This window comes from Ursus arctos, unplaced genomic scaffold (genome assembly GCF_023065955.2).
Source record: "Ursus arctos isolate Adak ecotype North America unplaced genomic scaffold, UrsArc2.0 scaffold_31, whole genome shotgun sequence".
NCBI classification, from domain to species: Eukaryota; Metazoa; Chordata; class Mammalia; order Carnivora; family Ursidae; genus Ursus; species Ursus arctos.
This window is the reverse complement of record NW_026622997.1, coordinates 33980098-34124276: the sequence shown is the minus strand read 5'-3', so window position 1 is coordinate 34124276 and position 144179 is coordinate 33980098.

Here is a 144179-nt window from a genome sequence, read left to right as displayed (position 1 = left end):
CTGCAGCCCCCCGCCACCTGGGCCGCTAGGGGGCCCGCCGGTCATTCAGGGCGTGAGAACGGGCAGGGCCCTCTGTGCCGCAGGCAACCTTCGAAGGCCCCCCCCGCTCCAAAATGTTTGGGCCAAGGCTCCAGCTCGCCAGCGCCCTCACTCCGCTCGCCCCTCCACTCGCTGCACAGCGGGCATTTCGGGCCTGCCGGCATCCTTCTTGCTAACCCTAACCCTAGGTCAGTCCCCGAGAGGCCCCTGATAAGGGGCCTGGGGCTGCAACGCTGGGGATTGGGGACCCCCGAGCCCCAGGGCCAGACTACCACTGCTGCCGTCCACCACCTGGGCCACTAGGGGCGCTGTCTCTCATTGAGGGCTGGAGAAGGGGCAGGGCCCTCCGAGCCCCCGCGGACCTTCGATGGCCCCCGCCCCAAAGGGCTTGGGCCCACGTTCCCACTCCTCAGCGCCCTCAGCTCGGCCTGCCCCTCCGCTCGCTGCACATCCAGCAGATCGGGCTTGCCGGACTCCTGGGGGCTAACCCGACCTCTAGGTGGGCTCCTGAGGGGCCCCATCCAAGGGGCCTGGCGCCCTAACGCCGGGGATTGGGAAGCTCCAAACCCCAGCACTGGACTCACCCTGCAGCCCACCGCCACCTGGGCCGTAGGGGCGCCACCGGTCATTCAGGGCGGGAGAACGGGTAGGGCCCTCCGAGTCCCCGGCGAGCTTCGAAGGCCCCGTGCGCCAAAACACTTGGGCCCTCGCTCCATCTCTCCAGCGCCCTCCCCTCCGCCCCACCCCCCGCTCGCCACACCGCCGGTGGATCCTGCCTGCCGGCGTCCTGAGGGCTAATCCTAAACCTAGGTGGGCCCCCGAAGAGCCCATCCCAAGGGGCCTGGCACCGCAACTCCAGGCATTGGGGACCCCCAGCCCCAGGGCAAGACTAACACTGCTGCCCCTCCACCACCTGGGCACTCGGGGCGCTGCCGCTCATTCAGGGCTGGAGGAGGGGCAGGGCCCTCTGAGCCCCCGCCGACCTTTGATGGCCCCCCGCCCCAAAGCGCTTGGGCCCACGTTCCCACCAGTCAGCGCCCTCACCTCAAGCGGCCCCTCTGCTCGAAAGACTGCAGGCGGATCGGACCTGCCGGCCACCTGGGGGTAACCTTAACCCTAGGGCGGTCCCCGAGGGACCCCTCCAAGGGGCCTTGCGCAGCCACGCCGGGGATCCTGGACGTCTTAGCCCCAGGGCCGTACTCACCCTGCAGCCCCCTGGCACCCGGGCTGCTAGGGGCACCGCCGGTCATTCAGGCGGGAGAAGGGGCAGGGCCCTCCTATCCCCGACCTCCTTCGAAGGCTCCCGCGCCAAAACCTGTGGGCCCACGGTCCCGCTCTCCAGCACCCTCCCCTCGGCCCGCCCCACCGCGAGCCACACAGCCAGGGGATTGGGCCTGAAGGCCTCCTGGGGGCTAACCCAAACCCTAGGTGGGTCCCCGAGGGGCCCATCCCAAGGGGCTTGGCGCCCCAACGCCGGCGATTGGGAACCTCCAAACCCCAGCGCTGGACTCACCCTGCAGCCCCCCGCCACCCGGGCCGCTAGGGGCGCCCCCCAGTCATTCAGGCGGGAGAAGGGGCAGGGCCCTCCGAGCCCCCGCCGACCTTCGACGGCCCCCCCGCCCCAAAGGGCTTGGGCCCACGTTCCCACTAGTCAGCGCCCTCACCTCAACCCGCCCCTCCGCTCGAAACACAGCAGGCGGATTGGACCTGCCGGACTCCTGGGGGCTAACCCGAACCCTAGGTGGGTCCCCGAGGGGCCCCTCCCAAGGGGCTTGGCGACCCAACGCCGGGGATTGGGAACCACCGAACCCCAGCGGTGGAATCACCCTGCAGCCCCCCACCACTCCGGCCGCTAGGGACGCCGCCGGTCATTCAGGCGGGAGAAGGAGCAGGGCCCTCCTAGCCCCTGATGACCTTCGAAGGCCCCCGCGCCAAAACGGTTGGGCCCACGCTCCCACTCCTCAGCACCCTCAGCTCGGCCTACCCCTCTGCTCGCCGCACATCCAGCAGGTCGGGCTTGCCGGCCTCCCGGGGGCTAACACTAACTCTAGGTGGGCTCCTGAGGGGCCCCACCCAAGGGGCCTGGCGCCTCAACGCCGGAGATTGGGGACCCGAGACCCAGCGCCGGACTCACCCTGCAGCCCCCCGCCACCTGGGCCGCTAGGGGGCCCGCCGGTCATTCAGGGCGTGAGAACAGGCAGGGCCCTCTGTGCCGCAGGCAACCTTCGAAGGCCCCCCCGCTCCAAAATGTTTGGGCCAAGGCTCCAGCTCGCCAGCGCCCTCACTCCGCTCGCCCCTCCACTCGCTGCACAGCGGGTATTTCGGGCCTGCCGGCATCCTTCTTGCTAACCCTAACCCTAGGTCAGTCCCCGAGAGGCCCCTGACAAGGGGCCTGGGGCTGCAACGCTGGGGATTGGGGACCCCCGAGCCCCAGGGCCAGACTACCACTGCTGCCGTCCACCACCTGGGCCACTAGGGGCGCTGTCTCTCATTGAGGGCTGGAGAAGGGGCAGGGCCCTCCGAGCCCCCGCGGACCTTCGATGGCCCCCGCCCCAAAGCGCTTGGGCCCACGTTCCCACTCCTCAGCGCCCTCAGCTCGGCCTGCCCCTCCGCTCGCTGCACATCCAGCAGATCGGGCTTGCCGGACTCCTGGGGGCTAACCCGACCTCTAGGTGGGCTCCTGAGGAGCCCCATCCAAGGGGCCTGGCGCCCTAACGCCGGGGATTGGGAAGCTCCAAACCCCAGCACTGGACTCACCCTGCAGCCCACCGCCACCTGGGCCGTAGGGGCGCCACCGGTCATTCAGGGCGGGAGAACGGGTAGGGCCCTCCGAGTCCCCGGCGAGCTTCGAAGGCCCCGTGCGCCAAAACACTTGGGCCCTCGCTCCATCTCTCCAGCGCCCTCCCCTCCGCCCCACCCCCCGCTCGCCACACCGCCGGTGGATCCTGCCTGCCGGCGTCCTGAGGGCTAATCCTAAACCTAGGTGGGCCCCCGAAGAGCCCATCCCAAGGGGCCTGGCACCGCAACTCCAGGCATTGGGGACCCCCAGCCCCAGGGCAAGACTAACACTGCTGCCCCTCCACCACCTGGGCACTCGGGGCGCTGCCGCTCATTCAGGGCTGGAGGAGGGGCAGGGCCCTCTGAGCCCCCGCCGACCTTTGATGGCCCCCCGCCCCAAAGCGCTTGGGCCCACGTTCCCACCAGTCAGCGCCCTCACCTCAAGCGGCCCCTCCGCTCGAAAGACAGCAGGCGGATCGGACCTGCCGGCCACCTGGGGGTAACCTTAACCCTAGGGCGGTCCCCGAGGGACCCCTCCAAGGGGCCTTGCGCAGCCACGCCGGGGATCCTGGACGTCTTAGCCCCAGGGCCGTACTCACCCTGCAGCCCCCTGGCACCCGGGCTGCTAGGGGCACCGCCGGTCATTCAGGCGGGAGAAGGGGCAGGGCCCTCCTATCCCCGACCTCCTTCGAAGGCCCCCGCGCCAAAACCTGTGGGCCCACGGTCCCGCTCTCCAGCTCCCTCCCCTCGGCCCGCCCCACCGCGAGCCACACAGCCAGGGGATTGGGCCTGAAGGCTTCCTGGGGGCTAACCCAAACCCTAGGTGGGTCCCCGAGGGGCCCATCCCAAGGGGCTTGGCGCCCCAACGCCGGCGATTGGGAACCTCCAAACCCCAGCGCTGGACTCACCCTGCAGCCCCCCGCCACCCGGGCCGCTAGGGGCGCCCCCCAGTCATTCAGGCGGGAGAAGGGGCAGGGCCCTCCGAGCCCCCGCCGACCTTCGACGGCCCCCCCGCCCCAAAGGGCTTGGGCCCACGTTCCCACTAGTCAGCGCCCTCACCTCAACCCGCCCCTCCGCTCGAAACACAGCAGGCGGATTGGACCTGCCGGACTCCTGGGGGCTAACCCGAACCCTAGGTGGGTCCCCGAGGGGCCCCTCCCAAGGGGCTTGGCGACCCAACGCCGGGGATTGGGAACCACCGAACCCCAGCGGTGGAATCACCCTGCAGCCCCCCACCACTCCGGCCGCTAGGGACGCCGCCGGTCATTCAGGCGGGAGAAGGAGCAGGGCCCTCCTAGCCCCTGATGACCTTCGAAGGCCCCCGCGCCAAAACGGTTGGGCCCACGCTCCCACTCCTCAGCACCCTCAGCTCGGCCTACCCCTCTGCTCGCCGCACATCCAGCAGGTCGGGCTTACCGGCCTCCCGGGGGCTAACACTAACTCTAGGTGGGCTCCTGAGGGGCCCCACCCAAGGGGCCTGGCGCCTCAACGCCGGAGATTGGGGACCCGAGACCCAGCGCCGGACTCACCCTGCAGCCCCCCGCCACCTGGGCCGCTAGGGGGCCCGCCGGTCATTCAGGGCGTGAGAACGGGCAGGGCCCTCTGTGCCGCAGGCAACCTTCGAAGGCCCCCCCCGCTCCAAAATGTTTGGGCCAAGGCTCCAGCTCGCCAGCGCCCTCACTCCGCTCGCCCCTCCACTCGCTGCACAGCGGGCATTTCGGGCCTGCCGGCATCCTTCTTGCTAACCCTAACCCTAGGTCAGTCCCCGAGAGGCCCCTGACAAGGGGCCTGGGGCTGCAACGCTGGGGATTGGGGACCCCCGAGCCCCAGGGCCAGACTACCACTGCTGCCGTCCACCACCTGGGCCACTAGGGGCGCTGTCTCTCATTGAGGGCTGGAGAAGGGGCAGGGCCCTCCGAGCCCCCGCGGACCTTCGATGGCCCCCGCCCCAAAGGGCTTGGGCCCACGTTCCCACTCCTCAGCGCCCTCAGCTCGGCCTGCCCCTCCGCTCGCTGCACATCCAGCAGATCGGGCTTGCCGGACTCCTGGGGGCTAACCCGACCTCTAGGTGGGCTCCTGAGGGGCCCCATCCAAGGGGCCTGGCGCCCTAACGCCGGGGATTGGGAAGCTCCAAACCCCAGCACTGGACTCACCCTGCAGCCCACCGCCACCTGGGCCGTAGGGGCGCCACCGGTCATTCAGGGCGGGAGAACGGGTAGGGCCCTCCGAGTCCCCGGCGAGCTTCGAAGGCCCCGTGCGCCAAAACACTTGGGCCCTCGCTCCATCTCTCCAGCGCCCTCCCCTCCGCCCCACCCCCCGCTCGCCACACCGCCGGTGGATCCTGCCTGCCGGCGTCCTGAGGGCTAATCCTAAACCTAGGTGGGCCCCCGAAGAGCCCATCCCAAGGGGCCTGGCACCGCAACTCCAGGCATTGGGGACCCCCAGCCCCAGGGCAAGACTAACACTGCTGCCCCTCCACCACCTGGGCACTCGGGGCGCTGCCGCTCATTCAGGGCTGGAGGAGGGGCAGGGCCCTCTGAGCCCCCGCCGACCTTTGATGGCCCCCCGCCCCAAAGCGCTTGGGCCCACGTTCCCACCAGTCAGCGCCCTCACCTCAAGCGGCCCCTCCGCTCGAAAGACTGCAGGCGGATCGGACCTGCCGGCCACCTGGGGGTAACCTTAACCCTAGGGCGGTCCCCGAGGGACCCCTCCAAGGGGCCTTGCGCAGCCACGCCGGGGATCCTGGACGTCTTAGCCCCAGGGCCGTACTCACCCTGCAGCCCCCTGGCACCCGGGCTGCTAGGGGCACCGCCGGTCATTCAGGCGGGAGAAGGGGCAGGGCCCTCCTATCCCCGACCTCCTTCGAAGGCCCCCGCGCCAAAACCTGTGGGCCCACGGTCCCGCTCTCCAGCTCCCTCCCCTCGGCCCGCCCCACCGCGAGCCACACAGCCAGGGGATTGGGCCTGAAGGCCTCCTGGGGGCTAACCCAAACCCTAGGTGGGTCCCCGAGGGGCCCATCCCAAGGGGCTTGGCGCCCCAACGCCGGCGATTGGGAACCTCCAAACCCCAGCGCTGGACTCACCCTGCAGCCCCCCGCCACCCGGGCCGCTAGGGGCGCCCCCCAGTCATTCAGGCGGGAGAAGGGGCAGGGCCCTCCGAGCCCCCGCCGACCTTCGACGGCCCCCCCGCCCCAAAGGGCTTGGGCCCACGTTCCCACTAGTCAGCGCCCTCACCTCAACCCGCCCCTCCGCTCGAAACACAGCAGGCGGATTGGACCTGCCGGACTCCTGGGGGCTAACCCGAACCCTAGGTGGGTCCCCGAGGGGCCCCTCCCAAGGGGCTTGGCGACCCAACGCCGGGGATTGGGAACCACCGAACCCCAGCGGTGGAATCACCCTGCAGCCCCCCACCACTCCGGCCGCTAGGGACGCCGCCGGTCATTCAGGCGGGAGAAGGAGCAGGGCCCTCCTAGCCCCTGATGACCTTCGAAGGCCCCCGCGCCAAAACGGTTGGGCCCACGCTCCCACTCCTCAGCACCCTCAGCTCGGCCTACCCCTCTGCTCGCCGCACATCCAGCAGGTCGGGCTTGCCGGCCTCCCGGGGGCTAACACTAACTCTAGGTGGGCTCCTGAGGGGCCCCACCCAAGGGGCCTGGCGCCTCAACGCCGGAGATTGGGGACCCGAGACCCAGCGCCGGACTCACCCTGCAGCCCCCCGCCACCTGGGCCGCTAGGGGGCCCGCCGGTCATTCAGGGCGTGAGAACGGGCAGGGCCCTCTGTGCCGCAGGCAACCTTCGAAGGCCCCCCCCCCGCTCCAAAATGTTTGGGCCAAGGCTCCAGCTCGCCAGCGCCCTCACTCCGCTCGCCCCTCCACTCGCTGCACAGCGGGCATTTCGGGCCTGCCGGCATCCTTCTTGCTAACCCTAACCCTAGGTCAGTCCCCGAGAGGCCCCTGACAAGGGGCCTGGGGCTGCAACGCTGGGGATTGGGGACCCCCGAGCCCCAGGGCCAGACTACCACTGCTGCCGTCCACCACCTGGGCCACTAGGGGCGCTGTCTCTCATTGAGGGCTGGAGAAGGGGCAGGGCCCTCCGAGCCCCCGCGGACCTTCGATGGCCCCCGCCCCAAAGCGCTTGGGCCCACGTTCCCACTCCTCAGCGCCCTCAGCTCGGCCTGCCCCTCCGCTCGCTGCACATCCAGCAGATCGGGCTTGCCGGACTCCTGGGGGCTAACCCGACCTCTAGGTGGGCTCCTGAGGGGCCCCATCCAAGGGGCCTGGCGCCCTAACGCCGGGGATTGGGAAGCTCCAAACCCCAGCACTGGACTCACCCTGCAGCCCACCGCCACCTGGGCCGTAGGGGCGCCACCGGTCATTCAGGGCGGGAGAACGGGTAGGGCCCTCCGAGTCCCCGGCGAGCTTCGAAGGCCCCGTGCGCCAAAACACTTGGGCCCTCGCTCCATCTCTCCAGCGCCCTCCCCTCCGCCCCACCCCCCGCTCGCCACACCGCCGGTGGATCCTGCCTGCCGGCGTCCTGAGGGCTAATCCTAAACCTAGGTGGGCCCCCGAAGAGCCCATCCCAAGGGGCCTGGCACCGCAACTCCAGGCATTGGGGACCCCCAGCCCCAGGGCAAGACTAACACTGCTGCCCCTCCACCACCTGGGCACTCGGGGCGCTGCCGCTCATTCAGGGCTGGAGGAGGGGCAGGGCCCTCTGAGCCCCCGCCGACCTTTGATGGCCCCCCGCCCCAAAGCGCTTGGGCCCACGTTCCCACCAGTCAGCGCCCTCACCTCAAGCGGCCCCTCCGCTCGAAAGACAGCAGGCGGATCGGACCTGCCGGCCACCTGGGGGTAACCTTAACCCTAGGGCGGTCCCCGAGGGACCCCTCCAAGGGGCCTTGCGCAGCCACGCCGGGGATCCTGGACGTCTTAGCCCCAGGGCCGTACTCACCCTGCAGCCCCCTGGCACCCGGGCTGCTAGGGGCACCGCCGGTCATTCAGGCGGGAGAAGGGGCAGGGCCCTCCTATCCCCGACCTCCTTCGAAGGCTCCCGCGCCAAAACCTGTGGGCCCACGGTCCCGCTCTCCAGCTCCCTCCCCTCGGCCCGCCCCACCGCGAGCCACACAGCCAGGGGATTGGGCCTGAAGGCCTCCTGGGGGCTAACCCAAACCCTAGGTGGGTCCCCGAGGGGCCCATCCCAAGGGGCTTGGCGCCCCAACGCCGGCGATTGGGAACCTCCAAACCCCAGCGCTGGACTCACCCTGCAGCCCCCCGCCACCCGGGCCGCTAGGGGCGCCCCCCAGTCATTCAGGCGGGAGAAGGGGCAGGGCCCTCCGAGCCCCCGCCGACCTTCGACGGCCCCCCCGCCCCAAAGGGCTTGGGCCCACGTTCCCACTAGTCAGCGCCCTCACCTCAACCCGCCCCTCCGCTCGAAACACAGCAGGCGGATTGGACCTGCCGGACTCCTGGGGGCTAACCCGAACCCTAGGTGGGTCCCCGAGGGGCCCCTCCCAAGGGGCTTGGCGACCCAACGCCGGGGATTGGGAACCACCGAACCCCAGCGGTGGAATCACCCTGCAGCCCCCCACCACTCCGGCCGCTAGGGACGCCGCCGGTCATTCAGGCGGGAGAAGGAGCAGGGCCCTCCTAGCCCCTGATGACCTTCGAAGGCCCCCGCGCCAAAACGGTTGGGCCCACGCTCCCACTCCTCAGCACCCTCAGCTCGGCCTACCCCTCTGCTCGCCGCACATCCAGCAGGTCGGGCTTGCCGGCCTCCCGGGGGCTAACACTAACTCTAGGTGGGCTCCTGAGGGGCCCCACCCAAGGGGCCTGGCGCCTCAACGCCGGAGATTGGGGACCCGAGACCCAGCGCCGGACTCACCCTGCAGCCCCCCGCCACCTGGGCCGCTAGGGGGCCCGCCGGTCATTCAGGGCGTGAGAACAGGCAGGGCCCTCTGTGCCGCAGGCAACCTTCGAAGGCCCCCCCGCTCCAAAATGTTTGGGCCAAGGCTCCAGCTCGCCAGCGCCCTCACTCCGCTCGCCCCTCCACTCGCTGCACAGCGGGCATTTCGGGCCTGCCGGCATCCTTCTTGCTAACCCTAACCCTAGGTCAGTCCCCGAGAGGCCCCTGACAAGGGGCCTGGGGCTGCAACGCTGGGGATTGGGGACCCCCGAGCCCCAGGGCCAGACTACCACTGCTGCCGTCCACCACCTGGGCCACTAGGGGCGCTGTCTCTCATTGAGGGCTGGAGAAGGGGCAGGGCCCTCCGAGCCCCCGCGGACCTTCGATGGCCCCCGCCCCAAAGCGCTTGGGCCCACGTTCCCACTCCTCAGCGCCCTCAGCTCGGCCTGCCCCTCCGCTCGCTGCACATCCAGCAGATCGGGCTTGCCGGACTCCTGGGGGCTAACCCGACCTCTAGGTGGGCTCCTGAGGGGCCCCATCCAAGGGGCCTGGCGCCCTAACGCCGGGGATTGGGAAGCTCCAAACCCCAGCACTGGACTCACCCTGCAGCCCACCGCCACCTGGGCCGTAGGGGCGCCACCGGTCATTCAGGGCGGGAGAACGGGTAGGGCCCTCCGAGTCCCCGGCGAGCTTCGAAGGCCCCGTGCGCCAAAACACTTGGGCCCTCGCTCCATCTCTCCAGCGCCCTCCCCTCCGCCCCACCCCCCGCTCGCCACACCGCCGGTGGATCCTGCCTGCCGGCGTCCTGAGGGCTAATCCTAAACCTAGGTGGGCCCCCGAAGAGCCCATCCCAAGGGGCCTGGCACCGCAACTCCAGGCATTGGGGACCCCCAGCCCCAGGGCAAGACTAACACTGCTGCCCCTCCACCACCTGGGCACTCGGGGCGCTGCCGCTCATTCAGGGCTGGAGGAGGGGCAGGGCCCTCTGAGCCCCCGCCGACCTTTGATGGCCCCCCGCCCCAAAGCGCTTGGGCCCACGTTCCCACCAGTCAGCGCCCTCACCTCAAGCGGCCCCTCCGCTCGAAAGACAGCAGGCGGATCGGACCTGCCGGCCACCTGGGGGTAACCTTAACCCTAGGGCGGTCCCCGAGGGACCCCTCCAAGGGGCCTTGCGCAGCCACGCCGGGGATCCTGGACGTCTTAGCCCCAGGGCCGTACTCACCCTGCAGCCCCCTGGCACCCGGGCTGCTAGGGGCACCGCCGGTCATTCAGGCGGGAGAAGGGGCAGGGCCCTCCTATCCCCGACCTCCTTCGAAGGCCCCCGCGCCAAAACCTGTGGGCCCACGGTCCCGCTCTCCAGCTCCCTCCCCTCGGCCCGCCCCACCGCGAGCCACACAGCCAGGGGATTGGGCCTGAAGGCTTCCTGGGGGCTAACCCAAACCCTAGGTGGGTCCCCGAGGGGCCCATCCCAAGGGGCTTGGCGCCCCAACGCCGGCGATTGGGAACCTCCAAACCCCAGCGCTGGACTCACCCTGCAGCCCCCCGCCACCCAGGCCGCTAGGGGCGCCCCCCAGTCATTCAGGCGGGAGAAGGGGCAGGGCCCTCCGAGCCCCCGCTGACCTTCGACGGCCCCCCCGCCCCAAAGGGCTTGGGCCCACGTTCCCACTAGTCAGCGCCCTCACCTCAACCCGCCCCTCCGCTCGAAACACAGCAGGCGGATTGGACCTGCCGGACTCCTGGGGGCTAACCCGAACCCTAGGTGGGTCCCCGAGGGGCCCCTCCCAAGGGGCTTGGCGACCCAACGCCGGGGATTGGGAACCACCGAACCCCAGCGGTGGAATCACCCTGCAGCCCCCCACCACTCCGGCCGCTAGGGACGCCGCCGGTCATTCAGGCGGGAGAAGGAGCAGGGCCCTCCTAGCCCCTGATGACCTTCGAAGGCCCCCGCGCCAAAACGGTTGGGCCCACGCTCCCACTCCTCAGCACCCTCAGCTCGGCCTACCCCTCTGCTCGCCGCACATCCAGCAGGTCGGGCTTGCCGGCCTCCCGGGGGCTAACACTAACTCTAGGTGGGCTCCTGAGGGGCCCCACCCAAGGGGCCTGGCGCCTCAACGCCGGAGATTGGGGACCCGAGACCCAGCGCCGGACTCACCCTGCAGCCCCCCGCCACCTGGGCCGCTAGGGGGCCCGCCGGTCATTCAGGTCGTGAGAACAGGCAGGGCCCTCTGTGCCGCAGGCAACCTTCGAAGGCCCCCCCGCTCCAAAATGTTTGGGCCAAGGCTCCAGCTCGCCAGCGCCCTCACTCCGCTCGCCCCTCCACTCGCTGCACAGCGGGCATTTCGGGCCTGCCGGCATCCTTCTTGCTAACCCTAACCCTAGGTCAGTCCCCGAGAGGCCCCTGACAAGGGGCCTGGGGCTGCAACGCTGGGGATTGGGGACCCCCGAGCCCCAGGGCCAGACTACCACTGCTGCCGTCCACCACCTGGGCCACTAGGGGCGCTGTCTCTCATTGAGGGCTGGAGAAGGGGCAGGGCCCTCCGAGCCCCCGCGGACCTTCGATGGCCCCCGCCCCAAAGCGCTTGGGCCCACGTTCCCACTCCTCAGCGCCCTCAGCTCGGCCTGCCCCTCCGCTCGCTGCACATCCAGCAGATCGGGCTTGCCGGACTCCTGGGGGCTAACCCGACCTCTAGGTGGGCTCCTGAGGGGCCCCATCCAAGGGGCCTGGCGCCCTAACGCCGGGGATTGGGAAGCTCCAAACCCCAGCACTGGACTCACCCTGCAGCCCACCGCCACCTGGGCCGTAGGGGCGCCACCGGTCATTCAGGGCGGGAGAACGGGTAGGGCCCTCCGAGTCCCCGGCGAGCTTCGAAGGCCCCGTGCGCCAAAACACTTGGGCCCTCGCTCCATCTCTCCAGCGCCCTCCCCTCCGCCCCACCCCCCGCTCGCCACACCGCCGGTGGATCCTGCCTGCCGGCGTCCTGAGGGCTAATCCTAAACCTAGGTGGGCCCCCGAAGAGCCCATCCCAAGGGGCCTGGCACCGCAACTCCAGGCATTGGGGACCCCCAGCCCCAGGGCAAGACTAACACTGCTGCCCCTCCACCACCTGGGCACTCGGGGCGCTGCCGCTCATTCAGGGCTGGAGGAGGGGCAGGGCCCTCTGAGCCCCCGCCGACCTTTGATGGCCCCCCGCCCCAAAGCGCTTGGGCCCACGTTCCCACCAGTCAGCGCCCTCACCTCAAGCGGCCCCTCCGCTCGAAAGACAGCAGGCGGATCGGACCTGCCGGCCACCTGGGGGTAACCTTAACCCTAGGGCGGTCCCCGAGGGACCCCTCCAAGGGGCCTTGCGCAGCCACGCCGGGGATCCTGGACGTCTTAGCCCCAGGGCCGTACTCACCCTGCAGCCCCCTGGCACCCGGGCTGCTAGGGGCACCGCCGGTCATTCAGGCGGGAGAAGGGGCAGGGCCCTCCTATCCCCGACCTCCTTCGAAGGCCCCCGCGCCAAAACCTGTGGGCCCACGGTCCCGCTCTCCAGCTCCCTCCCCTCGGCCCGCCCCACCGCGAGCCACACAGCCAGGGGATTGGGCCTGAAGGCCTCCTCGGGGCTAACCCAAACCCTAGGTGGGTCCCCGAGGGGCCCATCCCAAGGGGCTTGGCGCCCCAACGCCGGCGATTGGGAACCTCCAAACCCCAGCGCTGGACTCACCCTGCAGCCCCCCGCCACCCGGGCCGCTAGGGGCGCCCCCCAGTCATTCAGGCGGGAGAAGGGGCAGGGCCCTCCGAGCCCCCGCCGACCTTCGACGGCCCCCCCGCCCCAAAGGGCTTGGGCCCACGTTCCCACTAGTCAGCGCCCTCACCTCAACCCGCCCCTCCGCTCGAAACACAGCAGGCGGATTGGACCTGCCGGACTCCTGGGGGCTAACCCGAACCCTAGGTGGGTCCCCGAGGGGCCCCTCCCAAGGGGCTTGGCGACCCAACGCCGGGGATTGGGAACCACCGAACCCCAGCGGTGGAATCACCCTGCAGCCCCCCACCACTCCGGCCGCTAGGGACGCCGCCGGTCATTCAGGCGGGAGAAGGAGCAGGGCCCTCCTAGCCCCTGATGACCTTCGAAGGCCCCCGCGCCAAAACGGTTGGGCCCACGCTCCCACTCCTCAGCACCCTCAGCTCGGCCTACCCCTCTGCTCGCCGCACATCCAGCAGGTCGGGCTTGCCGGCCTCCCGGGGGCTAACACTAACTCTAGGTGGGCTCCTGAGGGGCCCCACCCAAGGGGCCTGGCGCCTCAACGCCGGAGATTGGGGACCCGAGACCCAGCGCCGGACTCACCCTGCAGCCCCCCGCCACCTGGGCCGCTAGGGGGCCCGCCGGTCATTCAGGGCGTGAGAACGGGCAGGGCCCTCTGTGCCGCAGGCAACCTTCGAAGGCCCCCCCCGCTCCAAAATGTTTGGGCCAAGGCTCCAGCTCGCCAGCGCCCTCACTCCGCTCGCCCCTCCACTCGCTGCACAGCGGGCATTTCGGGCCTGCCGGCATCCTTCTTGCTAACCCTAACCCTAGGTAAGTCCCCGAGAGGCCCCTGATAAGGGGCCTGGGGCTGCAACGCTGGGGATTGGGGACCCCCGAGCCCCAGGGCCAGACTACCACTGCTGCCGTCCACCACCTGGGCCACTAGGGGCGCTGTCTCTCATTGAGGGCTGGAGAAGGGGCAGGGCCCTCCGAGCCCCCGCGGACCTTCGATGGCCCCCGCCCCAAAGGGCTTGGGCCCACGTTCCCACTCCTCAGCGCCCTCAGCTCGGCCTGCCCCTCCGCTCGCTGCACATCCAGCAGATCGGGCTTGCCGGACTCCTGGGGGCTAACCCGACCTCTAGGTGGGCTCCTGAGGGGCCCCATCCAAGGGGCCTGGCGCCCTAACGCCGGGGATTGGGAAGCTCCAAACCCCAGCACTGGACTCACCCTGCAGCCCACCGCCACCTGGGCCGTAGGGGCGCCACCGGTCATTCAGGGCGGGAGAACGGGTAGGGCCCTCCGAGTCCCCGGCGAGCTTCGAAGGCCCCGTGCGCCAAAACACTTGGGCCCTCGCTCCATCTCTCCAGCGCCCTCCCCTCCGCCCCACCCCCCGCTCGCCACACCGCCGGTGGATCCTGCCTGCCGGCGTCCTGAGGGCTAATCCTAAACCTAGGTGGGCCCCCGAAGAGCCCATCCCAAGGGGCCTGGCACCGCAACTCCAGGCATTGGGGACCCCCAGCCCCAGGGCAAGACTAACACTGCTGCCCCTCCACCACCTGGGCACTCGGGGCGCTGCCGCTCATTCAGGGCTGGAGGAGGGGCAGGGCCCTCTGAGCCCCCGCCGACCTTTGATGGCCCCCCGCCCCAAAGCGCTTGGGCCCACGTTCCCACCAGTCAGCGCCCTCACCTCAAGCGGCCCCTCTGCTCGAAAGACTGCAGGCGGATCGGACCTGCCGGCCACCTGGGGGTAACCTTAACCCTAGGGCGGTCCCCGAGGGACCCCTCCAAGGGGCCTTGCGCAGCCACGCCGGGGATCCTGGACGTCTTAGCCCCAGGGCCGTACTCACCCTGCAGCCCCCTGGCACCCGGGCTGCTAGGGGCACCGCCGGTCATTCAGGCGGGAGAAGGGGCAGGGCCCTCCTATCCCCGACCTCCTTCGAAGGCCCCCGCGCCAAAACCTGTGGGCCCACGGTCCCGCTCTCCAGCTCCCTCCCCTCGGCCCGCCCCACCGCGAGCCACACAGCCAGGGGATTGGGCCTGAAGGCCTCCTGGGGGCTAACCCAAACCCTAGGTGGGTCCCCGAGGGGCCCATCCCAAGGGGCTTGGCGCCCCAACGCCGGCGATTGGGAACCTCCAAACCCCAGCGCTGGACTCACCCTGCAGCCCCCCGCCACCCGGGCCGCTAGGGGCGCCCCCCAGTCATTCAGGCGGGAGAAGGGGCAGGGCCCTCCGAGCCCCCGCCGACCTTCGACGGCCCCCCCGCCCCAAAGGGCTTGGGCCCACGTTCCCACTAGTCAGCGCCCTCACCTCAACCCGCCCCTCCACTCGAAACACAGCAGGCGGATTGGACCTGCCGGACTCCTGGGGGCTAACCCGAACCCTAGGTGGGTCCCCGAGGGGCCCCTCCCAAGGGGCTTGGCGACCCAACGCCGGGGATTGGGAACCACCGAACCCCAGCGGTGGAATCACCCTGCAGCCCCCCACCACTCCGGCCGCTAGGGACGCCGCCGGTCATTCAGGCGGGAGAAGGAGCAGGGCCCTCCTAGCCCCTGATGACCTTCGAAGGCCCCCGCGCCAAAACGGTTGGGCCCACGCTCCCACTCCTCAGCACCCTCAGCTCGGCCTACCCCTCTGCTCGCCGCACATCCAGCAGGTCGGGCTTGCCGGCCTCCCGGGGGCTAACACTAACTCTAGGTGGGCTCCTGAGGGGCCCCACCCAAGGGGCCTGGCGCCTCAACGCCGGAGATTGGGGACCCGAGACCCAGCGCCGGACTCACCCTGCAGCCCCCCGCCACCTGGGCCGCTAGGGGGCCCGCCGGTCATTCAGGGCGTGAGAACGGGCAGGGCCCTCTGTGCCGCAGGCAACCTTCGAAGGCCCCCCCCGCTCCAAAATGTTTGGGCCAAGGCTCCAGCTCGCCAGCGCCCTCACTCCGCTCGCCCCTCCACTCGCTGCACAGCGGGCATTTCGGGCCTGCCGGCATCCTTCTTGCTAACCCTAACCCTAGGTCAGTCCCCGAGAGGCCCCTGATAAGGGGCCTGGGGCTGCAACGCTGGGGATTGGGGACCCCCGAGCCCCAGGGCCAGACTACCACTGCTGCCGTCCACCACCTGGGCCACTAGGGGCGCTGTCTCTCATTGAGGGCTGGAGAAGGGGCAGGGCCCTCCGAGCCCCCGCGGACCTTCGATGGCCCCCGCCCCAAAGGGCTTGGGCCCACGTTCCCACTCCTCAGCGCCCTCAGCTCGGCCTGCCCCTCCGCTCGCTGCACATCCAGCAGATCGGGCTTGCCGGACTCCTGGGGGCTAACCCGACCTCTAGGTGGGCTCCTGAGGGGCCCCATCCAAGGGGCCTGGCGCCCTAACGCCGGGGATTGGGAAGCTCCAAACCCCAGCACTGGACTCACCCTGCAGCCCACCGCCACCTGGGCCGTAGGGGCGCCACCGGTCATTCAGGGCGGGAGAACGGGTAGGGCCCTCCGAGTCCCCGGCGAGCTTCGAAGGCCCCGTGCGCCAAAACACTTGGGCCCTCGCTCCATCTCTCCAGCGCCCTCCCCTCCGCCCCACCCCCCGCTCGCCACACCGCCGGTGGATCCTGCCTGCCGGCGTCCTGAGGGCTAATCCTAAACCTAGGTGGGCCCCCGAAGAGCCCATCCCAAGGGGCCTGGCACCGCAACTCCAGGCATTGGGGACCCCCAGCCCCAGGGCAAGACTAACACTGCTGCCCCTCCACCACCTGGGCACTCGGGGCGCTGCCGCTCATTCAGGGCTGGAGGAGGGGCAGGGCCCTCTGAGCCCCCGCCGACCTTTGATGGCCCCCCGCCCCAAAGCGCTTGGGCCCACGTTCCCACCAGTCAGCGCCCTCACCTCAAGCGGCCCCTCCGCTCGAAAGACTGCAGGCGGATCGGACCTGCCGGCCACCTGGGGGTAACCTTAACCCTAGGGCGGTGTCCGAGGGACCCCTCCAAGGGGCCTTGCGCAGCCACGCCGGGGATCCTGGACGTCTTAGCCCCAGGGCCGTACTCACCCTGCAGCCCCCTGGCACCCGGGCTGCTAGGGGCACCGCCGGTCATTCAGGCGGGAGAAGGGGCAGGGCCCTCCTATCCCCGACCTCCTTCGAAGGCCCCCGCGCCAAAACCTGTGGGCCCACGGTCCCGCTCTCCAGCTCCCTCCCCTCGGCCCGCCCCACCGCGAGCCACACAGCCAGGGGATTGGGCCTGAAGGCCTCCTGGGGGCTAACCCAAACCCTAGGTGGGTCCCCGAGGGGCCCATCCCAAGGGGCTTGGCGCCCCAACGCCGGCGATTGGGAACCTCCAAACCCCAGCGCTGGACTCACCCTGCAGCCCCCCGCCACCCGGGCCGCTAGGGGCGCCCCCCAGTCATTCAGGCGGGAGAAGGGGCAGGGCCCTCCGAGCCCCCGCCGACCTTCGACGGCCCCCCCGCCCCAAAGGGCTTGGGCCCACGTTCCCACTAGTCAGCGCCCTCACCTCAACCCGCCCCTCCGCTCGAAACACAGCAGGCGGATTGGACCTGCCGGACTCCTGGGGGCTAACCCGAACCCTAGGTGGGTCCCCGAGGGGCCCCTCCCAAGGGGCTTGGCGACCCAACGCCGGGGATTGGGAACCACCGAACCCCAGCGGTGGAATCACCCTGCAGCCCCCCACCACTCCGGCCGCTAGGGACGCCGCCGGTCATTCAGGCGGGAGAAGGAGCAGGGCCCTCCTAGCCCCTGATGACCTTCGAAGGCCCCCGCGCCAAAACGGTTGGGCCCACGCTCCCACTCCTCAGCACCCTCAGCTCGGCCTACCCCTCTGCTCGCCGCACATCCAGCAGGTCGGGCTTGCCGGCCTCCCGGGGGCTAACACTAACTCTAGGTGGGCTCCTGAGGGGCCCCACCCAAGGGGCCTGGCGCCTCAACGCCGGAGATTGGGGACCCGAGACCCAGCGCCGGACTCACCCTGCAGCCCCCCGCCACCTGGGCCGCTAGGGGGCCCGCCGGTCATTCAGGGCGTGAGAACGGGCAGAGCCCTCTGTGCCGCAGGCAACCTTCGAAGGCCCCCCCCCCCCCGCTCCAAAGTGTTTGGGCCAAGGCTCCAGCTCGCCAGCGCCCTCACTCCGCTCGCCCCTCCACTCGCTGCACAGCGGGCATTTCGGGCCTGCCGGCATCCTTCTTGCTAACCCTAACCCTAGGTCAGTCCCCGAGAGGCCCCTGACAAGGGGCCTGGGGCTGCAACGCTGGGGATTGGGGACCCCCGAGCCCCAGGGCCAGACTACCACTGCTGCCGTCCACCACCTGGGCCACTAGGGGCGCTGTCTCTCATTGAGGGCTGGAGAAGGGGCAGGGCCCTCCGAGCCCCCGCGGACCTTCGATGGCCCCCGCCCCAAAGCGCTTGGGCCCACGTTCCCACTCCTCAGCGCCCTCAGCTCGGCCTGCCCCTCCGCTCGCTGCACATCCAGCAGATCGGGCTTGCCGGACTCCTGGGGGCTAACCCGACCTCTAGGTGGGCTCCTGAGGGGCCCCATCCAAGGGGCCTGGCGCCCTAACGCCGGGGATTGGGAAGCTCCAAACCCCAGCACTGGACTCACCCTGCAGCCCACCGCCACCTGGGCCGTAGGGGCGCCACCGGTCATTCAGGGCGGGAGAACGGGTAGGGCCCTCCGAGTCCCCGGCGAGCTTCGAAGGCCCCGTGCGCCAAAACACTTGGGCCCTCGCTCCATCTCTCCAGCGCCCTCCCCTCCGCCCCACCCCCCGCTCGCCACACCGCCGGTGGATCCTGCCTGCCGGCGTCCTGAGGGCTAATCCGAAACCTAGGTGGGCCCCCAAAGAGCCCATCCCAAGGGGCCTGGCACTGCAACTCCAGGCATTGGGGACCCCCAGCCCCAGGGCAAGACTAACACTGCTGCCCCTCCACCACCTGGGCACTCGGGGCGCTGCCGCTCATTCAGGGCTGGAGGAGGGGCAGGGCCCTCTGAGCCCCCGCCGACCTTTGATGGCCCCCCGCCCCAAAGCGCTTGGGCCCACGTTCCCACCAGTCAGCGCCCTCACCTCAAGCGGCCCCTCCGCTCGAAAGACAGCAGGCGGATCGGACCTGCCGGCCACCTGGGGGTAACCTTAACCCTAGGGCGGTCCCCGAGGGACCCCTCCAAGGGGCCTTGCGCAGCCACGCCGGGGATCCTGGACGTCTTAGCCCCAGGGCCGTACTCACCCTGCAGCCCCCTGGCACCCGGGCTGCTAGGGGCACCGCCGGTCATTCAGGCGGGAGAAGGGGCAGGGCCCTCCTATCCCCGACCTCCTTCGAAGGCCCCCGCGCCAAAACCTGTGGGCCCACGGTCCCGCTCTCCAGCTCCCTCCCCTCGGCCCGCCCCACCGCGAGCCACACAGCCAGGGGATTGGGCCTGAAGGCCTCCTGGGGGCTAACCCAAACCCTAGGTGGGTCCCCGAGGGGCCCATCCCAAGGGGCTTGGCGCCCCAACGCCGGCGATTGGGAACCTCCAAACCCCAGCGCTGGACTCACCCTGCAGCCCCCCGCCACCCGGGCCGCTAGGGGCGCCCCCCAGTCATTCAGGCGGGAGAAGGGGCAGGGCCCTCCGAGCCCCCGCCGACCTTCGACGGCCCCCCCGCCCCAAAGGGCTTGGGCCCACGTTCCCACTAGTCAGCGCCCTCACCTCAACCCGCCCCTCCGCTCGAAACACAGCAGGCGGATTGGACCTGCCGGACTCCTGGGGGCTAACCCGAACCCTAGGTGGGTCCCCGAGGGGCCCCTCCCAAGGGGCTTGGCGACCCAACGCCGGGGATTGGGAACCACCGAACCCCAGCGGTGGAATCACCCTGCAGCCCCCCACCACTCCGGCCGCTAGGGACGCCGCCGGTCATTCAGGCGGGAGAAGGAGCAGGGCCCTCCTAGCCCCTGATGACCTTCGAAGGCCCCCGCGCCAAAACGGTTGGGCCCACGCTCCCACTCCTCAGCACCCTCAGCTCGGCCTACCCCTCTGCTCGCCGCACATCCAGCAGGTCGGGCTTGCCGGCCTCCCGGGGGCTAACACTAACTCTAGGTGGGCTCCTGAGGGGCCCCACCCAAGGGGCCTGGCGCCTCAACGCCGGAGATTGGGGACCCGAGACCCAGCGCCAGACTCACCCTGCAGCCCCCCGCCACCTGGGCCGCTAGGGGGCCCGCCGGTCATTCAGGGCGTGAGAACGGGCAGGGCCCTCTGTGCCGCAGGCAACCTTCGAAGGCCCCCCCGCTCCAAAGTGTTTGGGCCAAGGCTCCAGCTCGCCAGCGCCCTCACTCCGCTCGCCCCTCCACTCGCTGCACAGCGGGCATTTCGGGCCTGCCGGCATCCTTCTTGCTAACCCTAACCCTAGGTCAGTCCCCGAGAGGCCCCTGACAAGGGGCCTGGGGCTGCAACGCTGGGGATTGGGGACCCCCGAGCCCCAGGGCCAGACTACCACTGCTGCCGTCCACCACCTGGGCCACTAGGGGCGCTGTCTCTCATTGAGGGCTGGAGAAGGGGCAGGGCCCTCCGAGCCCCCGCGGACCTTCGATGGCCCCCGCCCCAAAGCGCTTGGGCCCACGTTCCCACTCCTCAGCGCCCTCAGCTCGGCCTGCCCCTCCGCTCGCTGCACATCCAGCAGATCGGGCTTGCCGGACTCCTGGGGGCTAACCCGACCTCTAGGTGGGCTCCTGAGGGGCCCCATCCAAGGGGCCTGGCGCCCTAACGCCGGGGATTGGGAAGCTCCAAACCCCAGCACTGGACTCACCCTGCAGCCCACCGCCACCTGGGCCGTAGGGGCGCCACCGGTCATTCAGGGCGGGAGAACGGGTAGGGCCCTCCGAGTCCCCGGCGAGCTTCGAAGGCCCCGTGCGCCAAAACACTTGGGCCCTCGCTCCATCTCTCCAGCGCCCTCCCCTCCGCCCCACCCCCCGCTCGCCACACCGCCGGTGGATCCTGCCTGCCGGCGTCCTGAGGGCTAATCCTAAACCTAGGTGGGCCCCCGAAGAGCCCATCCCAAGGGGCCTGGCACCGCAACTCCAGGCATTGGGGACCCCCAGCCCCAGGGCAAGACTAACACTGCTGCCCCTCCACCACCTGGGCACTCGGGGCGCTGCCGCTCATTCAGGGCTGGAGGAGGGGCAGGGCCCTCTGAGCCCCCGCCGACCTTTGATGGCCCCCCGCCCCAAAGCGCTTGGGCCCACGTTCCCACCAGTCAGCGCCCTCACCTCAAGCGGCCCCTCTGCTCGAAAGACTGCAGGCGGATCGGACCTGCCGGCCACCTGGGGGTAACCTTAACCCTAGGGCGGTCCCCGAGGGACCCCTCCAAGGGGCCTTGCGCAGCCACGCCGGGGATCCTGGACGTCTTAGCCCCAGGGCCGTACTCACCCTGCAGCCCCCTGGCACCCGGGCTGCTAGGGGCACCGCCGGTCATTCAGGCGGGAGAAGGGGCAGGGCCCTCCTATCCCCGACCTCCTTCGAAGGCCCCCGCGCCAAAACCTGTGGGCCCACGGTCCCGCTCTCCAGCTCCCTCCCCTCGGCCCGCCCCACCGCGAGCCACACAGCCAGGGGATTGGGCCTGAAGGCCTCCTGGGGGCTAACCCAAACCCTAGGTGGGTCCCCGAGGGGCCCATCCCAAGGGGCTTGGCGCCCCAACGCCGGCGATTGGGAACCTCCAAACCCCAGCGCTGGACTCACCCTGCAGCCCCCCGCCACCCGGGCCGCTAGGGGCGCCCCCCAGTCATTCAGGCGGGAGAAGGGGCAGGGCCCTCCGAGCCCCCGCCGACCTTCGACGGCCCCCCCGCCCCAAAGGGCTTGGGCCCACGTTCCCACTAGTCAGCGCCCTCACCTCAACCCGCCCCTCCACTCGAAACACAGCAGGCGGATTGGACCTGCCGGACTCCTGGGGGCTAACCCGAACCCTAGGTGGGTCCCCGAGGGGCCCCTCCCAAGGGGCTTGGCGACCCAACGCCGGGGATTGGGAACCACCGAACCCCAGCGGTGGAATCACCCTGCAGCCCCCCACCACTCCGGCCGCTAGGGACGCCGCCGGTCATTCAGGCGGGAGAAGGAGCAGGGCCCTCCTAGCCCCTGATGACCTTCGAAGGCCCCCGCGCCAAAACGGTTGGGCCCACGCTCCCACTCCTCAGCACCCTCAGCTCGGCCTACCCCTCTGCTCGCCGCACATCCAGCAGGTCGGGCTTGCCGGCCTCCCGGGGGCTAACACTAACTCTAGGTGGGCTCCTGAGGGGCCCCACCCAAGGGGCCTGGCGCCTCAACGCCGGAGATTGGGGACCCGAGACCCAGCGCCGGACTCACCCTGCAGCCCCCCGCCACCTGGGCCGCTAGGGGGCCCGCCGGTCATTCAGGGCGTGAGAACGGGCAGGGCCCTCTGTGCCGCAGGCAACCTTCGAAGGCCCCCCCCGCTCCAAAATGTTTGGGCCAAGGCTCCAGCTCGCCAGCGCCCTCACTCCGCTCGCCCCTCCACTCGCTGCACAGCGGGCATTTCGGGCCTGCCGGCATCCTTCTTGCTAACCCTAACCCTAGGTCAGTCCCCGAGAGGCCCCTGATAAGGGGCCTGGGGCTGCAACGCTGGGGATTGGGGACCCCCGAGCCCCAGGGCCAGACTACCACTGCTGCCGTCCACCACCTGGGCCACTAGGGGCGCTGTCTCTCATTGAGGGCTGGAGAAGGGGCAGGGCCCTCCGAGCCCCCGCGGACCTTCGATGGCCCCCGCCCCAAAGGGCTTGGGCCCACGTTCCCACTCCTCAGCGCCCTCAGCTCGGCCTGCCCCTCCGCTCGCTGCACATCCAGCAGATCGGGCTTGCCGGACTCCTGGGGGCTAACCCGACCTCTAGGTGGGCTCCTGAGGGGCCCCATCCAAGGGGCCTGGCGCCCTAACGCCGGGGATTGGGAAGCTCCAAACCCCAGCACTGGACTCACCCTGCAGCCCACCGCCACCTGGGCCGTAGGGGCGCCACCGGTCATTCAGGGCGGGAGAACGGGTAGGGCCCTCCGAGTCCCCGGCGAGCTTCGAAGGCCCCGTGCGCCAAAACACTTGGGCCCTCGCTCCATCTCTCCAGCGCCCTCCCCTCCGCCCCACCCCCCGCTCGCCACACCGCCGGTGGATCCTGCCTGCCGGCGTCCTGAGGGCTAATCCTAAACCTAGGTGGGCCCCCGAAGAGCCCATCCCAAGGGGCCTGGCACCGCAACTCCAGGCATTGGGGACCCCCAGCCCCAGGGCAAGACTAACACTGCTGCCCCTCCACCACCTGGGCACTCGGGGCGCTGCCGCTCATTCAGGGCTGGAGGAGGGGCAGGGCCCTCTGAGCCCCCGCCGACCTTTGATGGCCCCCCGCCCCAAAGCGCTTGGGCCCACGTTCCCACCAGTCAGCGCCCTCACCTCAAGCGGCCCCTCCGCTCGAAAGACTGCAGGCGGATCGGACCTGCCGGCCACCTGGGGGTAACCTTAACCCTAGGGCGGTCCCCGAGGGACCCCTCCAAGGGGCCTTGCGCAGCCACGCCGGGGATCCTGGACGTCTTAGCCCCAGGGCCGTACTCACCCTGCAGCCCCCTGGCACCCGGGCTGCTAGGGGCACCGCCGGTCATTCAGGCGGGAGAAGGGGCAGGGCCCTCCTATCCCCGACCTCCTTCGAAGGCCCCCGCGCCAAAACCTGTGGGCCCACGGTCCCGCTCTCCAGCTCCCTCCCCTCGGCCCGCCCCACCGCGAGCCACACAGCCAGGGGATTGGGCCTGAAGGCCTCCTGGGGGCTAACCCAAACCCTAGGTGGGTCCCCGAGGGGCCCATCCCAAGGGGCTTGGCGCCCCAACGCCGGCGATTGGGAACCTCCAAACCCCAGCGCTGGACTCACCCTGCAGCCCCCCGCCACCCGGGCCGCTAGGGGCGCCCCCCAGTCATTCAGGCGGGAGAAGGGGCAGGGCCCTCCGAGCCCCCGCCGACCTTCGACGGCCCCCCCGCCCCAAAGGGCTTGGGCCCACGTTCCCACTAGTCAGCGCCCTCACCTCAACCCGCCCCTCCGCTCGAAACACAGCAGGCGGATTGGACCTGCCGGACTCCTGGGGGCTAACCCGAACCCTAGGTGGGTCCCCGAGGGGCCCCTCCCAAGGGGCTTGGCGACCCAACGCCGGGGATTGGGAACCACCGAACCCCAGCGGTGGAATCACCCTGCAGCCCCCCACCACTCCGGCCGCTAGGGACGCCGCCGGTCATTCAGGCGGGAGAAGGAGCAGGGCCCTCCTAGCCCCTGATGACCTTCGAAGGCCCCCGCGCCAAAACGGTTGGGCCCACGCTCCCACTCCTCAGCACCCTCAGCTCGGCCTACCCCTCTGCTCGCCGCACATCCAGCAGGTCGGGCTTGCCGGCCTCCCGGGGGCTAACACTAACTCTAGGTGGGCTCCTGAGGGGCCCCACCCAAGGGGCCTGGCGCCTCAACGCCGGAGATTGGGGACCCGAGACCCAGCGCCGGACTCACCCTGCAGCCCCCCGCCACCTGGGCCGCTAGGGGGCCCGCCGGTCATTCAGGGCGTGAGAACGGGCAGAGCCCTCTGTGCCGCAGGCAACCTTCGAAGGCCCCCCCCCCCCCGCTCCAAAGTGTTTGGGCCAAGGCTCCAGCTCGCCAGCGCCCTCACTCCGCTCGCCCCTCCACTCGCTGCACAGCGGGCATTTCGGGCCTGCCGGCATCCTTCTTGCTAACCCTAACCCTAGGTCAGTCCCCGAGAGGCCCCTGACAAGGGGCCTGGGGCTGCAACGCTGGGGATTGGGGACCCCCGAGCCCCAGGGCCAGACTACCACTGCTGCCGTCCACCACCTGGGCCACTAGGGGCGCTGTCTCTCATTGAGGGCTGGAGAAGGGGCAGGGCCCTCCGAGCCCCCGCGGACCTTCGATGGCCCCCGCCCCAAAGCGCTTGGGCCCACGTTCCCACTCCTCAGCGCCCTCAGCTCGGCCTGCCCCTCCGCTCGCTGCACATCCAGCAGATCGGGCTTGCCGGACTCCTGGGGGCTAACCCGACCTCTAGGTGGGCTCCTGAGGGGCCCCATCCAAGGGGCCTGGCGCCCTAACGCCGGGGATTGGGAAGCTCCAAACCCCAGCACTGGACTCACCCTGCAGCCCACCGCCACCTGGGCCGTAGGGGCGCCACCGGTCATTCAGGGCGGGAGAACGGGTAGGGCCCTCCGAGTCCCCGGCGAGCTTCGAAGGCCCCGTGCGCCAAAACACTTGGGCCCTCGCTCCATCTCTCCAGCGCCCTCCCCTCCGCCCCACCCCCCGCTCGCCACACCGCCGGTGGATCCTGCCTGCCGGCGTCCTGAGGGCTAATCCGAAACCTAGGTGGGCCCCCAAAGAGCCCATCCCAAGGGGCCTGGCACTGCAACTCCAGGCATTGGGGACCCCCAGCCCCAGGGCAAGACTAACACTGCTGCCCCTCCACCACCTGGGCACTCGGGGCGCTGCCGCTCATTCAGGGCTGGAGGAGGGGCAGGGCCCTCTGAGCCCCCGCCGACCTTTGATGGCCCCCCGCCCCAAAGCGCTTGGGCCCACGTTCCCACCAGTCAGCGCCCTCACCTCAAGCGGCCCCTCCGCTCGAAAGACAGCAGGCGGATCGGACCTGCCGGCCACCTGGGGGTAACCTTAACCCTAGGGCGGTCCCCGAGGGACCCCTCCAAGGGGCCTTGCGCAGCCACGCCGGGGATCCTGGACGTCTTAGCCCCAGGGCCGTACTCACCCTGCAGCCCCCTGGCACCCGGGCTGCTAGGGGCACCGCCGGTCATTCAGGCGGGAGAAGGGGCAGGGCCCTCCTATCCCCGACCTCCTTCGAAGGCCCCCGCGCCAAAACCTGTGGGCCCACGGTCCCGCTCTCCAGCTCCCTCCCCTCGGCCCGCCCCACCGCGAGCCACACAGCCAGGGGATTGGGCCTGAAGGCCTCCTGGGGGCTAACCCAAACCCTAGGTGGGTCCCCGAGGGGCCCATCCCAAGGGGCTTGGCGCCCCAACGCCGGCGATTGGGAACCTCCAAACCCCAGCGCTGGACTCACCCTGCAGCCCCCCGCCACCCGGGCCGCTAGGGGCGCCCCCCAGTCATTCAGGCGGGAGAAGGGGCAGGGCCCTCCGAGCCCCCGCCGACCTTCGACGGCCCCCCCGCCCCAAAGGGCTTGGGCCCACGTTCCCACTAGTCAGCGCCCTCACCTCAACCCGCCCCTCCGCTCGAAACACAGCAGGCGGATTGGACCTGCCGGACTCCTGGGGGCTAACCCGAACCCTAGGTGGGTCCCCGAGGGGCCCCTCCCAAGGGGCTTGGCGACCCAACGCCGGGGATTGGGAACCACCGAACCCCAGCGGTGGAATCACCCTGCAGCCCCCCACCACTCCGGCCGCTAGGGACGCCGCCGGTCATTCAGGCGGGAGAAGGAGCAGGGCCCTCCTAGCCCCTGATGACCTTCGAAGGCCCCCGCGCCAAAACGGTTGGGCCCACGCTCCCACTCCTCAGCACCCTCAGCTCGGCCTACCCCTCTGCTCGCCGCACATCCAGCAGGTCGGGCTTGCCGGCCTCCCGGGGGCTAACACTAACTCTAGGTGGGCTCCTGAGGGGCCCCACCCAAGGGGCCTGGCGCCTCAACGCCGGAGATTGGGGACCCGAGACCCAGCGCCAGACTCACCCTGCAGCCCCCCGCCACCTGGGCCGCTAGGGGGCCCGCCGGTCATTCAGGGCGTGAGAACGGGCAGGGCCCTCTGTGCCGCAGGCAACCTTCGAAGGCCCCCCCGCTCCAAAGTGTTTGGGCCAAGGCTCCAGCTCGCCAGCGCCCTCACTCCGCTCGCCCCTCCACTCGCTGCACAGCGGGCATTTCGGGCCTGCCGGCATCCTTCTTGCTAACCCTAACCCTAGGTCAGTCCCCGAGAGGCCCCTGACAAGGGGCCTGGGGCTGCAACGCTGGGGATTGGGGACCCCCGAGCCCCAGGGCCAGACTACCACTGCTGCCGTCCACCACCTGGGCCACTAGGGGCGCTGTCTCTCATTGAGGGCTGGAGAAGGGGCAGGGCCCTCCGAGCCCCCGCGGACCTTCGATGGCCCCCGCCCCAAAGCGCTTGGGCCCACGTTCCCACTCCTCAGCGCCCTCAGCTCGGCCTGCCCCTCCGCTCGCTGCACATCCAGCAGATCGGGCTTGCCGGACTCCTGGGGGCTAACCCGACCTCTAGGTGGGCTCCTGAGGGGCCCCATCCAAGGGGCCTGGCGCCCTAACGCCGGGGATTGGGAAGCTCCAAACCCCAGCACTGGACTCACCCTGCAGCCCACCGCCACCTGGGCCGTAGGGGCGCCACCGGTCATTCAGGGCGGGAGAACGGGTAGGGCCCTCCGAGTCCCCGGCGAGCTTCGAAGGCCCCGTGCGCCAAAACACTTGGGCCCTCGCTCCATCTCTCCAGCGCCCTCCCCTCCGCCCCACCCCCCGCTCGCCACACCGCCGGTGGATCCTGCCTGCCGGCGTCCTGAGGGCTAATCCTAAACCTAGGTGGGCCCCCGAAGAGCCCATCCCAAGGGGCCTGGCACCGCAACTCCAGGCATTGGGGACCCCCAGCCCCAGGGCAAGACTAACACTGCTGCCCCTCCACCACCTGGGCACTCGGGGCGCTGCCGCTCATTCAGGGCTGGAGGAGGGGCAGGGCCCTCTGAGCCCCCGCCGACCTTTGATGGCCCCCCGCCCCAAAGCGCTTGGGCCCACGTTCCCACCAGTCAGCGCCCTCACCTCAAGCGGCCCCTCCGCTGGAAAGACAGCAGGCGGATCGGACCTGCCGGCCACCTGGGGGTAACCTTAACCCTAGGGCGGTCCCCGAGGGACCCCTCCAAGGGGCCTTGCGCAGCCACGCCGGGGATCCTGGACGTCTTAGCCCCAGGGCCGTACTCACCCTGCAACCCCCTGGCACCCGGGCTGCTAGGGGCACCGCCGGTCATTCAGGCGGGAGAAGGGGCAGGGCCCTCCTATCCCCGACCTCCTTCGAAGGCCCCCGCGCCAAAACCTGTGGGCCCACGGTCCCGCTCTCCAGCTCCCTCCCCTCGGCCCGCCCCACCGCGAGCCACACAGCCAGGGGATTGGGCCTGAAGGCCTCCTGGGGGCTAACCCAAACCCTAGGTGGGTCCCCGAGGGGCCCATCCCAAGGGGCTTGGCGCCCCAACGCCGGCGATTGGGAACCTCCAAACCCCAGCGCTGGACTCACCCTGCAGCCCCCCGCCACCCGGGCCGCTAGGGGCGCCCCCCAGTCATTCAGGCGGGAGAAGGGGCAGGGCCCTCCGAGCCCCCGCCGACCTTCGACGGCCCCCCCGCCCCAAAGGGCTTGGGCCCACGTTCCCACTAGTCAGCGCCCTCACCTCAACCCGCCCCTCCGCTCGAAACACAGCAGGCGGATTGGACCTGCCGGACTCCTGGGGGCTAACCCGAACCCTAGGTGGGTCCCCGAGGGGCCCCTCCCAAGGGGCTTGGCGACCCAACGCCGGGGATTGGGAACCACCGAACCCCAGCGGTGGAATCACCCTGCAGCCCCCCACCACTCCGGCCGCTAGGGACGCCGCCGGTCATTCAGGCGGGAGAAGGAGCAGGGCCCTCCTAGCCCCTGATGACCTTCGAAGGCCCCCGCGCCAAAACGGTTGGGCCCACGCTCCCACTCCTCAGCACCCTCAGCTCGGCCTACCCCTCTGCTCGCCGCACATCCAGCAGGTCGGGCTTGCCGGCCTCCCGGGGGCTAACACTAACTCTAGGTGGGCTCCTGAGGGGCCCCACCCAAGGGGCCTGGCGCCTCAACGCCGGAGATTGGGGACCCGAGACCCAGCGCCGGACTCACCCTGCAGCCCCCCGCCACCTGGGCCGCTAGGGGGCCCGCCGGTCATTCAGGGCGTGAGAACGGGCAGGGCCCTCTGTGCTGCAGGCAACCTTCGAAGGCCCCCCCCCCCCGCTCCAAAATGTTTGGGCCAAGGCTCCAGCTCGCCAGCGCCCTCACTCCGCTCGCCCCTCCACTCGCTGCACAGCGGGCATTTCGGGCCTGCCGGCATCCTTCTTGCTAACCCTAACCCTAGGTCAGTCCCCGAGAGGCCCCTGACAAGGGGCCTGGGGCTGCAACGCTGGGGATTGGGGACCCCCGAGCCCCAGGGCCAGACTACCACTGCTGCCGTCCACCACCTGGGCCACTAGGGGCTCTGTCTCTCATTCAGGGCTGGAGAAGGGGCAGGGCCCTCTGAGCGCCCGCGGACCTTCGATGGCCCCCGCCCCAAAGGGCTTGGGCCCACGTTCCCACTCCTCAGCGCCCTCAGCTCGGCCTGCCCCTCCGCTCGCTGCACATCCAGCAGATCGGGCTTGCCGGACTCCTGGGGGCTAACCCGACCTCTAGGTCGGCTCCCGAGGGGCCCATCCCAAGGGGCCTGGCGCCGCCACGCGGGTGATTGGGGACCCCCGAGCACCAGGGCTGAACTCACCCTGCCGCCCCGCTGCGACCCGGATCGCTAGGGGCACCGTCCTCATTCGGGGCTGGGGAACGGGCAGGGCCCTCTGAGCCCCCGGTGACCTTCGAAGGCCCCGTGCGCCAAAACGCTTGGGCTCACGCTCCCGCTCGCCAGCGCCCTCACCTCGCCCCGCCCCTCCGTTCTCTGCACAGCTGGCGGATCGGGCCCCGGCCTCCTTTGGGCTAACCTCAACCCTAGGTCGGCCCCCGAGGGACCCCTCCCAAGGGGCCAGGCGCCGCCACGCCGGGGCATTTGGACCCCTGAGCCCTACTCCAGACTTACCCTGCCGCCCCGCTGCCACCCGGGACGCTAGGGGCGCCACCGGTCATTCAGGGAGGGAGTACGGGCAGGGCCCTCCGAGCCCCCAGCGACAATCGAAGGCCCCCCGCACCAAAACGCTTGGGCCTAAGCTCCCGCTCGCCAGCGCCCTCACCTCGGCTCAGCCCTCCACTCGCCGCACAGCCGGCCAATCGGGCCTGCCGGCCTCCTTTGGGCTAACGATAACCCTAGCTCGGCTCCCGCTTGCCACCCCTCCCAAGTGCCTGGAGCCACCGCGCCGGGGATCGGGGACCACTGAGCCCCAGCTCCAGACTCATCCTGCCGACACGCCGCCACCCTGGCCGCTAGGGGCGCCACCGGTCATTTAGGGTGTGAGAATGGGCAGGGCCCTCCAAGCCCCCAGCGACAATCGAAGGCCCCCCGTGCCAAAACGCCTGGGCCCACGCTCCCCCTCGCTAGCGCCCTCACCTCGGCCCGCCCCTCTGCTCGCCGCACAGCCGGCGGTTCGGGCCTGCCGGCCTCCTTTGGGCTAACCCTAAACCTAGGTCGGCCCCAGAGGAGCCCCTCCCAAGGGGCCTGGCGCCGCCACGCTGGGGATTGGGGACACCCGAACCCCACCGCCGGACGCACTCTGCCGCTCCTCACCACCCGGCCCGCTAGGGGCGCCGTCCTCATTCAGGGCGTTAGAACGGGCAGGGCCCCCCGAGCCCCTGCGACCTTCGAAGGTCCCCCGCGACAAAACGCTTGGGGCCATGCTCCCGCTTGCCAGCGCCCTCACCTCGGCTAGCCCCTCCGCATGTGGCAGAGCCGGCGGATCGGGCCTCCCAGCCTCCTGGGGGCTAACCCGAACCCTAGGTTGGCCCCCAAGGGGCCCCTCCCAAGGGGCCTATCGCTGCAATGCCTGGGATTGGTGACCCCCGAGTCCCAGCGCTGGACTCACCGTGCCGCCCCGCCGCCACCCGGGCCGGTAGGAGAGCTGTCGGTCATTCAGGGCAGAACAACGGACAGGGCCCTCGGAGCCCCCAGCGCCGTTTGAAGGCCCTCCGCGCCAAAACCCTTGGGCCCACGCTCCCGCTCGCCAGCACCATCACTTCAGCCCACCCTCCGCTCCCTGCACAGCCGGCGGATTGGGCCTGACGGTCTCCTGGGGGCTAACCCTAACCCTAGCTCGATCCCTCGAGGGGCCCCTCCCAAGGGGCCTGGTGCCGCAACGCCAGGGATTCGGGACCCACAAGCCCCAGCGCCAGACTCACCCTCCCGCCCCGCTGCCACCCGGGCCTCTAGGGGCACCGCCGGTCATCCAGGGCGGGAGAACGGGCAGGGTCCTCCGAGCCCCTGGTGACCTTCAAAGGCCCCTGCACCAAAACGCTTGGGCCCACGCTCCTGCTCTTCAGCGCCCTCACCTCGGCCTGCCCCTCCGCTCGCCACACAGCTGGCAGATCGGGCCTGCCGGCCTCCTGGGGGCTAACCCTAACCCTAGCTCACCCTCGGAGGGGCTCATCCCAAGGTGCCTGGAGCGGCAATGCCGGGCATTGGAGACCCACGAGCCACAGTGCTGGACTCACCGTGCTGCCCCGCCGCCACACAGGCCGCTAGTGGCACCACCGGTCATTCAGGGCGGGAGAACGGGAAGGGCCCTTGGAGCCCCCGGCCTCTTTCGAAGGCCCCCCGCGCCAAAAAGCTTGCGCCCACTCTCCCGGTAGCCAGTGCCCTCACCTCGGCCCGCCCCTCCGCTCGCCACACAGCCGGCGGATAGGGCCCGCCAGCCTCCTGGGGGCTAACCCTATCCCTACGTCGGCCCCCGAGAGGCCCCTCCCAACGGGCCTGGCACCGCAACACCGGGGTTTGGGGACCCCTAGCCCCAGCATCCGACTCACCATGCTCCCCCGCCGGCAACTGAGCCGCTAGGGGCACCGCCGGACATTCAGTGCGGGAGAACGGGCAGGGCTTCTTGAGCCCCGGCGACCTTCGAAGGTCCCCCGCGCCAAAACTCATGGGCCTACGCTACCGCTCGCCAGCGCCCTCACCTCGGCCCTCCCCTCTGCTCACCACACAGCCGGTGGATTGGGCCTGCGGCCTCCTGGGGGCTAACCATAACCCTAGGTCAGCCTCCGAGGGGCCCCTGCGAAGGGGCCTGGTGCCGCAACACCGGGGATTGGGAACCCCCCAACCCCAGCGATGGACTCACCCTGTCGCCCTGCCGCCACCCGGGCCCCAGGGGCGCCGCAGGTCATTCAGGGCGGGAAAACGGGCAGGGTCCTCCGATCCCCCGGCGACCTTCGAAGGCTTCCCGCGCCAAAACGCTTCGGCCAAGGTCCCGCTCGCCCGCGCCCTCACCTCGGCCCGCCCCTCCGCTCGCCGCACAGCTGGCACATCGGGCCTGCCGGCCTCCTGGGGGCTAACTGTAACCTTAGGTCGGCCAACGAGGGGCCACTACCAAGGGTCTGCCCCCGCAACGCCGGGGATTGGGGACCCCCAAGCCCCAGTGCCGGACTCACCCTGCCGCCCCGCCCCCCCGGGCCGCTAGTAGCGCCGCTGGTCATTCAGGGGAGGAGAACGGGTTGGGCCCTCCGAACCCCCGATGACCTTCGAAGGCCCCCCCCCGTGCCAAAACGCTTGGGTCCACATTCTTGCTCTCAAGCGCCCTCACCTGGGTCCACCCCTCCGCTCGCCTCACAGCCGGCGGATCGGGCCTGCTGGCCCCCTGGGGGCTAACAATAACCCTTGGTCGGGCCCCTAGAGCCCTTCCAAAGGGGCCTGGCGCCCCAACGCCGAGGACTGGGGACCCCCAAGCCCCAGCGCCCAAGTCACCCTAACACCCCTCCTCCACCCGGGCCGCTAGGGGAGCCGCCGGTCATTCAGGGCAGAAGAACGTACAGGGCCCTCCGAGCCCCCAGCGACTTTCGAAGGACCCCCGCGCCAAAACGCCTGAGCCCACGCTCCCGCTCGCCAGCGGCCTCACCTCCGCCCGCCTCTCCGCTTGCCGCAGAGCTGGCGGATCGGGCTTCCGGCCTCCTGGGGGCTAAATCGAACCATAGGTCGGCCCCCTAGGGGCCCCAGCAAGGGGCCTAGAGCCGCAACACCGGGGATTGGAGAACCCCGAGCTCCAGCGCTGGACCCAACCGGCTGCCCCGCTGCCACATGGGCCACTAGGGGCGCTGCCGGTCATTCAGGGCGGGACAACGGGCAGGGCCCTCAGAGCCTCTGGCGACATTCGAAGGCCCCCCGCGCCAAAACGCTTGGGCCCACGCTCCTGCTCACAAGCGCCCTCACCTCGGCCTGCCCCTCTGCTCACCACACAGCCGGCAGATCGGGCCTGCCGGCCTCCTCGGAGCTAACCCTAACCCTAGGTGAGTCCCCGAGGGGCCCCTCCCAAGGGGCATGGCGCCAAAACGCCGGGGATTGGGAACCCCTGAGTCCCAGCGCCCGACTCACCCTACCGCCCCTCCTCCACCAGGACTTTTAGGGGAGCCGCCCGTCATTCAGGGCGGGAGAACGGGCAGGGCCGTCCGAACCCCTGGCGACATTCGAAGGACCCCTGCGCCAAAATGACTGGGCCCACTCTCCAGATTGCCAGCGGCCTCACCTCCGACCACCCCTCCACTCACCGCAGAGCTGGCGGATCGGGCCTGCGGGCCTCCTGGGGGCTAACCCTAACCATATGTCGGCCCCCGAGGGGCCCCTAGCAAGGGGCCTGGAGTCGTAACGCCGGGGATTGGGGAACCCTGAACCCCAGTGCCGGACTCACCCGGCCGCCCCGCTGCCACCTGCACCACTAGGAGCGCCACCGGTCATTCAGTGCGGAAGAACGGGCAGGGTCCTCCGATCCCCCCTCGACCTTCGAAGGGCCCCCCGCACCAAAACACTTGACCCACGCTCCCGCTACCAGCGCCCTCCCCTCGGCCCGCCCCTCCGCTCGCCGCACAGCCGTAGGATCGGGCCTGTCAGCCCCCTGGGTGTAACCCTAACCCTAGGTCTGCCCCCACGGGGCCCCTCCCAAGGGGCCTGGCATCGCAATGCCGGGGATTGGGGACCCCCGAGCACCAGTGCTGGACTCTCCCTGCCACCCCACCACCACCCAGTCCGCTAGGGGCGCCGCCGGTCATTCAGTGCTGGAGAACAGGCAGGGCCCTCTGAGCCCCCGCGACCTTCGTAGGCCCCTCGCGCCAAAATGCTTGGGCCCACGCTCCCACTCGCCAGCGCCCTCTTCTCGGCCCGCCCCTCCACTCGATGAACAGCTAGCGGATCAGGCCTGCCTGTTTCCTGGGGGCTAACACTAACCCTAGGTCAGACCCCAAGGGGCCACTTCCAAAGGCCTGGTGCCACAACGCCGGGGATTGGTGACCCCCAAGCCTCAGCGCCGGAGTCACCCTTCCGCCCCACAGCTACCGGGCCAGTAGGGACGCCACCAGTCATTCAGAGCGGGAGAATGGGCAGGGCCCTCCGAGCCCCTGGCGACCTTTGAGGCCCCCCACGCCTAAACGCTTGGGCCCACGCTCCCGCTAGCAAGCGCCCTCACCTCGGTCCGCCCCCCCTCTCGCCGCACAGACAGCGGATTGGGCCTGCCAGCCTCCTGGGAACTAACCCTAACTCTAGGTCTGCTCACGAGGGGCCCCTCCCAAGGGGCCTGGCGATGCCACGCCGGGGATTGGGGACCCTCAAGCCCCAGCGCATAACTTACCCTGCCGCCCTGCCGCCACCCGGGCTGCTAGGGGCGCCACCGGTTATTTAGGGCGGGAGAACGGGCAGGGCCCTCCGAGCCCCCAGTGACCTTTGAAGGCTCCCCGTGACAAAACGCTTGGGCCTAGGCTCCTGCTCGCCAGCACCCTCTCCTCAGCCCGCCCCTCCGCTCGTCGCACAGCCGGCAGATCGGGCCTGCCGGCCTCCTGGGGCTAACCCTAACCCTAGGTCGGCTCCCGAGGGGCCCATCCCAAGGGGCCTGGCGCCGCCACGCGGGTGATTGGGGACCCCCGAGCACCAGGGCTGAACTCACCCTGCCGCCCCGCTGCGACCCGGATCGCTAGGGGCACCGTCCTCATTCGGGGCTGGGGAACGGGCAGGGCCCTCTGAGCCCCCGGTGACCTTCGAAGGCCCGACACGCCAAAACGCTTGGGCTCACGCTCCCGCTCGCCAGCGCCCTCACCTCGCCCCGCCCCTCCGTTCTCTGCACAGCCGGCGGATCGGGCCCCGGCCTCCTTTGGGCTAACCTCAACCCTAGGTCGGCCCCCGAGGGACCCCTCCCAAGGGGCCAGGCGCCGCCACGCCGGGGCATTTGGACCCCTGAGCCCTACTCCAGACTCACCCTGCCGCCCCGCCGCCACCCGGGACGCTACGGGCGCCACCGGTCATTCAGGGAGGGAGTACGGGCAGGGCCCTCCGAGCCCCCGATGACCTTCGAAGGCCCCCCGCACCAAAACGCTTGGGCCTAAGCTCCCGCTCGCCAGCGCCCTCACCTCGGCTCAGCCCTCCCCTCGCCACACAGCCGGCCAATCGGGCCTGCCGGCCTCCCTAGGTCGGCCCTGAGGGGACATCCCAAGCGGCCTGGCTCTGCAATGCTGGGGATTGGTGACTCAGAACCCCAGAGCCGGACTCACCCTGCCGCGCTGTCCCCACCTGGGCCGCTAGGGGCGCCGCGGGTCATAGAGGGCGAGAGAAGGGCAGGGCCTTCTGAGTCCCCGGTGACCTTCAAAGGCTCCCCGTGCCAAAACGCTGGTGCCCATGCTCCCGCTCCCCAGCGCCTTCACCTCGGGCTGCACCTCAGCTCGCCGCACACTGTGCGGTTGGGCCTGATGGTCTCCTGGGGGCTAACCCTAACCCTAGGTCGGCCCCCCAGGGGCCCCTCCGAAGGGTTTTGGTGCCACTACGCCAGGGATCTGGAACCCCAAGCCCCAAAGCCAGACTCACCCTCCCACAACCCTGCCACCGGGGCCGCGAGGGGCGCCGCCGGTCATTCAGGGCGGGAGAACTGACAGGGCCCTGGAGAAACTGGCGACATTTGAAGCTTTCCACCCCAAAATGCAGGGGCCCACAATCCCGCACCCCAGCGCCTTTACCTCGGCCCGCCCACCTCTCACCGCCCAGCCAGAGGATCTGGCCTGCCGGCCTCATGGGGGCTAACTCTAACCCTGGGTCGGCCCACGAGGAGCCCCTCCCAAGGGGCCTGGCACCACAACGCCGGGGATTGGGGATCCCCGAGCCGCAGCCTGGGATTCACCCTGCCGCCCCACCGCCAATGGAGCCGCTAGGTGCGTTGCTGGTTATTCAGGGCAGGAGAAAGGGCAGGGCCCTCCGAGCCATGGCAACATTCAAAGGCCCAGGACGCCAAAACCCTGGGGCCCATGCTCCCGCTCGCCATCCCCCTCAACTCGGCCTGCATCTCCACTCCTCGCACAGCCGGCGGATCAGGGCTGCCGGCCTCCTGGGCGCTAACCCTAAACCTAGGACAGCCCCGAGGGTCGCTTCCTAAGGGGCCTGGCTCCTCAACGCCGGGGATTGGAAACTCCCAAGCCCCAGCGCTGGATGCACCCTGCCGCCCCGCCCCACACGTGCCGCTAGGGGCGCCGCCATTCATTCAGGGTGGGAGAACTGGCAGGGCCCTTCGAACCCTTGCGGACCTTCGAAGGCGCCCCGAACCAAAACGCTTGGGCCCAGGCTCATGTTCACCAGCACCCTCACCTCGGCCCAACTCTCCGCTCGACGCACAGGCGGTGTATCGGGCCTGCTGGCCTCCTGGGGGCTAACCCTAACTGTAGGTCGGCCACGGAGGGGCCCTTCCCAAGTGGCCTGGCGCCACAACGCCGGGAATGGGGACCCCAACCCAAGTGCCGGACTCACCCTGCTGCCCTTCAGGCACCGGAGCCTCTAGGGGCCCCGCCGGTCATTCAGAGCGGGAGAACGGGCAGGTCCCTCCGAGCCCCCACCGACCTTCGAAGGCCCCCCGCACTAAAACGCTTGGGCTCATGCTCAGTCTCGCCAGCGCCCTCACCTCGGCCCGCCCCTCCGCTCCACGCACAGCGGGCGGATCCCGCCTGCCGGCCTCCCGGGTGCTAACCCTAACCCTAGGTCGGCCACCCAGGGGCCCCTCCCAAGGGTCCTGGTGCCGCTTCGCCGGGGATCGGGAACCTCAAGCCCCAGAGCCACACTCACCCTACCGCAACGCCGCCACCCGGGCCGCTAGGGGCACTGCGGGTCATTCAGGGCGAGAGAAGGGGCAGGGCCTTCCGAGCCCTCGGTGGCCTTCAAAGGCTCCCTGTGCCAAAACGCTGGTGCCCACGCTCCCGCTCCCCAACGCCCTCACCTTGGCCCCGCCCTCCGCTCCCCGGACAGTGGCCGGATCCCACCTGCCGGCCTCCTGGGGGCTAACCCTAACCCTAGGTCAGCCACCCAGGGGCCCCTCCCAAGGGTCCTGGTGCCGCTACACTGGGGATCAGGGACCCCAAGACCCACAGCCAGAATCACCCTGCCGCAACGTCGCCACCCGGGCCGCTAGTGGCACCGCCCGTCATTCAGGGCGGGAGAAGGGACAGGGCCCTGGAGAAACCGGCGATATTTGAAGCCTCCTGCGCCAAAATGCAGGGGCCCACGCTCCCGATCGCCAGCGCCTTTACCTCGGGCCGCCCACCTCTCGCCGCCCAGCCAGAGGATTGGGCCTGCTGGCCTCCTGGGTGCTAACTCTAAACCTAGGTCCGCCCATGAGGGGCCCCTCCCAAGAGGCCTGGCCCCGCAACGCTGGGGATTGGGGATCCCCGAGCCGCAGCATGGACTCACCCTGCCGCTCCACCGCCAAGGGAGCTGCTAAGGGCGCCGCTGGTTATTCAGGGCAGGAGAACGGGCAGGGCCCTTTGAGCCATGGCAACAGTCGAAGGCCCAGGGCGCCAAAACGCTGGGGACCACGCTCCCGCTCTGCATCACCCTCAACTCGGCCCGCACCTCCGCTCTTCGCAGAGCCAGCGACTCGGGCCTGCCGGCCTCCTGGGAGCTAACCCTAACCCTAGGACAGCCCCTGAAGGTCCCTTCCTAAGGGGCCTGGCACCGCAACGCCAGGGATTGGGGGCCCCCAAGCCCCAGCACCGGATGCACGCTGCCACCCCAACCCACACAGGCCGCTAGGGGCGCCGCCATGCATTCAGGGTGGGAGAACTGGCAGGGCCCTCCGAACCCCTGCCGACCTTCGAAGGTGCACCGAACCAAAACGCTTGGGCCCAGGCTCATGTTCACCAGCACCCTCGCCTCGGCCCAACTCTCCGCTTGACGCACAGGTGGTGTATCGGGCCTGTGGGGCTCCTGGAGGCTAACCCTAACCGTAGGTCGGCCCCCGAGGGGCACTTCCCAAGGGGCCTGGCGTCGCAACGCTGGGGATGGGGACCCCGAGCTCATGTGCCGCACTCACCCTGCTGCCCTTCAGCCACCCGAGCCACTAGAGGCCCCGCCGGTCAATCAGGGCAAGAGATCGGGCAGGGCCCTCCGAGCCCACGCTGACCTTTGAAGCCTCCCCGCGCAAAGACGTTGGCTCCCAGGATCCTGCTCGCCAGCGCCCTCACCTACGCCCACCCCACCGCTTGCTTCAGAGCTGGTGGATAGGGCCTGGCGGGCTCCTGGCAGCTAACCAAACCCTAGGTCGGCCCTGAGGGGACATCCCAAGCGGCCTGGCTCTGCAATGCTGGGGATTGGTGACTCAGAACCCCAGAGCCGGACTCACCCTGCCGCACTGTCCCCACCTGGGCCGCTAGGGGCGCCGCGGGTCATAGAGGGCGAGAGAAGGGCAGGGCCTTCTGAGTCCCCGGTGACCTTCAAAGGCTCCCCGTGCCAAAACGCTGGTGCCCATGCTCCCGCTCCCCAGCGCCTTCACCTCGGGCCGCACCTCAGCTCGCCGCACACTGTGCGGTTGGGCCTGATGGTCTCCTGGGGGCTAACCCTAACCCTAGGTCGGCCCCCCAGGGGCCCCTCCGAAGGGTTTTGGTGCCACTACGCCAGGGATCTGGAACCCCAAGCCCCAAAGCCAGACTCACCCTCCCACAACCCTGCACCCCAGGCCGCGAGGGGCGCCGCCGGTCATTCAGGGCGGGAGAACTGACAGGGCCCTGGAGAAACCGGCGACATTTGAAGCCTTCCACCCCAAAATGCAGGGGCCCACAATCCCGCACCCCAGCGCCTTTACTTCGGCCCGCCCACCTCTCACCGCCCAGCCAGAGGATCTGGCCTGCCGGCCTCATGGGGGCTAACTCTAACCCTGGGTTGGCCCACGAGGAGCCCCTCCCAAGGGGCCTGGCACCACAACGCTGGGGATGGGGATCCCCGAGCTGCAGCCTGGGATTCACCCTGCCGCCCCACCGCCAATGGAGCCGCTAGGTGCGTTGCTGGTTATTCAGGGCAGGAGAAAGGGCAGGGCCCTCCGAGCCATGGCAACATTCAAAGGCCCAGGACGCAAAACGCTGGGGCCCATGCTCCCGCTCGCCATCGCCCTCAACTCGGCCTGCATCTCCACTCCTCGCACAGCCGGCGGATCAGGGCTGCCGGCCTCCTGGGCGCTAACCCTAACCCTAGGACAGCCCCGAGGGTCGCTTCCTAAGGGGCCTGGCGCCGCAACGCCGGTGATTGGGGATTCCCGAGCTGCATTGTGAGACTCACCCTGCGGCCCCAACGCCATGGAGCCACTAGGGGCATCGCCGGTTATTCAGGACTGGAGAACGGGCAGGGCCCTCCAGCCTCTAGCGACGTTGAAAGAACCCTGCGCCAAACGCTGGATACCATACTCCCGCTCGCCAGTGCCCTCAACTCGGCCCACTCCTCCGCTCGCCGCACAACCAGCCCATCGGTCCAGCTGTCCTACTGGGGTCTAACCCTAACCCTAAACCCTAACCCCTAACCTTAAACCCTAAACCTTAACCCCTAACCCTAACCCTACCCTAAACCTAACACTAAACCCTAATCCTTAAACCCTAAACCCTAACAGTAACACTAAACCCTAACCCCTAACCCTAATCCTGAAGCCTAAACACTAAACCCTAACCTTAACCACTAACTCCAAACCCCAAACCCTAACCCTACCCTTAACCCTACTCCTTCAGCTAACCCTACCCCTAACCCATAACCTAACCCTAAACCTAACCCTAACCCGTACTCTAACCCTAACTCTAACCCATACCCTAACCCTAACCCTAACCTGTACCCTAACCCTAACCATAACCCTAACACGTACTCTAACCCGTACCCTAACCCGTACCCTAACCCTAACCCTAAACTGTACCCTAACTCGTACCTTAAACCGTACCCTAAACCTAAACGTAACCCTAACAAGTACCCTAACCTGTACCCTAACCTTAACCATAAACCCTAAACCCTGACCCTAACCCATACTCTAACTCGTACCATAACCCGTACCCAAACTCTACCCAAAACCTAACCCTAACCCGTACCCTAACCGTAACCCTAAACCCTAAACCGTAACCCTAACCCTAACCAGTACCCTTACCTTAAATTAACCGATACCCTAAACCGTACCCTAACCCATACCCTAACCCATACCTAACCCTAACCTGTACCCTAACCTGTACCCTAACCCATACTCTAACCCTAAACCGTACCCTATTCCTATGCCTAACCTGTTCCCTAACCCGTACCCTAACCCTAAAACTAAACCATAACCTAACCTGTACCATAACCCTAAACTGTACCCTAACCCTAACCTGTACCCTAACCCTAACCTGTACCCTAAACCGTATCCAAATCCGTACGCCAACACTTACCCAAAACCATACCCTAACCCGTACCCTAAACCGTACCCTAATGCGTACCCTAACCCGTACCCTAACCCTAACCCGTACCCTAAACCTAACCCGTACCCAACCCTAACCCTAACCCCAAACCCTAAACCCTAACCCGTACTCTAGACCCTATTCTGTACCCTAACGCATAACCTCTAAACTGTAACCCCTAAAGCCAACCCTAACCCGTACCCACTCCTTACCCTAACCCTAACCCATACACTCACCCATACCCTAACCGTAACCCGTACCCTAACCTTAAACCGTACCCTAATCCGTACCCTAACCCCGGGGATTGGGTACACCTGAGCCCCACCACGGGACTCAGCCTGCCACCCCTCAGGAAACCATGCCCCTTGGGGCGCCGCAGAGCATCCCATGCGGGAGAACTAGTAGGGCCCCCCTGAGCCCCCAGCGATCCTCGGCGGCCCCCTACACCCCCACCCTGAGGCCCACACTCATCCCGCCCCACGCCTTCCCTTCAGCTTGCCACCGAGCTCGTCGCAGAGCCGGCAGATAAGGCCTGATGGGTTCCTGGGGCCTAGACCTGACCCTAGGCCGGCTGGGGAGGGCCCCTCCCCTGGGGCCTGGTGCCACAGCCCCAGGGACTGGGGACACCTGAGCCCCACTGCAGGACAAAGCTTGCCAGCCTGCAGGAAACCGTGCTCCTTGGGAGGCTGTAGAGCATTCAGGGCGGGAGAACCAGGAGGGCCCCCAGAGCCCCTGGCGAACATCAGCGATCCCTAAACCCAGCCTTGAAGCCCATGCTCACCCCACCCCGCACCCTCACCTCAGCCCACGGTGGAGCTCGCCACATAGTGGGCAGATCTGGCCTGCGGGGTTCCTGGGCCCCAACCCTAACCCTAGTTCATCTGTGGAGGGGCCCCTCCCCAGGAGCCTGGAGCTGCAGCCGTGGGGATTCGGGGCACCTGAGCCCCACAGCAGGACTCAGTCTGCCACCCCGCAGGAAACCATGCACCTTGGGAGGTCATAGAGCATTCAGGGCGGGAGAGCCAGGAGGGCCCCCCTGAGCCACCAGTGAACTTCGGCGGCCTCCCGCACCCCAACCCTGAGGCCCACGCTCACCCTCCCCACACCCTCACCTCAGCCCGTGTAGCTCGCCATACAGCCAGCAGATCGGGCCTGTGGGGCTCCTGGGCCTAACCCTAGCCCCAGGTCGGCCGCGGGTGTGGGGGCCTCCCCAGGAGACTTACACCGCAGACGCGGGAAATTGGGATAACTGTAACCCACCGCAGGACTCAGCTTGCCACCCGACAGGAAACCGTACCCCTTGGGGCTCTACGGAGCCTACAGGGCACGAGAACTTGGGGAGGCCCCCGGAGCCTGTCCCCATCCTTTGGCAGCCCCCCATGCCCCAACCCTGAGGCCCATGCTCACCCTCCCCCATGGCCTCCTCTCAGCCCTCCACAGAGCTCACCGCACAGCCTGCAGATTGTCCCTGCCAGGCTCCTGGACCCTAGCCCTTACACTATGTTGGCCACAGAGGGGCCCCTCCCCAGGGTCCTGGCACCCCACTCCGGGGGATTGGGGACACCCAAGCCCCACCGTAGGACTCAGCCTGCAGCCCACAGTGAACTGTACCATTTTGGTGCATAACAGAGCATGCAGGGCAAGAGAATTGGGGTACCCCCTGAGAGCCCCTTCTGGTGAACCCCGACCTTTGTGGGCCCTTCCGGATGAAACCCCAAGGCTCACACTCACCCGCCCTTGTGCCCTCATCTCACTCGGCCTGGGAGTTCTCTGAGCACTGGGCAATCCAGACTTGCTGTCTCTTGAGGACTAACCTAACCCTGGGTCTTCTGCTGAGGGACCCTCCCCGTTTGCCTGCCTCCAAGGCACCAGGCATTAGGCTCACCTCTGCACGACTAGAGGACTCAGTCTGCCCCACAGCAGGAAACTGTCCATTTGGGGCTGCAGCAAGGATTCACAGGAAAATCAGAGGGCCCCCTCAGCCCATCCCAGGCAACCCCCACTTTCAGAGATCTCCCCGGATCCAATTAGTAGCTTCACACTGACCTTTAAACTTGCTCTCCACGGAGATCTTTTGAAATTCTACACAATTTCAACTGATGGCATCATCCAGCTTCAGTGCCTTACCCAGCTTTAGGTCTCGAGATGGATTAAAATGGGAAGTCACTTCACTGATGACGACATATGGTGACCAAAAGATACATGCATAAATGCTTCATATCACTTGGCTTTAGGGAAATGCAAATCTAAACCCCTATAGATGCCATATCACAAGAGGCCGGATATCTAAAAATAAGAAGACATGAAACTATACATGTTGGAGAGGATGTGGAGAAACGGGAACCCTCCTACACCCTGTACGAATGCAGTCCGGTACAGCCACTCTTGAAAATGGTACGGAGTTTCCTCAAGAAGTTATAAATAAAGCTACCCTATGTCCCAGAAATTGCACTACTGGGTATTTACCCCAAAGAGACAGAGGTAGTGAAGACGGGACACAAGCACCACAGTGTTCATAGCACCAATATCCATAATAGACAAGCTGTGGAAGGAGTGCAGATGACCATGGATAGATGAATGGATAAAGAAGATGTGGATTATATATATAATGGAATATTACTCAGCCATCATAAAGGATGAATACTTACCATCACACCGATCTGGGTGGAGCTGGAGAGTATTATGCTGAGTGGAATAAGTCAATGAAAGAAAGACAATGATCATATGCTTTCACTCCTATGTGGAATATCAGAAACAAGGAAGAAGACCATAGGGGAAAGAAGGGAAAATAGAATGGGAAGTCATCAGAGAGGGAGAAAACCCATGATGGACTCTTAACTATCACAAGAAACTGATGGTTGCTGGAGAAGTTGGGGGGGGGTAACTGTGTGAGTAGCATTAAAGAGGTAACATGATACAATGAGCACTGGGTGTTACACACGACTGATAATTTATTGAAGACTACATCTGATTCTAATGATGTACTGTAAGTTGGCTAATTGAATTTAAATTAAAGAATAAAAGACCTCGAATAAACAATCCTAAACATTTGTATGGAACCACTAAAGATTCCGAACAGCCAGTGCAATGTGGAAAACAAAAACAAAGCTGGAGGACTCACAATTTCAGATTTCAGGTTATACTACAAAGCTGCAGTCATCCTAACAAGAGAGTACGGCACAAAAATAGACACAGCGACCAAAGGAACAGGATACAAGTTCAGACAGAAACCCACAATTATGTGGTCCATGAATCTTCCACAAAGCAAGCAACGATATCAAAAGGGAAAAGGACAGTCTCTACAACAAATGGTGTTGGGAAAACTAGACAGCTACGCACAAAAGAATGAAATTAGACTGCTTTCTTACACAATACAGACAAACAAAAAACAGTTTCAAGACCTCAATATGAGACCTGAATCCATAAAAATCCTACAGGAGGGAAGACAGTAACTTCTTGACATGGACCATACCAACGTTTTTCTGGACTGTGTCCTCAGGCAAAGCAAATGAAGCAAAAATAAACTATTGGGAATACAGCAAAATAAAAAGTTTCCACACGGCAGAACAATGAAAATGTAAAAATAATAAGACAACCTACTCAAAGGGAGAAGATATTTCCAAAGATCATATGCAATAAAGGGATAGTGTCCAAAACATATACAACTGATACTATTCGATCCCCCAAAAACAAATAATCCAGTTAAAAAATAGGCAGAAGACATGGACAGTCATTTCTCCAAAGAAGAAATACAAATGGCCAACAGTCCCGTGAAAAGATGTTCACCATCACGCATCATCAGGAAAATGTAAATCCAAAGGACAATGAGGTAATACCTCAAACCTGTCAGAATGGCTAACATCAAAAGCACAACAAAGAGCAGGTGTTGGGAGGATGTGGATAAAGGGGAATCCTCGTGAACTGTGGGTGGGAATGCAAACTGTGGTGGCCACCGTGGAAAACAGTATGAAGGTTCCTCAAAAAATTAAATATAGAACTACCCTATGATCCAACAATCACACTACTCGTATTTACCCAAAGAATAGGCAAACAGTAACTTAAAAGGATACGTGCAGCCCTATGTTTCTTGCACCATTATTTACAATATCACAATAGGGAAGCAACCCAAGTGTCTGTAGAAAAATTGACAAATGAGATGATAGATGTGTGTATTCACACACACACACACACACACACACACATACACACACACAATGGAGTATTACTTGGCTTGAAAAAGAATGAAAACTTGCCATTTGCAGCACATGGATGGAGCTAGAGAGTATTATCCTAACTAAAATCAGTCAGTCAGAGAAAGACAAATCCCATACGATGTCACATTAATGGGGAATTTAAGAAATAAACAAAAATAAATAACTAAAAGAGAAAAGGAGACACACCAAAATACAATCTCTTAACAAGAGAGAACAAACGGATGGTTACCAGAGAGGAGGTCGATAGAGGGCTGAGTGAAATAGATGAAGGGGATTAAGAGGACGCTTTTCTTGATGACCACTGAGTAATATATAGAATTACTGAATCACTCTATTGTACACCTGAAACGAATGTAACACTGTATGTTAGCTCTACTGGAATTAAAATAAATATTTAAAAAAGATTTTTCTTTCAGGAACCTCTTTGAAAAAGCTTTTCCTGCGCACTGTGCATAAGCCCTACTTGGGAGGATTCACTCTACAATAATTATTCACTCCATGCCTCAAATTCAGATTTCACTGAGTTCTTACCGTGGATCCCAGCCCATGGGAGCCATGGTCCTTTTCTGTGCAGGCTCAGCACCTATGCATTCAAGAATGGAAGTAGAGACACATGTCACTTCACAGTCCAGAAAGCTATTATTGTTTCTGTTTCAGTGTGAGAGAGTCACAGACTTTGGGACAGGTTTCAGAGCAGGTTTATTATGGATCCTGGATCTCTACTTCAATGTTCATTGCCTGGATCCATTTGGCTAATAGGTTCCCTGTGGATGGGCTTGCTTCCAAGCACATACATGGAAGATGCAAAGGTGGGTGGGCTTGGTGCGGGACAGAAAGAAGACCAAAAACAGACAAGGGTCCGACCCCTCCCCTGATCCAAGAACTGCTACGGGAGAGGATACGGGAGGTAGAATCCATGCGAAACTCCAAGGTCACCAGCTGAACACAGGAGGCACAGGTCAAGGGATCTGGAGATGCAGGGGTTGAAGGCTGCTCTGAGCTACCTCTGGGAGGAAGGGAGGGAAGGAATGAGAAGGAGACACTGCCTGCCCCTGGCCCATGCCAGCTGCCCACTGCTCCGACACGCATCAGTCTATGAGCTGACACAATCTGGGCTCAGGATGGGCTGGCTCAGATCCCTCAATCCTCAGTGGGACAGCTGGCCCCAGGGCTCAGAAACAAGCTGAGGGAGATGAGAGGGAAAGCTGCCCCACCCAGGTCATCCCCTCCTTGAGCAGACAGCACTTCAGAACTGCTAAAAAAAACCCCACTAATGGGGTTGAAAGACATGCCATGGATGAACTAAGGCATAGAGATATGTAAAATCACATTCATTTTTTAAGTTCAGAGCTGTCATCTCAGGAAGTGGGGAGAGCTTCCCTGAAGAAGACTGAGGGGAGGGCAGGCCATGCTGAAAAGGGAGACATGGCTCTCCTGATTGGGGACCTGCAGCCCCCTTCCAGGGCTGGGCATCATTCTCGCATCACACGAGATCTATGGAAGTGTTCCATCAGGGCCAGATGTTTGTCTCGAGAAGGCTACCCTGGCATCGGACTGCACAGGGCTCCAGGGACGAGGGCCAGATGGAGGACGGACAATACCCCGGAGGCTATGGGGCAAGAGCAGAGACACATGACCTTGAAGATGATGAAGAAAAGCAGGAGGTGGCAGCATGGAGCCGGCCCGAAAGTATCATCAGAGCAGTGCCCACAGCTACACTGACTGGGTGCCTTCTGTGCCAGTTGTGGCTGACTTCAGTCGGCTCCAGACTAGTCCTGACCACAACTCTAGGAAGTGTGCAGGACCCCTGGCCTCCTCTCCCCTTGCAGCTGCTAGGAATCATAGTCACAGACCCTGGTCAGCTTTCGTGGAAACCAAGCAGTGGCTGCCCCGCACACTGCACCTCTGGTGGTGGTCCAGTGCGACCCTCGTGTCTGGCCAGACACTGATGTCTACCTGTCTCCACACAAATCCACAGACAGGAGGGTGTCCCTGAATTCCACAGCACCTGATGAGACAGATCCACAGGACCCAACACCCAGTGGGTCACTCGGGACCTCACCTATGGTCATGGAGCTCACCATAACCTATTTCTGTCACTTCCCACAGAAAGCCTGGTTCAGATCCCCCACAATACCATACATCCTGGTTGCTGACCTGGGGTCATGCCATGAACCCACATGGCACATGAAGGCTATGCCTACACCTCCTAGAAAATATTTCTAATGAAGTACAAGTCCATGAGGACTATGGTGTGAACGGTAGCACACAGCCTGCATGGTAGTAGTCAGTAATTCTAACAAGGGTTAACTCCACCCCCCGTCTCACTTAACCTTCCTCCATCCCCACGGAACTCATGGTCTGCCCTCAGAAAACCCTCCAGGAAACAAACCTTTCATCTGAATCCGCTCTTCAACCTCTGCTTCAAATCTTGTCCAACCACAATTATATGAAACTAGAAATCAGTCTCAAGAAAAAAATGGGAGAGTCAAAAATAGGTGGAGATTGGGGGGCCTGGGTGGCTCAGTCTTAAGGATCTGCCTTCAGCTCAGGTCGTGATCCCAGGATCCTGTGATCTAGCCCTGAATCACGCTCCTTGCTCAGTGGGAAGCCCGCTTCTCCCTCTCCCAATGCCTTGCTTGCGTTCCCTCTCTCGCTGTCTCACTCTCTGTCAGATACTTAAATAACCTTAAAAAAATATGTGGAGATTTAACAACATGCTACTGAAAAACCAACAGTCAAAGAAGAAATAAAAAAAATTTAGAAGTACCTTGACACTGATGAAAAAGACAACCTACAAAAACTTATGGGATGCAGCAAAAGTAGCTTTATGGGGGACATTCATAGAAATTCAAGTCTTCATCAATCCATGAGAATGCTCTCCAATAAACAACCTGATTTATGTGGTAAAGAAGAAAAAAAAAAACAAAGCCCCAAATTAGTAGAAATAAGGAAATAACAAAAAGGAATGCATGAATAAATCCAATGGAGACTAAAAAGACAAAAAAAAAACCAATGAAAATGAGAGCTGCCTTTTTTGGAAAGATAAACAAAACTGACAAACTTAGCTACACTCACCAAGAAAGACAGAGGATTCGAATACAATCAGGAAAATAAGATAATGGATTCCTGTCTCATATCAAAGTCAAAAGAACTCTTCAACCTTGGACACAACAACTTCTTGCAAGCCACGTCTCTAAAGGCAAAGGAAATAAAAGCAAAAATGAACTATTGGCACTTCATCAGGATAAAAAGCTTCTGCTCGGCAAAGCAAACGATCAACAAAACAAAAAGGCAATCTATGGAATCAAAGAAGATATCTGCAAATGATGTTACAGATAAAGGGCTGGGATCCAAGATCTATAAAGAACTCCTCAAACTCTACACCCAAAAAATGGGCAGAAGACACAAAGAGATACTTCTCCAGAGAAGACATACAAATGGCCAACAGACAGATGAAAAAATGCTCCACATCACTTGCCATCAGGCAAATACAAATCAAAACGACAAAGAGATACCACCTTACACCAGTTAGAATGGTTAAAATTAACAAGGCAGGGGGCACCTGGGTGGCACAGTGGTTAAGCGTCTGCCTTCGGCTCAGGGCGTGATCCTGGCATTATGGGATTGAGCCCCACATCAGGCTCCTCCGTTATGAGCCTGCTTCTTCCTCTCCCACTGCCCCTGCTTGTGTTCTCTCTCTCTCTGGCTGTCTCTATCTCTGTGGAATAAATAAATAAAATCTTGAAAAAAAATTAACAAGACAGGAAATAAAAAAAAAAGTCAGAGAGGATGTGGAGAAAGGGGAGCCCTCTAACACTACTCGTGAGAATTCAAGCTGGTACAGCCACTTTTGAAAACAATATGGAGGTTCCTCAAGATGTTAAACACAGAGCTATCCGACGACCCACCAATTGCACTACTGGGTATTTACCCCATAGACACAGAGTAATGAAAAGAAGGGGCACCTGTATCCCAATGTTCATAGCAGCAATGTCCATAATAGCCAAACTGTGGAAGGAGCCAAGATGTCCTTCAGCAGATGAATGGACAAAGAAGATGTGGTTCATCTATACAATGGAATATTACTCAGTCATCAGAAAGGATGAATACCCACCATTTGCACCAACATGGATGGACCAGGAGGGGATTATGCTAAGTGAAATTAAGTCAAGCAGAGAAAGACAATTATCATATGGTTTCACTCCTATGTGGAATGGAAGGAATAGCATGGAGGACATTAGAAGAAGGAAGGGAAAAGTGAAGGGGGGAATGAGAGGGGGAGATGAACCATGAGAGACTACTGACACTGGGAAACAAACTGAAGGTAGCAGAAAGGGAGGGGTAGGGGAATGCGTTATCCTGGTGATGGGTATTAAGGAGGGCACGTGTTGGGGCACCTGGGTGGCACAGCGGTTAAGCGTCTGCCTTCGGCTCAGGGCGTGATCCCGGCGTTATGGGATCGAGCCCCACATCAGGCTCCACCGTTGTGAACCTGCTTCTTCCTCTCCCACTCCCCCTGGTTGTGTTCCCTCTCTCGCTGGCTGTCTCTATCTCTGTCGAATAAATAAATAAATTCTTTAAAAAAAACCTGGACGGCACGTGTCATAAAGAGCAGTAGGTGTTATATGCAAACAATGAATCATGGAACACTACATCAAAAACAAATTAAGTACTGTAGGGTGAATAACAATTTTAAAAAAAGAGAAAGATATGAAATCCATACAGGAAAACTGTCACTATTTGCAAATGACATGAAATCCCGAAAGATTCCACAAAAAAAAAAAAAAACTGTTAGAATAAACAAATTCAAGAAAGCTGCAGGATATAAAGTCAATATAGAGACCTGTTGTCTTTATTTTTTTTCAAATTTTATTTATTTATTTGACAGGAAGAGAAAAAGCACGAGCAGGGGGAGTGTCAGAAAGAGGGAAATGCAGACCCTCGCTAAGCGGGGAGCCCAACACGGGGCTCGATCCCAGAACTCTGGGATCATGACATGAGCTGAAGGCAGACGCTTCACTTATGGAGCCACCCAGATGACCCAGCTTCTTGCATTTCTGTATACTGATGACACACTTTCACAAAGAGAAATTAAAAAAGCAACGCCCTTTACAATTGCATAAAAAAAATCTAGAAATAAAAGTAACCAAGAATGAGAAAGACATAGTACACTCAACACATGGCAGAAAAGAAATGAAAAATATGTGTGACGAGGGGGGCAGAATGTATGGGTCAAAAATTTGGAAGGCAACACAAACAAATGGAAGCATACGCCATGCTCCTTAACTGGAAAAGTTAATTATGTGAACATGTCCATCGTACCCAAAGCAATCGACAGATGTGATGAAACGCCTATCTGAATTCCAGTGGCATTATTTGAGGAAATAGAAAACAGTCCTCAAACTTGTATGGAATCACAAAAGACCCCAAATACCCAAAGCAACCTGGAGAAAGAAAGGTGCAGTCAACACACTCCTGGATTTCAAGCTAGATTACAAAACTGTTGTCATCAAAACAGGATGGTACTGGCATAAACACAGACACCAGGTCAGTGGAACAGAACAGAAAGCTCAGACACTTACCCACACGTAGATGATCCTAACTTACAACACAGCAGCAGAAGATATGCCATGAGGGAAGGACTGTCTCTTCAGTGAGCGGTAACAGGCAAACTGGACACTAAATGCAGAAGAATATAACTGGGTCACTTTCTTACACCACACACAAAATTTTTAATGGATGAATGATTTGAACATAAGACCTGAATCCATAAACCTCCAAGAAGACACAGGTACTAAGTCTCTTGACATTGGTTTTGGCAAAGAGTCTTCAGATCGGACACCAAATGCAAAGGCAACAAAAGCAAAAATAAACAAGTGGAACAACATCAAACTGAAATCTTCCACATGGCAAAAGAAACCATCAAAAACTTAAAAGGTCACTGACCCAATAAGAAAAAAATATCTGCGAATCATATGTGTGAGAAGAGGCTAATATCCAAAATACACAAAACACTCATACAAATCAAAACAAAAAAAAAAACTATATAAAAATGGGGGGAATATGTGAATAGATACTTTCCAAAGATGGCACACAGGTGCCAACAGACAGAAAAAGTTGTTCGACATCACTTGTCATCGTCAGGGAAACATCAGTCAAACCCACAATCGGCTATCCCCTCACAACTGCTGGAACAGCAATTGTCCCAGAGACAGAAACCAAGTGGGGTCAAGGGTGTGCAGACGAGGAGACACTGTGCGCTGTTGGTGGGAATGGAAATTGGTGCAGCCACTGTGACAAACGGTATGGAGGTTCCTGAAAAAATAAATACAACTACCTCATGACCCAGTAATGGCTCTACTGAGTATTGATTTGGAGAACACAAAAATACTGCCTCAAAAAGACAGATGCACTCCCACGTTCACGGCAGCATTATTCACAAGAACCAGACATGGAAACACAGACCTTGGGGGCCTTATGCCAAGTAACTCAGACACAAAAAGACCAATACCAGATGCTCTCATGTACATTCCACGAGGAATAAACAAATACTGAATGCATGGATACTGAGAGCAGATTGGCAGGTGCCAGATTCGGGGATTGGGTGGTAGAAACGGATGAAGGTGGTTAAAGTCTCAATGTTTGAATGAGAAAATCCGACAGTCATCAAATGTTCTGTCCAGCATGGAGACTAAAACTAACCCTGCAGCATGGGGTATAGGTTTCCATGCTCTTTGAAAGTACAGGGCTTCTGAGAAACCTTGCACTGCAGAAATGGTTTCAAGAAGGAATGACCATTAATTTACACGAACAATTAGACAGTGTGCTCAGACTCCAAAATTCCTTCTCTTTGGCTTTTCTTAGGCCTCAGGACACAAGTTTCTAACGGAGGCCCAGCATAAATGAAGATAAAGCACAGCAGAGGCTCACAGAAACAATTCGAAGTGCTGGTGGCTGGATGCGGAGAGCGGTTCCCAGCGGAAGGAGCTGGTTGGGGTGCACGCCGCCTCTGTCGTGCTTCTCCCCAAAACAGATGCTGAACGCGATTCTCACTGTTCAACTTTTTTCATAAGAGGGAAATCCTCTTCAGGTCTCTTCCTCTTACTGAAATTGGGTAATAACCTAGTTCTTTCAAGAAAGCCAAGCGTCTTACTGTGAACGTTTAAAAAGTGGGGGATACTTTTACTTGAGCATTGCTGAGGGAGGAGATGTGAAAGGTTCTCCCAGACACAAACCTCAGCAGATCTACCGGGAAAGGCACCTTCCTCAGCATGCGGAACACGGACTACCTCCTACCCCCTGAAACCCTCTCCTTCCCCTCGATCAGGACAACCCACAGCACCCGGGAGTTATCCCAATTCCTCCATTCTTCTGCTCCTAATAGCTAACCCATCAGCAAATCCTGTGAGCTCCATCTTCAAAATGGACCCAGAATAGGTCTAACCACTCCATCCAAGGCCACCCCTCTGGTCCGCAGTGCCTGAGTTCCTGGAAAAGCTTCGTCATTGACCTGCCTTGCCATCTTCAACCCTCTGTCATCTCTTCTTAACACTGTAGCCAGGATGGCCCAGTGAAACAGCATCTCTTGGGGTTATAGCCCTGGAATGGCTTTCTGTCACCCTCTGTCACCTCTCTGAGCTCATGTCCTAAGCTGTCTCCTGTGGCCACAGGGCCTTCTTGCTGCTCCTGGACATACCTGGAATTCTCCTGCCCCAGAGCCTTTGCACATGCTTTCCCTTCTGTTCAGAATGCTCTTGATGTGTTTTTACTCACCTTCGGAGATTTCTGAACTGGAGTGACAGGGACAGAAGATGAGGCTGTGTGTGTTGGGTGAGGCTGGTGGCCCAGAAGAAGGTTCTCTGCCAGCTCTCCGCCTGTGCCTCACTTGTCCTCAGCCAGGAACTTGCACACAGCCCTCACCTGTCACAACTCTCACCCAGGAGACCCACAGCCACCCCTGGAGCCCACCTTGCCCACACCCTGCTACAGAATGCATTCAGCTCTCCTCTGGGACCCCTGTCAGCTTTACCCAGACCTGGAACTCCCCCGTCTCCTGCAAAGCTCCCAGATTCCTCCTCTTCTTCCAAAAGCACACTGGCGCAAGGCTTTCATGAGAAAGCTGTAACGCTAACTAATGAAAGGTTCACACCTACTTTCCCCTTCTGTTGCCTTTCTGTCCACCTTCTTTCCTACCTGTGCAAACTGTAACATATCAGTGGAATACGAACATGCTCTGAGACCTGAATCTTTCATTGCAGCTTTCTGAGGACTCCTTATGTGATAAGAAACTAGTGTATCCTACAACAGGGTGTTTTATATCTATCCTCTATAGAATAGTACTGCCCAAATCACTACAATTTTACCTCACTCTTCATGAAGCAGAACACTTTTTCCTTTCTTCTTTTACTTAAATTCCAGTTAGTTCACATGCCATGGAATATTCGCTTCAGGGGTAGGATTTAGCGATTCCTCACCTGCATACAGTACCCGGTGCTCATCACAAGTGCCCTCCTTAATACCCCTCATCCATTTAACTCTTCCCCCCAAACCCTTTTCCTGCAGCAACACTCAGTTTGTTCTCCAAGGTTGAGTCTATTTCCTTGTTTGCCTCTCTCATCACCCCTCCACTCTGTTCATCTGTTTTCTTTCTGAAATTCCACAAGCGTGAGAGCATAGGATATTGGTCTTTCCTCACTGATTTTGCTTAACTTAATACACTCTAGATCCATCCACATCCTTGCAAATGGTAAGATTTCATTCTTTTTGAAGCTGGGTCATATTCCATTATATATATGTATTCCACATCAGCTTTATCCATTCATCAGTGCATGGACTTTGGGATTCTCTCCATAGTTTGGCTACTGTGGACATTGCTGCTATAAACATCATGGTGCATGTACCCCCTTCGAATCTGCATTTCTGTATCCTTTGGGTAAATACCTAGGAGAGCAATTGCTGGATCATGTGGTTGTTCAATGTTTAACTTTTTGAGGAACCCCCACACTGTTTCCCAGACTGGCTGCACCACTTTGCATTGCCACCAACAGGATGGGAGGGTTCCCCTTTAAGCAGAACATTATCTGCCGGCAATTTCATAAGAGGAAACAAAACCTCTGTGAGATGCACCCATGGTCAGGCAAGCAGTTGCAGACTTCACCCCAAGGCTCCTGACGCCAAGCCCCTTGAAGCCACCAGCATGCCACTATGCAAAAGAATTCCCAGACTCTCCTTCTGACTCCACCACCAAAGAAACTACAGAGAGAATATGGCACCTCAAAATATCGAGATAATACATTTAGTAAAACTAGAAAGTCAAGCTCAACTTTTAAACAGGAACAGGCCGCTTTGGATAATTTTGAATTTTCCCTCCACCCTAATTTTAACTCTTCTGATGAATAAACTAATCAATGATGAAGCATCACCTTTGTCAAATGACATCATCCAAGTCTGTATCAGATGAAAAAAAGCCACCTAACTCTAGATGCTGGCCACACAACCATATCTTAGGCCCAATTGAATAAACACTGTTAGAGGAAGGAACAAATTAGATGTTACAAAGAGGCACAGAGTGAGTCTCGCCTTCCCTTTCTAATAAAAGAGGGTTCCTAGGAAACAGATGGTCAAAATACATTTGTAAGCAATAAATGGACAGAGAATTTGTGATCCCCTGCAAAGTTCTACCTGCAGGGAAACTAAGTAATTCTTCCACCAAACCCAGAATGCTGACAGCTACTTCAATTTTACTTTGTGGCTCAACTAGAGAAAAGAGAAAAGCCCAGGAGGTTTTGGGATAATGAGAGGTTTTACCTCCAGCCCTGACATAGTTAGGAAATTTTGCCAAACATACCTGTGCTTTCTCTGAACACTGGTGTCCTGTGACAAGCTGCCTCGCTGACTCCGATGCTTACGTTCAAATCCTCGGGTGTCTTGGAGCCAGAGCAGAGAAGTGCTGTCAGCTGGGGAGAAGAAGGCACCTCTGACCTAAAGCCTGCACACCTGCTTCTGTTTCTGGGCGAAGGGGCAACACATACTTGTTGTTTAGCAGTAATTATCTTCATTCTCAATAGACCAATGACCTTGCCTTTTCTGGAAAGCAGACTTACTCTTCTAAAGAAACCCGCAATTCATCTATTCCCAATGCAACTAGAGTGGAACATTTATTTCTCACTTTAATAGAAAACACTGTTATTGTCGACACTGCGTGAATGAACTTTTAAAAACATTTTTGGGAGAAAGGAAGAGACCTTTTTTTAAAAAAATATTTTATTTATTTTTCTGACAGAGATAGAGACAGCCAGCGAGAGTGGGATCACAAGGAGGGGAGTGGGAGCGGATGAAGCAGGTTCATAGCAGAGGAGCCTGATGTGTGGCTCGATCCCATAACGCTGGGATCATGCCCTGAGCCGAAGGCAGACGCCCAAACGCTGTGCCACCCAGGGGCCCCAGGAAGAGACCTTTATTCAAACCCAAGTCAGGACAGATGCCTGGGAGACACAATCTTCACCAAGAAGGGAGTCCTCCGGGGAAGGAACATTTGGGGCAGGCTTATATATTTTTTTCTGTTTTGTTTTACGTACAGAGTTACATACCACAATGAGGATCTTCTTAGATTCCAGAAAGTGACAGACTCTTATGTTTTCAGTAGGTACATGTCAGTATGACTTTAATCTTATGGGAGCCAAAGAGGTTCTTTATTTTTTCTTATCTTTATGTTGGCATTTTTTGGTTATTGTTTTCTTCTTCAAGCAGATGTACAACATGTGCTTGGGGCAGAAATAGGGCCCATGCTTTGACGTTTTGCCCAGTCATTTTGAGCCACGTAAAATGTTAAAGGATAGCTTCCCTGGGAGCCCAGGATCAGGGCCCACAGATGATATAAGATAAAAATTCCTTTTATCATTATAATTACTCCTAAATGGAGGAATTTGAGACAAAAGCACCTTTCACAAGAGTACCAAGAAATCAAAATGATGCCCACAGAAGGCTACCTGCTCTCTCCATGGTCAGCACAGGTAACAGAAGTGTTCACAGTCTCTGGACTCCTGCCCTTTTCCTGCCCAAATCTCTGAAGCACACAGACCACTTAAAATCAGAATTGTAGAACGGCTAGACACCTTAGAGATGTCTGGCACCATTCCCTTGGACTGCAGAATAAAGCACAGTAGCTCATTGTCACAAACTAATTTCAACATGAAGTGCCCCCTGGATGCACTAAGTTCTTTCTCTGCAAATGTTGACTAATGTAAGTCACAGTCATACCATTTAAACACTAGGATGGCTGGGAAGTCATCGTAGGTAAGGCAATATTTTAGCCATGTTTATAAGCATTGGCTCACGTTGTAGAAAAGGCTGAGCTGAGTGTTTTTAAATACTATTTCAGACCTGTTTTACAGCACCCTCTGAACATACCAGAGCCTGAATCGACTAAAAAAGATAGTTGGTTTCAGTAACTTTAATACCAGAGAAATATTATACTGTCTCTATTCCTAAGGATCTTTGAGTATCTTACCCAGAGGTCCTCCACTGAGATAATGATCTTATTGATCACCATGGGCAGAGGTGAAAAGGCCCGCTGTATTCATTCCAGTTGTCTACATGACAAGAAAATCCTGATACTTGATAGGTTTCCAGATCGAGAAGACCAGAGATAAGAGGGAAATAGTACCCTGTATGGAACAACAAGGGATTTGGAGTCAATTTGGGGATCCCACTTAGGTTTCTGACACTAAAATCCTCTGTGACTCATATCATCTGAGTCTCTTTCTAAACATCTGAAAATGTGCCTAAAAATATCTACACCCTAGTTTGAAGTTTAAGAGGCAGAATGCTACAAAGAGCCAGTATGATGTCTCTCAGGAACAGGTGCTCAGGAAGCCATAATTGCTATTGGGTCTATTTCTTTTCCAGAAGTAAGAACATATGTTGAATCCATATTTCTCATAGATGACTCACCAGATGATTTTCAAACCTGAAGGAAGGCCAAGAAGTCGCTCTTGTGTCATATTTCACTCAGAAATCATGTTGTTGGACTGGTGAGGATGATACGATAGCAACGTCATCACTAAGAGTGGGGAGCTTCTAATTTCCATACAGCCATGTTGCCCCCTTAGCTCAGAGCCACCAGAAAGGGCAGCTGGGGAGGGGGCACCGTCATCACTATGAGTGGGGAGCTTCCCATTTCCATATGGCCATGATTACCCCCTTAGCTCAGGGCCACCAGAAAGGACAGCTGAGGGGGACCACAGGCCAAGGCTGCCAGGTGTGGCTGGGGCAGGCAGAACTCTGACTTAAGGCTCAACTCCTGTCTAGGTTATTATAATGCTCTTCACAAATAAAGTGCCATTGTGTGTGAGCCCTCATGTAGAAAAGGTTCAGAATTTCCATGGAGATTCCCTCTCTGACCTTTAGGATATGTAGCAAAGTTCCATTTAATTTTTAAACATTGATGGACTTCCTGGTTTTCTTTTCGCTATGACTGTGGCTCAATTCCCCTGTGGTCTAAGAATAGAATCTAGTTAATTTCAGGGTTTAACATTTGTAGACTTGATTCGTGGCCCCACCTATCATCTGTTTGGGTAAAGAGTCTATGACCACTTGAAAATAACGTATTCTGCACTTATTATGGAATGTTCCCTATATGTCAATTAGGTCACATTTGTTACCAATGTTTTGTCTGCTTTTTCTGTCTGGTTTTGAGAAACGTATATTAAAATCTTCAAACAATGCTGCTCTATTCAACGTGGCATCGGAGAATCTACCAGTGTTAGAAGGCAAGAGAAACAAAAAGTATAAGAATTGAGGGGATAATTGTGACTATTCACAGATAATACAATTGTGTACATAGAAAATCCAAAACAGTCTATAAATACCCTATTAAATTCAAAATGCAATTTATAAATTTGAGATGGATTGTAGCTTCCCATTGGACAGTTTCTGAAAGAAAACGTAGAACCTGTCAATCTTGGGGTAGGACATAGGGTGCACTAACCATTTAAAGAATTCAGTGGGACTTCATAAAAATGTGACATTTCTCCTTATCTTATGAGCATAAGAAAATGAAAAAGTGAACCGCAGGCTGGGAAGTAAAGATTTGCAATACACACACTGACAAAGACTTGTCAATAAAGAATTCCTGCTCATCAACCATAAAAAGTCTATTTATAAACGAATACTTCAGAAAAGATTGACTGATGGCCAATAAGAACAGGAAAGGGTGCTCTACAGTATTATTTTCAGGAACAGCAAGGCCTGTCCTAAAATGAAAACATACACACAAACCAGTATTCCCTAGATGGATGGCGTCCTTATTTCTGAGGACAGCTTGAAAAACAGACTAGCATCAAAGTAAAGTGATGGAATTCCTGACACTCAGAGGATGGACAATTGACCTCAAACTACAGTACAATTTCTAGGCATCATTCGGTCCTCTGAAGGCAGACAACTACCACACCCCTTCCTACACCACACAGGTTGCTTCCCAACCCCTACCATAAAAGAAGAAGATGAGAAACAGATAGGACTAATAGGAAATACAAAAATCACATGTGGGGATTATCCTGAAACACACTGATCACATAACTAGTGTAAGGAAGTGCAGGGAACTGACAAGGACAGAGAATCAAGAGGTACTTCTTTGGGAAATGCTGTCTGAAATCGTCACACGTTGGTACCAGCTAATGAGGGCTCTGAGCATACCCTAGGGGTTGCTCACAAGGGTCTGCAACACCATCGCTGAGGACTGAAACTCTTCAAGACCTCAAAGCTTGCATGATTGACTATTGGACTAAGAGATTCCCATGTTCTGAAAACACATACCAACTAATTGAAAGGTTCACCTGGGCTCTCTCGGAGGCCCTACAAGAAGCTGAACCATTCACTGAAAATCAATTACACACACACACACACACACACACACACACACACCTGTCATTTCACCAATTACTTAAACATTCAAGGTTCTTCCTACCTTTTCTTTTTCACATTGATATTTATACTCACATGAAATGTCATCATTTCTAATGAACACTCATGTCAAAATAGAGATCCATTGACACAATATTCACAAAATGGAACTTCTCTGCTGTCATTTTCAATATAGCGTTTTTTAAAGTTCATACTTATTTTAGGTTTTTGGTAACTTATACAGGAGAAGATCAGCATTGAAAAACTCTAAATACTGACAATGAGTTTTAAGCCTAGAGAACAAAAATTGTCCAATTTCATAGATAATAAGGAACCAAAGGGAAAGCATGGAAGCTGTAGTCGAATAATTTTACACATATGCATCCTCTATTATTCTACTACCGTGGGGCGTGTTTTATTACCACTATGCATGCATCAATTGTCTTCCACGTGCACCTGCACAGGTATAATGAATTACTAGAGTAGAATGAAATGTCTGGGAACTACTTGGCGGCATCTTTAATGAACAATGAAATTTCAATCTTATATTTGGTGAACTTCCACTTTCTGTCCCTTTAGACAATGGACCCTAAATAGAAGGGGGAATGAACCACGAGAGACTATGGACTCTGGGAAACAAACTGAGGGCTTCAGAGGGGAGAGGGTTGGGGGATTGGGATGGGCCAGTGATGGGTATTAAGGAAGGTACACACTGCATGGAGCACTGGGTGTTATATGCAAATAATGAATCACGGAACACTACATCAAAAACTAAGGAAATACTGTATAGTGACTAACATATCATAATAAAAAATTATTAGAAAAAAATTAAAGGTAAAAAAAACAATACAGCTTTTCTGTTTCAAGAAAAATCACAATTGAGAAAAAACTAACTTCCAATGCCTAAAGCAAAACACAGACCAAGTTCCATTTCACTCCCCTTTATTCACATTCTCTGTGGGTTCTAAGCGATTTCCCTACCTCCTTTCCTGCTGAGCAGGGAGCCCGGGCTCGATCCCAGAACCCTGGGATCATAACCTGAGCCAAAGGCACATGCTTAACTGGCTGAGCCAGCCAGGAGCCCCAGCCATGTTTTTCTTAAGCAAAGGGACACTTTCTCACGATGCCTTCACATGACTTCACATGGTACCAGAGACCTGCATTTGCCTCTAGGAGGTTGCAGATGAAGGCAATTGCAAACTCTCACAATGGTTTATCAAATACAATGACCTGCCTGGTGACAGTGAAACTCTTATGAGCCCACGAGAGGGTGCTGTGACACTCAGCTGTGGCTGGGCTGGCACAGAGAACCAAATCCATTTGAGATTTGGCTGGCACCAAAACCAAATCCTGCCTGATGTCTGTGAGGAACAGATGCCCCCACTGTGAATGAGAACCTGTCACTGAGCTGTCCAGAGATGGCCATCCTCACGGAGGATGAGGATAAAGGACAATGCCTGAGGAGACCTCATCTGTCTCTTTTATCTTTTCATATTTTTGACAGTGGACAAATCACTGCCTAGGAGTCCCCAACTACCTTAGTCTCATCTGTGAATGGCCAAGAGGTTTTACAAAACACTTCAGATTTTGACCTCACAAATGCCCACAACCATTTACCATAGGGATTCAACATTAAGCAAAGATACTGTTCGTTGGAAGAGAGGTCCTGCCCACTGTTGTTTCTCACTTATATGCTCATCTTCCTTACCTCATGGTAACATAACCACCTTGATTCCTGCTTCCGTCTTCAGGAAAGCTGATGTGACTTGAAGGGCATTACCCTGACATTGTTCTTTCTTAGCAAGAAGATGTGGACATTTCCCTAGTCCTACACACCCAAAGTTGAATCGGAATCAGGATTGAGGAGGCTGATGAGAGTTGAAGGTGTTTTCCTGTACACGGTGGTTTATTACCAATAAGGATGGGTCAGAGTCCTCGAAATCCAGAACCTTTTCATTAATGCTTCCTATTCGTGAAAGATGATATACATTGGTCTTTCCCTGTAGAGTGTGGTGACTCAGAGAAAAGTGCTTAACCCTTTCGTCAGACTTACACGACTACTTTGGGGCTGGCTTCCATATTCACAAATGATGATGTTAGGGCTAAAAGTGTTCCTGTACACTGTTATTTCTTACAGATAAGTGTATGGCATTTTTGTTACATTGCCAGAGCCACTTAGCGCCGGGCTTGCCGGCCTCCTGGGGATGAACCCTAACCCTAGGTCAGCCCCCGAGGGGCCCCTCCCAAGGGGCCTGGCGCCACAACGCCAGGGATTGGGGACCCCGAGCCCAGCGCTGGTGTCACCCTGCCGCCCCGCAGCAACCCGGGCTGCTAGGGGCGCCGCCAGTCTTTCAGGGCGAGAGAAAGGGCAGGGTCCTCCAAGCCCCCGGCGACCTTCGAAGGCCCCCTGCGCCAAAATGCTTGGGCCCACACTCCCTCTTGCCAGCGCCCTCACCTTGGCCTGCCCCTCCGCCTGCCACAGAGCTGGCAGAACGGGGCCTGCTGGACTCCTGGGGGCTAACACTTACCCTAGGTCGGCCCCCGAGGGGCCCCTCCCAAGGAGCCTGGCACCGCAATGCCGGGAATTTGGGACCCCTGAGCTCCAGTGCTGGACTCACTCTGCCACCCCACAAGCACCCAGGGCTCTGGGGGCATTGCCAGTCATTCAGGAAGGGAGAATGGGCAGGGCCCTCCGATCCTCCTGAGACCTTCAAAGGCCCCCCGCACAAAAACTCTGGCTCCCAGGCTCCTGCTCCCCAGCGCCCTAACCTCGGCCCACCCCTCCTCTCACGGCAGAGCTGGCAGATCGGGCCTGCTGGCTTTCTGGGGGCTAACCCTATCCGTAGATCGCCCCCGAGGGGCCCCTCCCAAGTGGCCTGGCGCCGCATGCCAGGGATTGGGGACCCCCAAGTCCCAGCGCCAGACGTACCCTGCTGCCCTGCCACCACATGGGGCGCTAGGGGCGTCACCAGTCCTTCAGGGTGACAGAACAGGCAGGACCCTCCATGCCACCTGCGACCTTCGAAGGCACCCGGAGCCAAAGCCAAAATGCTCTGGCCCACGCCCCCACTCGCCAGCTACCTCACCTCTACCCACACCTCCATTCACCGCACATGGGCGGAACGAGCCTGCCAGTCTCCTGGGGGCTAACACTAACCCTAGGTTGGCCCCCGAGGGGCCTGTCCCAAGGGGCTTGGCGCCACAATGCCGGGTATTAGGGATCCCCAATCCCCAGCGCCAGACTCACCCTGCCGCCCCGCCGCCACCCGGGCCGCTAGGGGTGCCGCTGGTCATTCAGGGCAGGAGAACGGGCAGGGCCCTCTGAGCCCGCAGAGACCTTCGAAGGCCCCCCATCCAAAACGCTTGAGCCCATGTTCCTGCTCCTCAATGCCCTCACCTCGGCCCGCCCCTCCGCTCGCCACAGAGCCGGCAGATGAGGCCTGTCCTCCTCCTGGGGGCTACCCATAACCCTAGGTTTTCCCCTGAGGGGCCCCTCTGAAGGGGCCTGGCACCGCAATGCCTGGGATTGGGGACCCCCAAGCCCCAGCGCCGGACTCACCATGCCCCCCGCCACCACCCGGGCCGCTAGGAGCACCGTTGGTCATTCAGGAAGGGAGAACAGGCAGATCCCTCCGAGCCCCTGGTGACCTTCTAAGGCCCCCTGCGCCAAAACGCTTGGGCCCTTGCTCCCGCTCGCCTGCGCCCTCACCTCAGTCCGCCCCTCCGCTCGCTGTAGAGCCAGTGGATTGGGACTGCAGGCCTCCTGGGTGTTACCCTAACCATTGGTGGGCCCCCAAGGGGCCCATCCCAGGTTCCTATTGCCACAACACCGGGGATTGGGGACTCCCGAGCCCCAGCGCTGGAGTCACCCTCCTGCCCTACCGCCACCTGGGCCGCTAGGGGCGCTGCCGGTCATTCAGGGAGGGAGAAAGGGCAGGGCCCTCCGAGCCACCGGCGACCTTCGAAAGCCCCCCGCACCAAAACGCTTGGGCCCACGCTCCCGCTGGCCAGCGCCCTTACCTCGGCCCTCCCCTCCGCTCGCCGCACAGCTGGCAGATCAGGCCTGCGGGCCTTCTGGGGGCTAACCCTAAACCTAGGTCGGCCCCCTAGTGGCCCTCCCAAGGGGCCTGGCGCCGCAACGACGGGGAAAGGGGACTCCAGAGCCCCAGCGCCGGACTCACCATGCCCCCGCCGTCACCCGGGCCGCTAGGGGCACCACCGGTCATTCAGGGCGGGAGAATGGGCAGGGCCCTTCGAGGCCCCAGCGACCTTCGAAGGCCCCCTGCACCAAAGCACTAGGGCCCATGCTCCCGCTCGCCATCGCCCTTACCTCGGCCTGCCCCTCTGCTCACCACACAGCTGGCGAATCAGGCATCCTAGCCTCCTATGGCTAACCCTAACCCTAGGTAGGCCCCCTAGGGGCCCATCCCAAGGGGCCTGGCGCCGTAACGCCGGGAATTGGGGTCCCCCGAGCTCCAGCGCCAGACTCACCCTGCCGCCCCGACGCCACCCGAGCCGCTAGGGGCGCCGCCAGTCATTCAGTGCAGGAGAACAGGCAGGGCCGTTCGAGCCCCTGGAGATCTTGGAAGGCCCCACTTGTGAAAACGCTTGGGCCCACGCTCCCGCTCGCCAGCGCCCACATCTCAGCCCGCCCCTCCGGTCGCCGCACAGCCGGCAGATCAGGCCTGCCGGCTTCCTGGGGGCTAACCCTAACACTTGGTCGGCCCACGAGGGCCCCCTCCCAAGGGGCCTTGCGCCGCAACGCAGGGGATTGGGGACACCTGAGCCACAGCGCCGGACTCACTTTGCCGCTCCACCACCACCGGGGCCGCTAGGGGCGCCTATAGTCATTTAAGGCGGGAGAATGGGCAGGGCCCTCCAAGCCCCCGGCGACCAGGCAAAACGCTTCGGACAACACTTCCATTCGCCAGTGCCCTCACCTCGGTCCACCCCTCCGCTTGTCGCACAGCCGGTGGATCGGGCCTCCCAGCCTCCTGGGGGCTAACACTAACCCTAGGTAGGCCCCCTAGGGGCCCATCCCAAGGGGCCTGCCTCCGAAACATCGGGGATTGGGGACCCCGGAGCCCCAGCTCCGGACTCACACTCCCGCCATGCCACCCCCAGGGCGGCTAGGGGCGCTGCCGGTCATTCAGAGTGGGAGAACGGGCAGTGCCCTCTGAACCGCGGCGATGTTCGAAGGGCTCCCGCGCCAAAACGCTTGGGCCCACGCTCCCGCTCGCCAGCGCCCTCACCTCCATCCGCCCCTCCACTTGCTGTACAGCCGGGGGATCAGGACGGCCGGCCTCCTGGGTGATACCCTAACCCTAGGTCGGCCCACGAGGGGCACCTCCCAAGGAGCCTGGGGCCGCAACGCCAGGGATTTGGGAACCTCGAACCCCAGCACCAGACTCACCCTTCCGCCCCACCACCACCCAGGCCACTAGGGGCGTCACCGGTATTTCAGGGCAGGAGAAAGGGCAGGGCCCTCTGAGCCCCCGCTGACCTTAGAAGGCCCCCATGCCAAAACGTTTGGGCCCATGCTCCCGTTCACCAGCTCCCTCTTCTCGGGCCGCCCTTCCACTCGCCGAACAGCAAGCAGATCGGGCCAGCCTGCTTCCTGGGGGCTAACCCTAACCCTAGGTCGGACCCCGACGGGACTCTTCCAAAGGCCTGGCACCACAACGCCGGGGATTGGGGAACCCTGAGCCCCAGCGCCGGACTCACTTTACCGCCCCTCCCCTACCGGCCCCTAGGGGCGCCGCCGGTCATTCAGGGCGGGAGAACCGGTAGGGCTCTCTGGGCCCCCGGCGACTTTCGAATGCCCCCAGCACCAAAACGCTTAGGCCCACGCTCCCGCTCACCAGTGCCCTCACCTGTGCACGCCACTTCACTCGCCGCACACCCGGCCGATTGGGCCTGCCGGCCTCCTGGGGGCTAACCCTAACCCAAGCTCGGCACCCAAGGGGCCCCTCCAAGCGGCCTTGCGCCGCAACACCGGGGAATGGGGACCCCCGAGCCCCAGTGCCAGTCTCACCCTGCCGACGCACTGCCATCCAGGCTGCTAGGGGCGCCGCCGGTCATTCAGGGAGAGAGAATGGGCACGGCCTCTGAGACCCTGGCGAACTTCGAAGGCCCCCCGAGCCAAAAACCTTGGGCCCACACTCCCGCTAGGCAGCGCCCTCACTCGGCCCGCCCCTCCACTCGTAACACAGCAGACGGATTGGGCCTGCTGGCCTCCTCGGGCTAACCCTAACCCTAGCCAGGCCCCTGAGGGGCCCCTCCCAAGGGGCCTGGCTGCCCAAACCCGGGGATTGGGACCCCGAGCCCCAGTGCCGGACTCACCCTGCTGCCCCCCAGCCCCCCGGGCCTCTAGGGGCACCGCTGGTCATTCAGGGCGGGAGAACGGGTAGGGCCCTCCGAACCCCCAATGACCTTCGAAGGCCCCCCGAGCCAAAACGCTTGGGCCCACGCTCTCGCTCTCAAGCGCTCTCACCTGGGGCCACCCCTCTGCTCGCCGCACAGCTGGGTGATCGGGGCTGCTGGCCTCCTGGGGGCTAACCCTAACCCTAGGTCGGCCCCCGACGGGCCCCTCCCAAGAGGCCTGGCACCGCAACACCGTGGACTGGGGACCCCCGAGCCCCAGTGCAGGACTTACCCTGCCGCCCCCCTGGGGGGCTAGGGGCACCGCTGGTCATTCGGGGCAGGAGAACTGGTAGGGCCCTCCGAACCCCCGATGACCTTCAAAGGCCCCCTGCTCCAAAACGCTTGGGTCCACATTCTTGCTCTCAAGCGCCCTCACCTGGGTCCAACCTTCCGCTCGCCTCACAGCTGGCGGATCAGGCCTGCTGGCCTCCTGGGGGCTAACAATAACCCTTGGTCGGCCCCCGAGGGGCCCATCCAAAGGGGCCTGGTGCCGCAATGCCGGGGTTTGGGGACCCCCGAGCCCCAGCACTGGACTCACCCTGCCACCCCTCTGCAACCCGGACCGCTAGGTGCGCCGTCGGGCATTCAGCGCGGTTTAACGGGAAGGGTGCTCTGAGCCCCCAGCGACATTCGAATGCCCCCCACGCCAAAATGCTTCAACCCACGCTCCCGCTTGCCAGCGCCCTCACCTCGACCTGCCCCTCTGCTCGCCACACAGCCAGCAGATCGGGTCTTCTGGCCTCCTGTGGGCCAACAGTAACGCTCTGTCGGCCCCCTAGAGCCCTTCCAAAGGGGCGTGGCACCCCAAAGCCGAGGATTGGGGACCCCCAAGCCCCAGCGCCCGACTCACCCTACCGCCCCTCCACCACCCGGGCCGCTAGGGGAGCCACAGGTCATTCAGGGCAGAAGAACATACAGGGCCCTCCTAGCCCCCGGCGACTTTCGAAGGATCCCCGCGCCAAAACGCCTGGGCCCACGGTCCCGCTCGCCAACGGCCTCACCTCCGCCCGCCTCTCCGCTCGCCACAGAGCTGGCGGATCGGGCTGACGGCCTCCTGGGGGTTAAATCTAACCATAGGTCGGCCCCCTAGGGGCCCCTAGCAAGGGGCCTAGAGCCACAACACCGGGGATTGGGGAACCCAGAGCTCCAGCGCCAGACACACCCGACTGCCCTGCTGCCACCCGGGCCTCTAGGGGCGCCGCCGGTCATTCAGCGAGGGAGAACAGGCAGGGCCCTCAGAGCCCCTGGCGACCTTGGGAGGCAACCTGGGACAAAACGCTTGGGACCACGCCACTGCTCCCCAGCGCCCTCACCTCAGTCCACCCCTCCACTCACCGCACAGCTGGTGGATTGGGCCTGCCGGGCTCCTGGGGGCTAAATCTAACCATAGGTCGCCCACTGAGGGGACCATCCTAGGGGCCTGGCGCCACAACGCCTGGGATTGGGAATCCCCAAGCCACAGAACCAGATTCACCATTTGGCCCGCTGCCACCCGGGCCGCTAGGGGCGCCACCGGTCATTCAGGGCAGGAGAAGGGGCAAGGCACAACTAGCCCCCAGCGACATTCGAAGGCCCCCCGCGCCAAAATGCTGGGTACTATGCTCCCGCTCGCCAGCGCCCTCACCTAGGCCCACACCTTCATTCACCGCACAGCCGGCATATCGGTCCTGCCGGCATCTTGGCGGTTAACCCTAAACCTAGGTGGGCCACTGAGGGGCCTCTCAAAAGGGGCCTGGCGCAGCAATGCCAGGGATTGGGGACACCGAGCACCAGCACCTCACTCACCCAGTTGCCACGTCGCCACCCGGTCCGCTAGGGGCGCTGCCAGTCATTCAGGCCGGAAGTATGGGCAGGTCCCTCAGAGCCCCCGGCGACCTTTGAAGGCCCCTCATGCCAAAACTCAGGGGCCCACACTCCCGCTCAACATCGCCCTCACCTCGGCCCGACCATCTGCTCGTGGCACAGCAGGCGGATCGGGCCTGCTGGCCTACTGGGGTCTAACCCTAACCTAAACCCCTAACCCCTAACCCTAAGCCCTAAACCCTAACCCTTAACCCTAACCCTAACCCTAAACCCTAACCCTTACCCTAACCCTACCCTAACCCTAACCCTAAACCCTAAACCTTAAACCCTAAACCCTAACCCTAACACTAATCCCTAAACCTTAACCCCTAACCCTAAACCCGAAAGCCCAAACTCTAAACCCTAACCCTAACCGCTAACCCCAAACCCTAACCCTAAACCCTAAACCTACCCTGACCCCTACCCTACCCCCAACCCTACCCCTAACCCTACTCCTTCAGCTAACACTCCCCCTAACCCGAACCCTAACCCATACGCTAACCCGTACCCTATCCCTAAACCGGACCCTAACCCATACCCTAACCCATACCTAACCCTAACATGTACCCAAACCCTAACCCTAAACCCTAAACCTACCCTGACCCCTACCCTACCCCCAACCCTACCCCTAACCCTACTCCTTCAGCTAACACTCCCCCTAACCCGAACCCTAACCCATACGCTAACCCGTACCATAACCCTAAACCGTACCGTAACCCGTACACTAAACCGTACCTAACACATACCCTAACCCGTACACTAACCCTAACCCATACCCTAACACTAAGCCAAACTCCAACCCTAACCCTAACCCTAAACCCAAACCCTAGTCCCTAATCTATACCCTAAACCTTAATCCGTACCCTAACCCATAACCCCTAACCTGTAACCCCTAAAGACAACCCCAACCCGTACCCTCAGCTTACCCTAATCTTAATCCCTACTCTCACCTGTACCCTAACCGTAACCCATACCCTAACCCTAACCCGTACCCTAATCTGTACCCTAACCCTGCGGATTGGGTACACCTGAACCCCACCACGGGACTCAGGCTGTCACCCCTCAGGAAACCATGCCCCTTGGGGCGCCGCAGAGCATCCTGTGCAGGAGAACTGGTAGGGCCCACCTGAGGCCCCAGCGATCCTCAGCAGTCCCCTACACCCCAACCCTGATGCCCACGCTCATCCCGCCCCACACCTTCCCTTCAACCTGCCACCGAGCTCGTCGCAAAGCCGGCAGATCAGGCCTGCCGGGATCCTGGGGCGTAGCCCTGACCCTAGGTCGGCTGGGGAGGGCCCTCCCCCGGGGCCCGGGGCCGCAGCCCCGGGGACTGGGGACACCTGAGCCCCACTGCAGGACAAAGCCTGCCACCCCGCAGGAAACCGTGCCCCTTGGGGCTCTATGGAGCATACAGGGCTCGAGAACTTGGGGAGGCTCCCGGAGCCTGTCCTCAGCTTTGGCAGCCCCCGTGCCCCAACCCTGAGGCCCATGCTCACCCTCCCCCATGGCCTCATCTCAGCCCTCCACGGAGCTCGCCGCACAGCCTGCAGATTGGCGCTGCCGGGCTCCTGGACCCTAATCCTTACCCTAGGTTGGCCACAGAGTGGCCCCTCCCCAGGGTCCTGGCACCCCACTCTGGGGGATTGGGGACACCCAAGCCCCACAGTAGGACTCAGACTGCAGCCCACAGGAAACTGTACTGTTTTGGGGCACAACAGAGCATTCAGGGCAAGAGAATTGGGGTACCCCCTGAGAGCCCCTGCTGGTGAACTCTGACATTTGTGGGCCCTTCTGGATGAAACCCCAAGGCTCACATTCACCCGCCCTTGTGCCCTCATCTCAGTCAGCCTGGGAGTTCTCTGAGCACTGGGCAGTTCAGACCTGCTGTCTCTTGAGGCCTAAACTAACCCTGGGTCTTCTGCTGAGGGTCCCCTCCCCATTTGCCTGCTTCCAAGGTACCAGGCATTGGGCTCACCTCTGCACGACTAGAGGACTCAGCCTGCCCCACAGCAGGAAACTGTCCGTTTGGGGCTACAGCAAGGATTCATAGTAGGAAAATCGGAGGGCCCACCTCAGCCCATCCCAGGGAACACCCACTTTCAGAGATCTCCCGGGATCCAATTAGTAGCTTCACACTGACCTTTAAACTTGCTCTCCATGGAGATCTTTTGAAATTATCCACACTTCCAACCGATGGCATCATCCAGCTTCAGTGCCTTACCCAGCTTTAGGTCTTGAGATGGATTAAAATGGGAAGTTATTTCACTGATGACGACATACTGTTGACCAAAAGATACATGCATAATTCCTTCATATCACTTGGCTTCAGGAAAATGCAAATTTAAACCCCTATAGATGCCATATCACACGAGGCCGAATATTTAAAAATAAGAAGACATGAAACTATACATGTTGGAGAGGATGTGGAGAAACGGGAACCCTCTTACACCCCTGTGCGAATGCAGTCCGTTACAGCCACTCTTGAAAATGGTACGGAGTTTCCTCAAGAAGTTATAAATAAAGCTACCCTATGTCCCAGAAATTGCACTACTGGGTATTAACCCCAAAGAGACAGAGGCAGTGAAGACGGGACACATGCACCCCAGTGTTCATAGCAGCAATATCCATAATAGACAAGCTGTGGAAAGAGTGCAGATGACCATGGAGAGATGAATGCATAAAGAAGATGTGGATCATATATATAATGGAATATTACTCAGCCATCAGAAAGGATGAGTACTTACAATCACACTGAACTGGGTGGAGCTGGAGGGTATTATGCTGAGTGGAATAAGCCAATGAAAGAAAGGCAATGATCATATGCTTTCACTCCTATGTGGAATATCAGAAACAAGGAAGAAGACCATAGGGGAAGGGAGGGAAAATAGAATGGGAAGTCATCAGAGAGGGAGAAAACCCATGATAGACTCTTAACTATTGCAACAAACTGATGATTGCCAGAGGAGAAGTTGGTGGGGGGGTAACTGGGTGAGTGGCATTAAGGAGGCCACACGATACAAAGAGCACTGGGTGTTACACATGACTGATAATTTATTGAAGACTACATCTGAAACTAATGGTGTACTGTAAGTTGCCTAATTGAATTTAAATTAAAGAATAAAGTCCTCGAATAAACAATCCTAAACATTTGTATGGAACCACTAAAGATTCCGAACAGCCAGTGCAATGTGGAAAAGAAAAACAAAGCTGGAGGACTCACAATTTCAGATTTCAGGTTATACTACAAAGCTGCAGTCATCCTAACAAGAGAGTACAGCACAAAAATAGACACAGTGACCAAAGGAACAGGATACAAGTTCAGACAGAAACCCACAATTATGTGGTCCATGAATCTTCCACAAAGCAAGCAACGATATCAAAAGGGAAAAGGTCAGTATCTACAACAAATGGTGTTGGGAAAACTAGACAGCTATGCACAAAAGAATGAAATTAGACTGCTTTCTTACACAATACAGACAAACACAAAACAGTTTCAAGACCTCAATATGAGACCTGAATCCATAAAAATCCTACAGGAGGGAAGACAGTAACTTCTTGACATGGACCATACCAACGTTTTTCTGGACTGTCTCCTGAGGCAAAGGAAATGAAAGCAAAAATAAACTATTGGGAATACAGCAAAATAAAAAGTTTCCACATGGCAGAAGAACAATGAAAACGTAAAAATAATAAGACAACCTACTCAAAGGGAGAATATATTTGCAAAGATCATATGCAATAAAGGGATAGTGTCCAAAACATATAGAACTGATACTACCTGAGCCCAAAAAACAAATAATCCAGTTAAAAAATAGGCAGAAGACATGGACAGACATTTCTCCAAAGAAGAAATACAAATGGCCAACAGTCCTATGAAAAGTGTTCACCATCACGCATCATCAGGAAAATGTAAATCCAAAGGACAATGAGGTAATACCTCAAACCTGTCAGAATGGCTAACATCAAAAGCACAACAAAGAGCAGGTGTTGGGAGGATGTGGATAAAGGAGAATCCTCGCGAACTGTGGGTGGGAATGCAAACTGTGGTGGCCACCGTGGAAAACAGTGTGAAGGTTCCTCAAAAAATTAAATACAGAACTACCCTACGATCCAACACTCACTCTACTGATATTTCCTCAAAGACTAGGAAAACAGTAACTTAAAAGGGTATGTGCACCCCTATGTTTCTTGCACCATTATTTACAATATCACAATATGGAAGCAACCCAAGTGTCTGCAGAAAAACTGACAAATGAGATGATAGATTGTGTATTCACACACACACACACACACACACACACACACACACACACACACACTGGAGTATTACTCGGCTTGAAAAAGAATGAAACTTTGCCATTTGCAGCCACATGGATGGAGCTAGAGAGTATTATCCTAACTGAAATCAGTCAGTCAGAGAAAGACAAATCCCATACGATGTCACTCTTATGGGGAATTTAAGAAACAAACAAATATAAATAAATAAAAAAGAAAAAGGAGACGCACCAAAATACAAACTCTTAACAAGAGAGAACAAACGGATGGTTAACAGAGAGGAGGTGGATAGAGGGATGAGTGAAATAGATGAAGCGGATTAAGAGGACACTTTTTTGATGACCACTGAGTAATATATAGAATTACTGAATCACTCTATTGTACACCTGCAACGAATGTAACACTGTATGTTAGCTCTACTGGAATTAAAATAATTTTTTTAAAAAGATTTTTCTTTCAGGAACCTCTTTGAAAAAGCTTTTCCTGTGCACTGTTCATAAGCCCTACTTGGGAGAATTCACTCTACAATAATTATTCTCTCTATGCCTTGAATTCAGATTTCACTGAGTTCTTACTGTGGATCCCAGCCCACGGGAGCCATGGTCCTTTTCTGTCCAGGCTCAGCACCTATGCATTCAAGATTGGAAGTAGAGACACATGTCACTTCACAGTCCAGAAAGCTATTATTGTTTCTGTTTCAGTGTGAGAGAGTCACAGACTTTGGGACAGGTTTCAGAGCAGGTATATTATGGATCCTGGATCTCTACTTCAATTTTCATTGCCTGGATCCGTTTGGCTAATAGGTTCCCTGTGGATGGGCTTGCTTCCAAGCACATACATGGAAGATGCAAAGGTGGGTGGGCTTGGTGCGGGACAGGAAGAAGACCAAAAGCAGACAAGGGTCCGACCCCTCCCCTGATCCAGGAACTGCTACAGGAGAGGGTAGGGGAGGTAGAATCCATGCGAAACTCCAAGGTCACTAGCTGAACACAGGAGGCATAGGTCAAGGGATCTGGAGATGCAGGGGTTGAAGGCTGCTCTGAGCTACCTCTGGGAGGAAGGGAGGGAAGGAACGAGGAGAAACTGTCTGCCCCCGGCCCAAGCCAGCTGCCCACCGCTCCGACACGCATCCGTCTACACAGCTGACACAGGCTGGGCTCAGGATGGGCTGGCTCGGTTCCCTCAATTCTCACTGGGACAGCTGGCCCCAGGGCTCAGAGATATGCTGAGGGAGATGAGAGGGAAAGCTGCCCCACCCAGGTCATCCCTTCCTTGAGCAGACAGCACTTCAGAACTGCTAAAAAAAAAAACCCACAAATGGGGTTGAAAGACATGCCATGGATGAACTAAGGCATAGAGATATGTAAAATAACATTCATTTTTAAGTTCAGAGCTGTCATCCCGGGAAGTGGGGAGAGCTTCCGTGAAGAAGACTGAGGGGAGGGCAGGCCATGCTGAAAAGGGAGACAAGCTCTCCTGATTGGGGACCTGCAGCTCCCTTCCAGGGCAGGGCATCATCCTCGCATCACACGAGATCCATGGAAGTGTTCCATCAGGGCCAGATGTTTGTCTCGAGAAGGCTACCCTGGCATCGGACTGCACAGGGCTCCAGGGACGAGGGCCAGATGGAGGATGGACAATACCCCGGAGGCCATGGGGCAAGAGCAGAGACACATGACCTTGAAGATGATGATGAAAAGCAGGAGGTGGCAGCATGGAGCCGGCCCAAAAGTGCCATGGGAGCAGTGCCCACAGCTACACTGACTGGGTGCCTTCTGTGCCCGGTGTGGATGATTTCAGTGGGCTCCAGACTAGTCCTGACCACAAGTCTAGGAAGTGTGCACCATCCCCGGCCTCCTCTCCCCTTGCAGCTGCTAGGAATCACGGTCACAGACCCTGGTCAGATTTCGTGGAAACCAAGTAGTGGCTCCCCTGCACGCTGCACCTCTGGTTGTGGTCCAGTGCAACCCTCGTGCCTGACCAGACACTGATGTCTACCTGTCTCCACACAAATCCACAGACAGGAGGGTGTCCCTGAATTCCACAGCACCTGATGAGACAGATCCACAGAACCCAACACCCAGTGGGTCACTGGGGACCTCACCTATGGTCATGGACCTCACCATACCCTATTTCTGTCACTTCCCACAGAAAGCCTGTTTCTGATCCCCCACAATACCATACATCCTGGTTGCTGACCTGGGGTCATGCCATGAACTCACATGGCACCTTTCTTTTAGAGAAGGCTATGCCTATACCTCCTAGAAAATATTTCTAATGAAGTACAAGTCCATCAGGACTACGGTGTGAACGGTAGCACCAGCCTGCATGGTAGTAGTCAGTAATTCTAACAAGGGTTAACCCCACCCCCCGAATCACAAAACCTTCCTCCGTCCCCACAGAACTCATGGTCTGCCCTCAGAAAACCCTCCAGGAAACAAACCTTTCATCTGAATGCTCTCTTCACCTTCTGCTTCAAATCTTGTCCAACCACAATTTTTTGAAACTAGAAATCAGTCTCAAGAAAAAAATGGGAGAGTCAAAAATAGGTGGAGATTTTTGGGGCCTGGGTGGCTCAGTCTTAAGGATCTGCCATCAGCTCGGTTCGTGATCCCAGGATCCTGGGATCTAGCCCTGAATCACGCTCCTTGCTCAGTGGGAAGCCCGCTTCTCCCTCTCCCAACCTCTTGCTTGCATTCCCTCTCTCCCTGTCTCACTCTCTGTCAGATACGTAAATAATCTTAAATAAATATTTGGAGATTTAACAACATGCTACCGAACAACCAACGGTCAAAGAAGAAATAAAAAAAAAATTAGAATTACCTGGTCACTGATGAAAAAGACAACCTACAAAAACTTATGGGATGCAGCAAAAATAGCTCTACTAGGGACGTTCATAGAAATTCAAGTCTTCATCAATCCATGAGAATGCTCTCCAATAAACAACCTGATCTTTGTGGTAAAGAAGTAGAAAATAAAACAACAAAAAAAATCCCCAAATTAGTAGATATAAGGAAATAACAAAAAGGAATGCATAAATAAATCCAACAGAGACTAAAAAGACAAAAAAAAAAAAAACCATGAAAATGAGAGCTGCCTATTTTGGAAAGATAAACAAAAGTGACAAACTTAGCTAGACTCACCAAGAAAGACAGAGGACTCGAATACAATCAGGAAAATAAGATAATGGATTCCTGTCTCATATCAAAGTCAAAAGAACTCTTCAACCTTGGACACAACAACTTCTTGCAAGCCACGTCTCAAAAGGCAAAGGAAATAAAAGCAAAAATGTACTATTGGCACTTCATCGAGATAAAAAGCTTCTGCTCGGCAAAGCAAACGATCAACAAAACAAAAAGGCAACCTATGGAATCGAAGAAGATATCTGCAAATGATACTACAGATAAAGGGCTGGGATCCAAGATCTATAAAGAACTCCTCAAACTCGACACCCGAAAATGGGCAGAAATCACAAAGAGATACTTGTCCAGAGAAGACATACAAATGGCCAACAGACACATGAAAAAATGCTCCACATCACTTGCCATCAGGCAAGTACAAATCAAAACGACAATGAGATACCACCTTACACCAGTTAGAATGGTTAAAATTAACAAGGCAGGGGGCACCTGGGTGGCACAGGGGTTAAGCGTCTGCCTTCAGCTCAGGGCGTGATCCTGGCATTATGGGATAGAGCCCCACATCAGGCTCCTCCGTTATGAGCCTGCTTCTTCCTCTCCCACTACCCCTGCTTGTGTTCCCTCTCTCGCTGGCTGTCTCTATCTCTGTGGAATACATCATTAAAATCTTGGAAAAAAATTAACAAGACAGGAAATAAAGGAAAGTCAGGATGTGGAGAAAGGGGAGCCTTCTTACACTACTCGTGAGAATTCAAGCTGGTACAGCCACTTTTGAAAACAATATGGAGGTTCCTCAAGATGTTAAACACAGAGCTATCCGACGACCCACCAATTGCACTACTGGGTATTTACCTCATAGACACAGAGTAATGAAAAGAAGGGGCACCTGTATCCCAATGTTCATAGCAGCAATGTCCATAATAGCCAAACTGTGGAAGGAGCCAAGATGTCCTTCAGCAGATGAATGGACAAAGAAGATGTGGTTCATCTATACAATGGAATATTACTCAGTCATCAGAAAGGATGAATACCCACCATTTGCACCAACGTGGATGGACCAGGAGGGGATTATGCTAAGTGAAATTAAGTCAAGCAGAGAAAGACAATTATCATATGGTTTCACTCCTATGTAGAATGGAAGGAATAGCATGGAGGACATTAGAAGAAGGAAGGGAAAAGTGAAGGGGGGGGAATGAGAGGGGGAGATGAACCACGAGAGACTATTGACACTGGGAAACAAACTGAAGGTTGCAGATAGGGAGGGATAGGGTAATGGGTTATACTGGTGATGGGTATTAAGGAGCGCACGTGTCATAATGAGCACTAGGTGTTATATGCAAACAATGAATCCTGGAACACTACATCAAAAACAAATGAAGTACTGTAGGGTGACTAACATCTTTTTAAAAAAAGAGAAAGATATGAAATCCATACAGGAAAACTGTCACTATTTGCAAATGACATGAAATCCCGAAAGATTCCACAAACAAACAAACAAAAAAAAAAACTGTTAGAATAAACAAATTCAAGAAAGCTGCAAGATATAAAGTCAATATAGAGACCTTTTGTCTTTATTTGTTTTCAGATTTTATTTATTTATTTGACAGGACGAGAAAAAACACGAGCAGGGGGAGTGTCAGAAAGAGGGAGAAGCAGACCCTCGCTAAGCAGGGAGCCCAACACGGGGCTCGATCCCAGAACTCTGGGTTCATGACCTGATCTGAAGGCAGATGCTTCACCTATGGGGCCACCCAGATGACCCAACTTCTTGCATTTCTGTATACTGATGACACACTTTCGCAAAGAGAAATTAAAAAAGCAATGCCTTTTACAATTGCATCAAAAAAAAATCTAGGAATAAAAGTAACCAAGAATGAGAAAGACATAGTACACTTAACACATGGCAGAAAAGAAATGAAAAATATGAGTGTCGAGGGGGGCAGAATGTATGGGACAAAGATTTGGAAGGCAACACAAACAAATGGAAGCTTACGCCATTCTCCTTAACTGGAAGAGTTAATTACGTGAACATGTCCATCGTACCCAAAGCAATCGCCAGATGTGATGAAATCCCTATCTGAATTGCACTGGCATTATTCAAGGAAATAGAAAACAGTCCTAAAACTTGTATGGAATCACAAAAGACCCCAAGTACCCAAAGCAACCTGGAGAAAAAAAGGTGCAGTCAAGACACACCTGGATTTCAAGCTAGATTACAGATCTGTTGTCATCAAAACAGGATGGTACTGGCATAAACACAGACACCAGGTCAGTGGAACAGAACAGAAAGCTCAGAAACTTACCCACACGTAGATGATCCTAACTTACGACACAGCAGCAGAAGATATGCCATGAGGGAAGGACTGTCTCTTCAGTGAGCAGTAACAGGCAAACTGGACAGTAAATGCAGAAGAATATAACTGGGCCACTTTCTTACACCACACACAAAATTTTTAATGGATGAATGATTTGAACATAAGACCTGAATCCATAAACCTCCAAGAAGACACAGGTACTAAGGCTCTCGACATTAGTTTTGGCAAAGAGTCTTCAGATCGGACACCAAATGCAAAGCAACAAAAGCAAAAATAAACAAGTGGAACAACATCAAACTGAAATCTTCCACATGGCAAAAGAAACCATTAAAAACTTAAAAGGCCACTGACCCAATAAGAAAAAAATATCTGTGAATCATATGTGTGAGAAGAGGCTAATATCCAAAATACACACAACACTCATACAAACCAAAACAAAACAAAAAAAAACTGTATAAAAAATGGGGGGAATATGTGAATAGATACTTTCCAAAGATGGCACACAGGTGCCAACAGACAGAAAAAGTGGTTCGACATCACTAAATATCGTCAGGAAAACATCAGTCAAACCCAAACTCATCTATCCCCTCACAACTGTTGGAATAGCAATTGTCCCAGAGACAGACACCAAGTGGGGTCAAGGGTGTGCAGACGAGGAGACACTGTGCACTGTAGGTGGGAACGGAAATTGGTGCAGCCACTGTGACAAACGGTATGGAGGTTCCTGAAAAAATAAATACAACTACCCCATGACCCAGTAATGGCTCTACTGAGTATTGATTCAGAGGACAAAAAAAAAATATTGCCTCAAAAAGACAGATGCACTCCCACGTTCACTGCAGCATTATTCACAAGAACCAGACATGGAAACACAGACCTTGGGGGCCTTATGCCAAGGAACTCAGACACAGAAAGACCAATACCAGATGCTCTCATGTACATTCCACGTGGAATAAACAAATACTGAACGCATAGATACTGAGAGCCAATTGGTAGGTGCCAGATTCGGGGATGGGGTGGTAGAAACGGGTGAAGGTGGTCAAAGTCTCAATGTTTAAGTGACAAAACCGACAGTCATGAAATGTTCTGTCCAGCATGGAGACTAAAACTAAAACTGCAGCATGGGGTATAGGTTTCCCTGCTCTTTGAAAGTACAGGGCTTCTGAGAAACCTTGCACTGCAGAAATGGTGTCAAGAAGGAATGGCCATTAATTTACACGGAACAATTAGACAGTGTGCTCAGACTCCAAAATTCCTTCTCTTTGGCTTTTCTTAGGCCTCAGGACACAAGTTTCTAACGGAGGCCCAGCATAAATGAAGATAAAGCACAGCAGAGGCTCATAGACACCATTCAAAGTGCTGGTGGCTGGATGCGGAGAGCGGTTCCCAGCGGAAGGAGCTGGTTGGGGTGCACGCCGCCTCTGTCGTGCTTCTCCCCAAAACAGATGCTGAACGCGATTCTCACTGTTCACCTTTTTTCATAAGAGGGAAATCCTCTTCAGGTCTCTTCCTCTTACTGAAATTGGGTAATAACCTAGTTGTTTCAAGAAAGCCCAGTGTCTTACTGTGAACGTTTAAAAAGTGGGGGATACTTGTACTTGAGCATTGCTGAGGGAGGAGATGTGAAAGGTTCTCCCAGACACAAACCTCAGCAGATCTACCGGGAAAGGCACCTTCCTCAGCATGCGGAACACGGACTACCTCCTACCCCCTGAAACCCTCTCCTTCCCCTCGATCAGGACAACCCACAGCACCCGGGAGTTATCCCAATTCCTCCATTCTTCTGCTCCTAATAGCTAACCCATCAGCAAATCCTGTGAGCTCCATCTTCAAAATGGACCCAGAATAGGTCTAACCACTCCATCCAAGGCCACCCCTCTGGTCCGCAGTGCCTGAGTTCCTGGAAAAGCTTCGTCATTGACCTGCCTTGCCATCTTCAACCCTCTGTCATCTGTTCTCAACACTGTCGCCAGGATGGCCCAGTGAAACAGCATCTCTTGGGGTTATAGCCCTGGAATGGCTTTCTGTCACCCTCTGTCACCTCTCTGAGCTCATGTCCTAAGCTGTCTCCTGTGGCCACAGGGCCTTCTTGCTGCTCCAGGACATACCTGGAATTCTCCTGCCCCAGAGCCTTTGCACATGCTTTCCCTTCTGTTCAGAATGCTCTTGATGTGTTTTTACTCACCTTCGGAGATTTCTGAACTGGAGTGACAGGGACAGAAGATGAGGCTGTGTGTGTTGGGTGAGGCTGGTGGCCCAGAAGAAGGTTCTCTGCCAGCTCTCCGCCTGTGCCTCACTTGTCCTCAGCCAGGAACTTGCACACAGCCCTCACCTGTCACAACTCTCACCCAGGAGACCCACAGCCACCCCTGGAGCCCACCTTGCCCACACCCTGCTACAGAATGCATTCAGCTCTCCTCTGGGACCCCTGTCAGCTTTACCCAGACCTGGAACTTCCCCATCTCTTGCAAAGCTCCCGGATTCCTCCTCTTCTTCCAAAATCACACTTGTGCAACGCTTTCATGAGAAAGCTGTAACGCTAACTAATGAAAGGTTCACACCTACTTTCCCCTTCTGTTGCCTTTCTCTCCACCTGCTTTCCTACCTGTGCAAACTGTAACATATCAGTGGAACATGAACATGCTCTGAGATCTGAATCTTTCATTGCAGCTTTCTGAGGACTCCTTATGTGATAAGAAACTAGTGTATCCTACAACAGGGTGTTTTACAACTCTCATCTATAGAATAGTACAGCCCAATTCACTATAATTTTACCTCACTCTTCATGAAGCAGAACACTTTTTGCTTTCTTCTCTTACTTAAATTCCAGTTAGTTCACATGCCATGGAATATTCGCTTCAGGGGTAGGATTTAGTGATTCCTCACCTGCATACAGAACCAGGTGCTCATCACCAGTGCCCTCCTTAATACCCCTCACCCATTTAACTCTTCCCCCCACGCCCCTGTCCTGCAGCAACACTCAGTTTGTTCTCCAAGGTTGAGTCTATTTCCTTGTTTGCCTCTCTCATCACCCCTCCACTCTGTTCATCTGTTTTCTTTCTGAAATTCCACAAGCGTGAGAGCATAGGATATTTGTCTTTCCTCAATGATTTTGCTTAGCTTAATACACTCTAGGTCCATCCACATCCTTGCAAATGGTAAGATTTCATTCTTTTTGAAGCTGGGTCATATTCCATTATATATATGTATACCACATCTGCTTTATCCATTCATCAGTGCATGGACTTTGGGATTCTCTCCATAGTTTGGCTACTGTGGACATTGCTGCTATAAACATCATGGTGCATGTTCCCCCTTTGAATCTGCATTTTTGTATCCTTTGGGTAAATACCTAGGAGAGCAATTGCTGGATCATGTGGTTGTTCAATGTATAACTTTTTGAGGAACCCCCACACTGTTTCCCAGACTGGCTGCACCACTTTGCATTGCCACCAACAGGATGGGAGGTTTCCCTTTAAGCAGAACATTATCTGCCGGCAATTTCATAAGAGGAAACAAAACCTCTGGGAGATGCACCCAGGGTCAGGCAAGCAGTTGCAGACTTCACCCCAAGGCTCCTGACGCCAAGCCCCTTGAAGCCACCAGCATGCCACTATGCAAAAGAATTCCCAGACTCTCCTTCTGACTCCACCACCAAAGAAACTACAGAGAGAATACGGCACCTCAAAATACCGAGATAATACATTTAGTAAAACTAGAAATTCAAGCTCAACTTTTAAACAGGAACAGGCTGCTTTGGATAATTTTGAATTTTCCCTCCACCCTAATTTTAACTCTTCTGATGAATAAACTAATCAATGAAGAAACATCACCTTTGTCAAATGACATCATCCAAGTCTGTATCAGATGAAAAAGAGCCACCTAACTCTAGATGCTGGCCACTCAACCATATCTTAGGCACAATTGAATAAACACTGTTAGATGAAGGAACGAATTAGATGTTACAAACAGGCACAGAGTGAATCTCACCTTCCCTTTCTAATAAAAGAGGGTTCCTAGGAAACAGATGGTCAAAATACATTTGTAAGCAATAAATGGACAGAGAATTTGTGATCCCCTGCAAAGTTCTACCTGCAGGGAAACTAAGTAATTCTTGCACCAAACCCAGAATGCTGACAGCTACTTCAATTTTACTTTGTGGCTCAACTAGAGAGAAGAGAAAAGCCCAGGAGGTTTTGGGATAATGAGAGGTTTTACCTCCAGCCCTGACATAGATAGGACATTTTGCCAAACATACCTGTGCTTTCTCTGAACACTGGCGTCCTGTGACAAGCTGCCTCGCTGACTCTGATGCTGACGTTCAAAACCTCGGGTGTCTTGGAGCCAGACCAGAGAAGTGCTGTCAGCTGGGGAGAAGAAGGCTCCTCTGACCTAAAGCCTGCACACCTGCTTCGTTTTCTGGGTGAAGGGGCAACACATACTTGTTGTTTAGCAGTAATTATCTTCATTCTCAATGACCAATGACCTTGCCTTTTCTGGGAAGCAGACTTACTCTTCTAAAGAAACCCTCAATTCGTTTATTCCCAATGCAACTAGAGTGGAACATTTATATCTCACTTTAATAGAAAACACTGTTATTGTCGACACTGCGTGAATGAACTTTTAAAAACATTTTAGAGAGAAAGGAAGAGACCTTTATTCAAACCCAAGTCAGGACAGCTGCCTGGGAGACACAATCTTCACCAAGAAGGGAGTGCTCCGGGGAAGGCACATTTAGGGCAGGCTTATATATTTTTTTATGTTTTCTTTTACGTACAGAGTTACACACCACAATGAGGATCTTCTTAGATTCCAGAAAGTGACAGACTCTTTCTTATGATTTCAGTATGTACATGTCAGTATGACTTTAATTTTATGGGAGCCAAAGAGGTTCTTTATTTTTTCTTATCTTTATGTTTGCATCTTTGGTTATTGTTTTCTTCTCGAAGCAGATGTACAACATGTGCTTGAGGTAGAAACAGTGCCCATGCTTTGAGGTGTTGCCCAATCATTTTGAGCCGGGTAAAATGTTAAAGGATAGCTTCCCTGGGAGCCCAGGATCAGGGCCCACAGATGATATAAGATAAAAATTCCTTTTATCATTATAATTACTCCTAAATGGAGGAATTTGAGACAAAAGCACCTTTCACAAGAGTACCAAGAAATCAAAATGATGCCCACAGAAGGCTACCTGCTCTCTCCATGGTCAGCACAGGTAACAGAAGTGTTCACAGTCTCTGGACTCCTGCCCTTTTCCTGCCCAAATCTCTGAAGCACACAGACCACTTAAAATCAGAATTGTAGAACGGCTAGACACCTTAGAGATGTCTGGCACCATTCCCTTGGACTGCAGAATAAAACACAGTAGCTCGTTGTCACAAACTAATTTCAACATGAAGTGCCCCTTGGATGCACTAAGTTCTTTCTCTGCAAATGTTGACTAATGTAAGTCACAGTCATACCATATAAACACTACGATGGCTGGGAAGTCATCGTAGGTAAGGGAATATTTTAGCCATGTTTATAAACATTGGCTCACTTTGTAGAAGAGGCTGAGCTGAGTGTTTTTAAATACTATTTCAGACCTGTTTTACAGCACCCTCTGAACATACCAGAGCCTGAATCGACTAAAAAAGATAGTTGGTTTCAGTAACTTTAATACCAGAGAAATATTATACTGTCTCTATTCCTAAGGATCTTTGAGTATCTTACCCAGAGGTCCTCCACTGAGATAATGATCTTAATGATCACCATGGGCAGATGTGAAAAGGCCCGCTGAATTCGTTCCACTTGTCCACATGAAAAGAAAATCCTGATACTTGATAGGTTTCCAGATCGAGAAGACCAGAGATAAGAGGGAAATAGTACCCTGTATGGAACAACAAGGGATTTGGAGTCAATTTGGGGATCCCACTTAGGTTTCTGACACTAAAATCCTCTGTGACTCATATCATCTGAGTCCCTGTCTAATCACCTGAAAATGTGCCTAAAAATATCTACATCCTAGTTGAGGAGTTTAAGAGGCAGAATGCTACAAAGAGCCAGTATGATGTCTCTCAAGAACAGGTGCTCAGGAAGCCATAATTGCTATTGGGTCTATTTCTTTTCAAAAAGAAAGAACACATGTTGAATCCATATTTCTAATAGATGACTCACCAGATGATTTTCAAACCTGAAGGAAGGCCAAGAAGTCGCTCTTGTGTCATATTTCACTCAGAAATCATGTTGTTGGACTGGTGAGGATGATACGATAGCAACGTCACCACTAACAGTGGGGAGCTTCTAATTTCCATATGGCCATGTTGACCCCCTTAGCTCAGAGCCTCCAGAAAGAACAGCTGAGGGGGATCACAGGCCAAGGCTGCCAGGTGTGGCTGGGGCAGGCAGAACTCTGACTTAAGGCTCAACTCCTGTCTAGGTTATTATAATGCTCTTCACAAATAAAGTGCCATTGTGTGTGAGCCCTCATGTAGAAAAGGTTCAGAATTTCCATGGAGATTCCCTCTCTGACCTTTAGGATATGTAGCAAAGTTCCATTTATTTTTTAAACATTGATGGACTTCCTGGTTTTCTTTTCGCTATGACTGTGGCTCAATTCCCCTGTGGTCTAAGAACAGAATCTAGTTAATTTCAGGGTTTAACATTTGTAGACTTGATTCGTGGCCCCACCTATCATCTATTTGGGTAAAGAGTCTATGACCACTTGAAAATAATGTATTCTGCACTTATTATGGAATGTTCCCTATATGTCAATTAGGTCACATTTGTTACCAATGTTTTTTCTGCTTTTTTCTGTCAGATATTGAGAAAGGTATATTAAAATCTTCAAACAATGCTGCTCTATTCAACGTGGCATCGGAGAATCTACCAGTGTTAGAAGGCAAGAGAAACAAAAAGTATAAGAATTGAGGGGATAATTGTGACTATTCACAGATAATATGATTGTGTACATAGAAAATCCAAAACAGTCTATAAATACCCTATTAGAATTCAAAATGCAATTTATAAATTTGAGATGGATTGTAGCTTCCCATTGGACAGTTTCTGAAAGAAAACGTAGAACCTGTCAATCTTGGGGTAGGACATAGGGTGCACTAACCATTTAAAAGAATTCAGTGGGACTTCATAAAAATGTGACATTTCTCCTTATCTTATGACCATAAGAAAATGAAAAAGTGAACCGCAGGCTGGGAAGTAAAGATTTGCAATACACACACTGACAAAGACTTGTCAAGAAACAATTCCTGCTCATCAACCATAAAAAGTCTATTTATAAACAAATACTTCACAAAAGATTGACTGATGGCCAATAAGAACAGGAAAGGGTGCTCTACAGTATTATTTTCAGGAACAGCAAGGCCTTTCCTAAAATGAAAACATACACACAAACCAGTATTCCCTAGATGGATGACGTCCTTATTTCTGAGGACAGCTTGAAGAACAGACTAGCATCAAAGTAAAGTGATGGAATTCCTGACACTCAGAGGATGGACAATTGACCTCAAACTACAGTACAATTTCTAGGCATCATTCGGTCCTCTGAAGGCAGACAACAACCACACCCCTTCCTACACCACACAGGTTGCTTCCCAACCCCTACCATAAAAGAAGAAGATGAGAAACAGATAGGACTAGTAGGAAATAGCAAAAATCACTTGTGGGGATTATCCTGAAACACACTGATCACATAACTAGTGTAAGGAAGTGTAGGGAACTGACAAGGACAGAGAATCAAGAGGTACTTCTTTGGGAAATGCTGTCTGAAATCGTCACACGTTGGTACCAGCTAATGAGGGCTCTGAGCATACCCTAGGGGTTGCTCACAAGGGTCTGCAACACCAAGGCTGAGGACTGAAACTCTTCAAGACCTCAAAGCTTGCATGATTGACTATTGGACTAAGAGATTCCCATGTTCTGAAAACAGATACCAACTCATTGAAAGGTTCACCTGGGCTCTCTCGGAGGCCCTACAAGAAGCTGAACCATTCACTGAAAATCAATTACACACACACACACACACACACACACACACACCTGTCATTTCACCAATTACTTAAACATTCAAGGTTCTTCCTACCTTTTCTTTTTCACATTGATATTTATACTCACATGAAATGTCATCATTTCTAATGAACACTCATGTCAAAATAGAGATCCATTGACACAATATTCACAAAATGGAACTTCTCTGCTGTCATTTTCAATATAGCGTTTTTTAAAGTTCATACATATTTTAGGTTTTTGGTAACTTATACAGGAGAAGATCAGCATTGAAAAACTCTGAATACTGACAATGAGTTTTAAGCCTAGAGAACAAAAATTGTCCAATTTCATAGATAATAAGGAACCAAAGGGAAAGCATGGAAGCTGTAGTCGAATAATTTTACACATATGCATCCTCTATTATTCTACTACCGCGGGGCGTGTTTTATTACCACTATGCATGCATCAATTGTCTTCCACGTGCACCTGCACAGGTATGATGAATTACTAGAGTAGAATGAAATGTCTGGGAACTACTTGGCGGCATCTATAATGAACAATGAAATTTCGATCTTATATTTGGTGAACTTCCACTGTCTGTCCCTTTAGACAATGGACCCTAAACAGAAGGGGGAATGAACCACGAGAGACTATGGACTCTGGGAAACAAACTGAGGGCTTCAGAGGGGAGAGGGTTGGGGGATTGGCATGGGCCAGTGATGGGTATTAAGGAAGGTACATATTGCATGGAGCACTGGGTGTTATATGCAAATAATGAATCACGGAACACTACATCAAAAACTAAGGAAATACTGTATAGTGACTAACATATCATAATAAAAAATTATTATTAGTAAAAAATTAAAGGTAAAAAAAACCAATACAGCTTTTCTGTTTCAAGAACAATCAAAATTGAGAAAAAACTAACTTCCAATCCCTAAAGCAAAACGCAGACCAAGTTCCATTTCACTCCCCTTTATTCACATTCTCTGTGGGTTCTAAGCGATTTCCCTACCTCCTTTCCTGCTGAGCAGGGAGCCCGGGCTCGATCCCAGAACCCTGGGATCATAACCTGAGCCAAAGGCACATGCTTAACTGGCTGAGCCAGCCAGGAGCCCCAGCCATGTTTTTCTTAAGCAAAGGGACACTTTCTCACAATGCCTTCACATGACTTCAGATGGTACCAGAGACCTGCATTTGCCTCTAGGAGGTTGCAGATGAGGCAATTGTAAACTCTCACAGTGGTTTATCAAATACAATGACCTGCCTGGTGACAGTGAAACTCTTATGAGCCCACGAGAGGGTCCTGTGACACTCAGCTGTGGCTGGGCTGGCACAGAGAACCAAATCCATTTCCCTGCCTGATGTCTGTGAGGAACCGATGCCCCCACTGTGAATGAGACCCTGTCACTGAGCTGTCCAGAGATGGCCATCCTCACGGAGTATGAGAATAAAGGGCAATGCCTGAGGAGACCTCATCTGTCTCTTTTATCTTTTCATATTTTTGACAGTGGACAAATCACTGCCTAGGAGTCCCCAACTACCTTAGTCTCATCTGTGAATGGCCAAGAAGTTTTACAAAACCCTTAAGATTTTGACCTCACAAATGCCCACAACCATTTACCATAGGGATTCAACATTAAGCAAAGATACTGTTCGTTGGAAGAGAGGTCCTGCCCACTGTTGTTTCTCACTTATATGCTCATCTTCCTTACCTCTTGGTAACATAACCACCTTGATTCCTGCTTCCGTCTTCAGGAAGGCTGATGTGACTTGAAGGGCATTACCCTGACATCGTTCTTTCTTAGCAATAAGATGTTTCCTTAGCAATAAGACATTTCCCTAGTCCTACACACCCAAAGTTGAATCGGAATCAGGATTGAGGAGGCTGATGAGAGTTGAAGGTGTTTTCCTGTACAGGGTGGTTTATTACCGATAAGGATGGGTCAGAGTCCTCGAAATTCCAGAACCTTTTCATTAATGCTTCCTACTCGTGAAAGATGATGTACATTGGTCTTTCCCTGTATAGTGTGGTGACTCAGAGAAAAGTGCTTAGCCCTTTCGTCAGACTTCCACGACCACTTTGGGGCTGGCTTCCATATTCAGAAAGGATGATGTTAGGGCTAAGAGGGTTCCTGTACACTGTTATTTCTTACAGATAAGTGTATGGCATTTTTGTTTACATTGCCAGAACCACTTAGCGCCTGGCTTGCCGGCCTCCTGGGGACGAACCCTAACCCTAGGCCGGCCCCCGAGGGGCCCCTCCCAAGGGGCCTGGCACCACAACACTGGGGATTGGGGACCCCCGAGCCCAGCGCCAGTGTCACCCTGCCGCCCCGCAGCAACCCGGGCTGCTAGGGGCGCCGCCAGTCTTTCAGGGCGAGAGAACGGGCAGGGCCCTCCAAGCCCCCAGCGTCCTTCGAAGGCCCCCCCATCCAAAGCCTTGAGCCCACTCTCCCGCTCCTCAGCACCCTCACCTCGGCCTGCCCCTCCGCTCCCTGCAGAGCCAGCAGATGAAGCCTGCCCTCCTCCTGGGGGCTAACCATAACCCTAGGTTGTCCCCTGAGGGGCCCCTCCGAAGGGGCCTGGCACCACAATGCCTGGGATTGGGGACCCCCAAGCCCCAGCGCCGGACTCACCCTGCCACCCTGCAGCAACCCGGGCTGCTAGGAGCACCGTCCGTCATTCAGGGAGGGAGAACGGGCAGATCCCTCCGAGCCCCTGGCGACCTTCGAAGGCCCCCCGCGCCAAAACGCTTGGGCCCATGCCCCCACTCGCCTATGCCCTCACCTCGGTCCACCCCTCGCTCGCTGTACTGCGGTGGATCAGGACTGCCAGCCTCCTGGGTGTTACCCTAACCGTTGGTGGGCCACCGAAGCGCCCATCTAGGTTCCTAATGCCACAACACTGGGGATTGGGGACTCCCGAGCCCCAGCGCCCAACTCACCCTCATGCCCTACCGCCACCTGGGCCGCTAGGGGCGCCGCCGGTCATTCAGGGAGGGAGAACGGGCAGGGCCCTCCAAGCCACCAGCGAACTTCGAAGGCCGCCCGCACCAAAACGCTTGGGCCTACGCTCCTGCTCGCCAGTGCCCTTACCTCGGCCCTCCCCTCCACTCGCCGCACAGCTGGCAGATCAGGCCTGTGGGCCTTCTGGGGGCTAACCCGATCCCTAGGTCAGCCCCCGAGGTGCCCGACCCAAGGGGATTGGCGCCGCAACGCGGGGAATTGGGGACTCCCGAGCCCCAGCGCTGGACTCACCCTCCTGCCCTACTGCCCCCTGGGCCGCTAGGGGTGCCGCCGGTCATTCAGGGAGGGAGAACGGGCAGGGCCGTCCAAGCCACCGGCGACTTTCGAAGGCCGCCTTCACCAAAATGCTTGTGCCCACGCTCCCACTCGCCAGCGCCCTTACCTTGGCCCTCCCCTCCGCTCGCTGCACAGCTGGCAGATCGGGCCTTCGGGCCTTCTGGGGGCTAACCCTAACCCTAGGTCGACCCCCTAGTGGCCCCTCCCAAGGGGCCTGGCACCACAACGCCGGGAATTGGGGACTCCCAAGCCCCAGCGCCGGACTCACCCTGCCGCCCCGCTGCCACCAGTGCCGCGAGGGGCGCCGTCGGTCATTCAGGGTGGGAGAACGGGCAGGACCATCTGAGCCCCTGGCGACCTTCAAAGGCCCCTCGTGCCAAAACTTTGGGCCCACGTTCCCGCTCGCCCAAGCCCTCATCTCAACCCGCCCCTCCGCTCGCTGCACAGCCGGCAGATCGGGCCTCCCAGCCTCCTGGGGGCTAACATTAACCCTAGGTAGGCCCCCTAGGGCCCCATTCCAAGGGGCCTGGCACCACAATGCCGGGGATTGGGGACCCCCCAGCCCCAGCGCCAGACTCACCCTGCCGCCCTGCCTCCACCTGGGCCGCTAGGGGCACCGCCCGTCATTCAGGGCGGGTGAACGGGCCGGGTCTTATGAGGCCCCTGTGACATTAGTAGGCGCCCCACACCAAACGCTTGGGCCCACGCTCCCACTCGCCAGTGCCCTCACCTCTGTGTGCCCCTCCACTTGCTGTACAGCCGGTGGATCTGAACGGCCGGCCTCCTGGGTGTTACCCTAACCCTAGGTCGGCCCCTGAGGGGCCCCTCCCAAGGAGCCTGGGGCCACAACGCCGGTAATTGGGGAACCCAGAGTCCCAGCGTCGGACTCAACCTGCTGCCCCGCCACCATCTGGGCTTCTAGGTGTGCCGCCGGTCATTCAGGGCGTGAAAACGGGCAGGGCCCTCCTAGCCCACAGTGACATTCGAAGGCGCCCTGCGCCAAAACGCTTGGGCCCATGCTCCCACTCGCCAGCGCCGTCACCTCGGCCTGCCCCTTCGCTCATCCGACAGGGGGCGGATCGGGCCTGCCCGACTCCTGGGGGCTAACTCAAATCCTAGGTTGGCCCCCGAGGGACCCGTCCGATGGGGCCTGGCGCCACAACGCCTGGGACTGCTGAACCACGAGCTCCAGCGCCGGACTGACCGAGCTGCCCCACTTACACCCGGGCTGCTAGAGGTGCCGCCAGTCATTCAGGGCGTGAGAATGGGCAGGGCCATCTGAGCCCCCATTGTCCTTTGAAGGCCCACCGCGCCAAAACGCTTGGGTCCACGCTCACGCTCGCCAGCGCCCTCACCTCAGCCCGCCCCTCCGCTCGCCGCCCAATGGGCAGATCGGGCCTGCCGGCCTCCTGGGGGTTAACCCTAACCCTAGGTAGGCCCCTGAGGGGCCCCTCCCAAGGGGCCTGGCTCCAAAACACCAGGGATTGGGAAACAACGAGCCCATTTGCCAGACTCACCCTGCCGCCCCGCCACTGCATGGGCCACTAGGGGCGAAGCAGGACATACAGTGCGGGAGAACGGGCAGGGCCCTCCGAGACTCCGTCGTTGTTCGAAGGCCCACTGCGCCAAAACGCTTGGGCCCACGCTCCAGCTTGCCAGGGCCCTCACCTCAGCCCGCCCCTCCGCTCGCCGCACAACTGGCGGATCTGGCCTGCCGGCTTCCTGGGGGCTGATACTAACCCTAGGTTGGCCCCCAAGGGGCCCCTCCCAAGGGGCCTGGCGCCGCAGCGCCGGGGATTGGGGACCCCCGAACCCCAGCGCCAGAATCACCTTGCCGGCCTGCCGGCGCCCGGGCTACTAGGGGCGCTGCTGGTCACTCAGGACTGGAGAACGGGTAGGGCCCTCAGAGCCCCTGGCGAACTTCGAGGCACCCCGCGCCAAAACGCTTGTGCCCACGCTCCCGCTAGTCAGCGCCCTCACCTCGGCCCGCCCCTCCGCTTGCTGCACAGCCGGCGGATCGGGACTGCTGGCCTCCTGGAGCTAACCCTAACCCTAGGTAGGCCCCTGAGGAGCCCATCCCAAGGGGAGTGGGGCAGCAACGCGGTGATTAGGGACCCCCGAGCCCCAGCACCGGACTCACTCTGCCGGACCGCCACCACCCGGGATGCTAGGGGTGCCGCCAGTCATTCAGGGCGGGACAACGAGTAGGGCCTTCCAAGCCCCCAACGACCTTCGAAGGCCCCCTGCACCAAAACGCTTGGGCCCACGCTCCCGCTCGCCAGCGCCCACAACTCAGCCTGCCCCTCCGCTCGCTGCACAGCCGGCGGATCGGGCCTGCCGGCCTCCTGGGGAAACCCTCACCTTGAGAGGCCCCCAAGGAGACCCTCCCAAGGGGCCTGGCGCCACAACCTGGGGATTGGGGACCCCCGAGCCCCAGCACCAGACTCACCCTGCCACACTGCTGGGGCCCAGGCCGCTATGGGCGGGGCCGGTCATTCAGGGCGGGAGAACGTGTAGGGCCCTCCGAGCCCCCAGAGACCTTCAAAGGCCCCCTGCACCAAAACGCTTGGGCCTACGCTCCTGCTCGCCAGAGCCCTTACCTCAGGCCGCCACTCCGCTCATGCACAGCCGGTGGATCGGGCCTCCCGGCCTCCAGGGGGCTAACCCTAACCCTAGGACAGCCCCTGAAGGTCCCTTCCTAAGGGGCCTGGAGCCACAAAGCCAGGGATTGGGGACCCCCAAGCCCCAGCGCCGGATGCACGATGCTGCCCCGCCCCACACGGGCCACTAGGGGCGCCGCCATTCATTCAGGGTGGGAGAACTGGAGGGCCCTCCCAAGGGGCCTGGCCGTGCAATGCCAGGGATTGGGAACCCCCGACCCCCAGAGCTGGACTCACCCTGCTGCCCCGCCACCACACAGGCCGCTAGGGGCGCCGCAAGACAAAGAGTGTGGGAGAAGGGGAAGGGCCCTCTGAGTCCCGTCCTCATTCATAGGCCCACTGCGCCAAAAGTCTTGGGCCCATGCTCCCGCTCGCCAGCGCCCTCACCTCAGCCTGCCCCTCCGCTCATCGCACAACAGGCGGATCGGGCCTGCCGGTCTCCTGGGGGCTAACCCTAACCCTAGGTCGGCTCCCAGGAGGCCTGGCACCGCAACGCCGGGGATTGGGTACCCCCGAGACCCAGCGCCGGACTCAACTTGCCGCCCCCAGGCCACCCGGGCCTCTAGGGGCCCCGCGCGTCATTCAGGGCAGGAGAATGGGCAGGGCCTCTGAGTCTCCGGCGACTTTTGAAGGCCCCCCACGCCAAAACGCTTGAGCCCACGCTCCCACTGGCCAGCGCCCTCACCTCGGCCTGCCCCTCTGCTCACCGCACAGCCAGCGGATCGGGCCTGCCGGCCTCCTGGGGGCTAACACTACCCCTAGGGTGGCCACCGGGGGGCCCTTCCCAAGGGGCCTGGTGCTGCAGCGCCAGGGATCGGTGACCCCCGAGCCCCAGCCAGGACTCACTTTGCTGTCCCGCCGCCACCCGGGCTGCTAGGGGCGCCGCCGGTCATTTAGGGAGGGAGAATGGGCAGGGCCCTCCAAGCCCCTGGCGACCTTTGAAGGCCCCCTGCTCCAATATGCTTGGGCCCATGCTCCCGCTCGCCAGCGCCCTAACCTCCGCCCTCCCATTCACTCGCCGCAAAGCTGGCGGATTGGGCCTGTCGGCCTCCTGGGGGGTAACCCTAAACCTAGTTCGGCACCCGAGGGGCCCCTCCCACGATGCTGGTGCCGCCACGCTGGGGATTTGGGGCCCCCAAGCCCAAGCACTGGATTCACCCTGCCCCCCTCTTCCACCCAGGCCGCTAGGGGAACCGAGGATCATTCAGGGCGGGAGAAGGGGCAGGACCCTCCAAGTCCCCGGCGACCTTCGAAGGCCGCACGCACCAGAACGCTTGGGCCCACGCTCCCGCACACCAGCGGCATCACCTCGGCCAGCGCTTCCGCTCTCCGCACAGCCGGCTGATCCGGCCTGCCGGCCTCCTGGGGGCTAACCCTAACCCTAGGTTGGCTCCCAAGAGGCCTGGCACCACAACGCCGGGAATTGGGTACCCCCGAGACCCAGCGCCGGACTCAACTTGCCACCCCCAGGCCACCCAGGCTGCTAGGGTCGCCGCCAGTCATTCAGGGTGGGAGAACGGACAGGGCCCTCCGAGACACTGGCGACCTTCGAAGGCTCCCCACGCCAAAACGCTTGAGCCCACGCTCCCGCTCCTCAGCGCCCTCACCTCGGCCTGCCCCTCCGCTCGCCACAGAGCCGGCGGATGAGGCCTGCCCTCCTCCTGGGGGCTACCCATAACCCTAGGTTGGCCCCTGAGGGGCCCCTCCGAAGGGGCCTGGCACGGCAATGCCTGGGATTGGGGACCCCCGAGCTGCAGCGCTGGACTCACCGTGTCGCCCCGCTGCCACCCGGGCCGCTAGGAACACCGCCGGTCATTCAGGAAGGGAGAACGGGCAGATCCCTCCGAGCCCCTGGTGAATTTCGAAAGCCCCCCGCGCCAAAACGCTTGGACCCATGCTCCTGCTTGCCTGCGCCCTCACCTCGGTCCGCCCCTCCGCTCGCTGCACAGCCGGTGGATCAGGACTGCCAGCCTCCTGGGTGTTACCCTAACCGTTGGTGGGCCCCCGAGGGGCCCATCCCAGGTTCCTATTGCCGCAACGCCGGGGATTGGGGACTCCTGAGCCCCAGCGCCGGGCTCACCATGACCCCCACCACCACCCGGGCCACAAGGGGCACCGCCGGTCATTTAGGGCGGGAGAATGGGCAGAGCCCTCCGAGCCCACAGCGACCTTTGAAGGCCCCCCGTGCCAAAGCGCTTGGGAGCATGCTCCCGCTCTCCATCACCCTTACCTCGGCCTGCCCCTCAGCTCGCCACGCAGCAGGCGGATCGGGCCTCCCAGCCTTGGGGGCTAACCCTAACCTTAGGAAGGCCCCCTAGGGGCCTATCCCAAGGGGCCTGGCACCACAATGCCGGGGACTGGGGACTCCCGAGCCCCAGCGCCAGACTCACCCTGCTGCTCCGCCGCCACGCGGACCGCTAGGGGAGCCGCTGGTCATTCAGTGCAGGAGAATGGGTAGAGTCCTCTGAACCCCCGGAGACCTTTGAAGGCTCCCCGCAACAAAACGCTTAGGCCCACACTCCCACTCGCCAGCGCCCTTACCTCGGCCCGCCCCTCCACTCGCCTCACAGCTGGCGGATCGGACCTGCCGGCCTCCTGGGGGCTAACCCTAACCCTAGGTTGGCCCCCGAGGGGACAGTCCGATGGGGCCTGGTGCCACAACGCCTGAGATTACTGACCCCTGAGCCCCAGCGCCGGACTCACCGTGCCACCCCTCCACCACACGGGCCGCTAGCGGTGCCGTTGGTCATTCACGGAGTGAGAACAGGCAGGCCCTCCGAGCCCCGGGCGACCTTTGAAGGCACCCCTCATCAAAACGCTTGCCCCCACGCTCCCGCTTGTCAGCGCCCTCACCTCGGTCCGCCCCACCGCTCACCGCAAAATTGGCCGATCGGGCCTGCCGGCCTCCTGGGGGCTAACCCTAACCGTAGGTCGGCCCACGAGGGGCCCCTCCCAAGGCACCTGGCACCGCAACGCTGGGGATTGTGGACCCCCGAGCCCCAGCGCCGGACTCACCCTACTGCCCCGCTGCCACCCGGGCCGGTAGGGGCGCCGCCGGTCATTCACGGCGGCAAAATGGGCAAGGCCCTACGAGCCCCAGCAACCATCGAAGGCCCCCCACGCCAAAATCCTTGGGCCCTCGCTCCCGCTCACCAGAGCCCTCACCTCGGCCCGCCCCTCTGCTCAACGCACAGCTGGCAGAATGGGCCTGCTGGCCTCCCGGGGGCTAACCCTAACCCTAGTTCGGTCCCCAAAGGGCCCCTCCCAAGGGGCCTGGCGCCACAACGCAGGGGATTGGGGACCCCTGTGCCCCAGCGCCGGACTCACCCTGCCGCCCTGCCGCCACCAGGGCCGCTAGGGGTGCCGCCGGATATTCAAGACTGGAAAACGCTTAGGGCCCTTCAAGTCCCTGGCGACCTTCAAAGGGACCCCGCGCCAAAACGCTTGAGCCCAGGCTCCCGCACGCCAGCGCCCTCACTTTGTCCCGCCCCTCCGCTCACCGGATAGCAGGCAGATCAGGCCCGCCGGGCTGCTGGTGGCTAAACCTAACCCTAGGTCGGCCCCCGAGGGGCCCCTCCGATGGGGCCTGGCACCACAACGCCTGGGATTGCTGACCCCGAGCCCCAGTGCGGGACTCACCGTGCTGCCTCGCCTCCACCCAGGTTGCTAGGAGCACCGTCAGTCATTCAGGGCGGGAAAATGGGCAGGGCCCTCGAGGTCCTGGCGACCTTCGAAGACCCCCCGCGCCAAAATGATTGGGCCCAAGCTCCTGCTCGCCTGCGCCCTCACCTCGGACCACCCTGCCGAGTGCTGCACAGATGCTGATCGGGTCCACTCGCCTCTGGGGGGCTAACCATAACCCTAGATCGACCCCCGAGGGGCCCCTCCCAAGGGGCCTGGCGCCACAACGCCGGGGATTGGGGACCCTGAGCCTCAGCACCTGACTCACCCTGCCACCCAGCCACCACCCAGGGGCTTGGGGTGCTGCCGTTCATTCAGGGCGGGATAATGGGCAGGGCCCTCCAAGACACGGTGACCTTCAAATCCCCCCGTGCCAAAACGCCCAGGCCCACGCTCCCAAACACCAGCGCCCTCACCTCGGTCCGCCACTCCACTCTCCACACAGCTGGCGAATAGGACCTGCCGAGTTCCTAGGGGCTAAACCTAACCCTAAGTTGTCATCCGAGGGGCCCCTCCCAAGGGGCCTGGCGCCGCATCGCTGGGGATTGGAGATACCCAAGCCCTAGGGCCTGACTCACCCTGCCACCCCTCACCACCCAGGCCGCTAGGGGCGCCGCCGTTCATTCAGGGTGGGAGAACGGGCAGGTCCCTCTGAACACCCACTGACCTTTGAAGGTGCCCTGAAACAAAACGCTTGGGCCCAGGCTTATGTTCACCAGCACCTTCACCTCGGCCCAACTCTCCGCTCGATGCACAGGTGTTGTATTGGGCCTGCCGGCCTCCTGGGGGCTAACCATAACTGTAGGTCGGCCCCCGAGGGGCCCTTCCCAAGTGGCCTGGTGCTGCAACGCCGGGGATGGGGACCCCGAGCCCACCTGCTGGACTCACCCTGCTGCCCTTCAGGCACCCGAGCCACTAGGGGCCCACCGGTCAATCAGGGCAGGAGAACGGGCAGGGCCCTCCAAGGCCCCCTGAATTTCAAAGGCCCCCCATGCAAAAACGTAGGCTCCCATGCTTCTGCTCATCAGCGCCCTCACCTCAGCCCACCCCTCTGTTTGATTCAGACTCGGTGGATAGAGCCTGCCGGGCTCTTGGTTCTAACCAAAACCCTAGGTCGGCCCCGTGGGGCACATCCCAAGGGGCCTGGCTCTGCAACGCTGGGGATTGGTGACTCAGAGCCCCAGAGCCGGACTCACCCTGCTGCGCTGTCGCCACCTGGGCCGCCAGGGGCGCCGCCGGTCATTCAGGTCGATAGAAAGGCAGGGGCTTCCGAGTCCTCGGTGACCTTCAAAGGCTCCCCGCACCAAAACGCTGGTGCCCAAGCTCCCACTCCCCACCGCCCTCACCTCGGCCCTCCCCTCCGTTTGCTGCAGAGCCAGTGAATAGTGCCTGCCGGCCTCCTGGGGGCTAACCCTAACCCTAGGTCGGCCCCCGAGGGGCCCCTCCCAAGGGGCCTGGCGCCACAACGCCGGGGACTGGGGACCCTGAGCCTCAGCACCTGACTCACCTGCCGCCAGCCGCCACTCCGGGGCTTGGGGTGCTGCCATTCATTCAGTGCGGGAGAACTGGCAGGGCCGTCCAAGACAGGGCGACCTTCGAAGGCCCCCCCGCGCCAAAACGCCCAGGCCCACCCTCCCACTCATCAGCGCCCTCACCTAGGTCTGCACTCCGCTCTCCACACAGCTGGCGAATAGGGCCTGCCGGCCTCCTAGGGGCTAAACCTAACCCTAGGTTGGCCCCAGAAGGGCTCCTCCCAAGGGGCCTGGTGCCGCAACGCCGGGGATTGGGGACCCCCAAGCCCCAGTGCCAGATGCACCCTGCCGCCCATCCCCACCCGGGCCGCTAGGGGCGCCGCCGTTCATTCATGGTGGGAGAACTGCCAGGGCCCTCCGAATCCCCGCCAACTTTCGAAGGCGCCCCAAACCAAAACGCTTGGGCCCAAGCTCATATTCACCAGCACCCTCACCTCAGCCCAACTCTCTGCTCGACGTCCAGGTGGTGTATCAGGCCTGCCGGCCTCCTGGGGGCTAACCCTAACCATAGGTCGGTCCCCGAGGGGCCCTTCCCAGGGGCCTGGCGTTGCAACGCTGGGGATGGGGACCCCGAGCCCATGTGCCGGACTCACCCTGCTGCCCTTCAGCCACCCGAGCCGCTAGAGGCCCCGCCGGTCAATCAGGGCAGGAGATCGGGCAGGGCCCTCCGAGCCCACGCTGACCTTTGAAGTCTCCCTGCGCAAAAACGTTGGCTCCCAGGATCCTGCTCGCCAGCGGCCTCACCTCGGCCCGCCCATCCGCTTGCGTTCAGAGCTGGTGGATAGGGTCTGCTGGGCTCCTGGCAGCTAACCAAAACCCTAGGTCGCCCCTGTGGGGACATCCCAAGCGGCCTGGCTCTGCAATGCTGGGGATTGGTGACTCAGAGCCCCAAAGCCAGACTCACCCTGCCGCACTGTCCCCACTCGGGCCTCTAGGTGCGCCGCCAGTCACAGAGGGCGAGAGAAGGGCAGGGCCTTCTGAGCCACCGGTGACCTTCAAAGGCTCCCCGCGCCAAAATGCTGGTGCCCACGCTCCCGCTCCCCAGCGCCCTCACCTCAGCCCGCACCTCCACTCGCCGCACAGTGTGCAGATTGGGCCTGACAGTCTCCTTGGGGCTAACCCTAACCCTAGGTCGGCCCCCCAGGGGCCCCTCCCAAGGGTCCTGGTGCCACTACGCCGGGGATCTGGGACACCAAGCCCCAGAGCCAGACTCACCCTCCCACAACGCTGCCACCCAGGGCGCTAGGGGCGCAGTCGGTCATTCAGGGCGGGAGAAGGGACAGGGCCCTGGAGAAACCAGCGATATTTGAAGCCTCCATTGCCAAAATGCAGGGACCCACAATCCCGCTCCCCAGCGCCCTCACCTCGGCCCACCGCTCCACTCGCCCCACAGCCATCATAGGGGGCCTGCCGGCCTCCTGGGGGCTAACCCTAACCCTAGGTCGGCCCCCGAAGGGCACTCCCAAAGGGCCTGGCACCACGACGCTGGAGTTTGGGGACCCCCAAGCCCCAGCGATGTACTCAACCTGCCCCTCTGCCGCCACCTGGGCCACTTTGGGTGCCGCCGGTCATTCAGAGTGGGGGAATGGGCAGGGCCCTCCGAGCCCCAGGTGACATTCGTAGGTACCCCACGCCAAAACGCAGAGGCCCACGCTCCCGCTCTACAGAGCCCTCACCTCGGCCCGCCCCCCCCTCTAGCGACACAGCTGGTGGATCTGGCCTCCCGGGCTCCTTGGGGCTAACCATAACCCTAGGTGGGCCCTAGAGTGGCCCCTCCCAAGAGGCTTGGTGCCACAATGGCAGGGATTGGGGACCCGTAAGCCCCAGCGCCGGGCTCACCCTGCCGCCCCACCGCCACGCGGGCCACTAGGGGAGCCGCCAGGCATTCAGGGCGGGATAACTGGCAGGGCCCTCCGAGCCTCCGGTGAAATAAGAAGGCCCCCACACCTAAACGCTGGGTACCATGCTACCGCTCGACTGCCCCCTACCACGGTCAATCCCTCCACTCACTGCACAGCCAGCGGATCAGGACTGCTGGCCTCCTGGGGGTTAACCTAACCCTAGGACAGTCCCCGAGGGGCCCTTCCTAAGGGGCCTGGCGCCGCAACGCTGGGGATTGGGGAAACCCAAGCACCAGTGCCGGACTGACCCTGCCACCCCGCTGCCACCCGGGGAGCTAGGGGCGTCGCTGGTCCTTCATGGCGGGAGAACGACCAGGGCCCTCCGAGCCCCCTGCGACATTCGAAGGCCCACCGAGCCAAAATGTTGGGGTCCACGCTTCCGCTCGCCAGCGACCTCACCTTGGCCCACCCCTCCATTCGCCACAGAGCCGGTGGATTGAGCCTGCCAGCCTCCTGGGGGCTAACCCTAACCCTATGTCGGCCCTCAAGGGGCCCCTCCCAAAGGGACTGCCGCCGAACGCCAGGGATTGGGGACCCCCGAGTCGCAACGCTGGACTCACCCTTCCGCCCCGCCCACACCCTGGCCGCTAAGGCACTGCTGATCATTCAGGGCGGGAAAACGGGCAGGGCCCTCCCTGCCCTGGTGACCTTCGAAGGCCCCCAGCGCCAAAACGCTGGGGCCCACTCTCCTGCTCCCCAGCGCCCTGATCTTCGACCGCACCTCCATTCGCCCCAGACGGCGGATCATGCCTGCCGGCCTCCAGGAGCTAACCTTTACCCTAGGTCGGCCCCCAAGGGGCCCCTCCCAAGGGGCCTGGTGCCACAACGCCTGGCACTGGGGACCCCCGAGCCTCAGTGCCAGACCCACCCTGCTGCCCCGCCACCACTCGGGCTGCTAGGGGAGCCGCCACTCATTCAGGGCGGGAGAACGGGCAGGGCCCTCCAAGTCCCCGGCGACATTCGAGGGCCCCCGGCGCCAAAACATTGGGTACCACCTTCCAGCTCGCCAGTGCCCCCACCATGGCCCGCCCCTCTGCTCGCAGCACAGCTGGAGTATGGGGCCTGCCGGCCTCCTGGGGGCTAACCCTAACCCTAGGTTGGCCCCAGAGGGGCCCCTCCCAAGGGGACTGGTGACCAAAGCCGGGGATTGGGGACACCCGAGCCGCAGTGCCGGACTCACCCTGCCGCCCCGTTGACATCGGGCCCGCTGGGGTGTCGCTGGTCCTTCAGGGTGGGAGAATGGGCAGGGCCCTCGAGACTCCGGTAACTTTTGAAGGCCATCTGCGCCAAAACGCTGGGGCCAACGCTGGAGCTTGCCAGCGCCCTCACCTCAGCCTGCCCCTCCGCTCTCTGCACAGCTGGCAGATCAGGTCTGCTGGCCTCCTGGGGGCTAACTCTAATCCTAGGTCGGCCCCAGAAGGGCCCCTCTGAAGGGGCCTGCCGCCACAACGCCGGGTATTGGGGACCCTCAAGTCATAATGCCGGACTCACCCTGCTGCCCCGCTGACACCAGTGGTGCTAGGGCGCCACCGGTCGTTTTGGGCGGGAGAACGGGCAGGGCCCTCTGAGCCGCGGTGAACTTTGAAGGCCCCCAGCACCAAAACGCTGGGGCCCACGCTCCGCTCGCCAGCGCCCTCACCTCGGACCGTGACTCCATTCGCCTCAAGATGGTGGATCGGGCCTGCCGGCCTCCTGAGGGCTAACTCTAACCCTACATCGGCCCCAGAGGGGCCCTTCCCAAGGGGCCTGGCACTGCAACATCAGGTATAGGGAAGCCCGAGCCTCAGCACCAGACTCACCCTGCCGCCCCGCCATCACCCGGGCCACTAGGGGCGCCGCCGGTCATTCAGGCGAGAGAACGGGCAGGGCCCTCCGAGCCCCCGGTGACCTTTGAAGGCCCCCCCCCCGCTCCAAAACGCTTGGGCTCACGCTCCCACTCGCCAGCGCACTCACCTCGGCCCGCCCCTCTGCTCGCCGCTCAGCAGGCGGATCGGGCCTGCCGGGCTCCTGGGGGCTAAACCTAACCCTAGGTTGGCCCCCGAGGGGCCCCTCCCAAGGGGCCTGTCACCGCAACACCTGGGATTGATGACCCCCAAGCCCCAGCACCGGACTCACCCTGCCGCCCCGCTGGCACCCAGGCCACTAGGGGCGGCGCCGGTCATTCAGGGCGGGAGAATGGGTAGGGCCCTCTGAATCCCGGTGAACTTCTAAGGGCCCACGCACCAAAATGCTTGGGCCCATGCCCCCGCTCACCAGCGCCCTCACCTCGACCTGCCCCTCTGCTCGCTGCACAGCCAGCGGATCGGGCCTGCCAGCCTCCTGGGGGCTAACCCTAACCTTAGGTTGGCCCCCAAGGGGAACCTCCCAAGGGGCCTGGCGCAGCAACGCCAGGGATTGGGGACCCCCGAGCCCCAGCGCCATACTCACCATGTCGCCCCACTACCACCCAGGCCGCTAGGGGTGCCGCTGGCCATTCAGGGCGGGAGAACCGGCAGGGCCCTCCAATCCCCCGGCGACCTTCCAAGGACCCCCGCTCCAAAATGCTTGGGCCCATGCTCCGGCTCGCCGGCGCCCTCACCTCGGCCTGGCCCTCCACTACTGCACAGCTGGCGGATCATGTCTACCGGACTCCTAGGTGCTAACAGTAACCCTAGGACGGCCCCAGAGGGGCCCCTCCCAAGGGGCCTTGCGCAGCAACAAATGGCATTGGGGACCCCCAAACCGCAGTGCCAGACTCACACTGCCACCCCGCCACCACACAGGCCGCGAGGGGAGCCGCAGGTCATTCAGGGCGGGAGAACGGGCAGGGCCCTTCGAGCCTCTAACGATGTTCAAAGTCCCCCTGCGCCAAAACGCTGGATACCATACTCCTGCTCGCCAGCGCCCTCACCTCGTCCCACTTCTCCACTCCCCACACTGCCGGCACATCGGTCCTGCTGGCCTACTGGGGTCTAATCCTAACCATAAACCCTAACCCATAACCTTAAACCCTAAACCTTAACCTCTAACCCTAACCCTAACCCTAAACCCTAAACCTTACCCTAACCCTACCATAAACCTAACCCTAAACCCTAACATTAACACTAAACCCTAAACCCTAACCCCTAACCCTAATCCCGAAACCCTAAACACTAAACCCTAACTTAAACCACTAACCCCAAACCCCAAAACCTAACCCTAAACCCTACCCCTACCCCGACCCGTACCATACCCCTAACCCTACCCCTAACCCTACCCCTTCAGCTAACCCTACCCCTAACCCGTAAGCTAACCCTAAACCTAACCTGAACCCGTACCCTAACCCTAACTCTACCCGTACCCTAACCCTAACCCACACCTGTACCCTAACCCTAACCGTAACCCTAACACGTACTCTAACCCGTACCCTAACCCGTACCCTAACCCTAAACTGTACCCTAACCCGAAACTTAAACCGTACCCTAAACCTAACCGTAACCCTAACAAGTACCCTAACCCATACCCTAACTTTAACCCTAAACCCTAAACCCTGACCCTAACCCATACCTTAACTTGTACCATAACCCGTACCCTAACCCTACCCGTACCCTAACCCTAACCTGTACCCTAACCGTAACCCTAAACCCTAAACTGTAACCTGTACCCTAACCCTAACCAGTACCCTTACATTAACCTTAACCCATACCCTAACCCGTACCCTAACCCATACCCTAACCTGTATCCTATCTCTAACCCGAACCCTAACCCATACCCTAACCCATACCTAACCCTAACCTGTACCCTAACCCGTACCCTAACCCATACCCTAACCCTAAACCGTACCCAATCCCTATCCCTAACCCGTTCCCTAACCCGTACCCTAACCGTAACCTGTACCCTAAGCCGTACGCAAATCCGTACGCCAACACTTACCCTAAACCGTACCCTAACACATACCCTAAACCGTACCCTAATGTGTACCTTGAACCATACCCTAACCCTAACCCGTACACTAAACCTAACCCGTACTCCAACCCTAACCCTAACCCTAAACCCAAACGCTAAACCCTAACCCGTACCTTAAACCCTAATCTGTACCCTAACCCAAAACCTCTAACCTGTAACCCCTAAACCCAACCCTAACCCGTACCCTCTCCTTACACTAACCCTAACCCCTACCCTCACCCATAAACTAACCTTAACCCATACCCAACCTTAACCCATACCCTAATCCGTACCCTAAGCCGGGGATTGGGTACACCTGAGCCCCACCACGGGACTCAGCCTGCCACCCCTCAGGAAACCATGCCCCTTGGGGCACCGCAGAGCATCCCGTGCAGGAGAACTGGTAGGGCCCCCCTGAGCCCCCAGCGATCCTCGGTGGCCCCGTACACCCCAACCATGAGGCCCACGCTCATCCCGCCCCACGCCTTCCCTTCAGCTTGCAACCAAGCTTGTCGCAGAGCCAGCAGATCAGGCCTGCCGGGTTCCTGGGGCCTAGACCTGGCCCTAGGTCGGCTGGGTAGGGCCCCTCCACTGGGGCCCGGTGCCGCAGCCCCAGGGACTGGGGACACCTGAGCCCCACTGCAGGACAAAGCCTGCCAGCCTGCAGGAAACCATGCCCCTTGGGAGGCTGTAGAGCATTCAGGGCGGGAGAACCAGGAGGGCCCCCAGAGCCCCCGGCGAACTTCAGCGATACCTAAACCCAACCTTGAAGCCCATGCTCACCCCACCCCGCACCCTCACCTCAGCCTGCGGCGGAGCTCGCCACATAGTGGGCAGATCTGGCCTGCGGGTTTCCTGGGCCCCAACCCTAACCCTAGTTCATCTGTGGAGGGGCCCCTCCCCAGGAGCCTGGAGCTGCAGCCGTGGGGATTCGGGGCACCTGAGCCCCACAGCAGGACTCAGTCTGCCACCCCGCAGGAAACCGTGTGCCTTGGGAGGCCATAGAGCATTCAGGGCGGGAGAACCAGGAGGGCCCTCCTGAGCCACCAGTGAACTTCGGCGGCCTCCTGCACCCCAACCCTGAGGCCCACGCTCACCCTCCCCACACCCTCACCTCAGCCCGTGTAGCTAGCCATAGAGCCAGCAGATCGGGCCTGCGGGGCTCCTGGGCCTAACCCTAGCCCTAGGTTGGTTGTGAGTGTGGGGGCCTCCCCAGGAGGCTTACACCGCAGCCCTGGGGAATTGGGATACCTGTGCCCCCCCGCAGGACTCAGCTTGTCACCCGACAGGAAACTGTGCCCCTTGGGGCTCTACGGAGCCTACAGGGCACGAGAACTTGGGGAGGCCCCTGGAGCACATCCCCATTCTTTGGCAGCCCCCCGTGTCCCAACCCTGAGGCCCATGCTCACCCTCCCCCATGGCCTCCTCTCAGCCCTCCACAGAGCTCGCTGCACAGCCTGCAGTTTGTCCCTGCCGGACTCCTGTACCCTAACCCTAACCCTAGGTTGGCTACAGAGTGGCCCCTCCCCAGGGTCCTGGCACCCCACTCCAGGGGATTGGGGACACCCAAGCCCCACTGTAGGACTCAGCCTGCAGCCCACAGGAAACTGTACCATTTTGGGGCACAACAGAGCATTCAGGGCAAGAGAATTGGGGCACCCCCTGAGAGCCCCTTCTGGTGAACCCTGACCTTTGTGGGCCCTACCGGATGAAACCCCAAGGCTCACACTCACACGCCCTTGTGCCCTCATCTCACTCGGCCTGGGAGTTTTCTGAGCACTGGGCAGTTCGGACCTGCTGTCTCTTGAGGCCTAACCTAACCCTGGGTCTTCTGCTGAGGGTCCCTCCCCATTTGCCTACCTCCAAGGCACCAGGCATTGGGCTCACCTCTGCAAGACTAGAGGACTCAGCCTGCTCCACAGCAGAAAACTGTCCATTTGGGGCTGCAGCAAGGATTCATAGGAAAATCGGAGGGCCCCCCTCAGCCCATCCCAGGGAACCCCCACTTACAGAGATCTCCCCGGATCCAATTAGTAGCTTCACACTGACCTTTAAACTTGCTCTCCACAGAGATCTTTTGAAATTCTCCACACTTCCAACCAATGGCATCATCCAGCTTCAGTGCCTTACCCAGCTTTAGGTCTTGAGATGGATTAAAATGGGAAGTCATTTCACTGATGACGACGTACTGGTGACCAAAAGATACATGCATAAATGCTTCATATCACTTGGCTTTAGGGAAATGCAAATCTAAACCCCTATAGATGCCATATAACACGAGGCCGAATATCTAAAAATGAGAAGACATGAAACTATACATGTTGGAGAGGATGTGGAGAAACGGGAACCCTCTTACACCCCTGTACGAATGCAGTCCGGTACAGCCACTCTTGAAAATGGTACGGAGTTTCCTCAAGAAGTTATAAATAAAGCTACCCTATGTCCCAGAAATTGCACTACTGGGTATTTACCCCAAAGAGACAGAGGTAGTGAATATGGGACACATGCACCACAGTGTTCATAGCAGCAATATCCATAATAGACAAGCTGTGGAAGACAAGATAGATGAATGGATAAAGAAGATGTGGATCATATATATAATGGAATATTACTCAGCCATCAGATAAGATGAATACTTACCATCCCACCGACCTGGGTGGAGCTGGAGGGTATTATGCTGAGTGGAATAAGTCAATGAAAGAAAGACAATGATCATATGCTTTCACTCCTATGTGGAATATCAGAAACAAGGAAGAAGACCATAGGGGAAGGAAGGGAAAATAGAATGGGAAGTCATCAGAGAGGGAGAAAACCCATGATGGACTCTTAACTATCGCAAGAAACTGATGATTGTTGGAAGAGAAGTTGGGGGGTAACTGGGTGAGTAGCATTAAGGAGGCCACACGATACAATGAGCACTGGGTGTTACACACGACTGAAAATTTATTGAAGACTACATCTGAAACTAATGATGTACTGTAAGTTGCCTAATTGAATTTAAATTAAAGAACAAAAGACCTCGAATAAACAATCCTAAACATTTGTATGGAACCACTAAAGATTCCGAACAGCCAGTGCAATGTGGAAAACAAAAACAAAGCTGGAGGACTCACAATTTCAGATTTCAGGTTATACTACAAAGCTGCAGTCATCCTAACAAGACAGTATGGCACAAAAATAGACACAGCGACCAAAGGAACAGGATACAAGTTCAGACAGAAACCCACAATTATGTGGTCCATGAATCTTCCACAAAGCAAGCAACGATATCAAAAGGGAAAAGGACAGTCTCTACAACAAATGGTGTTGGGAAAACTAGACAGCTACGCACAAAAGAATGAAATTAGACTGCTTTCTTACACAATACAGACAAACACAAAACAGTTTCAAGACCTCAATATGAGACCTGAATCCATAAACATCCTACAGGAGGGAAGACAGTAACTTCTTGACATGGACCATACCAACGTTTTTCTGGACTGTCTCCTGAGGCAAAGGAAATGAAAGCAAAAATAAACTATTGGGAATACAGCAAAATAAAGTTTCCACACAGCAGAAGAACAATGAAAACGTAAAAATAATAAGACAACCTACTCAAAGGGAGAAGATATTTGCAAAGATCATATGCAATAAAGGGATAGTGTCCAAAACATATACAACTGATACAACTCGACCCCCAAAAAACAAATAAACCAGTTAAAAAATAGGCAGAAGACATGGACAGACATTTCTCCAAAGAAGAAATACAAATGGCCAACAGTCCCGTGAAAAGATGTTCACCATCACGCATCATCAGGAAAATGTAAATCCAAAGGACAATGAGGTAATACCTCAAACCTGTCAGAATGGCTAACATCAAAAGCACAACAAAGAGCAGGTGTTGGGAGGATGTGGATAAAGGGGAATCCTCGCGAACTGTGGGTGGGAATGCAAACTGTGGTGGCCACCGTGGAAAACAGTATGAAGGTTCCTCAAAAAATTGAATATAGAACTACCCTACGATCCAACAATCACACTACTCGTATTTACCCAAAGAATAGGCAAACAGTAACTTAAAAGGATACGTGCATCCCTATGTTTCTTGCACCATTATTTACAATATCACAATATGGAAGCAACCCAAGTGTCTGTAGAAAAATTGAAAAATGAGATGATAGATGTGTGTATTCACACACACACACACACACACACACACACACACACACACCACACATACACACACACAATGGAGTATTACTCGGCTTGAAAAAGAATGAAACCTTGCCATTTGCAGCCACATGGATGGAGCTAGAGAGTATTATCCTAACCAAAATCAGTCAGTCAGAGAAAGACAAATCCCATACGATGTCACTCTAATGGGGAATTTAAAAAACAAACAAAAATAAATAACTAAAAGAGAAAAAGGAGACACACCAAAATACAAACTCTTAACAAGAGAGAACAAACGGATGGTTACCAGAGAGGAGGTGGATAGAGGGATGAGTGAAATAGATGAAGCGGATTAAGAGGACACTTTTTTGATGACCACTGAGTAATATATAGAATTACTGAATCACTCTATTGTACACCTGAAACGAATGTAACACTGTATGTTAGCTCTACTGGAATAAAAATAAATTTAAAAAAAAGATTTTTCTTTCAGGAACCTCTTTGAAAAAGCTTTTCCTGTGCAATGTGCATAAGCCCTACTTGGGAGGATTCAATCTACAATAATTATTCACTTCATGCCTCAAATTCAGATTTCACTGAGTTCTCACCGTGGATCCCAGCCCACGGGAGCCATGGTCCTTTTCTGTCCAGGCTCAGCACCTATGCATTCAAGATTGGAAGTAGAGACACATGTCACTTCACAGTCCAGAAAGCTATTATTGTTTCTGTTTCAGTGTGAGAGAGTCACAGACTTTGGGACAGGTTTCAGAGCAGGTTTATTATGGATCCTGGATCTCTACTTCAATGTTCATTGCCTGGATCCATTTGGCTAATAGGTTCCCTGTGGATGGGCTTGCTTCCAAGCACATACATGGAAGATGCAAAGGTGCGTGGGCTTGGTGCGGGACAGGAAGAAGACCAAAAGTAGAAAAGGGTTCGACCCCTCCCCTGATCCAGGAACTGCTATGGGAGAGGGTACGGGAGGTAGAATCCATGCGAAACTCCAAGGTCACCATCTGAACACAGGAGGCACAGGTCAAGGGATCTGGAGATGCAGGGGTTGAAGGCTGCTCTGAGCTACCTCTGGGAGGAAGGGAGGGAAGGAATGAGAAGGAGACACAGCCTCCCCCTGGCCCATGCCAGCTGCCTACCGCTCCGACACGCATCAGTCTATGAGCTGACACAGCCTGGGCTCAGGATGGGCTGGCTCGGGTCCCTCAATCCTCAGTGGGACAGCTGTCCCCAGGGCTCAGAGACATGCTGAGGGAGATGAGAGGGAAAGCTGCCCCACCCAGGTCATCCCCTCCTTGAGCAGACAGCCCTTCAAAACTGCTAAAAAAAAAAAAACCCAATAACGGGGTTGAAAGACATGCCATGGATGAACTAAGGCATAGAGATATGTAAAATAACATTCATTTTTAAGTTCAGAGCTGTCATCTCAGGAAGTGGGGAGAGCTTCCCTGAAGAAGACTGAGGGGAGGGCAGGCCATGCTGAAAAGGGAGACATGGCTCTCCTGATTGGGGACCGGCAGCCCCCCTCCAGGGCAGGGCATCATCCTCGCATCACACGAGATCCATGGAAGTGTTCCATCAGGGCCAGATGTTTGTCTCGAGAAGGCTACCCTGGCATCGGACTGCACAGTGCACCAGGGACGAGGGCCAGATGGAGGACGGACAATACCCCGGAGGACATGGGGCAAGAGCAGAGGCACATGACCTTGAAGATGATGAAGAAAAGCAGGAGCTGGCAGCATGGAGCCGGCCCAAAAGTGCCATGGGAGCAGTGCCCACAGCTACACTGACTGGGTGCCTTCTGTGCCTGGTGTGGCTGACTTCAGTGGGCTGCAGACTAGTCCTGACCACAAGTCTAGGAAGTGTGCACCACCCCCGGCTTCCTCTCCCCTTGCAGCTGCTAGGAATCACGGTCACAGACCCAGGACAGCTTTCGTGGAAACCAAGCAGTGGCTCCCCCGCACGCTGCACCTCTGGTGGTGGTCCAGTGCAACCCTCGTGCCTGGCCAGACACTGATGTCTACCTGTCTTCACACAAATCCACACACAGGAGGGTGTCCCTGAATTCCACAGCACCTGATGAGACAGATCCACAGAACCCAACACCCAGTGGGTCACTCGGGACCTCACCTATGGTCATGGAGCTCACCATACCCTATTTCTGTCACTTCCCACAGAAAGCCTGCTTCTGATCCCCCACAATACCATACATCCTGGTTGCTGACCTGGGGTCATGCCATGAACCCACATGGCACCTTTCTTTAAGAGAAGGCTATGCCTACACCTCCTAGAAAATATTTCTAATGAAGTACAAGTCCATAAGGACTATGGTGCGAACGGTAGCACACAGCCTGCATGGTAGTAGTCAGTAATTCTAACAAGGGTTAACTCCACCCCCCGTCTCACTTAACCTTCCTCCATCCCCACGGAACTCATGGTCTGCCCTCAGAAAACCCTCCAGGAAACAAACCTTTCATCTGAATGCTCTCTTCACCTTCTGGTTCAAATCTTGTCCAACCACAATGATATGAAACTAGAAATCATTCTCCAGAAGAAAATGGGACAGTCAAAAATAGGTGGAGATTTTTGGGGCCTGGGTGGCTCGTCATTAAGGATCTGCTTTTAGCTCAGGTCTTGATCCCAGGATCCTAGGATCTAGCCCCAATTCAGGCTCCTTGCTCAGTGGGAAGCCCGCTTCTCCCTCTCCCACCCCCCTGCTTGCATTCCCTCTCTCTCTGTCTCACTCTCTGTCAGATACTTAAATAATCTTAAAAAAATATGTGGGGATTTAACAACATGCTACTGAACAACCAACAGTCAAAGAAGAAATGAAAAAAAAAATTAGAAGTACCTTGACACTGATGAAAAAGACAACCTACAAAAACTTATGGGATGCAGCAAAAGTAGCTTTATGGGGGACATTCATAGAAATTCAAGTCTTCATCAATCCATGAGAATTCTCTCCAATAAACAACCTGATTTATGTGGTAAAGAAGTAGAAAAAAAAACAACAAACAAAGCCCCAACTTAGTAGAAATAAGGAAATAACAAAAAGGAAAGCATAAATAAATCCATGGGAGACTAAAAAGACAAAAAAAAAAAAAACAATGAAAATGAGAGAGGCCTTTTTTGGAAAGATAAACAAAACTGACAAACTTAGCTAGACTCACCAAGAAAGACAGAGGACTCGAATACAATCAGGAAAATAAGATAATGGATTCCTGTCTCATATCAAAATCAAAAGAACTCTTCAATCTTGGACACAACAACTTCTTGCAAGATAGGTCTCTAAAGGCAAAGGAAATAAAAGCAAAAATGAATTATTGGCACTTCATCAAGATAAAAAGCTTCTGCTTGGCAAAGCAAATGATCAAAAAACAAAAAGGCAACCTATGGAATTGAAGAAGATATCTGCAAATGATATTACAGATAAAGGGCTGGGATCCAAGATCTATAAAGAAGTCTTCAAACTCGACACCCAAAAAATGGGCAGAAAACACAATGAGATACTTCTCCAGAGAAGACATACAAATGGCCAACAGACATATGAAAAAATGCTCCACATCACTTGCCATCAGGCAAATACACATCAAAACGACAATGAGATACCACCTTACACCAGTTAGAATGGTTAAAATTAACAAGGCAGGGGGCACCTGGGTGGCACAGCGGTTAAGCGTCTGCCTTCGGCTCAGGGCGTGATCCTCGCATTATGGAATTGAGCCCCACATCAGGCTCCTCCACTATGAGCCTGCTTCTTCCTCTCCCACTCCCCCTGCTTGTGTTCCCTCTCTCGCTGGCTGTCTCTATCTCTGTAGAATAAATCATTAAAATCTTGAAAAATAATTAACAAGACAGGAAAAAGAAAAAGTCAGAGAGGATGTGGAGAAAGGGGAGCCCTCTTACACTACTCGTGAGAATTCAAGCTGGTACAGCCACTTTTGAAAACAATATGGAGTTTCCTCAAGACGTTAAACACAGACCTATCCTATGACCCACCAATTGCACTACTGGGTATTTACCCCATAGACACAGAGTAATGAAAAGAAGGGGCACCTGTATCCCAATGTTCATAGCAGCAATGTCCATAATAGCCAAACTGTGGAAGGAGCCAAGATGCCCTTCAGCAGATGAATGGACAAAGAAGATGTGGTTCATCTATACAATGGAATATTACTCAGTCATCAGAAAGGATGAATACTCACCATTTGCACCAACGTGGATGGATCAGGAGGGGATTATGCTAAGTGAAATTAAGTCAAGCAGAGAAAGACAATTATCATAAGGTTTGACTCCTATGTGGAATGGAAGGAATAGCATGGAGGACATTAGAAGAAGGAAGGGAAAAGTGAAGGGGGGGAAGGAGAGGAGGAGATGAACCATGAGAGACTACTGACACTGGGAAACAAACTGAAGGTTGCAGAAAGGGAGGGGAAGGGGAATGGTTTATCTTGGTGATGGGTATTAAGGAGGGCACGTGTTGGGGCACCTGGGTGGCACAGCGGTTAATCTTCTGCCTTCGGCTCCAGGCGTGATCCCGGCGTTATGGGGTCGAGCACCACAACAGGCTCCTCCGCTGTGAGCCAGCTTCTTCTTCTCCCACTCCCCCTGCTTGTGTTACCTCTCTCGCTGGCTGTCTCTATCTCTGTCGAATAAATAAATAAATTCTTTTTAAAAAAAGGAGGGCACATGTCATAATGAGCACTAGGTGTTATATGCAAACAATGAATCCTGGAACACTACATCAAAAACAAATTAAGTAATGTAGGGTGAATAACAATTTTAAAAAAAGAGAAAGATATGAAATCCATACAGGAAAACTGTCACTATTTGCAAATGACATGAAATCCCGAAAGATTCCACAAAAAAAAAACCTGTTAGAATAAACAAATTCAAGAAAGCTGCAGGATATAAACTCAATATACAGAGACCTGTTGTCTTATTTTTTTTCAGATTTTATTTATTTATTTGACAGGAAGAGAAAAAGCACGAGCAGGGGGAGTGTCAGAAAGAGGGAAAAGCAGTCCCTCGGTAAGCGGGGAGCCCAACACGGGGCTCGATCCCAGAACTCTGGGCTCATGACCTGAGCTGAAGGTAGACGCTTCACTTATGGAGCCACCCAGATGACCCAACTTCTTGCATTTCTGTATACTGATGACACACTTTCACAAAGAGAAATTTAAAAAGTAACACCATTTACAATTGCATAAAAAATTTAAAAATTAAAGTAACCAAGAATGAGAAAGACATAGTACACTCAACACATGGCAGAAAAGAAATGAAAAATATGTGTGTCGAGGGGGGGCAGAATGTATGGGTCAAAGATTTGGAAGGCAACACAAACAAATGGAAGCATACACCGTGCTCCTTAACTGGAAGAGTTAATTATGTGAACATGCCCATCGTACCCAAAGCAATCGACAGATGTGATGAAATGCCCATCTGAATTCCAGTGGCATTATTCGAGGAAATAGAAAACAGTCCTCAAACTTGTATGGAATCACAAAAGACCCCAAATACCCAAAGCAACTGGAGAAAGAGGTGCAGTCAACACACTCCTGGATTTCAAGCTAGATTAGAAAGCTGTTGTCATCAAAACAGGATGGTACTGGCAGAAAAACAGACACCAGGTCAGTGGAACAGAACAGAAAGCTCAGACACTTAACCACACGTAGATGATCCTAATTTACGACACAGCAGCAGAAGATATGCCATGAGGGAAGGACTGTCTCCTCAGTGAGCAGTAACAGGCAAACTGGACAGTAAATGCAGAAGTATATAACTGGGCCACTTTCTTACACCACACACAAAATTTTTAATGGATGAATGATTTGAACATAAGACCTGAATCCATAAACCTCCAAGAAGACACAGGTACTAAGTCTCTTGACATTGGTTTTGGCAAAGAGTCTTCAGATCGGACACCAAATGTAAAGGCAACAAAAGCAAAAATAAACAAGTGGAACAACATCAAACTGAAATCTTCCACACGGCAAAAGAAACCATCAAAAACTTAAAAGGCCACTGACCCAACAAGAAAAAAATACCTGCGAATCATATGTGTGAGAAGAGGCTAATATCCAAAATACACACAACACTCATACAAATCAAAACAAACAAACAAACAAAAAAAACTATATAAAAAATGGGGGGGAATATGTGAATAGATACTTTCCAAAGATGGCACACAGGTGCCAACAGACAGAAAAAGTTGTTCGATTTCACTAATCATCGTCAGGGAAACATCAGCCAAACCCACATTCGGCTATCCTCTCACAACTGCTGGAACAGCAATTGTCCCAGAGACAGACACCAGGTGGGGTCAAGGGTGTGCAGACGAGGAGACACTGTGCACTGTTGGTGGGAATGGAAATTGGTGCAGCCACTGTGACAAACGGTATGGAGGTTCCTGAAAAAATAAATACAACTACCCCATGACCCAGTAATGGCTCTACTGAGTATTGATTCAGAGGACAAAAAAAAATATTGCCTCAAAAAGACAGATGCACTCCCACGTTCACTGCAGCATTATTCACAAGAACCAGACATGGAAACACAGACCTTGGGGGCCTTATGCCAAGGAACTCAGACACAGAGAGACCAATACCAGATGCTCTCATGTACATTCCACGTGTAATAAACAAATACTGAACGCATATATACTGAGAGCAGATTGGCAGGTGTCAGATAAGGGGATGGGGTGGTAGAAACGGGTGAAGGTGGTCAAAGTCTCAATGTTTGAGTGAGAAAATCCGACAGTCATCAAATGTTCTGTCTAGCATGGAGACTAAAACTAAAACTGCAGCATGGGGTATAGGTTTCCCTGCTCTTTGAAAGTAGAGGTCTTCTGAGAAACCTTGCACAGCAGAAATGGTGTCAAGAAGGAATGGCCATTAATTTACACGGAACAATTAGACAGTGTGCTCAGACTCCAAAATTCCTTCTCTTTGGCTTTTCTTAGGCCTCAGCACACAAGTTTCTAACGGAGGCCCAGCATAAATGAAGATAAAGCACAGCAGAGGCTCACAGACACCATTCAAAGTGCTGGTGGCTGGATGCGGAGAGTGATTCCCAGCGGAAGGAGCTGGTTGGGGTGCACGCCGCCTCTGTTGTGCTTCTCCCCAAAACAGATGCTGAACGCCATTCTCACTGTTCACCTTTTTTCATAAGAGGGAAATCCTCTTCAGGTCTCTTCTTCTTACTGAAGCTGGGTAATAACGTAGTTCTTGAAGAAAACCAAGTGTCTTACTGTGAACGTTTAAAAAGTGGGGGATACTTGTACTTGAGAATTGCTGAGGGAGGAGATGTGAAAGGTTCTCCCAGACACAAACCTCAGCAGATCCACCGGGAAAGGCACCTTCCTCAGCATGCAGAACACAGACTACCTCCTTCCCCCAGAATCCCTCTCCTTCCCCTCGATCAGGACAACCCACAACAGCTGGGAATTACCCCAATTCCTCAGTTCTCCTGCTCCTAATAGCTAACCCATCAGCAAATCCTGTGAGCTCCATCTTCAAAATGGACCCAGAATAGGTCTAACCACTCCATCCAAGGCCACCCCTCTGGTCCACAGTACCTGAGTTCCTGGAAAAGCTTCGTCATTGACCTGCCTTGCCATCTTCAACCCTCTGTCATCTGTTCTCAACACTGTCGCCAGGATGGCCCAGTGAAAGAGGGTCTCATGGGGTTATAGCCCTGAAATGGCTTTATGTCACTCTCTGTCACCTTTCTGAGCTCATGTCCTAAGCTGTCTCCTGTGGCCACAGGGCCTTCTTGCTGCTCCCTGATATACCTGAAATTCTCCTGCCCCAGAGCCTTTGCACATGCTTTCCCTTCTGTTAAGAATGCTCTTGATGTGTTCTCACTCACCTTCGGAAAAGTCTGAATTGGAGTGACAGGAACAGAAGATGAGGCTGTGTTTTGGGTGAGGTTGGTGGCCCAGAAGAAGGTTCTCTGCCAGCTCTCCGCCTGTGCCTCACTTGTCCTAAGCCAGGAACTTGCACACATCCCTCACCTGTCACAACTCTCACCCAGGAGCCCCACAGCCACCCCTGGAGCCCACCCTGCCCACAGCCTGCTGCTGAATGCACTCAACTCTCCTCTGGGACCCTGTCAGCTTTACCCAGACCTGGAACTCCCCCGTCTCCTGCAAAGCTCCCGGATTCCCACTCTGCTTCCAAAATCACACTGGCGCAAGGCTTTCATGAGAAAGCTATAAGGGTAACTAATGAAAGGTTCACACCTACTTTCCCCTTCTGTTGCCTTTTTCTCCACCTTCTTTCCTACCTGTGCAAACTGTAACATATCAGTGGAATATGAACATGCTCTGAGACCAGAATCTTTCATTGCAGCCATCGGAGGACTCCTTATGTGATAAGCATCTAGTGTATCCTAGAACAGGGTGTTTTACAACTATCATCTATAGAATAGTACAGCCAAAATCACTACAATTTTACCTCACTCTTCATGAAGCAGAACACTTTTTCCTTTCTTCTCTTACTTAAATTCCAGTTAGTTCACATGCCATGGAATATTCACTTCAGGGGTACGATTTAGTGATTCCTCTCCTGCCTACAGAACCCGGTGCTCATCACAAGTGCCCTCCTTAATACCCCTCACCCATTTAACTCTTCCCCCCCACACCCCTGTCCTGCAGCAACACTCAGTTTGTTCTCCAAGGTTGAGTCTATTTCCTTGTTTGCCTCTCTCATCACCCCTCCACTCTGTTCATCTGTTTTCTTTCTGAAATTCCACAAGCATGAGAGCATAGGATATTTGTGTTTCCTCACTGATTTTGCTTAGCTTAATACATTCTAGGTCCATCCACATCCTTGCAAATGGTAAGATTTCATTCTTTTTGAAGCTGGGTCATATTCCATTATATATATATATATATATATATATATATATATATATATATATATATATATATATATATCTCCATATATATATATATATGTATCCCACATCTGCTTTATCCATTCATCAGTGCATGGACTTTGGGATTCTCTCCATAGTTTGGCTACTGTGGACATTGCTGCTATAAACATCATGGTGCATGTACCCCATTCAAATCTGCATTTTTTTATCCTTTCGGTAAATACCTAGGACAGCAATTGCTGGATCATGTGGTTGTTCAATGTTTAACTTTTTGAGGAACCCCCACACTGTTTCCCAGACTGGCTGCACCACTTTGCATTGCCACCAACAGGATGGGAGGGTTCCCCTTTAAGCAGAACATTATCTGCCGGCAATTTCATAAGAGGAAACAAAACCTCTGGGAGATGCACCCAGGGTCAGGCAAGCAGTTGCAGACTTCACCCCAAGGCTCCTGACGCCAAGCCCCTTGAAGCCACCAGCATGCCACTATCCAAAAGAATTCCCAGACTCTCCTTCTGACTCCACCACCAAAGAAACTACAGAGAGAATATGGCATCTCAAAATATCGAGATAATACAGTTAGTAAAACTAGAAAGTCAAGCTCAACTTTTAAACAGGAACAGGCCGCTTTGGATAATTTTCAATTTTCCCTCCACCCTAATTTTAACTCTTCTGATGAATAAACTAATCAATGAAGAAACATCACCTTTGTCAAATGACATCATCCAAGTCTGTATCAGATGAAAAAAGCCACCTACCTCTAGATGCTGGCCACTCAACCATATCTTGGGCCCAATTGAATAAACACTGTTAGATGAAGGAACAAATTACATGTTACAAACAGGCACAGAGTGAATATCACCTTCCTTTTTTAATAAAAGAGGGTTCCTAGGAAATAGATGGTCAAAATACATTTGTAAGCAATAAATGGACAGAGAAATTGTGATCCCCTGCAAAGATCTACCTGAAGGGAAACTAAGTAATTCTTGCACCAAACCCAGAATGCTGACAGCTACTTCAATTTTACTTTGTGGCTCAACTAGAGAAAAGAGAAAAGCCCAGGAGGTTTTGGGATAATGAGAGGTTTTTCCTAAGGCCCTGACATAGTTAGGACATTTTGCCAAACATACCTGTGCTTTCTCTGAACACTGGCGTCCTGTGACAAGCTTCTTCACTGACTCAGATGCTGACGTTCAAAACCTCGGGTGTCTTGGAGTCAGAGCAGAGAAGTGCTGTCATCTGGGAAGAAGAAGGCACCTCTGACCTAAAGCCTGCACACCTGCTTCGGTTTCTGGACGAAGGGGCAACACATACTTGTTGTTTAGCAGTAATAATCTTCATTCTCAATAGACCAATGACCTTGCCTTTTCTGGAAAGCAGACTTACTCTTCTAAAGAAACCCTCAATTCGTCTATTCCCAATGCAACTAGAGTGGGGTCTGGTTTACGCCCGCCTCCAGGCCCCCACCTGGAGGATTTTCCTGCATGATTCTAACAGCCAATTACCACTAACCCGGGGGCACACAGGGTATAATGCTGAAGTTGGGGGACGGCTCTGGGGCTTGCTACTTCCACACCTGTGCCTGGGGGACCAGGGCACACCCTGCTGAACTCGGGATACTGCTCAAGATGCATCACCTGCACTGTGTCAGAGAACCGGGGGACACATCACTGAAGGTGGGGACTCTGTGAGGTCCTTACCCACACTCTTCCCGGGGAACAGGGGAAACCCTGAAATTCTGCAACCCATCCCAGAAAAGTTCAGGTGAGTGGGTGCCCTGGAGTTCACGGGTATGTGGAATAAGGCCAGTTGAGGACATGGGGCAGAAGAGACTTTAAAGGGGAAAAGAAAACTCACCTGAGTCCCCACAATGAACCCTCTCCACGTGCCCTTCCAGAACCCTGCCTCCCACCTGGGGCGCACCCTACCCCGGGACCCCCCGCCCCTGGTGCATCCTGCTCACTCACCAGCCGGGACCTCCGCAGGGCAACTCTCTCTCTCCCAGTGCCCCTTCTTATGCCCCAGGTCTGCACCCCACTGCAACTCTGGAACAGCCCACAGAGACGTAGCTCCACCCCCAAGTGGTGATTGGTCAGGAAGGGTGGTGCCCCAACACCTGGGATGCCAGGCAACCCGCCCTCAAGCCCCTGGAACCCTGAAAGTGCAGGGGATCCAAGAGGTGCCTCTTCAACCCAACACCCAGCACAGGCATGGGTTGGGTCCTGGGCCAGGCTCCCCCCACACACCTGGCCCCTTCCAGGGACCCCTCTAGCTGCAGACCACCCTCAGAGTCCTGCCCCTTCCCTTTCTGCACCAGCCCTCCCTGCTGGGGAGTGCCTGGTTCTGGGCAAGGTCAGTGGCTCTCAGAACCTCCAAGCCTTGGGCTTTAGGAAATGCAATGATTTCATGCATTTTCAGTATGTACATGTCAGTATGACTTTAATCTTATGGGAGCCAAAGAGGTTCTTTATTTTTTCTTATCTTCATGTTGGCATTTTTGGTTATTGTTTTCTTCCCGAAGCAGATGTACAACATGTGCTTGGGGCAGAAATAGGGCCCATGCTTTGAGTTTTTGCCCAATCATTTTGAGCCGGGTAAAATGTTAAAGGATAGCTTCCCTGGGATCCCAGGATCAGGGCCCACAGATGATATAAGATAAAAATTACTTTCATCATTATAATTACTACTAAATGGAGGAACTTGAGACAAAAGCACCTTTCACAAGAGTACCAAGAAATCAAAATGATGCTCACAGAAGGCTACCTGCTCCATGGTCAGCACAGGTAACAGAAGTGTTCACTGTCTCTGGACTCCTGCCCTTCTCCTGCCCAAATCTCTGAAGCACACAGACCAGTTAAAATCAGAATTGTAGAACTGCTAGACACCTTAGAGATATCTGGCACCATTCCCTTGGACTGCAGAATAAAACACAGTAGCTCGTTGTCACAAACTAATTTCAACATGAAGTGCCCCCTGGGTTGCACTAAGTTCTTTCTCTGCAAATGTTGACTAATGTAAGTCACACTCATACCATTTAAACATTAGGATGGCTGGGAAGTCATTGTAGGTAAGGCAATATTTTAGCCATGTTTATAAGCATTGGCTCACTTTGTAGAAGAGGCTGAGCTGAGTGTTTTTAAATACTATTTCAGGTACAAGAGAGGAGTTAAGATGCCGGAGGAGTAGAGGACCCCTTTTTCAGCAGGGCCCCTGAGTCCAGCTGGATAGGTACCAGACCAGCCTAAACAACCAGGAATCAGCCTGAGAGGCAGGAAGATATATCTGGATCTCTACAAATGAACATCTCCAGCGCTGAGTATTGAGGTATGAAGTGGGGAGTCCTGAAACCTGGCACAGATACTGGAAGATAAAATGAAGGGGGAGGGAGCCACCATGTTCCGGCGCCAGGAAGGAGCAGCCACCTGCACAGGGGAGCAGGGGAACTCAAGGAAGGCACCCCCAGAGAGCAGACTGAGACTGGTGAGTCCAGAGAGCGTACCAGCAGGCATCTCTTGGAACACCGGAATCCCAGTGTGCTCATGGCATCCAGAATGAGATTGGGAGCTCCTGGAGCGCATGCGGGTCCGCTGGACGCTGGCAGGCCACCTGCATAGGGGAGTGGGCAGATTCATGGTCAGAACCCTGGAAACAGCAGACTGAGACCCTGAACCAGGTGTGCCCGCCACCAGGCTTCTCATGGAACTCTGGAATCCCTGTGTGCTCACCGGGCATAGACAGACCCAGAGACCCGGGAGCACGTGGGGCGGCTGGCGGCTGGTGGTTGGTGGGCCACCTGCATGGGGGAGCGGGCGGACTCACAGTTGGCACCCGGGAAACAGCAGACTGAGACACTGAAGGAGGTGGCATGCCACCAGGCTTCTCAGGAAACTCCATAATCCTGGTGTGCTCACGGGATCCAGACTGAGACCTGGAGATCTGGAAGCTCGCGGGGGTGGCTGGAGGTTGGTGGCCTTAGAAACACAAAGGACAGAGATGAGCCTGCCCTGGAAGTGAGGGCAGGGACACCGGGTGTGGGACACACATCCAGGGACGCTATGGGGTTGAGCAGCACCAACAGTAATGGAGTTAAAGTGGCCAGAACATCCGTGGAGAACAGGCCGCAATCCCTCTGGTCTGTGACAATTCAGTCTCTGCTGCTCTGACTCTCAGAAGAGGCACAGCAGACCGCCAGAGAAAGCCTCCAGGGAACAAAAGCCTGGAAATACTGGCTCAAAGCTTGCCCACAATCATCCCCCCTCGCAGGTGACAGGGCAACTCTACCCCAACAGGGTTGCCTGAGTATGGGTACAGCAAAATACAAACTCTTAACATAGAGAACAAACGGATGGATACCAGAGAGGAGGTGGATAGAGGGATGAGTCAAATAGATGAAGCAGATTAAGAGGACACTTTTCTTGATGACCACTAATATATAGAATGACTGAATCACTCTATTGTACACCTGAAACGAATGTAACACTGTATGTTAGCTCTACTGGAATTAAAATAAATTTTTAAAAAAGATTTTTCTTTCAGGAACCGCTTTGAAAAAGATTTTCCTGTGCAATGTTCATAAGCCCTACTTGGGAGGATTCACTCTATAATAATTATTCACTCTATGCCTTGAATTCAGATTTCACTGATCTTACTGTGGATCCCAGCCCACGGGAGCCATGGTCCTTTTCTGTCCAGGCTCAGCACCTAAGCATTCAAGATTGGAAGTAGAGACACATGTCACTTCACAGTCCAGAAAGCTATTATTGTTTCTGTTTCAGTGTGAGAGAGTCACAGACTTTGGGACAAGTTTCAGAGCAGGTTTATTATGGATCCTGGATCTCTACTTCAATGTTCATTGCCTGGATCCATTTGGCTAATAGGTTCCCTGTGGATGGGCTAGCTTCCAAGCACATACACGGAGGATGCAAAGGTGGGTGGGCTTGGTGCGGGACAGGAAGAAGACCAAAAGCAGACAAGAGTCCGACACCTCCCCTGATCCAGGAACTGCTACAGGAGAGAGTAGGGGAGGTAGAATCCATGAAAAACTCAAAGGTCACCAGCTGAACACAGGAGGCATAGGTTAAGGGATCTGGAGATGTCGGGTTGAATGCTGCTCAGAGCTACCTCTGGGAGGAAGGGAGGGAAGGAATGAGGAGACACGCTCTGCCCCTGGCCCATGCCAGCTGTCCACCGCTCTGACATGCATCCGTCTACACAGCTGACACAACATGGGCTCAAAATGGGCTGGCTCGCGTCCCTCAATCCTCAGTGGGACATCTGGCCCCAGGACTCAGAGACATGCTGAGGGAGATGAGAGGGAAAGCTGCCCCACCCAGGTCATCCCCTCCTTGAGCAGACAGCACTTCAGAACTGCTAAAAAAAAAAAAAAACCCAATAACGGGGTTGAAAGACATGCCATGGATGAACTAAGGCATAGAGATATGTAAAATAACATTCGTTTTTAAGTTCAGAGCTGTCATCTCAGGAAGTGGGGAGAGCTTCCGTGAAGAAGACTGAGGGGAGGGCAGGCCATGCTGAAAAGGGAGACATGGCTCTCCTGATTGGGGACCTGCAGGCCCCTTCCAGGGCAGGGCATCATCCTCTCATCACACGAGATCCATGGAAGTGTTTGTCTCGAGAAGGCTACCCTGGCATCGGACTGCACAGGGCACCAGGGACGAGGGCCAGATGGAGGACGGGCAATACGCCGGAGGCCATGGGGCAAGAGCAGAGGCACATGACCTTGAAGATGATGATGAAAAGCAGGAGGTGGCAGTATGGAGCCGGCCCGAAAGTGCCATGGGAGCAGTGCCCACAGCTACACTGACTGGGTGCCTTCTGTGCCCGGTGTGGATGATTTCAGTGGGCTCCAGACTAGTCCTGACCACAACTCTAGGAAGTGTGCACCACCCCCGGCCTCCTCTCCCCTTGCAGCTGCTAGGAATCACGGTCACAGACCCTGGTCAGCTTTCGTGGAAACCAAGCAGTGGCTCCCCCGCACGCTGCACCTCTGGTGGTGGTCCAGTGCGACCCTCGTGCCTGGCCAGACACTGATGTCTACCTGTCTCCACACAAATCCACAGACAGGAGGGTGTCCCTGAATTCCACAGCACCTGATGAGACAGATCCACGGAACCCAACACCCAGTGGGTCACTCGGGACCTCACCTATGAGGTCATGGAGCTCACCATACCCTATTTCCGTCACTTCCCACAGAAAGCCTGTTTCTGATCCCCCACAATACCATACATCCTGGTTGCTGACCTGGGGTCATGCCATGAACCCACATGGCACCTTTCTTTAGAGAAGGCTATGCCTACACCTCCTAGAAAATATTCCTAATGAAGTACAAGTCCATCAGGACTACGGTGTGAACGGTAGCACACAGCCTGCATGGTAGTAGTCAGTAATTCTAACAAGGGTTAACCCCACCCCCCGTCTCACAAAACCTTCCTCCGTCTTCACGGAACTCATGGTCTGCCCTCAGAAAACCCTCCAGGAAACAAACCTTTCATCTGAATGCTCTCTTCACCTTCTGCTTCAAATCTTGTCCAACCAAAATAATATGAAACTAGAAATCAGTCTCAAGAAGAAAATGGGACAGTCAAAAATAGGTGGAGATTGGGGGGCCTGGGTGGCTCAGTTGTTAAGGATCTGCCTTCAGCTCAGGTCCTGATCCCAGGATCCTGGGATTTAGCCTGGAATCAGGCTCCTTCCTCAGCAGGAAGCCCGCTTCTCCCTCTCCCACCCCCCTGCTTGTGTTCCCTCTCTCACTGTCTCACTCTCTGTCAGATACTTAAATAATCTCAAAAAAATATGTGGAGATTTAACAACATGCTACTGAACAACCAACAGTCAAAGAAGAAATCAAAAAAGATTTTAGAAGTACCTTGACACTGATGAAAAAGACAACTTACAAAAACTTATAGGATGCAGCAAAAGTAGCTCTATGGGGGACATTCATAGAAACTCAAGTCTTCATCAATCCATGAGAATGGTCTCCAATAAACAACCTGATTTATGTGGTAAAGAACTAGAAAATAAAACAACAAACAAAGACCCAAATTAGTAGAAATAAGGAAATAACAAAAAGGAATGCATAAATAAATCCAACAGAGACTAAAAAGACCAAAAAAACAAAAAGAATGAAAATGAAAGCTGCCTTTTTTAGAAAGACAAACAAAACTGAGAAACTTAGCTACACTCACCAAGAAAGACAGAGGACTCGAATACAATCAGGAAAGAAAGATAATGGATTCCTGTATCATATCAAAATCAAAAGATCTCTTCAAACTTGGACACAACAACTTCTTGCAAGCCACGTCTCTAAAGGCAAAGGAAATGAAAGCAAAAATGAACTATTGGCACTTCATCAAGATAAAAAGCTTCTGCACGGCAAAGCAAATGATCAACAAAAGAAAAAGGCAACCTATGGAATGAAGAAGATATCTGCAAATGATATTACAGATAAAGGGCTGGTATCCAAGATCTATAAAGAACTCCTCAAACTCGACACCCAAAAAATGGGCAGAAGACACAAAGAGATACTTCTCCAGAGAAGACATACAAATGGCCAACAGACACATGAAAAAATGCTTCACATCACTTGCCATTAGGCAAGTACAAATCAAAACGACAATGAGATACCACCTTACACCAGTTACAATGGTTAAAATTAACAGGGCAGGGGGCACCTGGGTGGCACAGCGGTTAAGCGTCTGCCTTCGGCTCAGGGCGTGATCCTCGCATTATGGAATCGAGCCCCACATCAGGCTCCTCCGTTATGAGCCTGCTTCTTCCTCTCCCACTCCCCCTGCTTGTGTTCCCTCTCTCGCTGGCTGTCTCTATCTCTGTGGAATAAATAAATAAAATCTTGAAAAAAAAATTAACAAGACAGGAAATTACAAAAAGTCAGAGAGGATGTGGAGAAAGGGGAGCCCTCTTACACTACTCGTGAGAATTCAAGCTGGTATAGCCACTTTTGAACAATATGGAGGTTCCTCAAGACATTAAACACAGAGCTATCCTACGACCCACCAATTGCACTACTGGGTATTTACCCCATAGACACAGAGTAATGAAAAAAGGGGCACCTGTATCCCAATGTTCATAGCAGCAATGTCCATAATAGCCAAACGGTGGAAGGAGCCAAGATGTCCTTCAGCAGATGAATGGACAAAGAAGATGTGGTTCATCTACACAATGAAATATTACTCAGTCATCAGAAAGGATGAATACCCACCATTTGCACCAACGTGGATGGACCAGGAGGGGATTATGCTAAGTGAAATTAAGTCAAGCAGAGAAAGACAATTATCATAAGGTTTGACTCCTATGTGGAATGGAAGGAATAGCATGGAGGACATTAGAAGAAGGAAGGGAAAAGTGAAGGGGGGGAATGAGAGGGGGAGATGAACCATGAGAGACTACTGACACTGGGAAACAAACTGAAGGTTGCAGAAAGGGAGGGTAGGGGAATGGGTTATCCTGGTGATGGGTATTAAGGAGGGCACGTGTCATAATGAGCACTAGGTGTTATATGCAAACAATGAATCATGGAACACTTCATCAAAAACAAATGAAGTACTGTAGGGTGACTAACATCATTTTAAAAAAAGAGAAAGTTATGAAATCCATACAGGAAAACTGTCACTATTTGCAAATGACATGAAATCCCGAAAAATTCCACAAAAAAAACTGTTAGTTTAAAAAATTCAAGAAAGCTACAGGATATAAAGTCAATATACAGAGACCTGTTGTCTTTATTTTTTTTTCAGGTTTTATTTATTTATTTGACAGGAAGAGAAAAAGCACATGCAGGGGGAGTGTCAGAAAGAGGGAGAAGCAGACCCTCGCTAAGCGGGAAGCCCAACACGGGGCTCAATCCCAGAACTCTGGGATCATGACCTGAGCTGAAGGCAGACGCTTCACCTATGGGGCCACCCTGATGACCCAACTTCTTCCATTTCTGTATACTGATGACACACTTTCACAAAGAGAAATTAAAAAAGCAATACCATTTACAATTGCATCAAAAAAAAAAAAAAAACCCTAGGAATAAAAGTAACCAAAAATGAGAAAGACATAGTACACTCAACACATGGCAGAAAAGAAATGAAAAACATTTGCGTAGAGGGGGGCAGAATGTATGGGTCAAAGATTTGGAAGGCAACACAAACAAATGGAAGCATACACCGTGCTCCTTAACTGGAAGAGTTAATTATGTGAACATGTCCATCGTACCCAAAGCAATCGACAGATGTGATGAAATGCCTATCTGAATTCCAGTGGCATTATTCGAGGAAATAGAAAACAGTCCTCAAACTTGTATGGAATCACAAAAGACCCCAAATACTCAAAGCAACCTGGAGAAAGAGGTGCAGTCAACACACTCCTGGATTTCAAGCTAGATTAGAAAGCTGTTGTCATCATAACAGGATGGTACTGGCATAAACACAGACACCAGGTCAGTGGAACAGAACAGAAAGCTCAGACACTTACCCACACGTAGATGATCCTAACTTATGACACAGCAGCAGAAGATACGCCATGATGGAAGGACTGTCTCCACAGTGAGCGGTAACAGGCAAACTGGACACTAAGTGCAGAAGAATATAACTGGGTCACTTTCTCACACCACACACAAAATTTTTAATGGATGAATGATTTGAACATAAGACCTGAATCCATAAACCTCCAAGAAGACACAGGTACTAAGTCTCTCGACATTGGTTTTGGCAAAGAGTCTTCAGATCGGACACCAAATGTAAAGGCAACAAAAGCAAAAATAAACAAGTGGAACAACATCAAACTGAAATCTTCCACACGGCAAAAGAAACCATCAAAAACTTAAAAGGCCACTGACCCAATAAGAAAAAAATATCTGCGAATCATATGTGTGAGAAGAGGCTAATATCCAAAATACACACAACACTCATACAAATCAAAACAAACAAAAAAACTGTATAAAAAAATGGGGGGAATATGTGAATAGATATTTTCCAAAGATGGCACACAGGTGCCAACAGACAGAAAAAGTTGTTCGACATCACTCATCATCGTCAGGGAAACATCAGTCAAACCGACAATCGGCTATCCCCTCACAGCTGTTGGAACAGCAATTGTCCCAGAGACAGACACCAGGTGGGATCAAGGGTGTGCAGACGAGGAGACACTGTGCACTGTTGGTGGGAATGGAAATTGGTGCAGCCACTGTGACAAACGGTATGCAGGTTCCTGAAAAAATAAATGCAACTGCCACATGGCCCAGTAATGGCTCTACTGAGTATTGATTCGGAGAACACAATAATACTGCCTCAAAAAGACAGATGCACTCCCACGTTCACTGCAGCATTATTCACAAGAACCAGACATGGAAACACAGACCTTGGGGGCCTTATGCCAAGGAACTCAGACACAGAGAGACCAATACCAGATGCTCTCATGTACATTCCACGTGTAATAAACAAATACTGAACGCATATATACTGAGAGCAGATTGGCAGGTGTCAGATAAGGGGATGGGGTGGTAGAAACGGGTGAAGGTGGTCAAAGTCTCAATGTTTGAGTGAGAAAATCCGACAGTCATCAAATGTTCTGTCTAGCATGGAGACTAAAACTAAAACTGCAGCATGGGGTATAGGTTTCCCTGCTCTTTGAAAGTAGAGGTCTTCTGAGAAACCTTGCACAGCAGAAATGGTGTCAAGAAGGAATGGCCATTAATTTACACGGAACAATTAGACAGTGTGCTCAGACTCCAAAATTCCTTCTCTTTGGCTTTTCTTAGGCCTCAGCACACAAGTTTCTAACGGAGGCCCAGCATAAATGAAGATAAAGCACAGCAGAGGCTCACAGACACCATTCAAAGTGCTGGTGGCTGGATGCGGAGAGCAGTTCCCAGCAGAAGGAGCTGGTTGGGGTGCATGCCGCCTCTGTCCTGCTTCTCCCCAAAACAGATGTTGAACGCCATTCTCACTGTTCTCTTTTTTCATAAGAGGGAAATCCTCTTCAGGTCTCTTCCTCTTACTGAAATTGGGTAATAACGTAATTATTTCAAGAAAACCCAGTGTCTTACTGTGAACGTTTAAAAAGTGGGGGATACTTGTACTTGAGCATTGCTGAGGGAGGAGATGTGAAAGGTTCTCCCAGACACAAACCTCAGCAGATCCACCGGGAAAGGCACCTTCCTCAGCATGCGGAACACGGACTACCTCCTACCCCCTGAAACCCTCTCCTTACCCTCTATCAGGACAACCCACAACAGCTGGGAGTTACCCCAATTCCTCCGTTCTCCTGCTCCTAATAGCTAACCCATCAGCAAATCCTGTGAGCTCCATCTTCAAAATGGACCCAGAATAGGTCTAACCACTCCATCCAAGGCCACCCCTCTGGTCCACAGTACCTGAGTTCCTGGAAAAGCTTCGTCATTGACCTGCCTTGCCATCTTCAACCCTCTGTCATCTGTTCTCAACACTGTCGCCAGGATGGCCCAGTGAAAGAGGGTCTCATGGGGTTATAGCCCTGGAATGGCTTTCTGTCACCCTCTGTCACCTTTCTGAGCTCATGTCCTAAGCTGTCTCCTGTGGCTACAGGGCCTTCTTGCTGCTCCTGGACATACCTGGAATTCTCCTGCCTCAGAGCCTTTGCACATGTTTTCCCTTCTGTTAAGAATGCTCTTGATGTGTTCTCACTCACCTTCGGAGAAGTCTGAATTGGAGTGACAGGGACAGAAGATGAGGCTGTGTGTGTTGGGTGAGGCTGGTTGCCTAGAAGAAGGTTCTCTGCCAGCTCTCCGCCTGTGCCTCACTTGTCCTCAGCCAGGAACTTGCACACAGCCCTCACCTGTCACAACTCTCACCCAGGAGACCCACAGCCACCCCTGGAGCTCACACTGAACACACCCTGCTGCAGAATGCATTCAGCTCTCATCTGGGACCCCTGTCAGCTTTACCCAGACCTGGAACTCCCCAGTCTCCTGAAAAGCTCCCGGATTCCTCCTCTTCTTCCAAAATCACACTGGCGCAAGGCTTTCATGAGAAAGCTATAACGCTAACTAATGAAAGGTTCACACCTACTTTCCCCTTCTGTTGCCTTTTTCTTCACCTTCTTTCCTACCTGTGCAAACTGTAACATATCAGTGGAACATGAACATGCTCTGAGATCTGAATCTTTCATTGCAGCTTTCTGAGGACTCCTTAAGTGATAAGCAACTAATGTATCCTACAACAGGGTGTTTTACAACTCTCATCTATAGAATAGTACAGCCCAATTCACTGCAATTTTACCTCACTCTTCATGAAGCAGAACACCTTTTCCTTTCTTCTCTTACTTAAATTCCAGTTAGTTCACATGCCATGGAATAATCGCTTCAGGGGTAGGATTTAGTGATTCCTCACCTGCATACAGTACCTGGTGCTCATCACAAGTGCCCTCCTTAATACCCCTCACCCATTTAACTCTTCCCCCCATGCCCCTGTCCTGCAGCAACACTCAGTTTGATTTCCAAGGTTGAGTCTATTTCCTTGTTTGCCTCTCTCATCACCCCTCCACTCTGTTCATCTGTTTTCTTTCTGAAATTCCACAAGCGTGAGAGCATAAGATATTTGTCTTTCCTCACTGCTGTTGCTTAGCTTAATACACTCTATATCCATCCACATCTTGCAAATGGTAAGATTTCATTCTTTTTGAAGCTGGGTCATATTCCGTTATATATATGTATCCCACATCTGCTTTATCCATTCATCAGTGCATGGACTTTGGGATTCTCTCCATAGTTTGGCTACTGTGGACATTGCTGCTATAAACATCATGGTGCATATTCCCCCTTTGAATCTGCATTTTTGTATCCTTTGGGTAAATACTTGGAGAGCAATTGCTGGATCATGGGGTTGTTCAATGTTTAACTTTTTGAGGAACCCCCACACTGTTTCCCAGACTGGCTGCACCACTTTGCATTGCCACCAACAGGATGGGAGGGTTCCCCTTTAAGCAGAACATTATCTGCCGGTAATTTCATAAGAGGAAACAAAACCTGTGGGAGATGCACCCAGGGTCAGGCAAGCAGTTGCAGACTTCACCCCAAGGCTCCTGACGCCAAGCCCCTTGAAGCCACCAGCATGCCACTATCCAAAAGAATTCCCAGACTCTCCTCTGCCTCCACCACAAAAGAAACTACAGAGAGAATATGGCACCTCAAAATATCGAGATAATACATTTAGTCAAACTAGAAAGTCAAGCTCAACTTTTAAACAGGAACAGGCTGCTTTGGATAATTTTGAATTTTCCCTCCACCCTAATTTTAACTCTTCTGATGAATAAACTAATCAATGATGAAGCATCACCTTTGTCAAATGACATCATCCAAGTCTGTATCAGATGAAAAAAGCCACCTAACTCTAGATGCTGGCCATTGAACCATATCTTAGGCACAATTGAATAAACACTGTTAGATGAAGGAACAAATTAGATGTTACAAACAGGCACAGAGTGAATCTCACCTTCCCTTTCTAATAAAAGAGGGTTCCTAGGAAACAGATGGTCAAAATCCATTTGTAAGCAATAAATGGACAGAGAAATTGTGATCCCCTGCAAAGTTCTACCAGCAGGGAAACTTGTAATTCTTGCACCAAACCCACAATGCTGACAGCTACTTCAAATTTACTTTGTTGATCAACTAGAGAAAAGAGAAAAGCCCAGGAGGTTTTGGGATAATGAGAGGTTTTACCTCCAGCCCTGACATAGTTAGGACATTTTGCCAAACATACCTGTGCTTTATCTGAACACTGGAGTCCTGTGACAAGCTTCTTTGCTGACTCCGATGCTGACGTTCAATACCTCGGGTGTCTTGGAGTCAGAGCAGAGAAGTGCTGTCAGCTGGGGAGAAGAAGGCACCTCTGACCTAAAGCCTGCACACCTGCTTCGGTTTCTGGGTGAAGGGGCAACACATACTTGTTGTTTAGCAGTAATGATCTTCATTCTCAATAGACCAATGACCTTGCCTTTTCTGGAAATCAAACTTACTCTTCTAAAGAAACCCTCAATTCTTCTATTCCCAATGAAACTAGAATGGGGTCTGGTTTACGCCCGCCTCCAGGCCCCCACCTGGAGGATTTTCCTGCATGATTCTAACAGCCAATTACCACTAACCCGGGAGCACACAGGGCATACTGCTGAAGTTGGGGGACGGCTCTGGGGCTTGCTACTTCCACACCTGTGCCTGGGGGACCAGGGCACACCCTGCTGAACTCGGGATACTGCTCAAGATGCATCACCTGCACTGTGTCAGAGAACCGGGGGACACATCACTGAAGGTGGGGACTCTGTGAGGTCCTTACCCACACTCTTCCCGGGGAACAGGGGAAACCCTGAAATTCTGCAACCCATCCCAGAAAAGCTCAGGTGAGTGGGTGCCCTGGAGTTCATGGGTATGGGGAATAAGGCCAGTTGAGGACATGGGGCAGAAGAGACTTTAAAGGGGAAAAGAAAACTCACCTGAGTCCCCACAATGAACCCTCTCCACGTGCCCTTCCAGAACCCTGCCTCCCACCTGGGGCGCACCCTACCCCCGGACCCCCCCGCCCCTGGTGCATGCTGCTCACTCACCAGCCAGGACCTCCGCAGGGCAACTCTCTCCCGGTGCCCCTTCTTCTGCCCCAGGTCTACACCCCACTGCAAATCTGGACAGCCCCCAGAGACGTAGCTCCACCCCCAAGCGGTGATTGGTCAGGGAGGGTGGTGCCCCAGCACCTGGGATGCCAGGCAACCTGCCCTCAAGCGCCTGGAACCCTGAAAGTGCAGGGGATCCAAGAGGTGCCTCCTCTACCCAACACCCAGCACAGGCATGGGTGGGGTCCTGGGCCGGGCTCCCCACACACACCTGGCCCCTTCCAGGGACCCCTCTAGCTGCAGACCACCCTCAGAGTCCTGCCCCTTCCCTTTCTGCACCTGCCCTCCCTGCTGGGGAGTGCCTGGTTCTGGGCAAGGTCAGTGGCTCTCAGACCCTCCAAGCCTTGGGCTTTAGGAAATGCAATGATTTCATGCATTTTCAGTATGTACATGTCAGTATGACTTTAATCTTATGGGAGCCAAGGAGGTTCTTTATTTTTTCTTATCTTCATGTTGGCATTTTTGGTTATTGTTTTCTTCTCGAAGCAGATGTACAACATGTGCTTGGGGCAGAAATAGGGCCCATGCTTTGAGTTTTTGCCCAATCATTTGAGCTGGGTAAAATGTTAAAGGATAGCTTCCCTGGGATCCCAGGATCAGGGCCCACAGATGATATAAGATAAAAATTACTTTCATCATTATAATTACTACTAAATGGAGGAATTTGAGACAAAAGCACCTTTCACAAGTGTACCAAGAAATCAAAATGATGCCCACAGAAGGCTACCTGCTCCATGGTCAGCACAGGTAACAGAAGTGTTCACAGTCTCTGGACTCCTGCCCTTCTCCTGCCCAAATCTCTGAAGCACACAGACCAGTTAAAATCAGAGTTGTAGAACTGCTAGACACCTTAGAGATATCTGGCACCATTCCCTTGGACTGCAGAATAAAACACAGTAGCTCGTTGTCACAAACTAATTTCAACATGAAGTGCCCCCTGGGTTGCACTAAGTTCTTTCTCTGCAAATGTTGACTAATGTAAGTCACAGTCATACCATTTAAACATTAGGATGGCTGGGAAGTCATCGTAGGTAAGGCAATATTTTAGCCATGTTTATAAGCATTGGCTCACGTTGTAGAAGAGGCTGAGCTGAGTGTTTTTAAATACTATTTCAGGTACAAGAGAGGAGTTAAGATGGTGGAGGAGTAGGGGACCCCTTTTTCAGTAGGTCCCCTGAGTCCAGCTGGATAGGTACCAGACTAGCCTAAACAACCACGGAATCAGCCTGAGAGGCAGGAAGATATATCTGGATCTCTACAAATGAACATCTCCAGCACTGAGTATTGAGGTATGAAGTGGGGAGTCCTGAAACCTGGCACAGATATTGTAAGATAAAATGAAGGGGGAGGGAGCTGCTGCGTTCAGGCACTGGGAAGTAGCAGCCACCTGCATGGAGGAGCTGGGGGACTCAGGGAAGGCACCCCAAGAGAGCAGACTGAGACCAGTGAGCCCAATGAGCACACCACCAGGCATCTCGCAGAACACTGGAATCCCAGTGTGCTCATGGGATCCAGAATGAGACTGGGAGCTCCTGGAGTGCATGCGTGTCCACTGGAGGCTGGCAGGCCACCTGCACAGGGGAGCTGGCAGATTCATGGTCAGAACCCACGAAAGAGCAGACTGAGACACTGAACCAGGTGCACGTACCACCAGGCTTCCATGGAACTCCGGAATCCCAGTGTGCTCACCAGGCATAGACAGACCCAGAGACCTGGGAGCACGCTGGGCGGCTGGCGGCTGGTGGGCCACCTGCATGGGGGAGCCAGCGGACTCCCAGTTGGCACCCGGGAAACAGCAGACTGAGACCCTGAAGGAGGTGCGCATGCCACCAGGCTTCTCAGGAAACTCCGTAATCCTGGTGTGCTCACAGGATCCAGACTGAGACCTGGAAATCTGGGAGCTGGTGGGGGTGGCTGGCGGCTGGTGGCTGGCGGCCTTAGAAACACAAAGGACAGAGATGCTCCTGCCCTGGAAGTGAGGGCAGGGACACCGGGTGTGGGGCGCACATCCAAGGCACTATGGGGTTGAGCAGCACCAACAGTAACGGAGTTAAAGTGGCCAGAACATCCGTGGAGAACAGGCCACAATCCCTCTGGTCTGTGACAATTCAGCCTCTGCTGCTCTGACTCTCAGAAGAGGCACAGCAGACCCCTAGAGAAAGCCGCCAGGGAACAAAAGCCTGGAAATACCAGCTCACAGCGTGCCCACACCCATCCCCCCTCACAGGGGACAGGGCAACTCTACCCCAACAGGGTTGCCTGAGTATGGGTGTGGCAAAATACAACGTCTGAACATAGAGAACAAATGGATGGTTACCAGAGAGGAGGTGGATAGAGGGATGAGTCAAATAGATGAAGCAGATTAAGAGGACACTTTTCTTGATGACCACTGAGTAATATATAGAATTACTGAATCACTCTATTATACACCTGAAACGAATGTAACCCTGTATGTTAGCTCTACTGGAATTAAAATAAATTTTTTAAAAAGATTTTTCTTTCAGGAAACTCTGTGAAAAAGCTTTTCCTGCGCACTGTGCATAAGCCCTACTTGGGAGGATTCACTCTACAATAATTATTCACTCCATGCCTCAAATTCAGATTTCACTGAGTTCTTACCGTGGATCCCAGCCCATGGGAGCCATGGTCCTTTTCTGTCCAGGCTCAGCACCTATGCATTCAAGATTAGAAGTAGAGACACATGTCACTTCACAGTCCAGAAAGCTATTATTGTTTCTGTTTCAGTGTGAGAGTCACAGACTTTGGGACAAGTTTCAGATCAGGTTTATTATGGATCCTGGATCTCTACTTCAATGTTCATTGCCTGGATCCATTTGGCTAATAGGTTCCCTGTGGATGGGCTTGCTTCCAGCACATAAATGGAAGATGCAAAGGTGGGTGGACTTGGTGCGGGACAGAAGAAGATCAAAAGCAGACAAGAGTCCCACCCATACCTTGATCCAGGAACTGCTAAGGGAGAGGGTATGGGAGGTAGAATCCATGCGAAACCCCAAGGTCACCAGCTGAACACAGGAGGCATAGGTCAAGGGATCTGGAGATGCAGGGGTTGATGGCTGCTCTGAGCTACCTCTGGGAGGAAGGGAGGGAAGGAATGAGGAGAAACTGTCTGCCCCCGGCCCATGCCAGCTGCCCACCGCTCTGACACGCATCCGTCTACACAGCTGACACAGCCTGGGCTCAGGATGGGCTGGCTCAGGTCCCTCAATCCTCACTGGGACAGCTGGCCCCAGGGCTCAGAGACATGCTGAGGGAGATGAGAGGGAAAGCTGCCCCACCCAGGTCATCCTCTCCTTGAGCAGACAGCACTTCAGAACTGCTAAAAAAAAAAAAAAAAAAAACCACTAACGGGGTTGAAAAACATGCCATGGATGAACTAAGGCATAGAGATATGTAAAATAACATTTATTTTTAAGTTCAGAGCTGTCATCTCAGGAAGTGGGGAGAGCTTCCCTGAAGAAGACTGAGGGGAGGGCAGGCCATGCTGAAAAGGGAGACATGGCTCTCCTGATTGGGGACCGGCAGCCCCCCTCCAGGGCAGGGCATCATCCTCGCATCACACGAGATCCATGGAAGTGTTTCTCGAGAAGGCTACCCTGGCATCGGACTGCACAGGGCACCAGGGACGAGGGCCAGATGGAGGACGGACAATACCCCGGAGGCCATGGGGCAAGAGCAGAGGCACATGACCTTGAAGATGATGATGAAAAGCAGGAGCTGGCAGTATGGAGCCGGCCCGAAAGTGCCATGGGAGCAGTGCCCACAGCTACACTGACTGGGTGCCTTCTGTGCCTGGTGTGGCTGACTTCAGTGGGCTCCAGACTAGTCCTGACCACAACTCTAGGAAGTGTGCACCACCCCCGGCCTCCTCTCCCCTTGCAGCTGCTAGGAATCACGGTCACAGACCCTGGTCAGATTTCGTGGAAACCAAGCAGTGGCTCCCCTGCACGCTGCACCTCTGGTGGTGGTCCAGTGCGACCCTCGTGCCTGGCCAGACACTGATGTCTACCTGTCTCCACACAAATCCACAGACAGGAGGGTGTCCCTGAATTCCACAGCACCTGATGAGACAGATCCACAGAACCCAACACCCAGTGGGTCATTCGAGACCTCACCTATGGTCATGGAGCTCACCATACGCTATTTCTGTCACTTCCCACAGAAAGCCTGTTTCTGATCACCCACAATACCATATATCCTGGTTGCTGACCTGGGTTCATGCCATGAACTCACATGGCACCTTTCTTTTAGAGAAGGCTATGCCTACACATCCTAGAAAATATTCCTAATGAAGTACAAGTCCATGAGGACTACGGTGTGAACGGTAGCATACAGCCTGCATGGTAGTAGTCAGTAATTCTCCCAAGGGTTAACCCCATCCCCCGTCTAACTTAACCTTCCTCCATCCCCACTGAACTCATGGTCTGCCCTCAGAAAACCCTCCAGGAAACAAACCTTTCATCTGAATGCTCTCTTCACCTTCTGCTTCAAATCTTGTCCAACCACAATGATATGGAACTAGAAATCAGTCTCAAGAAAAAAATGGGAGAGTCAAAAATAGGAGGAGATTGGGGGGCCTGGGTGGCTCAGTCTTAAGGATCTGCCTTCAGCTCAGGTCGTGATCCCAGGATCCTGGGATCTAGCCCCGAATCAGGCTCCTTGCCTAGTGGGAAGCCTGCTTCTCCCTCTCCCAACCTCCTGCTTGCATTCCTTCTCTCCCTGTCTCACTCTCTGTCAGATACTTAAATAATCTCAAAAAAATATGTGGAGATTTAACAACATGCTACTGAACAACCAACAGTCAAAGAAGAAATTAAAAAAAATTTAGAAGTACCTTGTCACTGATGAAAAAACAACCTACAAAAACTTATAGGATGCAGCAAAAGTAGCTCTATGGGGGACGTTCATTGAAATTTGAGTCTTCGTCAATCCATGAGAATGCTCTTCAATAAACAACCTGACTTATGTGGTAAAGAAGTAGAAAATGAAACAACAAACAATGCCCCAAATTAGTAGAAATAAGGAAATAACAAAAAGGAATGCATAAATAAATCCAAAAGAGACTAAAAAGACAAAAAAAAAAAAAACAATGAAAATGAGAGCTGCCTTTTTTGGAAAGATAAACAAAACTGACAAACTTAGCTACACTCACCAGGAAAGACAGAGGACTCCAATACAATCAGGAAAGAAAGATAATGGATTCCCGTCTCATATCAAAATCAAAAGAACTCTTCAACCGTGGACACAACAACTTCTTGCAAGCGAGGTCGCTAAAGGCAAAGGAAATAAAAGCAACTATTGCACTTCATCAAGATAAAAAGCTTCTGCTCGGCAAAGCAAACGATCAACAAAACAAAAAGGCAACCTATGGAATTGAAGAAGATATCTGCAAATGATATTACAGATAAACGGCTGGTATCCAAGATCTATAAAGAACTCCTCAAACTCGACACCCAAAAAATGGGCAGAAGACACAAAGAGATACTTCTCCAGAGAAGATATACAAATGGCCAACAGACACATGAAAAAATGCTCCACATCACTTGCCATCAGGCAAATACAAATCAAAACGACAATGAGATACCACCTTACACCAGTTAGAATGGTTAAAATTAACAAGGCAGGGGGCACCTGGGTGGCACAGGGGTTAAGCGTCTGCCTTCGGCTCAGGGCGTGATCCTGGCATTATGGAATAGAGCCCCACATCAGGCTCCTCCGCTATGAGCCTGAATCTTCCTCTTCCACTCCCGCTGCTTGTGTTCCCTCTCTCGCTGGCTGTCTCTATCTCTGTGGAATAAATCAATAACATCTTGGGAAAAAATTAACAAGACAGGAAATAAAAAAAAGTCAGAATGTGCAGAAAGAGAGCCCTCTTACACTACTCATGAAAATTCAAGCTGGTACAGCCACTTTTGAAAACAATATGGAGGTTCCTCAAGACGTTAAACACAGAGCTATCCTACGACCCACCAATTGCACTACTGGGTATTTACCCCATAGACACAGAGTAATGAAAAGAAGGGGCACCTGTATCCCAATGTTCATAGCAGCAATGTCCATAATAGCCAAACTGTGGAAGGAGCCAAGATGCCCTTCAGCAGATGAATGGACAAAGAAGATGTGGTTCATCTATACAATGGAATATTACTCAGTCATCAGAAAGGATGAATACCCACCATTTGCACCAACGTGGATGGACCAGGAGGGGATTATGCTAAGTGAAATTAAGTCAAGCAGAGAAAGACAATTATCATATGGTTTCACTCCTGTGTGGAATGGAAGGAATAGCATGGAGGACATTAGGAGAAGGAAGGGAAAAGTGAAGGGGGGGAATGAGAGGGGGAGATGAACCATGAGAGACTATTGACACTGGGAAACAAACTGAAGGTTGCAGAAAGGGAGGGGTAGGGGAATGGGTTATCCTGGTGATGGGTATTAAGGAGGGCACGTGTCATAATGACCACTAAGTGTTATATGCAAACAATGAATCATGAAACACTTCATCAAAAACAAATGAAGTACTGTAGGGTGACTAACATCATTTTAAAAAAAGAGAAAGATATGAAATCCATACAGGAAAACTGTCACTATTTGCAAATGACATGAAATCCCGAAAGATTCCACACAAAAAAAAAAAACTCTTAGAATAAACAAATTCAAGAATGCTGCAGGATATAAAGTCAATATACAGAGACCTGTTGTCTTTATTTTTTTTCAGATTTTATTTATTTATTTGACAGGAAGAGAAAAAGCACGAGTAGGGGAAGTGTCAGAGGGAGGGAGAAGCAGACCCTCGCTAAGAGGGGAGCCCAACATGGGGCTCGATCCCAGAACTCTGGGTTCATGACCTGACGTGAAGGCAGACGCTTCACCTATGGGGCCACCCTGATGACCCAACTTCTTGCATTTCTGTATACTGATGACACACTTTCGCAAAGATAAATTTAAAAAGCAATGCCATTTACAATTGCATCAAAAAAAAATCTAGGAATAAAAGTAACCAAGAATGAGAAAGACATAGTACACTCAACACATGGCAGAAAAGAAAGGAAAAACATGAGTGTCGAGGGGGGCAGAATGTATGGGTCAAAGATTTGGAAGGCAACACAAACAAATGGAAGCTTACGCCATGCTCCTTAACTGGAAGACTTAATTATGTGAACATGTCCATCGTACCCAAAGCAATCGCCAGATGTGATGAAATGCCTATCTGAATTCCAGTGGCATTATTCGAGCAAATAGAAAACAGTCCTCAAACTTGTATGGAATCACAAAAGACCCCAAATACCCAAAGCAACCTGGAGAAAGAAAGGTGCAGTCAACACACTCCTGGATTTCAAGCTAGATTACAAAACTGTTGTCATCAAAACAGGATGGTACTGGCATAAACACAGACACCAGGTCAGTGGAACAGAACAGAAAGCTCAGAAACTTACCCACACGTAGATGATCCTAACTTACGACACAGCAGCAGAAGATATGCCATGAGGGAAGAACTGTCTCTTCAGTGAGCGGTAACAGGCAAACTGGACACTAAATGCAGAAGAATATAACTAGGTCACTTTCTTACACCACACACAAAATTTTTAATGGATGAATGATTTGAACATAAGACCTGAATCCATAAACCTCCAAGAAGACACAGATACTAAGTCTCTCGACATTGGTTTTGGCAAAGAGTCTTCAGATCGGACACCAAAAGCAAAGCAACAAAAGCAAAAATAAACAAGTGGAACAACTTCAAACTGAAATCTTCCACATGGCAAAAGAAACCACTGACCCAATAAGAAAAAATATCTGTGTATCATATGTGTGAGAAGAGGCTAATATCCAAAATACACACAACACTCATACAAATCAAAACAAACAAACAAAAAACGTATTAAAAATGGGGGGAATATGTGAATAGATACTTTCCAAAGATGGCACACAGGTGCCAATAGATAGAAAAAGTTGTTCGACTTCACTCATCATCGTCAGGGAAACATCAGTCAAACGCAAAATTGGCTATCCCCTCACAACTGTTGGAACACCAATTGTCCCAGAGACAGACACCAAGTGGGGTCAAGGGTGTGCAGATGAGGAGACACTGTGCTCTGTTGGTGGGAATGGAAATTGGTGCAGCCACTGTGACAAACGGTATGGAGGTTCCTGAAAAAATAAATACAACTACCACATGACCCAGTAATGGCTCAACTGAGTATTGATTCGTAGAACACAAAAATACTGCCTCAAAAAGACAGATGCACTCCCACGTTCACTGCAGCATTATTCACAAGAACCAGACATGGAAACACAGACCTTGGGAGCCTTATGCCAAGTAACTCAGACACAGAAAGACCAATACCAGATGCTCTCATGTACATTCCACGAGGAATAAACGAATACTGAACGCATAGATACTGAGAGCAGATTGGTAGTGCCAGATTCCAGGATGGGGTGGTAGAAACGGGTGAAGGTGGTCAAAGTCTCAATGTTTGAGTGAGAAAATCCGACAGTCATGAAATGTTCTGTCCAGCATGGAGACTAAAACTAACCCCACCGCATGGGGTATAGGTTTCCCTGCTCTTCGAAAGTACAGGGCTTCTGAGAAACCTTGCATAGCAGAAATGGTGTCAAGAAGGAATGGCCATTAATTTACACGGAACAATTAGACAGTGTGCTCAGACTCCAAAATTCCTTCTCTTTGGCTTTTCTTAGGCCTCAGGACACAAGTTTCTAACGGAGGCCCAGCATAAATGCAGATAAAGCACAGCAGAGGCTCACAGACACCATTCAAGGTGCTGGTGGCTGGATGCGGAGATCGGTTCCCAGCGGAAGGAGCTGGTTGGGGTGCACGCCGCCTCTGTCGTGCTTCTCCCCAAAACAGATGCTGAACTCCATTCTCACTGTTCACCTTTTTTCATAAGAGGGGAATCCTCTTCAGGTCTCTTCCTCTTACTGAAGCTGGGTAATAACGTAGTTCTTTCAAGAAAGCCCAGTGTCTTACTGTGAACGTTTAAAAAGTGGGGGATACTTGTACTTGAGCATTGCTGAGGGAGGAGATGTGAAGGGTTCTCCCAGGCACAAACCTCAGCAGATCCACCGGGAAAGACACCTTCTTCAGCATGTGGAACACGGACTACCTCCTACCCCCAGAAACCCTCTCCTTCCCCTCGATCAGGACAACCCACAACAGCTGGGAGTTACCCCAATTCCTCCGTTCTCCTGCTCCTAATAGCTAACCCATCAGCAAATCCTGTGAGTTCCATCTTCAAAATGGACCCAGAATAGGTCTAACCACTCCATCCAAGGCCACCCCTCTGGTCCACAGTGCCTGAGTTCCTGGAAAAGCTTCGTCATTGACCTGCCTTGCCATCTTCAACCCTCTGTCATCTGTTCTCAACACTGTAGCCAGGATGGCCCAGTGAAACAGGGTCTCATGGGGTTATAGCCCTGGAATGGCTTTCTGTCACCCTCTGTCACCTTTCTGAGCTCATGTCCTAAGCTGTCTCCTGTGGCCACAGGGCCTTCTTGCTGCTCCTGGACATACCTGGAATTCTCCTGACCCAGAGCCTTTGCACATGCTTTCCCTTCTGTTAAGAATGCTCTTGATGTGTTCTCACTCACCTTCTGAGAAGTCTGAATTGGAGTGACAGGGATAGAAGATGAGGATGTGTGTTGGGTGAGGCTGGTGGCCCAGAAGAAGGTTCTCTGCCAGCTCTCCGCCTGTGCCTCACTTGTCCTCAGCCAGGAACTTGCACACAGCCCTCACCTGTCACAACTCTCACCCAGGAGCCCCACAGCCACCCCTGGATCCCACCCTGCCCACACCCTGCTGCAGAATGCATTCAGCTCTCCTCTGGGACACCTGTCAGCTTTACCCATACATGGAACTCCCCCGTCTCTTGAAAAGCTCCCGGATTCCCTCTCTTCTTCCAAAAGCACACTGGCGCAAGGCTTTCATGAGAAAGGTATAAGGGTAACTAATGAAAGGTTCACATCTACTTTCCCCTTCTGTTGCCTTTCTCTCCACCTTCTTTCCTACCTGTGCAAACTGTAACATATCAGTGGAACATGAACATGCTCTGAGACCTGAATCTTTCATTGCAGCTTTCTGAGGACTCCTTATGTGATAAGCAACTAGTGTATCCTACAACAGGGTGTTTTACAACTCTCATCTATAGAATAGTACAGCCCAAATCACTACAATTTTACCTCACTCTTCATGAAGCAGAACACTTTTTCCTTTCTTCTCTTACTTAAATTCCAGTTAGTTCACATACCATGGAATATTCGCTTCAGGGGTAAGATTTAGTGATTCCTCACCTACATACAGTACACGGTGCTCATCACAAGTGCCCTCCTTAATACCCCTCACCCATTTAACTCTTCCCCCCACGCCCCTGTCCTGCAGCAACACTCAGTTTGTTCTCCAAGGTTGAGTCTATTTCCTTGTTTGCCTCTCTCATCACCCCTCCACTCTGTTCATCTGTTTTCTTTCTGAAATTCCACAAGCGTTAGAGCATAGGATATTTGTCTTTCCTCACTGCTGTTGCTTAGCTTAATACACTCTATATCCATCCACATCTTGCAAATGGTAAGATTTCATTCTTTTTGAAGCTGGGTCATATTCCGTTATATATATGTATCCCACATCTGCTTTATCCATTCATCAGTGCATGGACTTTGGGATTCTCTCCATAGTTTGGCTACTGTGGACATTGCTGCTATAAACATCATGGTGCATATTCTCCTTTTGAATCTGCATTTTTGTATCCTTTGGGTAAATACTTGGAGAGCAATTGCTGGATCATGGGGTTGTTCAATGTTTAACTTTTTGAGGAACCCCCACACTGTTTCCCAGACTGGCTGCACCACTTTGCATTGCCACCAACAGGATGGGAGGGTTCCCCTTTAAGCAGAACATTATCTGCCGGTAATTTCATAAGAGGAAACAAAACCTGTGGGAGATGCACCCAGGGTCAGGCAAGCAGTTGCAGACTTCACCCCAAGGCTCCTGCCGCCAAGCCCCTTGAAGCCACCAGCATGCCACTATCCAAAAGAATTCCCAGACTCTCCTCTGCCTCCACCACAAAAGAAACTACAGAGAGAATATGGCACCTCAAAATATCGAGATAATACATTTAGTCAAACTAGAAAGTCAAGCTCAACTTTTAAACAGGAACAGGCTGCTTTGGATAATTTTGAATTTTCCCTCCACCCTAATTTTAACTCTTCTGATGAATAAACTAATCAATGATAAAACATCACCTTTGTCAAATGACATCATCCAAGTCTGTATCAGATGAAAAAAAGCCATCTAACTCTAGATGCTGGCCACTCAACCATATCTTAGGCCCAATTGAATAAACACTGTTAGATAAAGAACAAATTAGATGTTACAAACAGGCACAGAGTGAATCTCACCTTCCCTTTCTAATAAAAGAGGGTTCCTAGGAAACAGATGGTCAAAATCCATTTGTAAGCAATAAATAGACAGAGAAATTGTGATCCCCTGCAAAGTTCTACCAGCAGGGAAACTAAGTAATTCTTGCACCAAACCCAGAATGCTGACAGCTACTTCAATTTTACTTTGTGGCTCAACTAGAGAGAAGAGAAAAGCCCAGGAGGTTTTGGGATAATGAGAGGTTTTACCTCCAGCCCTGACATAGATAGGACATTTTGCCAAACATACCCGTGCTTTCTCTGAACACTGGCGTCCTGTGACAAGCTGCCTCGCTGACTCCGATGCTGACGTTCAAAAACTCGGGTGTCTTGGAGCCAGACCAGAGAAGTGTTGTCAGCTGGGGAGAAGAAGGCACCTCTGACCTAAAGCCTGCACACCTGCTTCGGTTTCTGGGCGAAGGGGCAACACATACCTGTTGTTTAGCAGTAATTATCTTCATTCTCAATAGACCAATGACCTTGCCTTTTCTGGAAAGCAGACTTACTCTTCTAATGAAACCCTCAATTCCTCTATTCCCAATGCAACTAGAGTGGAACATTTATTTCTCACTTAAATAGAAAACACTGTTATTGTCGACATTGTGTGAATGAACTTTGAAAAACATTTGAGAGAGAAAGGAAGAGACCTTTATTCAAACCCAAGTCAGGGCAGCTGCCTGGGAGACACAATCTTCACCAAGAAGGGAGTGCTTCGGGGAAGGAACATTTGGGGCAGGCTTATATATTTTTTTTCTGTTTTGTTTTACGTACAGAGTTACACACCACAATGAGGATCTTCTTAGATTCCAGAAAGTGACAGACTCTTATGATTTCAGTATGTACATGTCAGTATGAATTTAATCTTATGGGAGCCAAAGAGGTTCCTTATTTTTTCTTATCTTTATGTTGGCATTTTTGGTTATTGTTTTCTTCTCAAAGCAGATGTACAACATGTGCTTGGGGCACAAAGAGGGCCCACGCTTTGAGGTTTTGCCCAGTCATTTTGAGCGGGGTAAAATGTTAAAAAATAGCTTCCCTGGGAGCCCAGGATCAGGGCCCACAGATGATATAAGATAAAAATTACTTTCATCATTATAATTACTACTAAATGGAGGAATTTGAGACAAAAGCACCTTTCACAAGAGTACCAAGAAATCAAAATGATGCCCACAGAAGGCTACCTGCTCCATGGTCAGCATAGGTAACAGAAGTGTTCACAGTCTCTGGACTCCTGCCCTTCTCCTGCCCAAATCTCTGAAGCACACAGACCACTTAAAATCAGAATTGTAGAACTGCTAGACACCTTAGAGATATCTGGCACCATTCCCTTGGACTTCAGAATAAAACACAGTAGCTCGTTGTCACAAACTAATTTCAACATGCAGTGCCCCCTGGATGCACTAAGTTCTTTCTCTGCAAATGTTGACTAATGTAAGTCACAGTCATACCATATAAACACTACAATGGCTGGGAAGTCATCATAGGTAAGGGAATATTTTAGCCATATTTATAAGCATTGGCTCACTTTGTAGAAGAGGCTGAGCTGAGTGTTTTTTTTTTATAATGATTTTTTATTATATTATGTTAGTCACCATGCAGTACATCCCCGGTTTCCGATGTAAGGCTCGATGATTCATTAGTTGTGTATAACACCCAGTGCACGATGCAATATGTGCCCTCCTCACTACCCATCACCGGCCTATCCCATTTCCCCAACCCCCTCCCCTCTGTAGCCCTCAGTTTGTTTCTCATAGTCCATAGTCTCTCATGTTTCATTCCCCCTTCTGATTACCCCCCCTTTCTTTATCCCTTTCTTCCCCTACTGATCATTCTAGTTCTTATGTTCCATAGATGAGAGAAATCATATGATAGTTGTCTTTCTCTGCTTGACTTATTTCACTTAGCATTATCTCCTCCAGTGCCGTCCATGTTGTAGCAAATGTTAAGAACTCGTTAGCTGAGTGTTTTTAAATACTATTTCAGACCTGTTTTACAGCACCCTCTGAACATACCAGAGCCTGAATCGACTAAAAAAGATAGTTGGTTTCAGTAACTTTAATGCCAGAAAAATATTATACTGTCTCTATTCCTAAGGATCTTTGAGTATCTTACCCAGAGGTCCTCCACTGAGATAATGATCTTAATGATCACCATGGGCAGAGGTGAAAAGGCCCGCTGAATTCGTTCCACTTGTCCACATGAAAAGAAAATCCTGATACTTGATAGGTTTCCAGATCGAGAAGACCAGAGATAAGAGGGAAATAGTACCCTGTATAGAACAACAAGGGATTTGGAGTCAATTTGGGGATCCCACTTAGGTTTCTGACACTAAAATCCTCTGTGACTCCTATCATCTGAGTCCCTTTCTAACCACCTGAAAATGTGCCTAAAAATATCTACACCCTAGTTTGAAGTTTAAGAGGCAGAATGCTACAAAGAGCCAGTATGATGTCTCTCAAGAACAGGTGCTCAGGAAGCCATAATTGCTATTGGGTCTATTTCTTTTCCAGAAGAAAGAACACATGTTGAATCCATATTTCTAATAGATGACTCACCAGATGATTTTCAAACCTGAAGGAAGGCCAAGAAGTCGCTCTTGTGTCATATTTCACTCAGAAATCATGTTGTTGGACTGGTGAGGACGATACAATAGCAACGTCATCACTAAGAGTGGGGAGCTTCTAATTTCCATATGGCCATGTTGACCCCCTTAGCTCAGAGCCTCCAGAAAGGGCAGCTGGGGAGGGGGCACCGCCATCACTATGAGTGGGGAGCTTCCCATTTCCATATGGCCATGATGACCCCCTTAGCTCAGGGCCACCAAAAAGGACAGCTGAGGGGGACCACAGGCCAAGGCTGCCAGGTATGGCTGGGGCAGGCAGAACTCTGACTTAAGGCTCAACTCCTGTCTAGGTTATTATAATGCTCTTCACAAAGAAAGTGCCATTGTGTGTGAGCCCTCATGTAGAAAAGGTTCAGAATTTTATTGAGATTCCCTCTCTGACCTTTAGGATATGTAGCAAAGTTCCATTTAATTTTTAAACATTGAAGGACTTCCTGGTTTTCTTTTCGCTATGACTGTGGCTCAATTCCCCTGTGGTCTAAGAATAGAATCTAGTTAATTTCAGGGTTTAACATTTGTAGACTTGATTCGTGGCCCCACCTATCATCTATTTGGGTAAAGAGTCTATGATCTCTTGAAAATAATGTATTCTGCACTTATTATGGAATGTTACCTATATGCCAATTAGGTCACATTTTTACCAATGTTTTGACTGCTTTTTCTGTCAGATATTGAGAAAGGTATATTAAAATCTTCAAACAATGCTGCTCTATTCAAAGTGGCATCGGAGAATCTACCAGTGTTAGAAGGCAAGAGAAACAAAAAGTATAAGAATTGAGGGGATAATTGCGACTATTCACAGATAATACGATGGTGTACATAGAAAATCCAAACCAGTCTATAAATACCCTATTAGAATTAAAAATGCAATTTATAAATTTGAGATGGATTGTAGCTTCCCATTGGACAGTTTCTGAAAGAAAACGTAGAACCTGTCAATCTTGGGGTAGGACATAGGGTGCACTAACCATTTAAAAGAATTCAGTGGGACTTCATAAAAATGTGACATTTCTCCTTATCTTATGACCATAAGAAAATGAAAAAGTGAACTGCAAGCTGGGAAGTAAAGATTTGCAATACACACACTGACAAAGACTTGTCAATAAAGAATTCCTGCTCATCAACCATAGAAAGTCTATTTATAAACGAATACTTCACAAAAGATTGACTGATGGCCAATAAGAACAGGAAAGGGTGCTCTACAGTATTATTTTCAGGAACAGCAAGGCCTGTCCTAAAATGAAAACATACACACAAACCAGTATTCCCTAGATGGATGACGTCCTTATTTCTGAGGACAGCTTGAAGAACAGACTAGCATCAAAGTAAAGTGATGGAATTCCTGACACTCAGAGGATGGACAATTGACCTCAG